Source organism: Podarcis erhardii, assembly GCF_964252035.2.
Source record: "Podarcis erhardii genome assembly, chromosome: 4".
In the NCBI taxonomy this organism is placed as follows: domain Eukaryota; kingdom Metazoa; phylum Chordata; class Lepidosauria; order Squamata; family Lacertidae; genus Podarcis; species Podarcis erhardii.
In genome coordinates this window covers 58,457,922-58,580,137 of record NC_138508.1, presented here as the reverse complement: position 1 = coordinate 58,580,137, position 122,216 = coordinate 58,457,922, and the positions used below count along the sequence as shown (strand labels likewise).

The 122,216-nt window shown below is 41.0% G+C and overlaps 5 protein-coding genes across 6 annotated transcripts in view; 1 reads left to right on the top strand and 4 right to left on the bottom strand.

Annotated features, from left to right (window-relative positions):
• Positions 1-1,359: 1,359 nt before the first annotated feature.
• On the top strand, positions 1,360-13,789 carry ICOSLG (inducible T cell costimulator ligand). Its single transcript, XM_081858629.1, has 6 exons — positions 1,360-1,843; positions 5,511-5,548; positions 6,238-6,597; positions 7,299-7,565; positions 8,319-8,480; positions 11,492-13,789. Exons 1-6 carry the CDS (start codon positions 1,830-1,832, stop codon positions 11,533-11,535), a joined length of 885 nt encoding a protein of 294 aa, XP_081714755.1. The 5' UTR covers positions 1,360-1,829; the 3' UTR covers positions 11,536-13,789.
• A 6,801-nt stretch (positions 13,790-20,590) lies between these two features.
• On the bottom strand, positions 20,591-29,413 carry GATD3 (glutamine amidotransferase class 1 domain containing 3). 2 transcript variants are annotated; one of them, XM_081858631.1, is made up of 7 exons: positions 29,204-29,399; positions 28,049-28,101; positions 27,711-27,824; positions 27,196-27,315; positions 25,027-25,119; positions 23,728-23,878; positions 20,591-21,993 (listed from the first exon to the last, which is right to left on the bottom strand). In XM_081858631.1, the coding sequence occupies exons 1-7, from the start codon at positions 29,324-29,326 to the stop codon at positions 21,868-21,870; spliced, it is 780 nt and encodes a 259-aa protein (XP_081714757.1). In that variant the 5' UTR covers positions 29,327-29,399; the 3' UTR covers positions 20,591-21,867. The 2 variants fall into 2 exon arrangements, with proteins under 2 accessions (XP_081714757.1, XP_081714756.1); XM_081858630.1 differs by lacking the exons at positions 20,591-21,993; positions 23,728-23,878 and adding an exon at positions 23,903-24,363 and having other exon boundaries at positions 29,204-29,413.
• A 1,733-nt stretch (positions 29,414-31,146) lies between these two features.
• Positions 31,147-49,090, bottom strand: PWP2 (PWP2 small subunit processome component). Its single transcript, XM_081858584.1, has 21 exons — positions 48,932-49,090; positions 47,857-47,969; positions 47,334-47,428; positions 46,987-47,086; positions 46,465-46,608; positions 45,218-45,353; positions 44,086-44,315; positions 43,224-43,367; positions 42,908-42,978; positions 41,332-41,468; positions 40,670-40,818; positions 40,169-40,316; positions 39,252-39,402; positions 38,361-38,541; positions 37,039-37,186; positions 36,514-36,622; positions 35,471-35,536; positions 34,304-34,522; positions 33,563-33,713; positions 33,053-33,127; positions 31,147-32,063 (listed from the first exon to the last, which is right to left on the bottom strand). The coding sequence occupies exons 1-21, from the start codon at positions 48,947-48,949 to the stop codon at positions 31,916-31,918; spliced, it is 2,733 nt and encodes a 910-aa protein (XP_081714710.1). The 5' UTR covers positions 48,950-49,090; the 3' UTR covers positions 31,147-31,915.
• Positions 49,091-52,333: 3,243 nt separating this feature from the next.
• Positions 52,334-97,078, bottom strand: TRAPPC10 (trafficking protein particle complex subunit 10). The gene is made up of 23 exons (XM_081858570.1): positions 96,817-97,078; positions 81,256-81,337; positions 80,549-80,684; positions 79,997-80,193; positions 76,801-76,996; positions 76,261-76,372; positions 75,768-76,015; positions 74,910-75,056; positions 73,848-73,962; positions 72,933-73,009; positions 72,145-72,236; positions 69,988-70,128; positions 68,324-68,436; positions 66,406-66,920; positions 62,509-62,650; positions 60,647-60,805; positions 59,269-59,495; positions 58,659-58,759; positions 58,069-58,195; positions 56,856-57,026; positions 55,920-56,097; positions 55,379-55,573; positions 52,334-54,312 (listed from the first exon to the last, which is right to left on the bottom strand). Exons 1-23 carry the CDS (start codon positions 96,974-96,976, stop codon positions 54,074-54,076), a joined length of 3,870 nt encoding a protein of 1,289 aa, XP_081714696.1. The 5' UTR covers positions 96,977-97,078; the 3' UTR covers positions 52,334-54,073.
• A 13,797-nt stretch (positions 97,079-110,875) lies between these two features.
• The window catches only part of AGPAT3 (1-acylglycerol-3-phosphate O-acyltransferase 3), a gene marked incomplete at its 5' end in the record, with an annotated part of 20,627 nt that continues 9,286 nt past the window's right edge, over positions 110,876-122,216 (bottom strand). The window contains 5 exons of the mRNA XM_081858625.1: positions 110,876-114,154; positions 115,985-116,183; positions 117,803-117,878; positions 120,053-120,155; positions 122,059-122,212. Coding sequence (XP_081714751.1) covers positions 114,066-114,154; positions 115,985-116,183; positions 117,803-117,878; positions 120,053-120,155; positions 122,059-122,212 — 621 coding nt within the window. The 3' untranslated portion in view covers positions 110,876-114,065. The remainder of the gene's footprint in view (positions 114,155-115,984; positions 116,184-117,802; positions 117,879-120,052; positions 120,156-122,058; positions 122,213-122,216) is intronic.

Genomic DNA, 122,216 nt, shown 5'->3' with positions numbered 1-122,216 from the left:
TTGAAACTTGACAGTGTAAAAGAGGCACATTTGTAGATGGCCTATGCTGAATTTGGGGCAGAAAAAAATAAAAAATAACTTATATGAATAAAACATTCTGAGAGTGACAGGAAGTATCTGTTTTTCTTTCATAGACCATGTCTGGATGATTTTTCTGCAAAGATTTATCTGATTGTACTGTTTCTTTTGGGAAACTGGTTGTTGACATAGATTGAGGGAAATGTCTGGTGTGTGCTTGTGAAAAATGTTTGCAGTTTTGATTAAAAAGGCATTGTTGTGGCCAGTGTTAACCAATGGGAATTCATAAGGGTGTTGTGTACACATGCTCTATATGAACCTGCTGCAAGGGAAGGTTCAGTAGAGATGTAACTGAACCCAGTGGCTGAGTTGTAGTCTTTCAGTTGGATGGAATGCCAACATCAGCAACTCCCTGCTCAGTGAGCAAAGGTGGCCAAGAGTTGGGGGAAGGCCAGAGAATGAAAATTAGAATCGGTATCTTTGGCAACCACCATCTTCCCCACTGAAGGCATTTTTGCTAGTTTTTCAATATATCTATGATGTGTACTCAGCATGGTGTTGAGTGTTGGACTATGTCCGGAGAGGTCAGGGTTCAAATCTCCACAGGACCAGCCACTGCTTGCTAGTCTCAACCTTTACCTCACAGCGTTGCATACCCTTCAACATTTCTCCGATGAAAATAGGGACGTCCTAAGGAAAAGCAGGACATTCCAGGATCAAATCTGAAACCAGGGCAACTTCTATAAATCTGGGACTGTCCCTGGAAAATAGGGACACTTAGAGGCATTGTTGTGATGATGGGGAAAGGGTCATATACAGTGGAACCTTGGTTTGTGAACAGCTTAGTTGACGAACAAATTGGTTCCTGAACACCGAAAACCTGGAAGTGTTCTGTTTTTGGAACGTTTCTGGAAGCTCCTGCAGCCAATTGGAAGCCACGCCTTGGTTTTTGAACACTTTCAGGAGCTGAACGGATTAAGTTCGAGAACTGAGGTTCCACTGTACACCACCTTGAGCTCCTGGGAAGAAACGTGGGGTACAAATGTCATAATAAATAAAACAGTAATATGTTACTACTCTCCCTCTTTTGAACGCATTTTGTTTTCACCCAACGATGATTATTCGCATTTATTGAAAGGCTGGATACAAATCCCTCACAATGCAACCCTGCATGTAAAGTAAAAGGTCCGTCTACTGATAGCTGGGTCTGTAGAGAATGAGACTCTTTAATATCAGCTTGGCTGGGTTCAAGCCCCACGTTGGGCAAGAAGATTCCTCGTGCTTCCTTCCCACTCTTCAATTCTATGGTCTGGGTGTCCCACTGAATATACGGAGCTGGCTCCTATCATGCAGATGGGAGCGAAGGGACCGAGGCCTCAAGGCTGAGCCAATGGCGCGCCCACAGTAGTATAGGAAGGCGCGGCGTCACGGCACGTCACGCGCCGCCTGAGCGCCTATTTCAAGCGGGCGAGAGGGACGGAGGCGCCTCCGCCTGGGCGCCAGGCCTCGGGAATCCCCGCTTTCTTCCCTTCCTTTCCCTCCGCGGGAGGGAGAAGCCTCGGCGAGCTGCGGCGCGAGCTTTGCGGCCGGGAGTTTCCTCAAGGAAGCGGCTGCTCCGGAGAGCCACTGTGCCGCGCCCCTCGGGAGGCGTAGGCGGCCAGCCGCAGCGCGCCACCACCGGCTCTCCATTTGCGGCTGCAAGGCGTCTCCGCGGGGGAATTTCGGGGTCCGGAGATGGCGGCGCCCCGCCGGCGGGTTTAGTTGCCCTCGCGCACTTTGCAGCAGAGGCCGCCGCCGCCGCCGCCGCCACGATGGTGCCGAAAAGGTGAGTGGAGTCTCTAAGCAAAGTCTCGCACTTTGCACGCTCCTTCCTGGAGCTTCTCTCTCAGCTAGTTGTTGCTTTCAGTGGCGTAGCGTGGGGGGTGCAGGGGGGGCCGGCCGCACCGGGCGCAACATCTGGGGTTAGGGGGCGCAAATCCACGGGTTAGGGGGCGCAAATCCACGGGTTAGGGGGCGCAAATTACTTGCCTTGCCCCGGGTGCTCACAACCCACGCTACGCCACTGGTTGCTTTGCTTGCAGGCCAGGTGGAATAAATTTGCTTGCATACGATATTTAAACGCCGAGGCGATTTCCTACACTTGGATAATGCGCTATTCTGTATGCGGATCGCTGCTGCTGCTATTGTTATTATTAAAACGTTGCTTGCATTGATATGCTTTTAACAGCAATCAGGCACCTTTGCTGAAATTTAAGTATTACTAAATTGAATGGAAACAACCCTAGTGCAAGCTGGGGTGATCCAGGCTTTATTGATTAAATTGTTTTCATCTCGAAGGAGGCTAGGGTAGCAAACGCATCAAGAGTAATGCAACCAAAAGTAAAGGCATGTTAACATTACTTTCTGGATATTTGTATTGAATGGCTGCTAGTCAGGACAGGGAAATAAAGCTGATATGCTAGTAGACAGAACTGGTTTTTGACTACTTTGTAAGCCAGGCTTTTTTTTGAGAGACAGGTCCTGCTCAACTATCAGCTTAAACAACTGAAAAACATAACACAAATGGCTCATCTTTATTGATACTATGGCATTTTTGTAATATAGTTACAGTTAGCTTGTTGGAATTCTTCTTTGTAAGTTTTGAAAGGTGACAAATAGAAACCTCACAATTGAATTTGTGACTCAAAACACTCTGGCGGTGTTAGCCCAGTGTTGTGGAAGTGGTTAGTGAAACTAACCACAACACAAGCCAACCTGAATACCAAGAGAATGAGACAGGAATAAATAGAACATGAATTGAGTAAACAAACACTTTGAAACAAATTCTGAAGGCTTTTATTTCTCAGTGGTTGGAAACCAGCTGTTCCTCACCATTGTTTGTGAAAGAGCAGGTATACTTGCTGATTCAGAACCAGTGCTTCAAAGAAATATAATGCAATCGTGTTAGAAACAATTGAATAATCTTGATTATCTTGGCAAAATAAGTGCTTAGGGTGGTGCTTTCTTGGCTAAATCGGCTTAACATATGCTTCTGGACACATTAATTTTGCAACAGCATTGTCCCAGCATCACAATGCTGAAACAAATGTTTAGGATCACACACTAACAATAATCTATACAGTGGTACCTCGGGTTACATACGCTTCAGGTTACATATGCTTCAGGTTACAGACTCCGCTAACCCAGAAATAGTACCTCAGGTTAAGAACTTTGCTTCAGGATGAGAACAGAAATCGTGCAGCAGCAGTGGGAGGCCCCATTAGCTAAAGTGGTGCTTCAGGTTAAGAACAGTTTCAGGTTAAGTACAGACCTCCGGAACGAATTAAGTACTTAATCCGAGGTACCACTGTACTTCATTGTAGCTATGGCAGGGATGTTTCTGATACTGATTGACTTGAGTTGGTGTGAATTGGTTGACTGCAGCTCCCCACATGACTAATTGTCTGTCAGGGATTGAGGTGTGTAACCACCAGGGAAAGGCACCCTGGATAGTTAGTTATTTTATTTTAAAAAAATAAATCTGTACAACTATTTCATAAAATATATCAAAGTGGTAATTTTTTTTTTAAAAAAGATGAATATGAGACATCAATTAACCATTGTGGAAAGGTGTATTCTTAATTGCCTGCATAGAAAAGTTTCCATCAGGCATTTAAAAGTTGAAACAGAAGTCAATTACTGAATCTCTATTGGCAGAGTCTTCCACAATGCTGGGATATAAGGACTATTGCCTCATTTGTAATGAAAAAGATGGAGCTATTTCGATAGTAGGCTTATTTTGAATGAAGTTTAGCAGGCACATCTATTAATACTGAAGAATCTGTGCATGCACACAAAAGCTCATACCAGTAACAAACTTAGTTGGTCTCTAAGGTGCTACTGGAAGGAATTTTTTTTTATTTTGTTTCAACTACGGCAGACCAACACAGCTACCAACCTGTAGCTAGATCTATTAGTACTGCTATGTATATAGGTCTGTGTCAAATGTAAAAAAATGAGGTTCCAGCATTCATATATTAAAAGTGCCATGGGCATCAAGGAATAGAGGTGATGCTGCTCCATACCAGTGAGTAAAATCACACAAAAAGCATTGGTTCTAAAATGGATTAATTTCTCCCCCTGAACCTTCAAGTCGTAGGCGGAGCTAGCTGCTCCAGCACCCAGAGCGGCATATATGTTGTGCACCCCGGGCGTCCAAGACGGGGGCGGGGTGCCGCGGCGAGCATCCCAGGGTGTGAGCCGCCCATGGCGGGCTGCTTCCTGGGCGGGGGGGGGGGAGCTGCACCGCTTTGCCAACAGCCTTCCTCCCTTCCCTCTTCCTTTTGACAGCTCGGGGGAGGCTTCCCTCCCCCCAGGAAGCAGGCCGGGAGCGGGGGGCAAGGGCACACCATCTGCCCATGACTCCCAAGCCTCCCCCAAGCTGTCAAAAACAAAGAGGGGAAAGGGGAAGGCCGTCGGCAAGGCAGTGCAGCTCTGCCCCTTCCCCCGACGGCTTGGGGTAGGCTTGGGGGTTGCAGGCAGGCGGCATGCCGAATGTCACCCCCCTCCCCCCCCCAATAATTACACCCGGGGTGGACTACCCCCTTCCTCTTCCCCTGCTTCAAGGACAGCAAATTAATAAATATAAATACAGTCACAAAAGCACAAGCACACATGAGAGTTGGTGTAATGATTCAAAACATAGTCTGGACTGAGCTGAAACCATAGTCTGAACTGAAGAGAGCCACAATCTCCTGGCTTCAGGCCTTTCCTATAAGCAATACAGAGATAAAAATATTGACCTGCCTTCTTAGATTCATACAGTTGGAAGGGAAGTCAAAATGTTGTCTAGTTCATCCCCCAGGCACTAGCAAATGTGCCAAAAGAAAAAAAAATACAAAGGAGTCTTTCACCATCTAAGCAGCCTGTTCCACTGTCTCAACAGCTCATACCAACAGAGAATCCTTGTTGATGTTCAGTTAGCATTCCCTTTCTTGTAACTTGAACCTTTTGGTTCTGGTCCTATCCTTTAGAGTAACATAAAACAAATTTCCATCACAGTTATTGGGTTGTTGTGTACAAAAAGAAGAAATTCTGAAATAATATGGGAATACCTGTGAGGACTGCAGAGAAAAATTCTAAAGTTGCTATTATACAGTCTTTGTATCAATATTGGTTGTTTAGGTGTGTCTTACAAATTCTGAATATGTATTTAGTACAGTCATACCTCGGGTTGAATACGCTTCAAGTTGAGCGCATTCGAGTTGCGTTCCGCGGCAACCCAGAAGTAACAGAGCGCGTTACTTCTGGGGTTCGCCACTTGCGCATGTGCAGACGCTCAAAATGACGTCATGCACAGAAGCGACGAAAAGCGACGCGCGCAGACGTGCCGTCACTAGTTACGTTTGCTTCCAAATGCGAACGGGGCTCCGGAACAGATCCCATTCGTATCTAGAGGTATGACTCTAGTTTATAAAATTATTGCCTCATAATCTGTTTTTATTTTGTTTCAGCTTTGGATTTATGATGTTCCTTTGGGTTCAGACAGCTGGTAAGTTATGAATGCATTGTTTGCTATGCTCAAATATAAAGCAAACCTTTAAATATGCTGATAATGCGGATGATCAGTCCTGTCTTTTCCCTAAAGTTCAGGGTGGACTGCAGAAATGCAAAGCCACTTTAAAATATACAGATAACTAAATTAACATTTCAGGTAATAATCATAGTCTTAATACAATTCTCATAATGCTTTATCTTACCCAGGAGAGCTGCCATGCTAGAATCTCCTGTTGATGTTTCCCCCTCAGAGAGGTTCTGTGTCTTTAGTATGTGCACTGCTGGAAGATAATCAACATACGCATTGCCATATTTGCATGTTAGGAAGAGCTGTATCTGTTCAGTGCCTTGTGGCATGGAAGATGTGGCCATGGACTCTTGGAGAAGAGTCTGAGAAGACCCTGAGATTCAGTTAAGTTTCACTCAGACTCAGTTGCTGTGACATAGGTAGAAGGTAATCAACAAGAAATCAGTAATAATAAAGAGAAGTAGATGCCATGAGGGCGTTCCCCATTAGGCCATGGTCACCTTTCCATTAGAGTGTATAACATCAAGTGAACTCAGACTAGTGAATTAAGTTATTCTCTCCAGTGGGAATGAAAAGAAATGTGGCCCCAGTAAAACTGGATTTTAAGGAGACATCCGTAAAAAGCATGTGTTTAATTTCCCATTTTGTCTTTATAGCTAACATATCGGTCACTGGCATAATAGGAAGTACTGTTGAACTGAGATGCGATGAGTTAAATGGCACGTTCATCTTAAATAACTTTCGAGTAACATGGCGAAAAGAAGGGGAAATAAACTGCTTTGTAGAAACCTATGATTCTGATGAAGATCTGACTTCATACCGCGAGAAAAAACAGTGTGCAGACTTCAGAGACAGGACTCGGTTTAAGGAGGAACTGAAGGAGGGCAATTTTACTTTGCAACTGTTAAGGATCAGTCCTAAAGATGAGTTCACATATACCTGTGTGGTACTGAAGAAGAATGAAGAAGGAAAATTTGAAGTACATAGAAAAGTAAAAACAAACCTCAGAGTGGCAGGTAAAGCAAATGTTTATAAATTCCTGGTTTTTTTGCCAAACTTTGTGTATGTCAGAGAGTGGCATAGAAGAAAGGCGTGTTCAAGTGTGTTTCTGAGTTAACACGGGGAACGGAGGAGCAATGGTGTTTTAAACAAGAAAATGTACTTGGCACACCAGGGGCAATCCAGTCCATTGCCATGTCCTTTTTCTCCCACTCTGCATGGCTCCCTGAGCAAGGGTCATAGGAAACTGCCTTGGTCCATCTAGCTTAGTGCTGCCTACACTGGCTGGCAGCAGCTCTCCAGGGTTTCAAATAGGAATCTCTCACAACCCTATCTTGGAGATGCCTAGGACCTTCTGCATGCTGCAAAGCAGATGCTCTACCATGGAAGTAGGGCCTTTCCCCTGGCACTGCTGTGTCAGCACCTCTCCTGTTCATGGAGAGCTTTTCGCAGAGGAGAGCTGAAGGTGTGTAGACTGAAACCTCATTCACCCCAACAACCCATGAGGTCACAGTCTATACTACAACACTACTTCCAATATTTCTGGTTCAACAGGCATCAACCTGGCAGTACAAGTTACTTGTGTGTGCAAACAGGACCCTACTCCCACTGCATGTGTTAGTGTAATCCGAGGACTGAAAATTCTTCTCTCAGCCTTTTAGAGTGACAACAGCTCCAGACTGTGTTAAAATATGTCACCCTTACTTTCCCCCCCCAGCAAATTACAGCGCACCAGTTCTAACTCACATGCTATCTGGAGAAGAAACGACATTTAATTGCACTTCTAGCCACGGGTACCCACAACCAAAAGTTTATTGGGTAAATCATACTGACATCAGCCTCTTGAACTCAACTCAACAGTATACTAGAGCGCCTGACGGGACGATCAGTGTTTTCAGTACGTTAACAGTTAAAGGAGCTACTGCTATCAAGTTAGAGTGTACAATTGAGAATGAGCAGCTGCACCAAAATCTAACTGCCAGCAGTAAGTTGATGTTCTTCATTTTATCTCCTCTCAAATATTTTTCATGCATGGTGAAATATTTATAGCGAAGAACAAATTTGTCAAGTAAGCTAAAAAAACAACAACTACAGTGTAATTCATGTCCAGAACCCAAAAAAACTTGACTTTCTGATCAATTGTCAGCTAGAACAAAAGCCTTTGACCTCTTAAATAGAGAGGAAAGCTTCAAATTTAAATTCAGATGCAATAAGAAATCATATAGGTTCCAGGGCAGGCTACTTAAAGCCTTCGAATAAATTATTGGCAGGTTAGCTCATATCAGAAGGTGACATTTGGCCCACCTACTCCTGCTGCATCTTTGCTATTAAACAGACCTACCTTAAATCATAACAACTTTTGTTTCAGTTCTGCTAGCTGGAATGCCGTTTTTAAAACTCAGCAGTTGTGAAGTCTGTTATCTGGCTGACCTTGAGGGAAATGGGAGCTGGGAGTGTATGTAACTTATTGACTTAGATATGCTTAAGGAAAGTCTCTGGGTTATGACCAAAGTTTTCCATCCTTTTACATGCAGTGTGCAAATTATTAGGATAAAAGTTCCTTTTGCTAAAAGGTGATTCTTAAGTTTCATTGTATTTTAATAAAATTCAGTTTTTGTGCATGTGTTGTAAAGCATAAAAACACTTAAGATGTGCAGTTTATGTTGTTTGCAGACCTGTTCTGTCTGAGCCTTTTTAAAAAACCTCTCCTTCTCCCCTTGGCCTTGTTTCTATTTAGTTGACACGAGCAGTCCTGAAAATAGCCCCTCGGTTGATAACAGCCCAAGTAAGACAAAAGGTGTGGTTCTGGCTTCTGTTGCAGCTGTCTCAATAGTCATTCTACTTATTTTGTACATCGGGTGGAAGAAAAGGAGGACTTCTGTTCTAATGACTTACACTGGTAAGTGAACAGTACACCCAGTTTAACAAGCCCTAAGGAGTAGGAGTAGAGAAGCAATGGTTCATCCCCCCGCCCCAAGACTTCTAGAATGGTTAAACGAGCATTTCTGAGGCAGCAATACAGTTGATACTTTGTGTAGACAACCAGAGTAGGTTGTCATGTAGAGTATACATCTTCACCCAAGGGTGCTGCCTGGGGAATCTCTTCCCATGATTACCAGTAAGGTTTGCCACAGTCCACATTTCAAGCACACACCAGGTTTAGCAAGGCTGAAGTGGACCTGCTGTTGAGATCACTGGAAGGGTATGTAGCATTATCTCCTTGAGTGGAGGAAGACAGCTAGTTGATGGTGTTAGACTTTCTAATGAAGCAGGATCTATTTTAAGATCTGTTAGCATGCACCCTAGGCCTCAAACCACTTTCCACTTTCACTCCCACCTACTCTCCATTTGCATGCCTGCTTGTGAAAACTGAAATGATAGTGGCCCATCCTACAGCCACAAACTTAGGAAAACAGGCATGTGGAAGGGGAAACTGGAGAGATTAAAAGAAAGACATGTTGTGCTTCACTTATTGTAGTCCATTCTCAAAATATTGGGATACTTCAGAGTTGGCCTTCTCAAAGGAAGCCTGCCACATCTTATTTGTTGTCTCCGTTCATCCTGGCTTGCTCTGGTTGCTGGAACATGTAGGTTTCCCTTTTACAAATAGCCCTTGTTACAATAGGAGCTGAAGAACAAAGTGCTAACTTTGGACAACCTGTGGACAACGTATGGCAAATCTCCCAAAAGGAGGGCCAGTTCTGTAATATGCACTTACCATGAAAAGCTACTGGCTAGAAATGCCTTTTTCCCCAGTAGTGATGTATGGAAGTGAGAGCTGGACCATAAAGAAGGCTGATCGCCGAAGAATTGATGCTTTTGAATTATGGTGCTGGAGGAGACTCTGGAGAGTCCCATGGACTGCAAGAAGATCAAATGTATCCATTCTTAAGGAAATCAGCCCTGAGTCCTCACTGGAAGGACAGATTGTGAAGCTGAGGCTCCAGTACTTTGGCCACCTCATGAGAAGAGAAGACTCCCTGGAGAAAACCCTGATGTTGGGAAAGATGGAGGGCCAAGGAGAAGGGGGCGACAGAGGACAAGATGGTTGGATAGTGTTTTCGAGGTTACCAGCATGAGTTTGACCAAACTGCGGGAGGCAGTGGAGGACAGAGGTGCCTGGCGTTCTCTGGTCCACGGGGTCATGAAGAGTCGGACACGACTAAACGACTAAACAACAACAAAGAAATGCCTTTAGGCTTCCTTTTGTAAACTTCGTTGCTGGTGTAGAGCAGAGGTTGGGGAAGCTAATGTCTTCCAGATGATGATGGACTCCCGTCAGCTTGAGCCAACGTGGCCAGTGGTTAAGGATGTTGTAGTCCAACAGCCACTGGAGGGGCTCATGGCCCTCATCCCTGGTGTAGTCACTCTGCTTCTAACTCAGGATTCTACTAATGCATAATTCAGGATTCCCATTGGGTCAAAGACAATATGCTCCCCTCCCAAAAAGACTCTAGCCACACTTGTACTAAAGAGAACTAATAATGTCAATAAAGAGAGCCAATAATGTCACCATGGCCAAGTATTCTTGGCTCCCATGCCATTCTTATTGATGTTTATGGCTCAGCTGTATTTATTTGTTTCACTGGAAGAATGGCTTCTGCCTCCAAAACATCATCTGGGTCTACCATATGCTAATTGTTACTTAAAACAATGTTGTCATATCAAAGCAATCAGAACAACATTGGCCGTAGCAACTTACTCAAATAAGAAAACCACACAATAAACGAAGCATAGAATCAGTCCCACATCTGCAGAGCATCTGATTAATCATAGATGCCTTCCAGGTCATATCCATCTGTAAATTCCTAAACTTGCTTGCCAACAAATGTTGGCAAGGGTAATGAGACGCTCAGTGTTTGTAGACAGTAAACCTTCCATTCATCACGTTGGGGTTTTTCATCTTGTGCACTTTCATGTAATCCTGGCTCAACAGACTGTTCCTTCTCTTGGTGTCAACTCAGATTAGACTAACTGTCTCTCTGTAATTCCTATTTAAAATATGCCATTGAACTTCCTTCCCTTTGTGATGTCTTGAGTCCTTGTGTGCCATCTTGAAAGCAGTTTCAGTGGTCCTCATTCTATTTAGAATACACAACCACGTTTAATACACCTCAGTCCAAAAGTTCTACAAATCTTTTTCCCCTATCAATTGGTGTTCATAAAAATGAAGAATCAAACAACACAGTAGTCAGTAGAAAATGGTTCACTTGGCCCAGTAGTGTTTTCCTGAAAAATGCATACATATTTCGGACCCCTAAACTGAAATTTTGTACTGATAAGAACATACATTTTAGCTTGATGCAGAGCTCTGAGCATCTTGTAGCTCCCTTTACAATATTTTTGACATAAGAACTTGCATACTTTTCTGGGTTTGCTCATTTATTTCTCTTGCAAATAAATGTTGGTCAGTGCTGCAACTGGGCTGCATCTTTCTAATGATTCCTCTTATAAGGATATTGTGGTCCCTTGGCTTCCCACATTTTGGGAGCGCCATTGTGCTGAACATTCAGAGTGCTTGGATGCTGTCATGTCCCAAAGGAAAGAAATTTAGGGTGGGTCCTAACCAGGGCTATTTTCAGCCAGAACTCCGTTCCGGCACCTCTCAGGTGGACGCCCTTGCCATTATAAGAGAACAAGGGTGTTCATGGTGCATTCTGGCACCTTCTTTTCTTTTTTAAAAAAATTAGCACTGGTCCTAACAAACCAGACACCATTACCTTGATTTGTTAGCCCTTGTTGCTGTGACAGCTGTAGATGGGCAAGACAAGAGGCCTTGGGGGGGGGGCGGAAATGGAAATTCTCTGGCAGCACCAGGGTTTGATGTTTTAATCCTGTCCTACTACATAACATTTCTGTAATCTGACCCATATAACATTTGTATATTCTGTTGTGTTTGTTTTTTTAAAGCTCCTGCTGAAATAGGAAACAGAAATTTTGGACTGCCAGAGTAATGTTGCCTGGAAACATTCCCACAGAGACTGATAGTTGTGAGTTCTCTGTCTGCAGCAGAGCATGGACTGGAGCAGAACACTTATGTACCACCAGCAGCTTGCCGTGTTTACCCTTCTACTGGTGAAAGGCAGAATGCTACCTGGCCCACGTCTGACAGATAAAAGCTATGCTATAAAGTTAGTCCACCAAAAGAAACCCAGAAGGGGCACACTTCTTGGGCACAGCTCAGAACTGATTCTGTGGGGGGAGTCAACATACACCTTTGAGCTTTCCAAGGACTGCTTCACTTGTTAATGACATTTTGGTACTGAAGAAATTCACGGAGGAACATTTTGTCAATGGCTTAATGGAGCTTCTTTGTTCCACAGCAGCATATGCCAGTGACTAGAACTTTCATGCCTTGTTTTTCGGCCTCCTCAAAGCCAATGATTGGCCTCTTTTGGAAGTAGGCTGCCGGACTAGATGGACCTGATCCAGCAAGGGTGGTCACCTTCTGAAGTGTGGCGGCACTTCTGAGCCCAGTCTTCCAATGGTGGTATAGAATGGAAGATTGACATGGAATCAGTCCCCCAACATTAGACCCAGAGGTCTGGTTGTATAGGACAGACACACGAGGACAGCTGTCTTTTTGGGGGGGTATATGCCATGGACACCACCTCCAGGTAGGTGGGCAGGTCTGTTAATCAGTTGTGAATATGATCCTCTACACCAGACATCACTTTCGGACCAAGTTAGGCCAGAGTTCTTATCTCAGTTTAATGGCTTCGTCACAATCTGAACTTGAACATATGCGTCTTACCTACGTGGGAACCATATTAACTGCAAGCTCTGCCACTGTTGAAGGCGAAGCAATCTTGGGCAAAACAATGAAAAGGCCTTGGGCTAATTATGATTGCTTTTCCCTGTTAGATACTTCAACCAGTTAACAGTCAGCCCAGTTGTGTAACGATAGCAAATGGAATGTTCCAAATGCTGGCATGTGAATGCATTACCATTTGCCAGAGGTTCTTCAAGAGCAGCTTTAGTGGAGAGACATTTCAGTACAGCTGCAAAATCTAAACAAACAAGATTGCAAAGAAAGGAACTTGTAAATCCTAGTTGTAATATTTCATCCCAAGTATTCTATGCATTTGCAGGGGAAGTGTCATGTGCATTTACAGGTTGAACATTGAAGGAGTACAGACAGCTCTGTTCATGCTTCCTCGTGAACAGTGTATGCAGCAGAAGGAATGCAGGGCTCTGGATTTGTGCAAGTGTTCGTATGATTTACTGAATTGTTGGCTTCATGTTGCCAGTGTGCTAAGTCCGAATTGGAAGATATGATGGCAAGGTAGGCATGTGGAGATAGCAGCACACAGCGAATGGTGATACATGCATTAATCTGGGGTTTTATTAGTAGATTGGATTATTTCTCTTAACCCTTTATGCCATACTTAGCCATCTGAGTGTTAGAAAGGGGCAGTTTCAACTTGCCCTGTTGACTAAATTACCTTAAAGGGTACATGGAGCTTTCTGGATCTCACTTAAGACTTTTCAAGTAAAATCTCAGGGTTACCATGGAAGTCCTCAGGATGTATTTATATTAATTGATCCATACAGTTAAAATTTTGGCATGCTAAATCAAAATCTGTTTAGGTCCGTGACATCTGTGTTGATTGGCATGATAAAGTAGACAAATCTTGGGACACATACTTTAAACAACGTACTTTATCAATTCAGTCATCATAGACACCAGAAAAGCGGTGTAAATTACAGCCTTGATCAAACCCGAAGACTTGAATTGTTTATTAGAGAGCCAGTGGAATTCTATTGATGGTCTTGTTACAACTCAGTCCTAAATACTTAGGAAAGTATTCAATTATTTCCTAAGTAAGCATTGTTGAAAAACCTGCCTTAAAAGCACCATTCTGCATTTATACTCTGCAATTATTGTACATATCGTACAATAGATGAGCTGAAATTTTTTATGAAGCTAATACTTTACTTAGTTAATCTCACAGGGATATCATCTATTTGACTTTACGAAAATATATTTTTTTATTTCTTTGTTTATAAATTCTGCAATGTGAATGTGAAACTTTGGTCTGTTTCTTCCCAAACAAATCATGTCCTGGTTGTTGTTTTGTTCGAGTGCACTGTGATAAAATGGGTTTTCACACTGTTCAACACATCAGTGGAAACTTCAGGTTTTACTTATCTCAATGCAGATAACTCATTTTCCCTCATCCCACCCTTCACCTCCTATTCCCTCACCAACAAAAGTCGGATACTTCCACTGCTACCAGCAAAGGAAAAACAAATTGGAATTTTCCAGTTATAAACACTTGTGCCCTGCGTGAAGCATTATCTTTCATTTCTTTAGAAGTTTCCTGAAGACTGATCTTTTAGTGCAGGATCTACCTGATGTATAAGATTGGACCTTGTACACAGTATTTTTGCATGGCATTTTAATTCTGTTTTTATCACATGGTTTCAGTGTTTGTATGTTTTATACTGTTGTACACTGCTTGGAGATCAAGCATGCACCTTCAATGTACTCTTTTTGGCGCCTACTAAAAACATTCTTGTTGTCTACCCTACTCAGATCCTTAGAAAGTTGAGGTAACTTTAATCTGTTTTAGTATTTAAACTTTTGTATGAAGTATGGCTGTGAATTTTTCTTGAACTTAATTGCTTTATCTTTTTGCAAGCTGCTTTGAGGCTTTTTACAATCATGGTGTGTAAATTTTATTAAATAAATGAATACATATTTTTTGAAAATGTTTTTAAACCAATGTAAGCTCAGTTTTACTTTTAACAAAGAGCCAGTTCCTAGATGATGATTCAATTTTATTATCCATCCTCCTACAGATGGTCTCAGGGTGGATTGCAACATTATACAGTGGTACCTCAGGTTAAGTACTTAATTCATTCTGGAGGTCCGTTCTTAACCTGAAACTGTTCTTAACCTGAAGCACCACTTTAGCTAATGGGGCCTCCTGCTGCTGCCACGCCACCAGAGCACTATTTCTGTTCTCATCCTGAAGCAAAGTTCTTAATCCGAGGTACTATTTCTGGGTTAGCGGAGTCTGTAACCTGAAGCGTATGTAACCTGAAGCATATGTAACCTGAGGTACCACTGTATACCAACATATAATATGCAGCATTAAAAGCAGACTTAAAACACTACAATCACAACTAGCACAAGTTATGCAGGGTTTTGGATTTGCAGTTCCTCTGTGTTCAATGCCCCTACCTCCAGTTCATTAAAACCCATCAAATGTTTAAATGAATTACGCCTGGCAACCACCTCCATCCAGTTGCAGCCTGTGCCACAACAGTGAAAAAACAATCTTTAAAAAGCAGTTTAGAACAACTTAAAATTGCAGAAATAGGGTGGGTCCTAAAAACAATAACTATACCAACACGGGCAAAATGTCAAACTATAGAAGTCCTACTTTTGCCCCCCAGGCAAACCAAGTGGCTATATCAGGAGTGGGGAATTACTTTCCGCCTGAGGGCTTGTGGGAGTTGCATGCCTGTGATGGGCTGTGCTAGAGGCCAGAGTAGATGGAGCAAATGGGTGTGACTTGATGCTCCATACAGCCAGCAAGCAGGAGGTTTCTACACACATAAACCCTGACTCTATCCATATTTTTTCATTCAGCAAATGAAGGGGCCTGACCACAGTTCAAAGACCCATTCCAAGAGAGCACAAGCAAGCCAGATAGAGGTTGCGGCCGTGGAAGAGAGTCCCCAGAGTTTGTCAGAGAGGACTAGAAGGTTCACGGACAGAAAGTTGGATATTCCTGAGTTACTTGCATACCATGGTAAGTTGCATTTTAACCAACGATCATCTCTATTCCCTTGATTTTATATTCTAATTCAGTCAACCACTTCTTTTACTGTGTTCCACCCTCGGTGGTCAGAGATTCAGGTATAGGAGGAGATTTTATAGCCACTTGCTCAGTTTATTTCCTAGTTACCGGTAAATGACAAAGAACTATTCACATTTTGGATCTTTAAGTCAATGATGTCAGAATATCCTCCCCCACCCCCAATATCCCCTCAAATTCTAGGTTTATGGGCTTCCCATAGACATTTGGATATCCCCTTTGGGAACAGAATGAACCTTGGGCCTGCTGTTGTGATCTTACCAGTACAGTTAAGGAAAGGAAAGGTTTCTCAAAAGTGTTTATTTTAATATTCTGTATCTCAAACGCTTTAAACACATTTCAGCTCCATTACTCTTAGGTGTCTGATGAATGCTAAACCTGGTACCAAGCCATTAGGTTTATAAACATTGGGGAACAAAGCAATATTAAGAAAGAGGAGGCTCTGTCCATATTTCCTTAACACATATATGGTACATTTGCATATGCTGTTGACTGGGCTGAAAAATTGTACTTAAAACATTTTAGGCAGATCAGAAAGAGGCTGGTTTTATTTTCAAACAGTAGTCTCTTTTACAATCACCACTTGTCCTGTTTTCTTCATAGTTCATGTAAAGTTTAATGTTGAATTCAACTAAATTTGAAGGCAAGTTCACGCAATCCACTGAAGTTGCCATACTTGAGGTTTTCTAAATGTCAATTCTTTCATCATGTGCTAATGGGTCTGCTCTCATTATTGCACATTTGTTTCACTCATGTCCAAGCCCACTTCTTCTTTTGTAGGTGACATGCTGACACAAGAAAAATAAGTACATTACATGATGGTTTCACACACAAATGCCAAGCTGTTGGTCCATTGCTTATCAGGTTTGCCCATTGATTCACGCTATCACTTGCCTGAAACTCAATCTAGTATACACAGCAGATTCTTGAATCTAAAGTACACATCAATAACATGAGCAATGTGGATGTTGATTATAACAGAGTGCAATTATGAGAGTCATTGTAGTCTTTGATAAACACCCTTGGAATGTTTTGTGAATAGTTGCCTCCCATTTTTCTTTCTTGATACTTCATCAAGCCTTAGCCAGTGTGACTTTGCATATTATGCTTCACTTTGGAAATGTTTATAGAGAAGAGACGCTATAGTGAGGAATGAATGCTAGAAGTACTAGGTGGATTTTGCACTGGCAGTGCAATTGCCTGTCCTCATGCAGTGGATAAGGGGCATAGGTAAGCTTGCTGCAGGAAGGACAGGCTGTTAATGTTCTACCCCCTCTCTTTTAAAAACCGATCAGGATTGCACCTATGTACAAGAGGCAGGGATCACATAGCTCTGTTCCACTAGTCCTAGTTCTCATTTTCATAATATATTTTTAAAGGTAGTGTGTTCTTGAATACATGCCTGTAACCACTGGATGAGAATGAATCAACCTGACTCAGTCCAGATAAGACAGAGTTTAGAGGGGTCTGCTGAAAATTGGCAAACTCTTACAATGTGTTGCGGTGTCAGACAGGCACTCATAGTTTGGCCTTGCTTGGCTTGCACTGCATGTGAGTTCATAATTTCTTCAGATAGCAGTCGAAGAGGAGATGGTTTGCCTCAATCTGGAAACTGTGTGAAACAAAGGTTCATACTTAAGAGTTAAAAATTTATCACATGGAGTGCAGTACTGAAAGATGTTCATCAAGTTTCCATTTACCCTCCTAGGAAAGTCCCACCATGTTTCCCTACTCCCACTCTTTTGGCCCTGGTCTAAGAAGATGTGAAACTATATTGTGCTATGACTGATCCTCTTTTTTAAAACTGACAGTATGTTGAGAAAATTTGAAGCAGTTGTAAACTTTGGTTTCTGGAGGGTTAGCTATGTTAGTTTGTTATACTGAAAGCAACAGAGCCTCTTGGCACCTTAAAGACTAACAAATCTATTGTGGTCCAACCTTGCATGTGAAACCTAATCAAATACAGTGGTACCTCAGGTTACAGACGCTTCAGGTTACAGACTCTGCTAACCCAGAAATAGTACCTCAGGTTAAGAACTTTGCTTCAGGATGAGAACAGAAATCAGGCAGCAGCGGCACCAGCAGGAGGCCCCATTAGCTAAAGTGATACCTCAGGTTAAGAACAGTTTCAAGTTAAGAACGGACCTCCGGAACGAATTAAGTTCTTAACCCGAGGTACCACTATACACAAAAAAAGTTAATTTAAATTCTGTCTTCTGCGAAATAATTTGCTATCAAATTTCTTAATTGCTAAAGTTAATAAATCAATGGGGCATTTCTTCCCTATTCTTTTAAAGAAAGATACCATACCATTTGAGGTAGATGGACTTATTTTTATGCAAAAGGGGAATCTTTGCAATAATGAGAAGGAAACTCCAAGGGGGAAGCAAAGGGAATTTGTAGTGGGGGGCCAAGAGAGGAACTGGTTTTACTCCCACCAGCGTAAATGACACTAAGGAAACAGAATTTGATTTCCCTTTGTAAAAGGGAACTATCATATTCCTCAGCAGAGAGGAAATCTGAGTTAAAAAAAATAGGTCATGAGATTCCAGGAGTAACCTATTATTAGCACGTATGTTTAACACAAGTGTTCTGAAAATTCCACTTGCAAGTTGCAACTTGGGGAGTCCTGGTGGCGCACCAGATGATATCCTTCATAGTTTAGAGTACCAGAAGTGTTTTCAATAAAAAGGCATTTTACAGCCCCCTCACCATCTTTAATGCACAGACCCCAAATGGTTGATGGGTTGTAAAGCGTGCAGCTTCAGTTAAAGATTTGCAGGTACTAGTGGGCATCATTTTACCTGTCATATTTCTTGGGCGCCATAACTTTCCCACAGGTCCTAAAGAGGAAACATCTTTAGTATTGGTACAACTTGCCCCTACAGCTATGCTCCCATACACTGACTTTACAATGTTTTAGCTGTTATAGGGAGATATTTGTGTTTAGTAGTGTAGTGTTCTGTGCACTTAACCTGAGAAAAAACATAACAGATTGAACATAGTGGGACTAATTTCCAAATAAGCATGCAGTGGAGTACACTGCTGTTACCATAATGCAAGGATGAGGGAGAACCTACTCTCTTTCAGATATTGTTAGACTCCCATCAGCCCCAGCCCCAATGATGGTAGTCCAACTTCATCTGGAAGGTCTTGACTCAGCCAACCCTGCGGTAACAGGGTTACATATTTAGCTAAGATCTTTAGTTAGATCTAAAGTTGCCCATTTTATTCAATGGTGACTAGCTAGTCTTTTATGTATTGTATGTGTATGGATTATTAATGTATTTGGATGACTTTGTATGATTTTATGGTTTAAGCTTATGCCAATAAAGGCTAATAACAACATAAAATTCTTGATTTGTTAAGAAGCTCTATTGTATATTTGGCCCTTTGCCAATTCTAATCTACAATGTTAAGTAGGAGTAGACTATTGTCATATGGTTTGAGCTAATCAGTATGTGCTATCAAAAATGAAGCAATTGTTGTTGAAAATGAATTACAGTAAGAAAAGCGCTTTGGCCTAGCTCAGCACCACCATGTAGAACCTCAGTGACATAAGCTACTTACTTGACTATGTCCAGATAATATGGAATAAGATACATTTGACTACTTACTTGTGGTGACAGGTTGTCAAGACTCCTAAACAACATCTTCAAAGAGAGGCTACTTGACAGTGCATCCCAACAGGGCAGAGTAACCTAATTTCTGAGTAAGTAAGCACCAACCTTTGGTTTTGACTTTGTAGCTAAAGATTCTGTGAGTTTGGGACAGTGGTGATTGCAGAAGAATTCTGAGTACATTTAGGTGTGGATGGTTTGGTTCATGAGAGGTTCAGTCACTGGTTTGCACACAGCCTTTAGCCTTCAGACTCTCCAGGTACCTTCCAGATACCAAACTTTAATAATTTCAGGGCGCTTACCGCACACCCAATCGTGTTATGTTACACTGAATGAGACCATGCCTAGGCTATATCTGATTTCTCAAGAGTTATACAGTGGAACCTTGGTTCCCGAACTTAATCCATTCTGAGAGTCTGTTCGATTCCAAAGAACGTTCAAAAACCGGAACAACTGCTTCTGGTTTTTGTTCATCCAGGAGCCAGAACATTCGGCTCCCAAGGCGTTTGGTTGCTGAGGTAACTGAAACTGGTTTGAGGAAAGAGAAATTGACCCCAGCAAGTTACATTTTTTAAAAATAAGAAAAGCTGTGTAAGCTGCTCAGCATCAGTGAGAATCATATATAACCAGAGTTGATTGCATTCATGTTCTTAAGATTCATAGAACAAAAGGAAGCTGTTTATCCATCTAGCCCAGTATTGCCTGTTCCGACTGGCAACAGCTGCTCTAGGGTCTCAGGTTTTCCCCATCACCTGCTACCTGAGCCTTTTAAGTGGAGATGCCATGGGTGGAACTTTTCTGCCTAAGTAGCATATATGTAATGGTGACTGAAAAGCCCGCTCTAACTAGGTCATGATGTAGCTGCTGCAGCCACCAACTATTTTCTAAGATGCATCACACACGTGTATGTAAAAGGAGTTTAAACATGATATTCTACTTTGGAGATACTGGTCTCTTTGATTTGGACTCTGTCTATGTGTATATAAAGTGGCACAATGTGCAAGGTCTACCTGTTTACCAGCCAGTATCTGACTTTAAAGCATGGAAATCCCCAGAAAATTCCCTTAAGCCAGTTTGCCAAAAGTTCCTCCATGCAGTGCACATGGGCAAGTCCCATTCTGTAAAAAATTCCTTTCCAGACAAATTATAACATCCTATATGGGAACAGTGCCAAGTTGTGGCATAAGCAGCTGAAGTAGTGAAGAGTTTATCCACATAAAACCAATAAATTGCTGTGTCTTGAGCGCTTTCACTTGATTGTGGATATTTCAGAAGTATAGGATCAGGTGCCTCAGTGCAGTAAATTCCTCTATGCCACAGTGGGACTCTAGAAATCCATCCCTAGTCTAGTAAGTATCATTTTCTTAGAATGGAGCCATTTGCACCATCTTGTGGATGTAATTATTGAGGGCAACTTCGCATTTTATGCGAAACTGTTTGCATACCAGTATTATCCACAACAAACCTGTCAAGTGTGGACCTTGTTCATGTCTACCATATGCACATCACACACAACCTCGGTGGGCAACACTCCCTAGATACATGAAGGAACAGAGATGTTGCCCACACATATGTTTAATACGGAAGTGGGGGAATACAGTATACAAACGTAGAGCACATTTATGCAATAATGCGTGGAACTGCTTTGACGAATGCTTGAACTGGATATTAACAAAGGAAAGTGAGCTCACTATTTCCTGTGACATGTTTAACTATTACCTAACGGACACAGCAACAAATGTTGCTTACTTCTTCTGTAGATGAAAGATGCCAATTTGTTGTAAACACATAAAACTTAGGAGTCCTTTCCCAGCAGAGCTACTGCTGTCTTGAAATGACAGCTGGAACCTCACCCAAATAGGAGGCTAGGGCTTAACTTACTCATGAGTAAGGATAATGACCTGCCACAGAAAATAACGGTGGAATGCTTATTTAATTGTGGTCAGGGCATCATGTTTGGAGTGGGAATATTAATTGTTAATGGAACTTTATGATCAGCAAACTGATGGCTCCCAGTGGTTGCTGAACTTGTTGGTGGAAAAATAAAAAAGCTAAACAAATCAAAGAAATTTAAAACCATGTGACTGAAATCAGCTGGAAAAAATGTTTCCTTCAAGGAGAAAAAAAAATTAAGGCAGTAGTACCACACCAGATACGATTGAGCGATATGTTGGTTATGGCAGGGTAAAAAAAAATGTACAATAGGAGACATCTTCTGTTTCCACAGTAATCAGTCCAATTAATCATTAGACAAGATATTTGGCTGTCAAATTATGATTTACAGCTAACGTACTTGTTAACTTCATCTAGCTGTGATAAAATAAACCATGGATTCATTCCAACAAAACTGAGGACATTTATTTCCTTTATTTATTTTATATTATATAACTTAAACAAATCCTTTTTATTTTGTAGTTTCTTTAGTAGTTTTCTCCCCCAGTTTCAGAACTCAATGTTCAGGTATACATTTTCAGAAGGTAGGAATTTATTTGGAAACATATTTTATGCTATTAGAATAGTCTCTGAAAAGGCTTGATAAGCGATTGGAGAGGTTATGATGTAATTGTTTTTATTATTCCATTATCAATTCAGATTTGTTAAGCAGTGACCATCTCCAGAGTAAGTTGTCAGATACACTGTAAGACAATGTGAAGACTGTTGCTGAAATACGGAGGGGATTCATGATTCAACCGGCTTGAGCTTCTTCAGTGCTGAAAATTACACACGCCATTCCAATACAATCGTAAGCATTCTTAGAGGCATCTCTTGTGCTAGGTCGGTGTTATAAGGACCATACTTCCTAAAGTTATTGTCACTGATATTATGGGTATCCACTTCATTTGCCTGTAAGCTTCAACACATTTTTTACCATGGCTCCAATGCCATCATAAATGTGATGCAATTCTGTTTCACACATAAAGGCTGGGGTAGTTACAACCTTGTGGTTTGCGTCCACATGGGCCTCATAGAAGACAGTTAAGGAAAACACAGGGACTAAGCCAAGTGACAGAATAAACAGGAATATGTATTTCTGCCTCACAAACCTGTATATAATTATACGTAATGACAGCAACCTAAATGTTAGGTGCCTGTCAAGAAACTAACCACACCGTTAGCAAACACCTAAAGAGACAAGGAAGCAATCTCTCAACCTTGTGTGTCACTCTGACCCCACTTAATAACCTGGCAGCTAAGATGGGAGTCCTGCACACCATTTGGGAATCCCTGAGTTTACAATCAATTTCTGCATGAAATTCAACTACAAAGTGGCGCTTTCTTATCACTTTTATGTGACTACTCATTTTGTTATTCATGTCTTGAAAAACATAGATGCAGCCATGCAAAATGTGATGACTGAAAAATAATGTTGCATTTATCATAGTTAAAATTCAAATTTACTTTGTTAGTATTGCGTGGCTTTGCATAACTTTAGGATGAATGACAGAATGATTAAAGGGACAGCAGACTCAGTGCTTTACTATAAACTTGGTGGCTTCATTCAGGAACAAACCTGGGTGAGCCATGTGGCACAGTCACAAGGAGATCAGAAGCTGCTTAGTTTTTAACTAATCACATTATGTCTGACTAGCGTTAATATTAACTAGCCCCGTCCCCAAAGTCACATGGCTCTTCCTGCCTCCTTCACATTAGGTCATAATTTTCCAAGTGGGATGCCTGCTCCATGCATGGATAGCATAGTTATTTAGAACCCCGAGAGCTTCCAAAATGTTCCTTGTAGCTGTGCCAGGGAACAGTGTGTGAGCCTGAGGCTCACTTATTTAACACTAAGCCATAATTTAGTATTACATTGGAATGAGGCCAGTTACATTGCTAGAAAGCTTTTCCTGGGTTTACAAATTTGTTTCAAGAAATTTAAAAAAAAAAATCAAAAGGCTAACACTGTAACTGAGAATGTGATCTAACATATGTTCAGGAACTATATAGAACAGTGCTGTGCAACTTGTGGATCTCAAGATACTGTTGGGACTCCAAACAGCACTAGCTGGCACAGCCAATAGTCTGGGATGGTGGGAAGTGTAGACCAGGACATCTGGTATTCACATTTAAAACAGTCTCTTATGTTAGAATTTAGATTAAAAGTTTAATGATTTTCCTAAAGCAAATGTTATCCTACTTCCAAATTGAACATACTAAGGCTGAAATCCTAACCCTACTTTCCTGGGATTAAGACCCACTAAATTCATTAAGGCTTACTTCAGACATGGTAAGTATTGTGCTATATCATAACTAATTATCAGGGTTTTAGAAACCCAAGGAAGATGGTCATGCAGTTTATCAGCTAATCCAAATATATCACAGAATGCTTTCCCAAAAGCTCTTCAATTCTGTACAAAAATGTACATCTCTGATGTCTTATCACACTTAACCTCCTAAACCCATATACAGTGGTACCTCGCAAGACGAATGCCTCGTAAGACGAAAAATGCGCAAGATGAAAGGGTTTTTCGTTTTTTGAGTTGCTTCGCAAGACAATTTTCCCTATGGGCTTGCTTCGCAAGATGAAACAACTCACAAAACGAATTAATTTCGTCTTGCGAGGCACCACTGTACACTTAAGGAGAAAGAAAACCTTGTTACTGGTTTCAGTGCAACTTGCTTCCAAACATGTGGCTCTTTGGGAGTAGCAAAAGACACTTAAATTCAGCCTTCATCCAGCAAAAAAGGATATTGTTACTTCTTTAATATGGTGTTTTCCACCCAGTGCTTTAATGGCTCCAGCAGTTCCAGCGTAAGGCCACTTACCACCTTCTTCTTCTTCATGTCCCACAGTGACTTCGGTACCAGGAAGAACCTTTGCAGCCAAAACGGGTGAAATGCAGCACAGACTGAAAAAAAGGTGGACAAAAAACCTTCACTTAGGTTCCTCCATTGAGGATTTATTGTATTTACACCTCCCTGTTCCTTTGCTTATAAATATTTGGCACACCTTCAAAAATAAAAAAGATACTAAACTGAGTAAAATCCTTATTAATCATTACACAGCAATGGTAATTTCAGTCCAACAGAACCATGAAAAGAAGGCGAGGGTGGAAAATAACCTCAACAAAATCCTAAAAGGAATAAGGTAACTTTAGACTTCTAAAATGCAGCTTTTTTAAAAAAAGAACAGCCCTTGGGAGGCAAAATAGTCCAGGGACAGGATTGCTGAACCTTTTCACCTCTCAAAATTATGCCTTCTCCAGCTGTTTCCTCACACACAGCTGATAACAGGGGGAGGACACTCTTGAGTGGAAAAACACCCAGAGGAGAAAGTGTTAGGCAGTTCCATCCCATGACGCTTTTCTGTTCCTTGTGGCAGCTGCCCAGAATGCTTCTCCATAAGAAAAGGAAAGGAAAAAAACACACAGAGAGAAATCATTAGAAATTCTATGCTGGCTGTTCCTGTTCTGTAAGAGAGGTGGAAGATAAAATCTGGTTGCTGGGAAAGCTCATAGGGGGCCTTAAACTGGAAAGGTTGTGGGCTCTTAACAGTTCAGAAAAACAGAAGCAGAAGTGACAAGGAGTGTGAAAGATAAGAAACACGAGTTTGAAGAAGGCCTGGAGGCAGAAGGAAGGAGGACAGGAGGTGAGAACAGGGACCTCAAACAAAAGTGTGTTGCTACAATGTCTGAAGGAAAGAAAGGATTGACACTGGACTGGGGAGCATTGGTGTGCTGTACAGGTACAGAAACCAGCACACCTTTTGAGCCATGTCCTGCTTGTGGGATTTCCAAATGCTGCCACTGTGGGAAATGGGATGCCTGGCCCATCAGGGCTCCTCATTCGGCTGATCAGCTGAATAGGCCCTGCCCAACTTGTGATCCATTAGGCCGAAAGCAGCTAACCATCACCTACTGTGTGGACTGCCAATGCTTGACAACCTTGTTGTGCCAGGCAGTCAGCCAGCCAAAACATTTGTGGCTGGTGAGCTGAAGGCAGGTCAGTAGTGTTTCATACAATATGAACAAATACTCCCATCTTATAACTTACACACCCAATGGGTTTCCCAGCTTTGTTGAAATCCTTTAGCACACGTTCAACTTCTCCATTCACTTTACAGTCTTTTCCATCCACTGCAAACGTAGACCTTAACACAAGAATGAAAGACTCATAAATTGTAATTTTACATTCCCAGAAGTACACCACGCTTAAAATAAGTAAAAGGCCCTTCCCTGTCTCTTGAAATGCAATTTGAACTACTCAAAGAAAGAGAGCGATCCCCATTTCCTTTCAACTTCTGCCCTACCCTCACTGGTAGAACATCATATTCGCATGCAGAAAGCTGCAGGTGCAATCCCCAGCATCTCTAGATAAGGCTAGGAACCTCTCCATTCTTAAATTCTGGAGGTCTGCTATGAGTCAGTGTGGACAATGCTCTGACTATATAAGGCAGCCTCCAAGATTTCTCCCTTCAACCCTACTGAAAAAATAGGGCTGGAGACAGGAATTATTTATTCATAAAAGCAATTTATATCCTCTGCCTTATTGCCATACAGAAGCCAATACACTCCTCTGCTTCAGTACTGAGGAAAGAGGCCAATAAATATGGCCACTCCCTCCTCAGGAACACTAAATACAAGCTATATTTTTTGGATCTGTTTTAGTGTTGGTGTGAACCAGAGGTGGCTAACCTATGGCCCCTGGAGTGCTATTCAACTCCAGCTCCTATCAGCCTCAGCCAGCATGGTCAATAGTGAGGTATGATGGGAGCTGTAGTCCAGCAATATCGGGGGGGGGGGAGGAGACAAAGGTTTGCTACCTTGGTATACATGCACAGCCATCATATGAAGGTTGTTTAAATCACCTGTCCTGCCGATGCATTTGCGTGCAGTGTCTCACAGAGCTGACTGGACTGGGCAATTAAGTAAACACAAACTTCTTTCTATGAGTATACATAATGGCCCACCACAGAGCAGTTTGAATTTTGGTTCTCAGATTTGTGCTGCTCAATTTCTTTGGCAGATGAACAGCTGGATAACAGCCAAGAGAAGGAAGCACTCCTTCCTTCAGACTTTATGTAGTTCCCTCCCTGGTTGCTCCTCTGAGTCTTTTATAATCATTTTGCTCCAAGGTTCCAATCAATTAGTCACAGAGCAAGTGGCAAAGTTTTTGAATACAGCTATCCTTATTGGACCTCTTTAAGATTGCCTGATAGTTTAGTATTTTAAGTCTGTGTTTTTCATCTGTGTCAACATGTATTTTTATTAATTTTATCAAGTGTAATTTTTAATTGTTAAAAAATATTTTAATAGTCTATTGACTGCTAGTAAAGAAAGTCAAGTTTAAACTCAGTGGGTGAGTTTATATACGTGGGGGGGGGGTTGGATTGCTTAAATGCAAAACAGATGCAAAGATGAAGCACTAAAAAAAAATTCCCAAGGCAAAAGTTAAACAAGGCATCAGTACTGTTTCTGTAATACATGAGAACCATTCTAGCACTGATGCTGCCAAGCCAGCTTGAAAACATATTCCTCTCAAGCAGCAATAATGCAATAAAACTTCCTTGTTTATTTTCTTATTCCATTAGTGATCCACAGACTCAGCCTTAAAAGACCTCTTTAAAATATTTTGACTCCTCCCAAGGGAAAACAGGCATGCAAATAAGTAACAGATTGTTTCAGTCTTCAACGACTGCCTACAGCTGCAATCCATCATGCAGTTCCACTGATTTCAGTGGCCCTTAAACATAAATTGCAGCATGCCAAGAAAACACCACCACGAAGAATAAATATTACTTCTTAATAATTATTGTACTTATACCATACTGTATATATTGTACGTTTAACATAGTTATCTGAGTGGCTCACAAATATAAAATGGCACATTAAAATAGTTTATAATTTTATCTTTAATAGTTTCAGCATCAAGATTTCCATACAATGTAGCATAAAACTTAAGGCATTTTTAAAAAGAAAACTCTTGATTCTGTTTTTAAACATTGGACTGGGGCTTGATTTGGCTGTAAAAATGGTATGTGTATTTTTCTGGGGCATCAACAAACACACAACAATGAAAATATTTTTCCTTATGAAACAAGAAGCCTGAACAAACGCATCTGAAAATTGTATTTCTTAATGAACTATAACTTTCCTACAGCATCTCTTAAGAGTGGCTAATTATCTGGAATTTAACAATTGCAATAGCGTATAAATTCAGAACTCACAGATTTTTGGCTGCACCGAAGCCTCCAGGAAATATCACAGCATCATGATCCTTTGCAGTAAGTTTAGCCAAATCTGCAATTTTACCACGAGCGATCCTTGCCGATTCTGCTAAGACATTTCTTAAAGAAAAGTGGTATAAAGTGAAGAGCAGAAGTTGACTATGTACATAGACATATAAGGAGCACTGCTATTAAAGGACCCCAGGAAAGAACAGCCTGAGATTGATAATTTAAAGTTACTGGACTTATTGGTAAAGTATTTAATAAAGTATAGTCATACTCAAATGGTTTGAGGGCAATATACAGAACTGCGATCTGAATACTGGGAACACTATTTACATATAACTCTGGGTGGGAGAGACAATCTAGAAAACTGAGGTTTAGATGAGACCAATTCAAATAGTGAGGGTAGCCAGCTTCCCACAGAGTATCAATAGATGTATGTGTATATGTGTGCACTGGATAAATATAAATCTAGATATATTCATGTAGCTTGTCTTAAAATTTGTTCTTACCTTGATTCACCCTCAGCTGGCTGTCCTTTGCTATGATCAATAACGTGCATCTGAGAAATATCTGGGGCATACATCTGAACACTGGCTCCTTCACGGCTCAAATGGACCAATATCCTACAAAATACATAGATATAGGAGATGAAGTAGCAAAATAAGCACAACATTAAACTGAAATTTACTTCATATCTTGGTAGAAACTGGGGGATAGGGTATGACTCTCCAAAATACTCAAGGAGAAGCTATCTAACAAAGAAATACTGCCTGCATAATTGGACTGTTTGTCAATCGATTCAACTGTTGATCATTTGGAGACCCAAGGATTACACAAATACACTTACGCTGAGGCTTCATGGATTTCAGTACCATCATAAACACCACATCCTGATAAGACCTGCAAAAAGAAAATCAGCCTAGTGATTTCAACATCACATTTCTCTTCCCAGTTCACATACACAGGTAGGGAACAGTAGTTTCTTGTCCAACTCAGTTCATTATTTCCAGAGTGACTCTGTTCATATGCTTTCCTTACTGCAGCATAAACTTTCATGGATGAAGTGTTACTCTTGAAGGTCCCACATAAGAACTCTTTGTTTCTATAGACTATCTAAACTCCCAGGGAACAATAGTAAATTGTATTAAGATTTCCTTCTCCAAACCTCTTTCCCCCCCTCAAAGTCAGTCACTGACTAGGGCACAGAAGTTTTATTAATGCTCAACTGTCTGCAACGTTCTCCAAATTCACCCATCTGTGCCAAACGCTTCACTCGGGACCTTTACATGAAACCATAACAGAAGTCTGAACTGTTACTCTCCACTCCACTTTTCACTGCAGCTCTAGTAAGTCTCTATGAGCCTGGATATGGTTTTTATGAGCCTGGATATTGTTATATATTTCAGCATGAACACGGAATGGAAGGGGGCGTGCGCTATAAAATATAACTATAAACAAAGAAAGCCATTACTGTACTTATCTGAGGCCGCAATTCTCGACACTGCTGAACACAGCGAAACTTGCTTATGAGCTGTAATAATTTTACGTGTAGGGAATTGAGCAGAATTACGATAAGGGCCAAAGAAAGGAAGCGAAACCAAACGAGGTATCTGTTTGGGGCAATGGCAGCATTCCTGAAGTGTGCGAGTGAAGGGCTGCAGTTCCCCGACCAACTGCCTCCCTTCCAAGGACGCCAACTTTCCACTCCGCCATCTCTTTTTCCTTGGCGGCGCCCCCGTGCCTTCATTAACAGCAAGGCAGGAGGAGGCAGTGCAGCACGTGCAGCTTTGCCCAGGGCTGCAGCTGCCGCTCAACCTGTTGCATTTCTGCCTGTGTGCCGCACAGCCGCCGAGGGGCGGCAGGGAAAGGTGGCAGTAATTTTCCACGAAGCTCTCTCGCCTGTGGAGGAGCAGGAGCAGGAGAAGCAGCCGCCGCCGCCCCTTAGGGCGCAACGGGAAAGAAGGAGCTCATCCGCTCACGCTCGGCTGGCAGCCGGACTCACCACAGCGACTCTGGCCCCGCGGAGACGCTGCGCCGAGCAATGAAACCCCGCGGCCGGGAGCCCCCTCAGCACCCGGAGCGACGAGAGGGGCGGCCTACAACCCGCTAACCTGGCGGCCAACATCCCCGCACCACTTCGCTTCGAAGGGAACGAGCCGCGGAACGAATGGGGAGGGAGTTATATACACGGCAACACCGGAGCGCTTAGCCCGTTGCACCGGCGTCCGTGCGAGCGCGGCATGGGTCCAGGAGGAGCGCAGCAGCGCCACCCTCCGGCAAGGAGGCCTGTTGTGCCGCTGACGTCAGAGGGCTGAGCTCGCAAGGAGTAGGTCACTGGGCGAACTGGCTCGGGCTGGCAGGCGCGGCCGGCGCTCTCAGTCGGCCAACCAGGCGCAGCCAACGGAGGGGGCGGCAGTTTTATACAGATTAGTTTCCGTTATCTCTTATAAATTCCTCATCGTATTTTGCTTTTATATTTTGAACGCATTTCCCCAAAGCTCAAACTTATAAAAAGAACTTGCACACACTCAAACAACGTTGCAAAAGAGTGGGTGGCTTGACAACTCTATCAACTGGACATGCCCAAGCACCAACACTTGGCCTGAAGGAATTTGGGCGACAAAATTTGCAAAGGAACCCTGTTTGCGTATTGTTTAGCAAAACTATTTTACAACAGTGTAAGTAAAATCAACCACTAAAATGCTGGGTTTTGATTCAGGCACTGAAAAACATTTCCCTTTAAACCAAATTGCCCCCTTCAGTTAAGGGAGAGGAGGAATGGAGAAAGATCTGCCCCCCCCCCCCCGAAAAAAGGGGGAAAGGTGGGTATCACATAGGAATCTAAGAAAAATACATTTCAGCAGTGTCTTTCTTGGGAGCAAACAGCCTCAATGGGTACAGGAAACTCAACACATAATAACTCGTTTGTTCTTTCATTCAACTGAAGTCCAATTCATATGACCCTTTTAAATGTTGAGATGTGAACAACCGCTCACTAAATCTACACGCACTCAGTTGGCATTGTTCCTGCATCCTATAGTCAAGGTTAAATATGTGATACAAGACATGTCATAGTGGAATATCTGCACCATCACTTCTCCCAGTTCACCAATCTCACCTGTTTCCAAGCACAATTCCAAGTGCTGGTGCTGACATTTAACGTGCTATGTGGCTTACGATCCAAGTACAGTGGTGCCCCGCAAGACGAACGCCTCGCAAGACGGAAAACCCGCTAGACGAAAGGGTTTTCCATTTTGGAGGCGCTTCGCAAAACGAATTTCCCTATGGGCTTGCTTCGCAAGATGAAATGTCTTGCGAGTTCCTGCGGGTTTTTTCCCCTTTCCCCCCCCCTTTCCTAAGCCGCTTATCAGCTGATCCGCTAAAAGCTGCTAAACCGCTAATAGCGCTAATCCGCTAAGCTGTCAATGGGCTTGCTTCGCAAGACGAAAAAACCGCTATACGAAGAGCCTCACGGAACGGATTAATTTCGTCTTGCGAGGCACCACTGTAGCTAAAGAAAGAACTCTGCCTACAATAACCTGCCCAGGAGAAAGGTTTGAAAAACCTACTGAAGTTAAAATATGCAGCTATTTCTAACTGCTGTTTGGTATGACTGTTCTTACTGTATTTTTTCTTTGAAAAACAATGGAATTGTTTCATGAATGATGGTATAGAGATCAATAAAAATAAATATTCCACACTCCCTACACCTAGCTAAAATCCTAGCAATCAAATAATAACACCAAAATACCATTTGGAAATAACATTGTTCACTTTATCCTGTGATACATGATTCACATTCAGGCTACAACAGCTGAGCATTTGCTGTTGTTTAACGTAGGAGACCACATTATTACATACAACACTTTTCCACATTCGAGTCAGGGTAATTTTCTAGTATTTCATAAAAATAACTGCATGCCTTAATGCACTCCAGACAACCTGTGAAGCTATGAACATGCCTTTATTACTCATCCATATTCTCATGTTGATATCTGTGAATACATCATGGATTATGAATAGCTGGAATCACTTGTGAATGGCTGGTTTCTAGAAATTGTCAACCAGAGTTATTTGGGACATACAATGAGCTGCTTCGTAAGAAATATTTGCCTAGATATTCATTCAGTTGATCTCAGATCCCACCTGTCCTAGTATTTGTCTTTCCCCCATAACTAATAGTTGAATTTTATATCAATGAAATTATGCTAAAGGTCAATGGACCATTTGCAGTATGACTGCAGCACTTTTACACGTTTACCCTAAAGCCAGGAAAAAAGCCATGGCTAGGATCCATCCCCACTCACATCCCAATACTTCCATGCATGCGAGAAGTCTATGTTTTCTTCCGGTGGCATCCCATGTATTCTTGCAGGATGCCACTCTGTATGACTTCCCAATCCAGAAAGGGCTGTCAATGGAAGGAGGGAGCTTAAAAGTTCCTGTGCAGAAACAGAAGTCAGCTGGTGGCAGATGGACCCTGCCCCTCCTCCCAGGCATTTAAAATATTTGATGACATTGTCTTGCTTAAAATTTAGCAGTATCAAGAATTTACATGCTAGTTTAGAAACAGAGGACAAAAAGGAATAGCCTGCTTACTCCCAATCATGTTGCTGCATCACCTGTACAAAATTATGCCTCTATGAGGGCTGCTCAGTTCTCAGTGAATACCACTGTTTAAATTACTTATGTATGAAAAAGCATTCTCATAAGTTCATGGAAGTGCAGGCAATTCTTCCATGACACAGTCATTATTGGAGTCTTCCAAATCTTCATTTTCAGACACTTCTGCTGTACGTTTCACACCCCTCTGCTGTGAAATGGCCATAATATATTTCATGTTATAACAGTTCCAGTCACAACTGTAGAGACAAAGACCATGGGGGGGATTAGGTAGATTCAAAGCAGTGCATGTAAGAGCTTTCCTATGTTTATAAAAAGTAGCCAATAATCAGACCACTATCAGCAACATACTACTTGCATTGGTTCACACATGCCACACTCTTAGCTTAATTTCTCAAGACAAACCTGAAAATGGCTCCAATGAAAAGTATTATGTTTGAGGCAATATGAAAGCTATGTCTGTGGATTTTAATTGATGTTGCTTCATTGGCACACACAACTAATTAACCACGATCTTTCTTACTAGCTGCTTCTGCAAGTGAACTCCATGTTGCAAGTTGCTCTAATGCTGAAATAACAAACCATCAGATCTAACATACATGGTGACTCTCTGGCCTGCCAGACTTTCCCCAAGCCCTTTTGCCATCCTAGCTTCACTTTCTCCATGCTCTTCTGCTGATCAGTGCAGACCAGTGAGGAAGGTGCATTTTTCATCCCCCACAAAGGCACACCAGAAGGGTGGAATTAAGACAATGGGAAAGAAGACCTCTTTCTGAACTAATTGGAGCAGGTTAGCTATTGGGGGCTGTTTGTTAAGGGTATGAGATTATGAGTCTGGTATGTACTGTGTGTTTGTGCGTGTGTGAATGGGGAATGCATGTGTGTGTTCAAGGATGGAATACATACAGGACTGTCCCTACTAACCAGTAGTATGCAGCCCCCAACTACCTACCCCACCCCTGAAGGAATTCAGTGCTGGGAATGGGAGGGGTCCTTAACGCAACAGGAAGAGGTCAGTGAGTGAATGGCAACGAACTTGACAGAACAAAATCACACAAAGCTATAAGATCCCAGGTAAAATTATCCCCAATACAATGTGGGATGTTAGGTGGAAGGAAGGGGAAAGGGAATTTTCATTAAGAAATGCTCAATATTCTAGTCAGAGTCATCTCTTTCTACTAGGAAGAGAAATTATTTGAAAGAGAATGCAACTGAACAAAATACGTACAGTTTGGAAACGTCTTCAAAGTGACGCTGAATGCTCTTCTGAAGGAACTGAATGGTGGGCAGCAGTTTCTCTGACCTGCAAAAGCACACAAAAAACGTAACTCTTGGTTTGTAAAAATCATTCTGTACATTTTAAGAATAAAAAGGGCTAAATTCAAAACTTCAAAGTGTCAAAGAACTGAGACAGCTGTGAATGGTGACTTGCAATGAAACTACTACTACTTGCAGAAGTGGTAAATTATGTCTCTCTCACACACATACACAATATTGCTACAATTTAAGGTTCTGTACACCATGGCAGCTACCTGGCAATTAGGAATGTAATTTTCAGTCCAAACACCTTAAAGGGATAAAATTGGTACAAATACCAATTTTGCTAATTCAAATTCACAGTCTAAAGAATGATATTTCATTTTCTAAAGCTAAGCAGATCTGGGCCCAACCAGTTCTGATGGGAAACCAAATGTCTTATTCTCTCTCTTCCCACACCCTTATCCCCAAGATCACTAACCTTGTTTTTAACTTGCATCCATGTAACATAAGCAACTTCTGAGTCCAGATTAGATAGAATTCCAAATGACGAGATGTCTCAAAGGAAGAGGCTAAAAATTCTAGCATTTTTTCTATATACACTTCTGGAAGCATTGAGGAGATTACTTCAACTGTGGTTTAAAAAATAATACATTATTAGTTTAAATCACATGTGCAAAATCTTAAGCTAAAAAAACCAGTATATTCCATATGATTCGTCACTAAGCTTTCCAGTTCCAAGTTGTTGTTTTTAATTAAAAAAAGATATCTCCAGGCAAAGGAAATCCAAATCAATAAGCTGCCATACTGCACGATGCTATTCTTTCCCTATTTCCCCCTCTTTCTAGATTCAGGTAGGTAGCCGTGTTGGTCTGACGCAATCAAAATATATATAAAAATAATAAAATTGTCCAGTAGCACCTTAAGAGACTAAGAACAAACTTAGTTGGTCTCTAAGGTGCTACTGCACTATCTGTCTATCTATCTATCTATCTATCTATCTATCTATCTATCTATCTATCTTCCGCCTCTTTCTGTTCCTCTAATGGTCACTACTTGCATTCTTGCACACATGTCAAGCACCTGAGATCATTTGGGACTTCGTATACTTTCCCTTCTCCCTAGTATATAGGCAAACCAAGTATTGGAGACGTCTTAGAACTTCAGGAAATCTAGCTTTCTGCAACCACCACATTAGACTGGCAACAGAATTCCAGCTTACTTTCATTGTATGGAACAGTTTCTAGGACCTCCTGAATCAGCTTCTTCTCATTCAGTCGAAAAGACATGACAATCGCCTTGGTGTACTCCTTCTGAACCAGTACTTTACGAATACTGCTAGGGGTGATGTCAATTTCTAGGTCATATGGATCAAAGACCAGACTAGAGTCCAAAGAATAGATAAGAAGACCTTCTGTGGTTGTTGCTGCCCAGCTTCGTCCTACAAGAGAAATATTGCTTGTGCTAGTTAAAATTGTTCATGTCTGGAAGGAGGAATATTGGAAGATTATATTAAAGACAGCTTTTATAAACCATGATCTTGAAGAATATATCTACATGTACAAACAACTTTATTCTTAAACTGTACTGGCTGGCATAAAACATGTACTTTCCACCAGAGACATAAAATTCAACTAGTCAAATCAAAGTGCAAATAAGTGACAAATACCTAGTAATTATGATTAGTTATGCTGTTCTGGGGTGAACTAAGACAGCCATCTCATTCCAAAGCAAGTCATGGTGGGAACTGTAGTTTAATTCAATTCCCAGTTCCTTTAACAAACTACAGCTTCCATGGCACTTTGGGGGAAGCCCTGTGCTTTAAATGTGTGGTGGGACTCTACCCTGCCCCTGTCACTGCAGATCCTTGTTTCTTGAAGTTTCCTTCACTACTCCTTCCTGCTGCAAATGAAAGGCAGAGGTCTGATTGGTTGCCTCTCAATGCTGATGGAAAGAGATGGAGGCGCAAAACAGCATGTGAGGAGTGTTAGGGAAACTCAAGGCAGAGGCATAGCATGGGGAGGGCCAGGGGCGCATGATTTTGAGGGAGCACGAGCATACAGGGATCCCCACATGTTTCATATGGTCATCAATTTTGTGTGGATACCTATTTGGACATTTGGAAGGCTTATTAACGTATGTTTAATTTAAGATTTACTTACTAATGGTGGTCTATCTTTAGTATTATTTGTATATGCCAGTTATCATTATCCCTCTTTCTCTTCTTTTATTTCCTCTTTTTCCTTGTTCTTCTCATTAAATTTGCAAACAAAAAAAATATTAATAGCAATTTTTTAAAAAGACAGCCACTTCATTTATTTTAAACCACCACAACCTGATCCTAAAAGCAGCAGCACACTATTGCCAGCTCCATTCTAAAAGCACCCACCGGTAGGAGAGAAGCGGAGGCAGGTCACTCTTATTTCTGGTTTAAAGGATCGAGAACTCATGTCACCTGAAACAAAGTAAAAGACAAATTCAATGAACTTCTTGAGTTAAATATTAACTTTGCATGTATCAACCATGAGAATCCATGTTAATTCCATTTAGTTAGCCATCAGTACAATATTTCTAAAAAGGTTTAAAACTGTTTGCCAGAGTAAAATGTTTAAACAGCATAGTAAAAACTACATTTTCGGCTCTATCCAACACTGAAAGCTTCACACAACATATCTCCCTGCATGCAATGGAACTTCCTCTCACGTACCCCACCAGTCCCGCCAACACACTCAAAATAAGTTTTTGGAGGGCTGGGGAACCCCTGGAGCAGCTTTTGCTGATGTACCAGAAAAAGAGAGGCAATGAAAGTCCTGTTGCACAAGTGGAACTCTGCTTGCGCAGTGTTGGATACAACCCATTTCCTTCCCTATCATCACTGTCACTGAACAGTACAGATTGTTCTGTACTAGGAATATCTAGGAATATCTAGGAATCTGCCTATCCTTCTGATTGCAACGTCGGATGGGGCTGATGGGAACGAAAACGGATTAAGACAGGTAAACTGCAAGAGAACACAGGAAAGAGGCAACAGGGACAACTTCACAAAACAGGGATGGATGTGAAAATGCTGGTGGTGACCACAGTGCTGGAGGCACTGAATCACTGCCCTAGAACCATCATGGAATGTGAAACTGATGGCTGCATCGACCTCAGCATTTTGAAATCTTAAATTCCAAGCGTCCATTCTCACACAATGGGTTTCACTCTTCAGGAGATGTCAAAAGTGCTATTAGCTGGACTCCCAGCTTAAAAAAAAGGTTTGATCACCGCTTTAGGAAGTAAAAGTGAGAAAGCATAAACAAAAGGCTTGCTTTGCATGCTCTCACCCTTTCCATTCCTCCCTGACTCAGCAAATGAGCTTCCTAGCTCACAGAGTACCTGGCACACATGAAACAGCAGATAAGCTGAAAATTGTGAAATGGAAACAGATACCTCTTTTAACTCCCGGAAGAGGGATTGCAACATTATCATCGTCCCCAGTTCCTTCATCTATTAATGCCATGCTACCAAATTCAGTCATTTTCCTGCGATCCAAGTACTCCTGTAAAGTTGAAAAACAACAACAACATTGCAAAGCTTATATTCTTCAGGTAGAAGGCACATGAATTCAGGTAAACTATTTGGAATTTCTATAATGTTTCAGAATATTTAAAGGGCTACAGCATTTGCTCAATCTCTATCCCTCCAAATTTAAGATGTGCACATGCTTTCTGGATAAAAGTCAAGCATAGAAAGACAACATTGGTTCATACCAGAAATAGATTGGAATGTCATAACAAAATACTTTGGAGCACAGATTTGCATCACTTGATCCAAAGACTGAATTCACTGACGGATTACAACTCAGGTTGCCACAGGGAAGCAGAAGCACAAACATACTTCTGTTTAATAGTGTCATATAGATCATACCCAAACATACACAACAAATAAGGGGGGGGGGGGGAATCAATCACTAACCTCCATTGCGTCCAAAGACAAGTTGCAAGATATTTCAAATTTCTTAATGAGCATCTGTTCCTTGACATGATAAATGCAAACAAACTTTGACTGCCCTCCAGCTAGAATACACTGCCCATCAGCTGAGTAACACAGAGTAGTAAAAGATCTGGGGAGGAAAACAAAGACATGTTAGATTTATGTTATAAGTCAGTCCCTTCCACCAAGAGAGATATTCTGGTTATGCTGCAGATAGATGTCTGTTGTGCTAAGAAATTAGGTCCTCATTTCTCTACCCAACCATTCGAACCATAGCCATCTTAAAATCATTTTTTTATGAACTAAAGAGACTCAACACATAATAGAAAAGGGTCAGAATTGAAATAAACAATGTTGTGACAACCTGAATACCATGGGGTTATTAATTATAATAGAGCCTTTTATTTTATTAGTGGGAGATTAAAAAAAAGAGAAAATACTTATATCACCTGACATGTTCATCACTGTTTAAAAACCTGCAATAAGTTCTTTCTTTGCAAAAATTATCTGAATAAGTTATCTGAATACTGTCCTTCAAAATATATGCCTGCCATTCTCTTACTGCCTTTGACTGCTAACATGGTAAGAGGGGTGCTGAATGAGCTCTAACAAATTGCAGGATCACCTTTCGCACAGCAGCAAGTCAAACCTAAGACTCTGACTACAAGTCTGACTACAAGCTCGTAGTTGATGGGAGCATTAAGTCAGATGACCACATCTTAAGAAGTTATCAAAACCAGATACTAATACAATCACATATGCACACTTTTATTGGCCGTGAGGAGACACATTTAATTTACAAAAAGTCAATAGGATGCACAAGAGAGCTTTCAAAGGCAGCAAGCAATGTGCAAGCTTCCTACTTCTCTATTAAAACTAGTCTAATAAAACTCAAGTTCACCAGATACACAGGCAGTTAATTCCAACAACCATATTAAGTATCCCTAATTCAAAGGAAAAGAGCTGATCCTTCTTAGAATATGGTCACAAATGGGTTAGATGACACTGGAGATCCCTCCCAACCCTGTGATCAAATAGCCAACCTACTTATGTAACAAGCAAATAAAAAGAGAACCTATCCAGTTGACGCTGACACAAAACTCCACACATACATGATAAAAAAGAATATAAGTTTCACCACCACCCCTCCTCTCCATCCCTGACCTTATACTGGACTCAACACTAATGTCTCATAACAAATGTAACTGATCTGTAGAAAACACTTTACAACCTGAAAAAAGAGACAAGGCATGTACTTCTGTAAACCAAGGGAATTTTCTTTTTTCTTTTTAAAGTCTACCTACTTCCCCTTAGCAGATTGTTTGGCGGTTATTTTGTCCAGCTCTTTTCTGCCCATCTGAAGGTCATGTCGCCCCACAATTGATCCAGTCTGCACAGCATTTTCATGGTCCCAGAAAGTGATCTGTCCATCCAAGCAAGCAACTGCAAGTTCATTGCCATCCGGACGAAAAGCAACAGCGAGCACTGGACAAGGTAAGGGAGCAAAACCAAAGTCATGCCTTCCTGTACATACATTTTGGTTACATTGCCCTCAGTAGTTAAAAAACACACACAGATAAACTCAATGAAACCAGATTCAGAATTTCCAGAAATCACACATGAACACACACGCTCAACACATAACATATCCATCGTCACAAAGACTATCTATAATGCTGTGCTGTATAAAGTCGCACTGAAACATAACCATTTATCCTGGCATTTTTTTTCATTTCTGAACCTTTTGCAGTTTACATTTTAAAGTAGGTACTGCTGACACCTGCTGTACTGGGTGGGTTGGTTTTTAATGCAAATGTATTTGTATTGCCAAGCTTTTATGCAATGGAGATTCAATGACTTCAATGACTCATTTTAATATGAATCTTATAATGCTTGCTCATTGACTGTTTCTCATCTGATCCTTCAGCTTTTTATTATAGTATTTACTGCAGTTTATGGTGCACTACATTGTTTGCAACCTGCCCTGGGACTGGGCAACAAAGAAGGGAGAGACAGAAATGCTTCAAGTAAATACAAGTAAACACAGATGTACTACCTGACAAATTAAGTTCCAGTTGTGAGGGGAAGGCTTTCTTCCCAGAACCCAGGACCAACTAAAGCTTTAACCAACCACCCAACATCACACGGAGAACATAGCTGCCTGCATTCGCACAAGAGATTTCCAAGGGACTCACCATCTGAGTTCAGTGCCAGTGTTTCCTTGGTCCTCCAGCTATCCAGCATATCCCACAACCTGACTGTCTTATCCCAAGAGGCACTTGCTAGGACACACTTGACGGGATTAAAACACAGGCTACTGATGGGGCCTTCATGACCAGCTAAGACCTAATGGAGAAAAGCCAATTTGATTTCTTTTATACATGTTGGTTTACACAGGATCTTATACAGGGAAAACAATAATCCACAGATGGAACTATATGCATACAAAATGCAAAAGTTGCACATTAGAGATTTCATTACCGGGTTGCAATTCCCAACATTTAAAGTTACTATAGTATATGACTTTTGGGGCACATTTAAAATTGGCAAAGCACATGACCAGATCCTTCTAATGCACCACCAAATCAGAGCAAGGATCCAGGATCACAAGCACTAGGACTTTCAATACAGCAACACTAGAACAATCACTGTATCACCATCACAGCTGTGGATTAGCATTGCGAGACATGACTATTAGGCAGTAGATATCATTGCCAGATTCAGCACGGCAGCACACACAGAACAGCTAACATACATGGGATACATCCTTATAATGAATGATCATAATGGGAGTAAAAATGATAGGCAGACCTCTCCACTTGCTCTACAAAGGATTCTATTGAAGCTATGAAGACACAGGTCACCAAGTGGGCAAAGCTGTGCCGATCAATAGGGTTAGATGTTAGAAGTTGAATTTATATGCAAAAACTGAACATTAGCTAGTAAGATAAATTAAAGATGTGCCTATTTTTAATCATGCTCAACTCACTCAAGTTCAATTATTCTTTTAAATCCTGCAAATATATACGGTCTCTGCTCTAAGGATGGAGTCAGCTTCAATTAAAAGCAGTTTCAAAAGGGGTTGAGACAACCAAAACAAAATGCCTCTTACATCTAAGAGTCGCCCACTCTGCACTGACCACACAAATACTTCAAAGGAGTCCTGAGAACCAGCTGAAACAATCTCACCACTGGAGTCCACAGCCAAGCAAGAGAATTGTGTTGGTCGTGGGGAAGTGAAGGTGCGGAAATTGCGGTATCTGTTTAAAACATGCAGAAACGTGATTTAAGGAAAAACTTTGGTGCCTGTATACTATTCTAGTTCAAAGTCCCTCAGTGATATCACAAAAAGTGATGAAATATCCCAAGTGAACAACTGATTAGCTTAAAAAAATTATATTTATACAACCAAAGCCTAGGCTTCTCAATTCAAATTATGAATTTCAAATTATGAAATGCTCACATGACACAATGGCACAAGAGGAGTATACCGCGTCTAACCAAACAACATTCTAGATATTAATTAGAAATATTCCCTCTAAATTCTCTGGTTTTCCACTCCAAGCTCAGGGAAGAGATAATTTTGCTGGGGGGGGGGGGAAGAATAATTTACCTGTGCAGATCAAAAGCCCGAACTGTCCCATCTAGGGAAGCACTCAGAATGACATATCCTGAAGTGGTAAATGTTACAGCAGATATACTGCTTGTATGTTCTGTAAAAGTTACAAAACAGAAACCACTGCTGGTGTTCCACACCTTCACCTGAAAATAAAACAGAAAATGCTCCAGTAAGCTTCAGAAATATTCCTTTTCTAGGACTGACACAGTATTGAGATTCAAGTCACTGAAAGCACATTCCAGTACACCACACTTAGCAGAGCTAAACCTCCAGGGAAGTTAAGCAAGCCATTCAAAATCACACTTGAAGAAGCCCAAGGACATGGTTTTATCATTTTGCCATCAGTTGGAAACCTCACTGACAACATGATCTGGCCAGAGATTACGAGTCGCTACAGCCAATCAAGAACGTGGTCAACTTCCATGTTACACAGCTTTGCTTCTGCTCCAAATATACACTAATGTCTTTTTTCTAAAAAAATAATGCAAGCATCACCCATAGCAAACAGGAATGACAACATATCCAAAATAAATTAAGGTTCCTAGCTCCTAGGAACTTTAAGAGCTCCTTTCTTAGTATCTTTATAGTATATGTCCAGAAATTGCAGATTTTAGAGAACTACGAACTCCATGTTCAATAACATGCGACAGACTTACTTTCCCATCATCTCCACCAGTGACTAAGTACTGCCCATCTGGAGAATATGCAAGAGAAACCATGCTGTTGAAATGGCCTTGCTGCTTTAGCACATAGGACTCACTCTGCCATTCCCAAACCAGAAGCTGCCCCAGACCTGTAAGTATAATGACAAGTGGTTCAGACTCAAATACAACTATAGTGGTACCTCGCAAGACGAAATTAATTTGTTCTGCGAGTTTTTTCGTCTTGCGATTTTTTCGTCTTGCGAAGCACGGATTTTGGAAAAGCTTCAAAAATCACCAAAGTCTTCAAAAACCTCAAAAAAGGCTACCACACCGCGTGCTATGAGTTGCTCCTCGAAGTCAAGTCGCAACTGCACCCCCTGAATGCACGGTTTTAAGAAAAGGAAACAAACTTGCAAGACGTTTTCGTCTTGCGAAGCAAGCCCATAGGGAAATTCGTCTTGCGAAGCACCTCAAAAAACAAAACACTCTTTCGTCTTGCGAGTTTTTCGTCTTACGAGGCATTTGTCTTGCGAGGTACCACTGTATTCAATCTATACATTTTCTTGCAGCACCAATACATAGAATATACCAACACACACAAAGCTATGTCTGTAAATTGCAGTTAATGAGTTCAGAAATACGGTGGGTGTAAGAACTGCACCAATCAAGACTGACCAAACTGGATTCGCATTTCACCACTCTCAGGGTTCTATTCTTACTTTTTACACAAGCTTGTGCTTGCCCATATTCACAAGGACAATGTGATGCATGAACTGGCAATGCAACACACATTGCCATGACCAAGCCTTATGAGGAATGGTTGAGGGAGCTGGGTATGTTTAGCCTGGAAAAGAGGAGATATGATAGCCACCTTCAAATATCTAAAAGGCTGCCACATGGAAGATGGAGGAAGCTTGTTTTCTCCTGCTCCAGAGGCTAGGGCCCAAACCAATGTATTCAAGTAACAAGAAAGGAGATTCTGACTAAGCCTGCTCTTGTTTGTGATTTCATAACCCAGCTTGATAAAGAAATGGGTCCAACCTCCCTAATTTTGGAAAGTGATAACTTTCCAAAGTCTCTAAAGGAGCAATCATATGCACAAGAAGCTGACGCAAAGCAAGCTGGTAAAGGTTAAGACAGCTTGAAGTGAAACCTGATCCAAACACTGTCGAACAGTGGGGCTGCTGCTCTGCCTGAGCACAGCAAGCCTTTCAAGGTGTATTCTATGGCAGGGCATGCAACCAAACTGAATGGGCTCAGGATCCAGCCTTAGTCGGAGAGAGGGCTCCGGTCCTGCCCCTGCCATGACCTTTTTTTGGGAACTTACACCAGCTTGGCTTACCAGCTTCACCTCACCTGGCTGAACCTCGAATGAGCAAGGATAAGCAAGTTATGCTACGGTGTCTTCAACAGAGTCAGCATTGGAAACTTAACACCAGCAGAACTGAAGATTTAAGCTTCTCATCCCGGCAGCCCCCAATTTATATCTAAAGGAATTTCCACAGATGAAGTGTGTCAAAGGGTTCTCTCAACATAACTGATTGTATAAACAGGCCCTCATTCAACTGCGTGTCTTACAGTTACGCACCTGCACACCCAAAAGCAATCCAGTCACCAGTACTGTTGATAGAAATAGATGCAATCCTTTGGTCCGAAATGCTAAGTAGCAAAAAGAAAGAAAGAAACTGCTTAAAGCGAAGCATTTGGGTGCCCATGCTAAAATTTCAGACACATATAAAATAATGCATTATTAAGTCATAAGAACCTGTAGATGAAGAAAGGACACTAATACCAGTATCACTCTGTCCAAGCTTATAAAGCAGAAATTGCTTTTAAAGAAAAAAAAAAGATTTGTTCTTCCTCTAGAACTACATTTTTCTATAATAAGCAATATCCATACTTACCTTAAAGAATGGATGAGATTGAATTCTGGAAGTTCATGGAGGTGAAAAATTCCAGATGCGAAGCCAGTGACAAGTAGGTGAATTTTTTTGTGGTAAGCTGCAGCTGTCAAGGTGTTAAAATCACCTTCTTTGTTGAAAAAGTATCTGAGAAAACAATTGAAATATGCTACTGACATGCGTTTAATGCAGGGCATATTTACCACTCAATTAATTTCATAATACACCAGCAAAAGACCAATGGTACTCTGACATTTTGGACATGAAGTAAAAACAAGTAAAGAAAGGTAGCCATCTGTTAAAAATCCAAGCAACATCCAACCCGCCACTTTTTAAAAAACAAAACAAAAAAATGCTATAAAAAGTCAAAGGAAGAAACAATGTTGTGGTTAACACTGGATACCACCAGCAGTAGCTTCCACCTGCCCACAAACTGTCAGGCACAGTGGGGACTCGGCAGCAGAGCAATGCTTGCCCCCCACTGGTTAACCAGTGAATCAGGGGATAGAATTGCTCGGTATGGCATTTTTCTGTTCCACCTCTAACATGTTCACTTCAGATCCTGCCACATTGACAGGGGAAGTCTGAGCCTGTTTCTTATTAACTGGATGCTTGTTAAAGCAGTGTTGTCCACCGCAAGGGAAAGTCTAAGTGCTTTCAGTTGAACATGCTTGGAGATTGTGGTGTGGGAGATCTTCACACTTTAGAAGGTTAGAATGCCATAATCCTAATCAAGAGTCATGCCTGCAGCACATTCATAGTGTGACAATGAGACAGTCTAATGGAACTGTTTTGCTTTCATATACACTGGCTTTGACTCCTGGTTGCAACATATTCCTCCTTTTCTCTCTGGAAGATCACTTACTTGGCAGCACATGAGTATTTTACTCTCTTTCCCTTCTCTTTCTTCTTATGTGTGCTGGCTTTCCCATGGACCTCTTTGCCCTTCTGTTCTTCCATCAACTCTTCATCTAGGCCTTCTGCCAATTCTGCCTTATCTTCAGTTTGATCTTTTGGGGGTCGAGCTTTCAAACCATCTAGCTCTGTATCACACTGCCAGACACACAAAGCCCCATCTCTGCTGACAGTGTACAACTGGAACACCAAAACATAATGGTTACCATCATTGCACAACTGAAATGAGCCTTAAGCAGATGAGCTAAACAAACATTTGATGTCACTATGCTCAACTGAGAGTCGAAAAGGATACTTATCTCAAAAGACTGCAATTCTCTAAGAATAAAATGTTCTCTCATGAAACTGTAAAACAGAATCTTGTAATCTACTTGACTTACAAGGGAAAAAATGAGCACAGTTCAGCAAAAAAGCATCTCCCTTGCAACATAGTCATGCAGATCCCCAATTCAATCCCTCATGTCTCCAGATAGAGCTGTGAAAAGCTCCTGCCTAAAAGCCTGGAAACTCACTACCAGTCAGTATAGATAAGACTGAGCCCGATAGATAGATTGTTAGATTCAGTATGAGCCAGCTTCCTGTGTACCTAATTACAAAGACATTATCTTTCAATTTGAACTTATTTGAGAGAAAGCAATCTTGGATGTGAGATGTCTAATAAACTGAATTTTTAGACCAAATATAAAGCCTTGTTGGGATCCTACTTTATTGTTATCTTATGTTTATTGTACACTTTTGAGCTCCGCTGTATACATACATTCTAAATATATACATTCATTAACTGCCAATGTCCAAAATCCATAACAGGCCCTTCTGGACTTAGAAATATGGGAACATAATATATCTGAGGTGCTGATTGCTGGCTTATTTCTGGGCACCCAGGACATCAGTTCTGGGCACATTTTTAAAGAACTGCCACTGCCCCCCAGATAAGCAATCTGCAGAAGACCCCTACAGTATATAAACACCTTGAGGAAAGTAGACTATACACAGCCTTTCATTGACTTGTGCCATATAATTATCCAAAAGCAAAGTACACTAATCATAAAAACCAATGCAATATATATATAAGAGGTACGTACATCTAGACTGTTTCCTTCAAAAAAACAGGCAACAATTGCATCCTTATGACCTCCCAACGCATAATAAATCAGATTGGCCCATCGCTCTGCTCCAAACACCCATGTTGACATATCTTTGCTTCCTACTGCAAAACATCTAGAATAAAAGAATCGTAGTTAGAACATCTCAAAAACTACATCATAGTGGATATGTGAACAAGCAGTTTATACTGCTCAATTCTATTGAGAGTGAGAGGCCTTTGGAAAGATAGCAAGGAACGAAGAGGCAGATTTGGATCCAAAGTTTCACTGCCACTGGAAGGAAATCATGGAATTCCAAACCACAGTTCCCACCATCTAAGTGGATAGTCTCTCCAGTTTAAACTGGGAAAAGGCATTCGGTCAATCCCTTACTGCTATTGGCCAACGTGTGTACATGTGGATATACAAAACAGAGGCAATTGAAATAGATCAGTGGACACTTAATATTAGAAACTGATTTAAGTAAACTTTTATAGACAGTGAATACAGAGAAATACATTATATTTATTTGAAAGATGAGAAAATTAAAGAGTCATTTTTTAAACATTTCAACAACCCTTTTTAAAAGAATGGAATAATTGTACGGAACGATGGAAATGATTGCATTACAAATCTCAAGTTGGATTCAGAGATCCATGAGAGGATTTCTGTTCAATAAATGGGATGTTTCCAGGTCTAATTCACAGAAGAGTGGGGAAGGCGATTTTCATTGGTCCTTCTCTTCTACAATACTCTGCACATATACACCCCATCTACTCTGGAGGGTTGGGGAACCTCTGGAACAGTGTCAGAAGTGGCAGCAGAGAGTTGTAGGAGGAACAGATTAAAAAAAGTGTGTCCCTCTTTCTATTCAGGGAAACTTGGGCTTGACTGCAGTACCTTCTTTGTAGAGAAAGAATCTTTCCATTTGCAGACAGGTTCTGCTGGACCCAACCCTCTATGTTTGCTTTAATAAAAATTGTTTATTAACTCAGGAGGTAACAAAATCTCTATTAACAAATGAAAAATGTGAACAATAGAGAATCCTGAAACAATAACCTGAACTTTTAGCATTACTGTTAAGGGAATTTATGAGGTGAGGCACTGCCTAAATACACTCTCCTAAAAAGAGCAATGCAAGATTTTCAAATGTATCAGCAGATACAATCAACCCAAGTCGCATTGGCTTTCAATGTATTTGCTCATTTTCTATGTTGCCTTGGTAAACTGCATATATTAAAACTTACTTAGAATCATCTGTCCAATCAATGCATGTTGTTTCGTCATATGCACCATAGTAAGTTGTGTCAAGGACAAACGCATTAAATTCTCGCTTTTTTCCTGGGGCATGGTACATCAGAGCAACGTTCTCCTTTGTGACCACAAATTTCCTGTTTAGTATAATATGAAAAATGAACTTAACATACATAATTATTCAGCAGAGAAATAAAAATGAAAAAGATGACACCAAGCGCATGTATTCAGATAATGCAGTAGAACTGTGCAGGTTTCCAAGGTTTATACATCTACACACATACATAAACATAAGCGAAAGTCTGCATTTACAGCTAGATACTTATTTGTAATTATTTTGTCACTAGAGACTTTTGTACAAGAAGCATATTGATTTTGGGTGTATAAAGATGATCCAGTAAAAAAGGTCACTTCCCAACTCCTATGATAAGCAAAATTCAATTCAACAACTGGTACTACTATCACTTATACATACAAAAAAAGAAATAAACACAAAACCAGGAAGTTTCTCTTACTTTCCATTTGGGGAAAAACAGACACTGTGCACAGGTTTCTGAAAATGGAACTGATGAATCACAGATTTACTGATCAAGCTGACAAGTAAGGCAGCTCCCTCTGTTGGAAAAAGAACAAATAGACTGAGCATCATTTATATTCAGCCCAATTTCAAACTCAAATTTCTAAATGAAATAAGAGAGTCATGTTATTCAAGGGACTATAATAAAAGCAAACAACATTTTTTGCCTTGATTGTAGAACATTATAAAAGATTATTAAAATGAATGTAACCGTAACTTATATTTCTGTTAAAAATTTGTGATACTGACTGAATTCTTTTTCATTATATTAAAAATCTAAAATACCTTCATCAACTAATATAGCAAGATTTCCATCTGGAGAGAGTCCCACACATGCGACATTGTACTGGGTTGCCAGTGGTAATGTTTCAGACTTGTTACTGGAAGAGAAGAGGGTGAAAGAATCAATAAAACGCCCAAACAGTGACAGAACTGTATGCAAAATGCTAATCTGTTATACACCTCTGCCCAATCCAGGAAGTGTGAACTGCACATAGAAATACATTTCTGCACACAATACCATGTTTCTCAGGCCAGATTTCCTATATGTCATCCCACATGTATGAACGGGAGTGGGAAATAGCTACATCCTTCCCAGTGTGAATGCAGTGTACTATTCGTTAGCCCATTTTATAACTTTGATAATGAAGCACATTCTTTCACTATAGTGGAACAAGAGAAGAGACCCAGAAACAGACCCAAGTAGCCCTTTTAACAGTCTGTGTTGGATGCAGAGGCTCAGGACCTCTAGTGATCATCTACTATTTGAGAAAGCTCATTTATAAAGACAATGAAAGAAGATGCATACTTTTTCAAGTCAAAGACAGTAATTCTGTTTCCCACAGGACTAATCAGAGAGTTCCCATCTGGAGTGAAATTCAGGTTTCCATGTCGGTAGACTGTACCCAGCAAGTTGGAGAACTGAAAAGAGAGAGAAGGGAAGTGAATGCAGACTTCACCAGCAGTTGGTCTCTAAGGTGCTACTGGACAATTTTTTTATATAGATACCTATGAAGTTTCAAATAGTACAAACCAGTGAGGGGATAAATTAAGAGGATATAGTTCAGAAGCAGCCAATGTGGGGCCCTCCAGATGTTGTTGGACTCCCATCAGCCCTCGACAACATGGTCAATGGTCAAGGATCACGAAAGTTGCAGTCCAACATCATCTGGAGATCACAACATTGTCTACCTGAATAACGGATGGGATAAAAGAAGAGTAATTGACTTGTAGCCAACTCATTCTCCCAACCACAGGGAGGATGTGCACAAATGCGTCTATCTGTCAAGTAGGAGGAAAAGACGGGAGTTTTGCAAGGAAAAAAGGCAGCTAGGGGATAGAAAAGATGGCGCAAATGGAAGTCAACATTAATGTTCAATTTCAACTATTTGTGGCATGCCAAGTACCAGAGTCAGCTAATTAAGCAACACATAAAGATAGCAAATTTTGTGTGCATTTGCCAGATTATGAGCAAATGCGGATAGTCGGCAGTGGCGGAGGCCGGCAGGAGAGTTCCTGGTTTCCAAGAGGATTAAAGCTTGTGTGGAAGGGCTGGACTCAAGCAATTTGGCAAGATAACGATTAAAAGGAGCAACAGGAAGGGAAAAGGAGAACAGGGATCACATACCCTCCAACATTTCTCCAGTGAAAACAGGGACATCCTAAGGGAAAGTGGGCCATCCCGAGGTCAAATCAGAAACCTTATCTAAATCAGGGACGCCCCTGGGAAACAGGGAGGCTTGGAAGGTCTGGGATCAAGCGGCCGCCCAGAGGCTGGCCCTCAAGAAACGGGCAGCGACGGGCTCCTCTTGCCAGACCTAGGGCTGCCCAAGCTCCGAGACCCCCGGCCAGGAAGGACGAAGCCCCCCGCCCTGTAAGCGAACCTTGTAAGCGAACTTCATCCCCGCGCAGATTCCGGCACTCGGTCAGCGAACACATGGGCAGCACGAGTCGGCCGGAAGAGCCGCTTCGTTTTGCTTCCGGGTTCAGAACATTTCCAGGGCGACCTATCTGCTCTCTTTCTCTCGCTCTCTCTGCCGGCTCCTGTTGCGTCACTCAGACAGGGAACCGAAAGCTCCCGGAGACTCGCACTCCGCGTTCCGAGCAACATTCCTCCCCTCCGCTGCCGCCCCAACCCGCGTATAATTTGGGCCGGTGGGGAGCAGCGAGGTGCAGCTCATTTAAAGGCTGCTTTCTTGAGCACTCTTTCTCGAGAGCATGCCTCGAGTCATTATTTATTATGGTTATTTTTATAAAAACATACGTTCTTTTTTCCATACAAGTAGGAGGGTGCTTGTTTCCTTACGCTTTTCCTGCCGCTTTTATAGCGGCAGGGCAGTGGAAGCAAAACCTGCGTTATGGCTGCAAGCTGTAAAAAGTAAAGTGAGCTTAAAATGCAAAAGCGCCCACGTGGCCAGGTTTACTGTTTTCCATCAGGATTGGCACGCGGTCTTTTGCTTTTATTTCAACGTGTCAGGAATGTAGCAGCTGTGCGAAGGATGAGGTAGAGATTGGGAGGGGTGTCGTTTTGTGGCTCACAACTTAATGCACGTGGTCATCCGAAGGGCATAAGCTACTAAATCCGATGTCTAAAATTATCCAGCTGCCCCACTGGCGAGAGAGCCCAGAGTTTGACTGCGGTTGTTAGAGCCAGACTAAGACATCTTGCTGGCTGAAGCCGAGCAGCAAATGGCACTTTCTCACCCGCAAGCAGCACGACATCTACTACTGGCGAAGTTATTTTGGCATCTGAAACCTTGCCCTTCTCGAAACCCCACGGAGAACCTCAGCTTCCCTGTCAGTAAAAATACAAGTTTTTAAAAATAATAATAAAAAAACTAGCAAATTTCTATCTTTCCGTGACATCCAAAATAAGCTGCTTCACTCTTGCCTATTAGTAAAGCCCGGAGAGGATAGCATCGCACAGTCTTTGCATGGGCACCACAGCCTATTACACCCTCTCCCATAAGGAGATGATGTACACACTATTTTTTAAACACAAAGGGTAATTTTTAAAATTAATACCAATATAGAAGTGGGTCCTGTGCAGAGTGTCGTAATGACTGATACCTACATACATAATTTTATTTGTATGCCGCCTTTCCATAGCTAAAACCATGCTCAAGTTGGCTTAACATTTTAAAAATGTATACAGTATAACAAAAAATAACAAAGAATAAATAAGACACATCAAAAAGTACACAACTAAAGAGAACAGTTTACACATTAAATCATAAATCTAAAAATAAAGATACACAAAAATAGTAACACCACCAACGCCCCCCCTGCCCCAATAATACCCCAACCCAATAATAATGAGCTGTGTATCAGATAGAAAACTTTTGTGGATTTCTTGAGAATGGAATCTCAATCCTGGATCAAGTACTGTTTTTAAAAAGGGTGCTCTTGGCACAGGTCAGAGGTAGCTAGCAAGATTTAGTTTATGAATTCCAGATTCCTACCACAGTCTGCTTTTCAATATGAACTAGATCAACCACCTTTATACTGTCACTTTTATTTGTAGTGTACAACTAATTTTATCCAAAGTTAAAATGTAAAACTGGAAGAAAAATTATCTTTAAACTAAATTAGTCCCCAAATGCTTATTTGGGTTAAAAGTGAATCCCAGGTAAGAAAAGGTTGAAGACTTCTGTTTTAAAGAAACTTTCACACCAGTGTGAACTCTACTCCCCTCCCTGTACATTCCACACTGCAGTACTTTTTCCAACAGTAACCATTCACAGTAGGTGGTGCTTCTGGAGAAAATCTTTCCTAGATCTGGGAGCTGGAGATCCATGTCAGGTGTAGCTCCAGAGAAACCATTCTGATGTACAATACTTCAACAAGCAGGCATTTAGCAGGTGGCTTTCTCCAAAAAGCATTGCCTTTTGAACCAGGATGTGGTAGTGCTGCTTTAGTTTGTCACCCAGTTCATAAGAGAGACTCATCATACTGCAAGAGTCAACATCATTTAAAGTAATTGCCAGAATAAGCTGGTGCCAAGTTTCATCTGTAGTGACTCCTTAAACTAGGAACAACAATGATTGCTTCCCAAAGCTCAGATATATACATAAATGCTACCCCAAATATACCAAGAAACATCAAGAGAACATGAGAGGATAAAACTTCCTGGTAGGATTTAAAAAAAACAGTGAAGCTAAAGTAGCTGCATGTGTTAAGCCTTGTGCACCACCATATAATTATCTTAAAGTATATTAGTACTCTTACGGCTCAGCCTGGTCCTACAAAATAAATTAAGTGAGAGCCAACAGATGCTACTAATAGAAAAGCTGCCTGAAAATAACTGATCAGCTCAGCTTAGAGCCACTTAATACCTAGAAATCTCAAACCAAGGAACGTATAAAGGAAAGCTGAATGTCAGAACTGTAAGCAACTTTTGTTTAAAATATTCAAGATTTTTATTCATTTTCCTACTGGTTGGCTTTTCTGGGGGGTTTTAGTGACAGTTTATTCCCTACGTTTCAGGGCACCATTAAAATAAGAAATAAGACTGGGTAATTGTGTTTCTGAATATCCTTTCCCTACAGTTTGCTTTTCTATGTTTAAATCCTCTGTGGAGTGTAACAGTCTTACAGAACTACAAGTAGGAAGTGTCACAAATGTCATTGTTGAACTTTAATTTCCATAGTAGGAGTTAATTTTTCCAGTCACAAATAAACCTGTGAAATTCACAAAAATTATACTCCTTTAACCCATTTGATAGTATTTACAAGCTTGACAGATATCTATAAATAGCATAATCCTTAATTTTTCAGATACACATATTGCAAATTGATTATTTACATCTTTACCCAGAAACCAATCCCCTCTCCATATACACATGTAGTCTCCTGAAGTAGTGATTAGACTATGGTTCTGCTGCATTTTAGTGACATAAAAATGTTACGGTGCTCTAAAACCAAACCAGAGAAAACACATCAACACTAACTGCTAATAAAATAATTTCTTGTGAAAGACCCAAAATCAAGGTATCAAGTTGTTCACCACATTCGAAATGTACTTTTAACATTCAAGCTGTTGTTCACAAGTATTCAATGTAGAAGGGCCATAACAAGTTTAAATACATTTTATCATTTAGATGCAAAATTGAAGTGTGAACATATCAATATTGTGTAGTCTCATTAATTCTTATAACTGAAAGAAGGTACAGAGGAAATTTTGTTGAAAAACGTTTAAGGGGTTGCATACATTTTTCCCTAACTTAATTAAAGTAAATTAAACACAAAGAGACAGTCAGCCAACCTCCCATTGTAACTTCAAGAAAAGAAGTGCCCAAATACAAGTGTATGTTTCTATTTCCAAAAAGAAAACTCAACTTACTTTAACTTTCAAAGCCCAGTACTGGCAAATTCAAAGCCCAGTATTGGCAAATTCATGAGAAACACGGGGCTTGCTTTTTGCTCCCTCTACAAATAAAACCTCATTTGCTCTTAAGACATGAGAAAAGTAAATCAAGAATTAACAGATACACACAGTGTTGGAACACACATACCACACTTTTTCAGAATTCAAATTTGGTTTGCTACTGCCTCCTGCCTCAAAGATATTAAAAACCCATGGAAAGAACCAAGAATTATCAGTGTTCCTACAAAGCTTGTTCATACAATGAAGGCTGTTCCCCAAGAGGCTGCATATGTTGCAAGAAGAGAATTATTGTGTAAGCCAGTAACAGGAGTGAACAGCAGCTAGCATTGTAGCCACAAGTTTTAAGGAAATGTGGTATGTACAAAAATACACAGTTTGAGAGCTGGAAAAAGTTATATGCACTAGACTTATTTACAAGCTTTGATTTCCACACCAATAAAAACACATTTATTTCGTCCTTGATTCCGGGAGCAAATTATACACAGACATTATATCAGTTAAGTTTAGTTTAGATTTTTTTAAAATAATCATTTGTACAATAAATTTACAACTGAAAGTAATCAGTTGGAATGGTGTAACTGCAGTTTGCTGGACCAGAAGAGGTTCAATAGTAGGACCTTAAATTTCCTCATAACCAGACTGGAAAAGCAGTCAAGTAATCCTTGGCTTTATTTGCTTCTTCTCAGATTACTTTAGAATAAGGTGCAAATATATATATAGTTATATGGCTCTGTAGTCAATAATAAGTTAACAGTAGTTGGGACAGGAGAAACAAATAAACTTTGGTTTTAAAAATATCAAGTGAAATATTGAATAAAAGCTATATAGTGAGACTCAATATAGTAACCTTAAATAATTTAAATATCAAACTTGGGGGAAAGCTTGTTCAGTGAAACTTTACTTCCAACTTAACCACTTATGTGCCACTTCATTACTTGCTTCCTGGTGTCTGTATGTTTCCCCAGTGGGCTTAAGTAATGGCTCTCTATATGGTATGCATTCAAGAGTTTGAGTGGGCTAATAAGTTTCATATGTATCCCAAGGCACAAAAGAAGTTAAGTCCTCAAGAAAATATATACACATATTTAAAATCCTGTTGATAGCTGTAGGATTAAGAATTACTATACAGAAATTTGGATAGCTATCCTGGTCCAGGAAACCAAACAGTTGTGTGACTAGAAAGGCACACACGTCAGTCATTAACAGCTACACTGCAAGGCTTATTGTATGTCAACCTGAAATTTTCTTTGAACAGAAATTTAATTACTCCCCCTGGAAAAAAAATAGCAGTTCTGGAAGCTGCCGAAAATAAAGAGAAAACTGCAGTAAGTATCCTTTATTTCACCAGCAGGATGAGAGAGAGAGAGAGAGAGAGAGAGAGAGAGAGAGAGAGAGAAAGACCCCAAAATTCATTTTACACAAACACCCTAAAATAGCAATATAAACTAGCTGACACAAGCATCACTGTACATTTAAATTGATACAATTGTCTGATGCTTCCAGGGCCAGCAAGTGTTGAGTTGCCATAGGCCTCGTTAGCGTTAGAATGTTTCAAATGAAGAACAATCAGGTTATGATCCCTTAAAGTGCATTCATTTTCAAGTCTCATGTGCATGTCCATGCACATGTACAGAGAGCTGTCATGTGACATTGACCTCCAGAATGTGATCATCCTTGCTGGGAATGACAAGGATTTGCATGCCAGAGCTGGAGTTGAAGACCTGTCCAGGTGAAAACGATTGCAGCCGAGGCATTGGTAAACCTTTGTGTTCTGCACTGGCTGCTGAATGGATGCTGCCTCTGCTCTTTATGCTGCTGCTGTCAGCTTGATCATCCATATTCTTGTCCACAGAGAGATTATCGTTTTCGATCCAACTATCTGTTTAAAAAACAAAAATGCAAAACTTTATTCCATGTGCATCTACAGTATGAACTATAATCAATTTAGGGTTCATCACCTAGAAGGAATCAGACATCCCTGCATGACTTATTTACAGAAACACTTTTTAAAATCTGTGCTAAAAAGACTGAAGAGAGCCCAAGGCTGGGCAGCTCATGCCATCAGCTCCTGAAAAAACTGCCATTGGCCTGAGAGTGCTCACGCGGGGCAGTCCCTTTTCCACCTCTTCACAGGCAACAGACTTGGGTGCCCAGAAGGGGAAGCAAAAAAGGCCAGGCCAGGGAGTCCATCCCATCAACGCCTGGAAGGACAAAAGGTCTGAAACAATTCTGCTGTTTCACTGTTACATCTTCTGTACCTGTTTTTGTTTCAGTGATTTACTGAGTGCCGTGGCATAAGGACACCATATAAACACAGTAAATAAAGCATTGCAGCGAATGGGGAAGCCCCAGTGCATATAGATTTCTGTGCACTTACTGGAACTCCCACAAGAGCAAGAAACTGTTAAATCATACTTCAAGTATCTGCCAGTCCTGTGCATAAGAGCGCTGAAAGCATTCCAAGGCAATGATTGCACATAATGTGTGTCATGCCATGCCATCAAGCTACAGGAGAAATTGGACTGCAAATGTTCTCTATCAGCAGCTGTCCCATTAGACGATGGGGGCAGACAGAAAAAAGGGGCTGGAAGTCCACAGCCTTTCCACTGACTGCTGAAAAACCAGCAATATGTGACTCCTCTTTCCCGTTCCAGCTGGTCATGAGAACTATAATTTAGTGTTAGTGCCTGTCTTCCCCATCTCTCCCAATACCTTTTCTTTTTGAATTGTGTCTTTTCAAATATAAGCCTGATACTATCTCATTACTGATATTCTGCAAGCCACCCTGGGAGACCCTTCTTGCTGAAAATCACCTGTCTTTCCAACTTTCTCAGCTGAAAAAGTCTAGTGCATTTTAAACATTCATGTAAGCACCTAAACAAACTGTTCAAGATTATCCGTGTTTCAGGCCTTTAAACAAAGCGTTGGAAGGAATACTTTCTTACCTGCATCGAGCTGCATAGAGTGAGCAGAGTAGTGCGGGAGGTATTTAAATAGCCTAACATCAGGAAAAGGGAGGTATCCAGCAAAGAGTGGCATGACTTCCATGTGCACTTTGTGGGTTGCCCGAACTGCAATTGGCATAGATATTACCCCTGAGCTCTTCCCACAGACTGCCCAGTTACTACTATTGTCTACAACTGAAACAAAAGAGAAAACACTATTAAAAGGAAATAGTTACTGAAATCCATTTTTCATTTTGAATACTGTATAAGCCACACTTATGGGGGAGCTATATAAAATGTCTGATGTAGTCCTCATACAAGCTTCATGAGATAGTCAGTGATGCCATACAAACAAAATGATTTGATGAAGATACATACACATATTTAAAATCCTGTTGATAGCTGTAAGATTAAGAATTACTATAGATTTAATTCAAGATAATTGGAGGGGGGTAAATTCTTTGGATATTAGAGCTACATACACTTTTGGGTGACCTGAGTGACTAAACCACACAAAACGCAGTCCAATTAGTATGCCTACCTTCATACATTAGCTTTGTTGTGCAGTAACCATCAGATTCTGTCAATGCTTCGTCTTTGTCCACATCCAGGAGGTCTGAAAGGCGGGTGATCGACACCTCCAGTGAGCACAACGAGCCTGTTTTACAATATTCTGCCCCCAATGGGGGGGAAATCTCAGCTTTCACATTATATAATGTCTGGCAGGAGCACAATGATATTCATGGTCATTATATACACAAGGTTAAACATGTCCACAATTAAACTGATTAGGAAAGATAATCTATCAGTAAAAGGAGATTGGCAGGGGAGGAGAAAGTCTGTCTTCTACTTTTCCATAAAATATAGGACCAAGCCACAAAAGCTAGGGCGAAAGCCTGAAAATCAACTCTGTATCGTAAACACAAACAAGCCCAAAACGTATTGATGCTAAACAAGTACCAAACATTACATTCAACATGTGATGGCTTCCTAAAACATCATCATGTGGCAACTGTGCCACACGGAGGTTGTAATATCTAGAATGGCTTGTCCCTTGGGGCACTGCTGTCATGCAGAAATCTCTATGACACCACTAGCCACTATCAGAAATTCCAGCAATGGCCCAGGAATGCCCCAGGGTTGTGACAATCCACAAATAATCCACTCTAGACACTGCAGGAGCAGTAAGAGCCACTTGCCAAGCAGTGATCGAGTGGTCTCAATGTGGCAAGTGCCTGGCACAAACCAACCCTTCGAGTCTTCCAGAATTACAATATGGAATTTTAAATTTTTACTCCTGTAAACCATTTTGAGATTGTCTGATAATGGCAAGCAGTAAATGAATACTGTTAAATAAATAAACATTTGAAAGCCCCACCCGACAATCTTTTAATGTGGATTCCTTGAATCTGCCTGCTCTCACTCTGGAAAATATCCAACCTATCTGATCTAGCTGTCAGTGTGGCAAAAAACTTACAAAAAAGTTTTCCAGCTGGAATTCGTAAGTGTACGGCTTCAGAGACAGTGAGTGCTCTTCAGAAGGTGCTGAACGAAAGTTCACTGAAAACTGGCATTGCAAAGATGAGGGAAGTTCTTTTGTCCACTTCAGTTCCCATACAAAGAATACTGCTTGCTTAGTGTAGATATGCTGAAAGAGAGAGTTATGGGTTTGTCAATAGTCACTCTGGTGTTAGCTAACAAAGAACAGAATATACATACTTAAAAAAAAAAAATTCAATAGGGGTGGACAGTGTATTCGTCAACAGCACTGCATGCAGCAACCCCTTCCCTCAAGGCTGAATAGTTTGCTCAGAACCCTGGATCCCTCACATTGGTTTGACTTAAAACAAATGTGAGCTCTTGTGGTTAGCTATGACAGCTAACTACACACAAGCAAAACTGTGTCTGTTTCAGCCCTCTTGGCTGATGCTGGGAGAAAGCAAACCACGAGGCTTGGCTTAGTGTTACAGACAAACCCAAGACTGTGCTTTGTTTTGCTCCCAAATCATTATGTGTGGCCAACATTTGTTCTTGGATTATTGATTGCGGATTGCTGGAACCAAACAAACCATGATCCATGGTTCTGACATATTGCTAAGTCGCAGGCTGTGATTTGTTTTCTCTCAGCATGAGCTGGAAGGAGCAAGGAGGAGGGAAGCAGCATAATTTGGGTTGTGAACAGCAAAATTGGGGTTTATGCTATGAGAATTCTGTGCATGAGCCTCCATCAATATGGCTGCAACCAACTGCTATTCGGTTTTCCTCTCGCAGAACTATCTCCAGCAATTGCTATTCCACAACTTGAAACCTGACTCCATTTTCTTTTCTCCTTTTTCTTTTGTATGGTGTTGAATATGAAAAACCCCAGCTAACCAAAAATGGAAGAGAGTGTTTCTAACTCCTTCTCCTGGCCGTGCAGGAGCAAAATATGGGAGCAAAGTAGCATGTGAGCTAGGGAGGAAGCTCATTAATGTTTTCCTAACAGTTTAGTGTGGCATTCAAACACAGTCAATGAGTTCCAATTAGCTGAGGTTCATAATGCTTTTTCTATACACTTTTGGGGTCGGGGAGGGGGAACAGATGTGAGAAACAGATGTGATGTTTGTATATTCGTAACGTGTGTGTATTAATGTTGAATTATCTTAATAATAAAAATTGATTTATAAAAAAAAGCAAGAAAGAAAGCCTACCTGTTCAGCTTTGGAGTTTAGAGGATCAAGACTTAAATCTGTGCAGACGCCAGAACTTTTAAGACTACTGTCAGATAACTTAAAAGAGATATCTGACATGTTCTGCACGCAAACCTGTATGTATTTCCTAAAAATAAAAAGGAAAACATATTTTTTAATATTGCAAAGAGCCTACTTTGTTATGTATTGTATTGTTAGATCTATCTATCTATCTATCTATCTATCTATCTATCTATCTATCTATCTGCTAAAGGCTTAAATAATAGAGAAAAAGAGCTCTACATATTCATAGCACTGTTTTATCATGCTAAAATTACATTTAAATTAAACAAACCACTGTACTCAAAGTCAAGATTCTGTTTTTATGTTAGTCTCCCATTGGAAAAGGTGAAATTAAAAATACTCTACCATATCACTATGTATTTATACTCTCAAGTAAGCAGGTATGGCATTGATTTATGGAAGCACAAAAGGAGGGAGAAAACAGGCCAGGCGTTCAAAACTCCTTGCCCATTCATATTGTTGTAAACTGTAGCTGTAATATGACATATCTTTATGATGAATTAAGAGAGAGACCTTGAGAAAGTTACCTTTTGCCTGCTGATAACAAGGAATGTTTGGCTGTAAAGGGTATACTGAATGTAAGTGCAATAATGGTGGAGTAAATTGACCATGGACAATCAATGGTTACCTGCAGGCAAGATAGAATAAAGTAATTAAGGTTATTACTGAAATTTTAATTTTTCTAATTTCAAATAGTTGCAATATTTCTTAAGAAGTGTACCCTTTATTGGGAGGGGAAATAAGAACATAAAGCAAAATCAGAGTATTTTTTGTACATTATTATTTTCTTGTATTTCTACAGTCACTGCACACCAGGCACATTTAATTTGCTTTAGAGCAAGGTGGCAAAAACAGGAATGAAGTTACAAAGAATCAGCTTCTTTTCAGGAGGTGCTGTTTTGTGTATTTCAAGAACAAAAAGCTGTGGTTAAAATGTTGTGTTTTGTGGTGTAGCTTTTGTTCACAGAGGAAAATATCTTTACATTTTACAATATTTTACTGCACAGCTTTATTTTGTGGTCCCAAAGAACACAGCATTCCTCTAATATTCTGGGTGTAATAAATCAATTTGCCATCTCAAAGGAAGTAACTACTTTAACAGGGCTATAAAGTATTACATTATTCACGCCAACTTACTTTTTGATCAATTGTAGCCATACGATTGCAAGACATCTCCTCTTTGCTTTTTTTCTGAAGCTCTTTGCTAACCAGGTTCTCATTCTCCAGCACGCTTACTGAGGTTGATGGTAAATACAAGACTTCGAGTTCAAAGGCAATCACGTGATAAGCAGGAGCCACAGGTAAGCTGATGCTTGTGATTTTCTCAGACGACTGGATCATTAGAGATGCTTCCGATGCCTTTTCTACAATTGCATAAAATATCAATTAAACTATAATTAAGAATAATCACTTCACTCCAAACACATGGTATTCCTCAAAATAAAGTGTGGCATTGCCTCTAAACCAACAAACCACACTGGGTTTTACTGCGTGAGGTAACTTTTGGGGACTCTCAGTAGGGATGAAGGGAAAAAAAGGAAACCACACAAGCCATGGTTTACCTTATACAGTTAACACAAATCATGGCTTGCTATTTGTCTGAATTAACCCACTAGGTAACTTTTTGCAGGTGTTATAACATATTCATCTAATGCCCTTTCTTTGAGACCAAGCATGATCTCAAGACTTTGGCCACTGTACCAAAGTCATTATGCAATCCAGAGACTTACATGGACAGAATGCAACAGTTTGTGTAGTGGCTTTTCTTAAGCAGTTCTCTATAGCAGCATCTGCAACTTGGTGCTCTTCAGATGTTTTGGACTACAAGTCCTATAATATCTAGCCATTAGGCCATGCTGGCTGAGGATGATGGGAACTGCAGTTCAGGAACATTCAGAAGACCAAAGGTTTCCCAGTCCTGCACCACAAGAACTCCACTTGTGCAGAGTTGGATATATGCCAGAATATTGGAAGTACTTTACCTATATGGAAGCTCTCATAACAAATTCCCTTTCTTAAACACTGATGTTTACGCCATGGAAGAGAAAGCTGCTAATAAAGAAGTGCTTAGAATGGTTTTGATGCACACTTCTGAATCATGGCTATGATTGTGAACAAAAAATTAGTTAGCAGGGAGGGTGCTGAGATAGAGAAAGTTAATTTATATGGTAACCCTTGGGATAACAACCCTGCTCAGAATTGATAAAAGATTAAACTGCTTCCAAATATATTTTCCTTGCCATATGTTTTCAGACTGTTGTGCAGAGAATCAGACAACTAATACATCAGAAGCAGCTACTCTACATACTACATTGAACCAGGTTTCTTGAGGTTGTGATCAACAAAAGCTTAAACCTATTATAGTAAAACAGATTTAAGAAGTAAATATAAAATTGGAGGCTAAGTTCGTACACCTACAATTACCACGCAGCTCCTATGACATTTCTATATCCTGGCTGCAGGAAGCCCTCTTTCATCAAAATACTAATATTAGTATAATACCGAAACTACATACCCTTTGTGTTTGAGTAAATCACAGCTTTACTCTCTGGGTGGTACAAAATTGGCATGGCATCAGCATTACTTAGCTGGAGTGCATCTCCATTCTTTATGGTATAATGGCCAGTAGTCACTGTAAATTTTACCTTCTGAGGAATCCCAGCCAAAAGGCTGTCTGGAAAAAAAATGAAGTAGCGGTGAAGAGAAACAATTAATTCTGCTGTCTCAGAACAACCACAATGGCTACATATGGATGATTAAATCTTGGTTTATACACCCCAAGATTGCTCCTGCTTTGCCCTTCCCTTTGTGCAAACAAAGGAAACGTGTGCTAGCCATTATGTCCAAACTGAGAATCTGTGGTTGATAGCTAGCCAGAAAACCAAAATATGAAACCATGGTTGAAACTTGGCTTCCAGATCTTGGCTTGGATCCATGTGTCCTGTTTACATGCATAGACAGAGAAAATCTGAAGTTATAATAAAAGAAAAATAATAATGTCCTTGCAACAAGGCCTGGGAGCCACCTTCTCTCTCTAACATTCTACAGCTGCTTGGAGCAGCTAGTAACTAAACCACAGCATGTTCAGTTGTCTTGTTGGACCCATGCATATGTTGGTTAGTAAATTGTGGACCAACCCACAAATCGGTATGCTGAACCATGTATGGCTCTGAGGGGCAGGGGAAAGGGTAGCTTCACTCACAGAGGAAACAGGAATCCTCCAGCATCCCTCTTTTTTGCATATTAATGATCAAAATAATTACCGTATTTTTCGCCCTATAGGACGCACTTTTCCCCCTCCAAAAATGAAGGGGAAATGTGTGTGCGTCCTATGGGACGAATGCAGGCTTTCGCTGCAGCCTGGAGAGCGAGAGGGGTCGGTGCGGACCGACCCCTCTCGCTCTCCAGGATTCAGGAGAGCCCCACCGCCAGCCCCACAAGCTCGGGGGACAGCGGGGAGGCGCAGCGCACCATCCCGCTGTCTCCCGACGTGGTTTGGAGGCTGGCGGAGGGCTTCCCCCTCCCCAGCCCCGCGCCTGGGGAGAAAATAATTTTTCCCCCTTTATCCCCCCCCCCCCAAATCTAGGTGCGTCCTGTGGGCCGGTGCGTCCTATAGGGCGAAAAATACAGTATGTGAAATGCAAACTTCACTTCCTCTAAGTAGGGAAAACCATACACAGAATTTTCAAGTTGGTGGATTCAGCTGTGGAACAAGTTCCACAGCAAGAGCCTTCACAGCTAAGGCTATATTTCAGCATCTTCCTTGATTGAGAAGCTCTTCTAAGTAAATGAGAAGTTCAATAGTTTCCTGCATTGGAAACAGCCAAAGCAAACTGCCCAAAACTGAGGAAAGCCAGGCAAGACAAGGCATGTGTCCCACAATTTTTCACAACCTAGAATGTACTCAGATATTGCAACAGATATTGTAGGAAGTTACTTGGCAAGAACAGTGGCTCCAGCAGCAAAATCAGTTAAAAGTTTCCCTTGGCCTCATTGAGTTAAACTATGTAATGTACATTTATTTCCAAAGCACCAGGTTCACGAATGTCTAATTACTCAAGATTTATCTAGCTGTTCTGCAAGGTTACGAGAAAACCATTTCCAATGGCAGCTAGCTGACAAACTTTATCAAAAAGCTATCTAGGACTGCCCTTCAATAAAACTATCAAGACAATGCAAAAACACATTACACTGAAATTAGTGTATTTCAAAATGTTAAGCATTTGTATATTTGACTCTTGTTGCAAGCTAGTTACTGAGAATTTAGTCCTCCAAACTAGTTCATAAGTTGCAGAACATATTTCAAATTGGAAAGTAGCTAATTTAGACACGTAGCAAGAGAAATTAACATGCATAGTTTCAAACAAATTTACCTACCAGTACATGGCTCCACTTTTAGCTGTGGCTCCTGAGAGTAAACATCATACTGCACTATTGGGTAAATATGAGGAAGGGCAAACTGCATTTTGCCCACTGAAATGCATAACTGCCTGAGTGTGTATGTTCCAGGATCCTTGCCCTAGAAGAAAATAAAAAACAATATTCTTTAGGGATCCCAGTTTTACCAGGTGATCTGACAGAACATTTCATATTTCTGTAAATCACCTGGAGATATATGTAGAAGCCAGAATAACAACAACAACAACAACAACAACAACAATAATAATTTGTATACAGGAAAAAATATCATTAACATCTTTTCAACCCCAGGTAAAGACTTTACTTTTGCTATTATGCTCTGCTGGGCCAAAAACAGGTCTGCTTTGAGTTAGTTATGACACATGGATTTTCCTGGGCATATGTGTGTTGCTTTTCAAACTGTATTGAAATTCTCATTGGTTACTATTATCTCTGTACTTAATTCTTTTATTTATTTATTTATTTAAATGTGGGCTTTTAATACTGTGAGTACCTTGAGTCCCCTGGAGACTATTTTCACTAGGAAATACTGAATAAATGGTAATTACTATATTCTTACTATAAACATATACTCATGCAAAACAGGCTACATTTCAATAATAAAAGTTTAGGGCTGCATAGTTGCATGAGCATGTGGCTGTTCGTATATCCAGATTTTGTATGTATAGAACAGCAAGTGTCCGAATAGCTTGAGGTGTGTTGAGGTGTCTCCCTACAGGGGAGACATTAATTTAATAACAACACACCACATGACTGCACCACACATGGACTCTTGCGTAATAAACACACAGTCTTAAAATAGGCTGAAAATTAAATTGGGGTATGTGAGAAAGAAACCATGTAACTTCAAGGTTATTCAACTGTAGTTTTATTTTTCAACTGGCACCCATTTATACAAAACGGGAGAGGGTTGATTATTTAATAACTTCAAAAATATTGAAGCATGGTTTATTTAAGGATACAGGTAAGCAGTCTGCTTTGTGGCACAAATTCATATATGTATTTTTTTTTTTTTACATCAAAGGTGACATAACTTCTAAAGCAACAATTCTTCTCAGCTATGCTGTTAAGCGATGTTTGCTTGTGGTATTTTCAGAACATCAGCCAATATTTGTGTTTACGGTTGCTGTAGAGCACTCTGCAGAAATACCACTTAAAATGTGTTCATGAACTTTGTGGTAATATATTAATACAGAACTCATTTATTTGCAATTCCTGTCTGCAGCCAGAAGGTGGCTAGCCTGTAATTGAATGGTACTGTTGTTCAAATTACTGAAAGGTGTACCACTTGACCTACTACTGCCAAAGGCTATATACATTTTGTCCCTTGGCCAAAAACTTTGGCTTGCTAGCACTGGCCTCTGATATGCGCAGTACTTTTAGTCAATCTCGCTTGCAGAGAAGTTCTGAAACAGAAGAAGGGAACAACAAAGACCTGCACTTTGCGCTCCACAACGCTTGAAGAAAGGTTTCTGATACATCATGGCCATTGCTTGAGGATAGCGGAGCAGAGATTTCAGCTAATTGCACTCTTTCAAAATAAAGTTGCATGAACTCACAATAAAGCTAAAGAAGCACAATGCTTAAGCATTTCAAACCAGTCTAGTCTATTATGGGAGGCATCTACCCACTTTTAATCCAACTCCAGTTGCTTTGCCATTGTTGCCTACTCTGCTTTGAGCATGAATGGCAGTGGCTTCAGGGCAACCAAGTATACTCTACTACACTGGCTGGGGAAAGCACATGTAGGCCATACATAGCCTAGTCCTATTTTAGACAAATTGGCTAATATATAGCAAGTGACTGACAAAAAGTGAGCAATCCACTACTCTTTCCTACTAAAAAAAGCATGTACCTATGAAATTCAAGACACTGCAGTAATGAAACATTTGAACAGGCCCCTGATATTATTAATTTATTAAAATATTTGCATGCCACTATGTCAGTTAAAAATATGTATCAAAGCGGTTTACAGCACTGAAACAAAACTGTGTAATAAAAACCACACAAAACAGTTAAAAACAGACATCAATTAACCATTGTGGAAGGATGTATTCATAACCGCCTGCATAGTCCTGGTGGGACACAACAATTTTCAGCAGGTCTTTCAAGATGGCACAGAAGGTGCCTGCTGAAACCTGAGGCTTTTCTCCTGGGCATGGTTGGCCAATTGGTGCCAAAGAAAGATAGGACCTTTTTTATGTACGCTACCACAGCAGCAAGAATTCTTCTGGCAAAGTATTGGAAGATGCAAGAACTACCTACTCTGGAAGAATGGCAAACAAAGGTCATGGACTTTATGGGACTGGCAGAGATGACCGGCAGAATCCGCGACCAGGGGAAAGAGACAGTGGAAGAGGATTGGAAGAAATTCAAAATATATCTTAAAAATTGTTGTAAAATTGAGGAATGTTAAGATGTCAAGGGGTAAGAAGTAGAGAATTACAGCTGTAACTAACAAGCTTATGGAAACGTAATGAAAGGGAACTAATAGACAAACTGACTAAAGGGTTGCTAAATAATTTCAAAATAAGGATGCAGCGAAAGGGAGGTATGGGGAAGTCGGAGGAAAGAAGGTGTATGAAAATAAGATTATGAAATTATACATGTTTAAATGTTTTGTATGTTTTTGTCTTGTGTTTTGTTTGTTTTTATTATGTGTTTGAAAAATGAATAAAAATTATTTTTAAAAAAAAAAACAGAAGGTGCCTGCTGAATCTCTATCGGCAGAATATTCCACAGGACTGAGCTCATGACACTAAAGACTTGAATTCTTGTTGCAGTCTAATAAGCCTCACCAACTTGAGGAATGGCCAACATTCCTACAGATGATCTCAGTGATGGAGCTGGGATATAAAGGTTCAGGTCATCCCTGGACCTAACTTGTTCAGGGCTTTGTAAATTATGATGCCAACTTTGAACCAGGCTCAGTAGCAGATGGGCAACCAGTGCAATGGTTTTAACAACCATGTAACATGTTCTCGACCAGAAGCTCCCATCAGAAGTTGGGCTACTGCATTCTGCACCAACTGGAATTTCTGAACCAGACCCAAGGCCAGTCACCACATGGTGTGCATTACAGTTATCCAGCCTTGAGGTCAGCAATGCATGGACTACAGTGGTCAGGCTATCTCTGTACAGTACAGTGGTACCTCGGGTTACATACGCTTCAGATTACATACGCTTCAGGTTACAGACTCCACTAACCCAGAAATATTACCTCAGGTTAAGAACTTTGCTTCAGGATGAGAACAGAAATCGCGTGGTGGCGGGGCAGCAGCAGGAGGCCCCATTAGCTAAAGTGGTGCTTCAGGTTAAGAACAGTTTCAGGTTAAGAACAGATCTCCAGAACGAATTAAGTTCTTAACCCGAGGTACCACTGTATTGACCGTAGCTGGCAAACCGGACAAAGCTGAAGTGCAGGTTTTTTTGTGCTATTAAAAGTTTTAAAGGTACAAACTATTGTATGATCAAGAGACCACTTATCACTTTAAACATCTTGCAAATTAATTCTCAGCAAGCGTGACTAAAACAATTTTCTGCACACTGTTTTGACAATGAGCACGGTAGATTGAATGTTAATTCCAGCTAAGCAGCTCAAAGTTTTTAAACTTTAGAGAAGGGACAAGAACTAAAAATAATGTGTTAAAAGATATTTGGCTAAGAGTAATCCTGATTTTCTACAGATATATGTCACAGAACCAGCCAGACATCCTGGCACAGCTAAAAGCCTTTCTTCTAAGTAAGTCAAGGCCAGCCAGGCTTGAGAGGGGCTAAAAGCAAGAAGTAGCAGAGTTGCAAATTTCAGGCAAGGGAGCAATACCAGGTTACCGCTTGCCTTCCGTAAGAACATACCTGGGTTCTGAAAGTTATGTTATTGACCCCTGGTTCCAGTATTAAGTTGCTACATTTTAAAACGTGGGCACCATCCTCCAGAGTTAGCCCCGTGGGTATTTCCAGAGAAGAGCTGCTCTCCTGCCTTCGCAACAGCATGTGCACATTTTTGCAGATGATGCCTGTTGTGTTCAAGGAATTATCCGAGGGGCTCCTTTCATACATCTCATACAACTCCAACATCGGCAAGCTACTTCTTGATAGAGAGAGACCTACAACCTCATTTGGAAAGCTGATAATACCATTGGAAGTCTTGTGTTTTGTGAGCCACTCAGCTGTCTTCCGGTAGCTATTTTTCTCAATGCTGAAATGGATATTAATAGCAATCTGATCCACTTTCACCGCGATGGGCATCTGATTTGCCAATGTCAGTTCAATAGACAGTGTTCCACCCACATGGACCACCGCATTAGGAGGGTCAAAATGCAGATTCTTCAGCTGTGCAAAGGAATGCATGGACAGTATAACTTTCTGATCTGCAAACAAACATAAAATAAGATACATGTGAAACTCTATTGACCATATGAGTGTAATCAAAGCAAAGTTACCATCCAGCTAATACCTAGTAATTCTAAGGAAGAGCATAAACTCTTGGTTTGTGAATCTCAGCACAACTTTAGGGGCACAGATTCATAAGCCTCAATGTGTCTCCAGACTCAGAGTGGAAACATTTCTGGAGGTTCTGCAATCATGGAATAATACCATTGCAGACTTGGAAGGGAATCCCAAGAGTCACCTAGTCTAACACCCTGCAATGCAGGGATAATACAAGTCTTTGGGCTCTTTGAATTCCAGCTGTAGTATATATAGTGTGTTGTAACACACTAAGTTATACTCGGAATAAATACACTGAAGTTAATAGACCTAAGTTGGCCATGTCCATGAATTTCAATGGGTTTCTGACCATCACTAATGCTGGATACAGCCCATCACTTTTGCTTAATCGTGTCAAAAAGACCAAATTCCTCAACTTAACACATTTGGACAATATATTCTGCATAATTATGCTATCTATATGCTTTGCATAATTTATTCTAATTGGCCTAATCCTGGGGAGAGACAAATAACCATGTATAGTACTATGTAAACCCCATCTCCGAACTACTAGAAATCTAATTCAGCCACTCTCTCAGCTTCATTTTTAACACACTTTCAAATACATCTTCCCTACCATATGGGCTAGAAACTTGAGCAATAAAAATGAAAGCTGAGATTTTCAGGAAACTAAACTCTGCAACCTAATTCTGCAAATGTTATGAGCTCTGTATAATCACACAATACCTAAAGTCACAGCATCCTTTTAGTAAATTTCTGAAGCTGTTAATTGAACAAAATAGTAGGCAGAAGAGGGCGGCATGTAATAAAATGAAGGAACTAAAAAATGGAACCACCTATAGAAAGTTATTCCTTCAAAAAGGAGCAAGTTGAAATCTTACAAGATGATGAAACTAATCTTGCTTTAAAAGCCATTCAAAACCAAAAGCCACTGGCTCAGGAGTGGTGAATCTTTCTCAGACTGAGGGCCACATTCCCTTCAGGGCAATACTCTGGGTAGTGCCCATGGTGGGTAAAGACAGAGGCAAAAGAGCACAGAGCAACGAATATGATTTGTACAATAGGCTAGTTTTATACTTTCACTCACCATGCTAGCCTCCGGCAAGGCAAAGCAAGGGGCACTATCAGAGTTCGAATACATATTCCAGCCAGGGAAAAACAAAACCTCAAGGAGGATCTGGTTAGGTTAGGTCTGGTGATCTGGTGATCTGGGCAGAGTCCTGACAGCCAGATAAAGAGGCCTAAGGTTCCCCACTCTGCCCTAACTTCTTAAGAAAAATAGCCTAGTTGAAGTTTCACAATAAGTCTCTCTTGAAAGTCTTACCTTCACCTTCTGAGGGCTGTTTGGCAAAATTTAGTATTTCTTGGCAATAGTGTTTGCGCTCTTCTTCCGTTAAGTGATTATCAGCAGCTAAAAGACTGCTTGTTTGAAGATAGCTGGCACGAAGTTAAGGAAGTGTGGAGAAAGGAGTATACATACACACACACAAATAATATGCCACCTTGGTGCAACGACAAATACTTCATTCGTGTTAAAGTTATTTTTTAAAAAAATCAGATAATCTCCGCACCTAATTCTACATTCAAAAACAAAGCTGCTTAGTAATTATTTAATAGTAGTAATTATATCAATGATGACATCACATCCCCTCTGCCAACTGGAACTCAGGAGTGTTTATTTAAAACTGGGACGCTCATAAGGATTCCTCAAACTGTGAGGAAACTGAAGAGTCAGACATTTCATAGGGGAATTGTTTCAGCCCTGACCAGTTTGGCTGCCCTTTCCTGAACTCTACAATATCCTTCTTGACTTGAGGCGAAGCAACCAGAATTATTCCTAACATGGAATTTGTCTTTTTAGCCGCTGGTACACACTGGGTCAACACTTTCACCAAGCTACCAACCACGATCCCAAGTTCTCTTCCCTGGAGAGTCATTGCCAGTTCAGATCCTATTAGCATATATGTGACATTGTTGTTGTTGTTGTTGTTTAGTCGTTTAGTCGTGTCCGACTCTTCGTGACCCCATGGACCAGAGCACGCCAGGCACTTCTGTTTTCCACTGCCTCCCGCAGTTTGGTCAGACTCATGTTTGTAGCTTCAAGAACAGTGTCCAACCATCTTGTCCTCTGTCGTCCCCTTCTCCTTGTGCCCTCCATCTTTCCCAACATCAGGGTCTTTTCCAGGGAGTCTTCTCTTCTCATGAGGTAGCCAAAGTATTGGAGCCTCAGCTTCACGATCTGTCCTTCCAGTGAGCACTCAGGGCTGATTTCCTTAAGAATGGATACGTTTGATCTTCTTGCAGTCCATGGGACTCTCAAGAGTCTCCTCCAGCACCATAATTCAAAAGCATCAATTCTTCGGCAATCAGCCTTCTTGATGGTCCAGCTCTCACTTCCATACATCACTACTGGGAAAACCATGGCTTTTACTATATGGACCTTTGTTGGCAAGGTGATGTCTCTGCTTTTTAAGATGTTGTCTAGGTTTGCCATCGCCTTTCTCCCACGGAGCAGGCGTCTTTTAATTTCGTGACTGCTGATATGTGACATTAGCGGTGTAATTTGACATAGCGCTAAGTGGGTTGTGTGCAAGCAGAACAAAATCTGCTCACGCAGTAGGACTTCCTCCCCTCTAAACCTTATGGAAGTTCACCTAACTCTCCAGAGCAGATTTAGGGAGTGGAGGGAGAGAAGACCAGCTGAGTCAGTGGACCACTTCCAAGGTAGTCTGCTACCAAGTAGTATATAAGTATTAAGAAATACATAATAAATAAAAGCGATGCCAGGGCCTTTATGGCGGTTATGTGCAAAGCCCGGCAGCTCCAACAGCTAACCTCTGAAGAAAAATGCAAGATTGATCTTGAAGAGTTTCCAGGGTTATTGGTGCAATCCTTGGGTGACAATACTGTGCACCCTCTGCTATACAACCCACCCTCCCCAACGAAGCACATATGTACCTAAGACATACCCTTTGTTTTGAAGGATACTTTTCCACTTGTCCGAGGTGTTTCTGGCATTCTGCTAGCTGCTTCCGTGTATGCGTAATAAGCAGTGCCCATCCCTCTGCAAGGTAGGTTTTCAATGCTCCTTGAAGGTAGACTTCAGCCTTTTGAGGACTCTTCTTTTTCCTTGGGAAAAGAGTCACAGACAGGGAGTGGGAAAGCAGTTTACAATTTTTTAAAAATGGAAACCTTTCCACCACTACAAACATGATTAGGTAACTATAGAGCAGGTGCCTTCACTGTACTCTTTTCAGCACCTGCTGAAAACATTCTTGCTTAGACAAGCCTACTCAGATGCTTAGAAAGCCAAGGTGATTTTAATCAATTTTAGTATTTAAACTTTTATATGTTTTAAAGTATGGCTGTGATTTTTTTCTCGATTTTATTGTTTTATCTTTTTGCAAACAGCATTGATTTTTATTACAATCTAGCAGCATGTAAATTTTATGCTGTAATAATGACAAATATATAGTAATAAAATAACTAATACCCTATTCAATATGCTTAACATTCATTGTACATGGAATGGATTGTTAGAATACCTTGAAAGCTTTTCAGGTCCTAGAGTTCTTGATAATATTAAGCTGTGTGCATATCTTGATAAAACTACAGAGCATTTACCCCTTCCTTGTCTTAGATTCCATATCACTGTACACACACATAAAGGAATGGTGATTAGGGATCTAATTATTAGGATAGCTAATACAATTTTGAGCACATATTTTTGCTGTTGCAGCATAGAGAAGCTAACTGGTTAACCTAGCCATTTATTTATTTTTTGTTTCCAATTATTTTTCAGAACATGTGCCTAAAACATCTCTTAATTTCTAAGTGCATTATTTATTATTTATTTTATTAAATATGTTTTCAGCCTGCTCTTTATCCGAAGATCTCAGAGTGATTTATATCTCCATTAAAACCACAGTCAATAAAGCAAGCAGATAAAAGTCCATAAAATCAACATCAAACCCCAGAGATGGTTCTCATTGTAGAGAATGACTAAAATCACTGAAAGGCTCAGGCAAACAGGAAATGTTTTCACTTGGCACAAAAATGTTAACAAGGTCAGTGCCAATCACACTTTGAGGGAGAAGGCATTCCACCATCTGGGAACCACCAATGATGAGGCCGAATCACTTATCACCACATAATGCATCTCTCCTAATAGTGAGACTCTGAGATGGGCCTCCCCTTCAGATCAAAGAGCCTGGGCAAGCTGGTAACAGCATAAGCAATCCTTCACAAACTTGGATCCCAAGTCATTTATGACTTTAAATTCAGCCTGGAAAAATATAGCCAGACACTGAAGATCTTCTTGGGTTGGTTTTAATGCGATTCCCCATGGCTCCCCCAGACAATACTCTGGCAGCTGCCTTCTGGCACTAATTGGAGTTTCTGGATCATTTGCATAGGCAGCCCCATGTAAACTGTATTACAGTAGTTCAGATAGTAGGTTAGCTGAGCATGAGTCACTGCAGTTGAGTTACCTCTATGTGGAAACAGATGTAGCTGACAAAATAGATGGAGTGGGAAAGAGTACTTCAAAACGCAGAATCCATCTCTGTTTCTGTGACAGTGTTGAATCAAAGAACACTTCCAACTATATACCTGCTACTTCAAAGGGAATGCAACCCTATCCAAATCAGGGAACCTATCTAGTTCCCAGGCCAAATATCTGCCTGCCCACACAGCTTCTGTCTTCTAGATGCAGTCTTATTATAGTGGCCCTCATCCAGCCTGCTGCTGCTGCTGTTTATTGCCCACCCTTCCCCCTACAGCCTCCAGACACCTTCCAGTCTCACCTTATTCCAGCAAGAAGTACTGCTGGATTTGTCAACAGCCTACACTGCTGACACCTTGCTTCCCTGATGTCCTCACCCAGCAGCTTCATATAGATACTGAAGAGCATGAGGGCGAAATGGAACCCTACAGGACCCCACAGCAGGCATGCCAAGTGGGACCTGTACATAGGAGTGGAATAACTAACAACGTATCAGAGACAATCCAGGAGGACACCATGGTTAACGGTATGAAAAGCCGAGATATCAAGGAGAATCAACAAGGATGCACTGCCACAGTCCCTCTCCCTTTCAGATTAAAAGTTTTGTTCCTTAAAAGGCAGCCATTTAAAGTTTTCCTTACATATAAAATTCTGCCAGATCCTTTCCAACAAGCTTTGCTGAGCGAGATCTTCCAATGTTTTTGTACATTTCAATGGTGGCATGGGAAAGATCCTACATAAGATAAAAGAAAAGACAAGGGGCTTTAGGACAAGCTATCTTACAACAGTTCTTTCTTCCAAAACTTTATGTTTAATATATTCAGAAGCATATATCCAATGGATTGAGCACAAAGATCTTTTCCAAAGTTCCTTTGGGTTTTTTGTTTTTGTTTTTGCACTGTTGTAAGTTGTTGATTACTTATTGAAAGTTTAGAGGAAATATTTTAAAAAGCTAATTACACATACAAGAATTCCACCATTGTATTTAGATACTGACTTTATAATCACTCAGCATCAAAATATGCAGGGCAAGAGACTATGTAAAAAGCTATATAAACAAACATTTAACCAGCCTCCATATATTCAAATATGTTATGCTCGTTATCTTCATCAGCTATGTATTTTTGAAAGTCTATCCGTTTGTTCTCTATAGGTTTGGACACCTATTGAGATATCACTATTAAACTCGCCACACGGGTTCCCAAGGTGGGATAGTAGTTTTTGCCAACTTTTGGGTGCTGGCTGCCATTTTGAATCAAAACTTTGAAGATCCCTCCCGACACTGATGGTGAGCCTATACTATTTCTTAAACTAGTATAGTATTCTGCTGCAAATATTGACTGAAGACTACACTCAATATATTATACACTCTATAATATTTTGTTCTCTTATTTAAAGTCTACATGCAGAATATATATAGCATACTTACTAAGTAGTGATTTTCAAAAGCTTCTACAGATGATAAGGCCTCTTTCAGTTTCTTATAAGGAGATTGTGCTGTATTGGCTTCAAAAATAAAATAGGACAGATGTAAGACTTCCATTTTCAAAAGGCAACTAAAATTAATGCAGGAAGACACCACACTGCACTTTATCCTGTGCTATATTTAAAAGAACCAAGATATTAACATTAGGCAAGTCTGGGGTTTTCTATCTATGATTCAGACTCAAATGTGGGCTTTGATTTGCTCTTATTTTAGCACATCTAGCTGATATATCAAATATTCTGTAAGTGCAAAAAAATTAGTTCTGTTGGTTAGATCATGGTGCTGATAACACCAAGATTGCAGGTTTGATCCCTATATGGGATAGCTGTCTATTTCTGCATTGCAGGGGGTTGGACTAGATGATCCTCGGGGTCCCTTCCAACTCTACAATTGTATTATTATTTATGTTAACAGGAACACAGTTCTACTCTTTATTTTCAAAGAAAATGGTGATCTTTTAAATTTTCACTGTACAGCAAGACTAAAAGTGTCATTTAAAAAACAAGCAGCGGCTACACACAGTTATCTGAAGGGATAGTACATCAAACACATAACGAGAAACTCTAATTACCAGCATCATTATGCTATTTGACTACAGAGTTACAAACTTCCTGTCCACCACTCCAGTAAGTATAGCATAAAAGAATTTCTGTGGTATTCAAAAATGGTCCAGCTACATGCATTGTGGAGAATATTAATCCCTTTTCAGTATGAACATTTCAGTAGCCAACTGTCTCTGAAGATGGATAACTTTGGCAAATACTGAAGCAAACAATAGTTGTCCATCAAAAGCATGACTGACATCAAGAGAACTTATTGGGCCTTCACATAGTTTCATAAAACATTTTCTGTAAATACCTGTTTCAGGGCGTTCAGCTCCAAGTCCCGCTAGAAGATCAACTGTTCGATTAAGATCTTCTGAGTTGGGCCCATTTTCTGACACAAGACCACATAGGTAACCCAGGGACTTCAACTGCAGAAATATAAAGTTCTGACACTGTACTTCATGACAAGAGAAATGTGAAAACACTGGCTACATTTTTAACTCCCAAGTCACACAAAGAGTCTTGCAACACCTTACAAATTTATTTTGACAATCATAACGCCTCAAGAGCTGCTAAGTTTCTGTCTTTCCAGCGAATAACATCTATATTTCCAGAAAATAAATGTGAGCAACTGGTAAGAGTGGGATACCAGATGAAAGAAACCGTCTTAAACCTGACAGATTCATTTCAAACAATGTTATAAGTCACATGTATGCATCACCGCCCCAACACATCCAAAATCTTACAGGGCACCTGCAACAGAACTACCATACTGAGTTAGTCTGTTAGTTCTGCATTCTTTCCGAAACAGTAACCAACCAAATGCTTCACAGTATTTGCCTAATCTGCATAATCATGTAAAAACCCATTCCCCTGTTTCAACCAGTCATATCCCAACATGGAGTTTGTCACATGAAGGATCCAACTGCATCATGTATCTTATAGGTCCTACACACATTGGACTGCAGACATGTACACCCCTATGCAAATACAATTGTCCAGTGTACGATGTGGAGAACAGACTGCCATGCTGAGCAGGTGGGCTAATCCCCTCACCCAGTGTACCCATGAAAAACTACATTTGTATGCACATGCCAGGGTCTTTGGGGGGGGGGGAAGATTGTCAGCTAGACTGATGCAAGAAGTACAAAAGTTCATTATCTGGGAATGTAGTTAGTCAAATGTATCCTGGTACAGTGTTTGGTTAAGTAGTAAAATGAGTGCACTGACCTTGCAAACATTTGTCTGATCCGTTAGAAGCAGAACTTCAGTATCATATTGGCCTATCTCCCATTAAACAAAAGTTGTACTGTGATTGTAACTACGAAACTTTACCACTGACAGTTTGGCAACATGCATAACTCCCTTTGTTTACCTTTTCAGTGGCGTAACTCCATAAGCCGACTGTGTGGGAGACATTGGCATCAATCTGAGACCGATCACAGCAACCTTCTATTCTCTGCAAAACCTCCAAGCAGCTCAAGAAGACCCAACAGTCCAAAGCGCCAGGAGGAACAGAGACCTAAAGATAAGAACAACAAAGACATAGTTCAGACCCAACGTTTATTCTTATAAGGCAAAAAATGTATAGATTAGTACTAACGGCTTTTAACGGCGGGTTGCATGCAACACAAAGCCAGGTCTTGAGGACAATCTATCATCTCCTGCCAGACACCACAAACTTCCACACAAACTAACTAATCACTTTCCAAAGGAGGCTCAAGTTCTTGCCACCCTAAACGACCCTTAAGCTCAGGGTTGGGAAGACTTCAGGTTTGCGGGATTTACTTTGAGTTTGTCTTTTTATTAGAACCCCAAGACCCAACAAAAAGAAGTCAGATGCAAATAGTGTCAGGAGGCAATGTAAAACTATGAGCAGACACTCGGCTGGGATCAGAAATTTGTTTTTAGTAACAGAATTGAGCTCACAGTCCTTTCACACACAAAATTTTACTCCTGGTTCCCACCTCCACCAGCATTTCTCATCATAATAGACTTTAAATTTAAATAATAATAGCAATAATAAATATCTTTTGGTTGTAGCTATTGTTAAACGACCAGGAGTGTGAATCCTTGCTGACATACTTCAAATCACCCAGAAATCTACCCGCAGACCCCAATCTCTCTTTTGCCCACCCCTGTTTTTGGTCACTCTATAATCCAGAGCAAACAAGGAGCCAGGGAGGAAATTTAAGCATTAAATCTCTTGATGGATTAATTTACATAAACTTACTTCAAGGAGCTTTAGCTCTTGCACACAGTTGTGGAGAAGTTCTAGCGCTCGCTGAGATACCTCCCACGGTCTCTGGAGAAAGATCAACAATGTGCACTGGCGAGAAAAGAGGTAACTGCGCAGGTCTAACAGTGTGGCTTCCTGGTTCTGAATCAGTTCTCTTTTCTCCATATCTATTGGCTTACGAAGAACCAGCCCGTTCCAGCTTCGCACCGGTTGGCAGAAAAAAGTCAGCCAGTTTGCGCCATCTATGCAAAACACACACAGTGAGAGGTAACGACACCTGGCACATTGAAGTAATGTGAATTAAGCTACACACATCCGTATGAAAGTTTTCTGTTGAATACACTTCTTATTACGGGGAAATAAAAAGTTTACACAATCAAGTGGATTATTTGTCACCCTTGGATTGCTCGAATTTAATTTTGCAAAGCAAAAGTCATCAGATCTCTTCATGGAAATGCTCAATTACACTTCTGATTTAACTACTTACCACCAGCTCCAAAGTTGACAACATACTGGGAGAACAGGGCATCCAGCTCATCATATTGCACAAGGGCATCCTCAAATTGCTGCAGCATTTCAAAGACAAAGGCCAATTCTTCCTTTTAATATATAAAGAAAAAATATGTTAATAGTTAGGGTGCAACAAAATGGAAGCAACAAAACTGTAGCAACAAAAATTGTACAGTACTTAGTATCTCCCCCGCCCCGGCAAAAATAACCGAAGACTACTCTTAGGAAATCAAGGGCCAATTTTTAAGAAAAGTCTTCACTCTTGAAAATGTGTTAATCTTGGTGGTACAAAGTGGGTACTGGTTTGCATCTTTAGGTCCCTTTTCTATAAGCTCTGTGCAAGGTAACTAAATTGACTCATGCAAGAAAAATCAAACACTGAAACAAAAACTTTTTCTCATGATTTTAGCTCTATGCAATCTAAAGGAAACAGTTTAATGCAAACACACTGTTTGATGCAAGCAGTACAAGGCTAGTTTTAAAAAGGTTTATTTTTCCATAGATTGCTTTACTATACCTGGACCATAAAATATTCACAAAAACTCCATCCTGGCTCTGTCCTCTTCTCCCTCAAAGTTCTCATGTCATCCTCAAATTTGCCAAGGTTTTTGGTAAAAGACATGAGAAGCAGGGTCCTGAGTTTTGTCAAGAAGGCATTCCAGGACTCCTGAGAGCGGGAAGAGTCTTTCAAGGGGTCAGATAGCACTACACATCTGTAAGGAGGAAAGAATCATAAAATCGTATAATCATACGAGTTGGAAGGGACCCCGAGGATCATCTAGTCCAACCCCCTGCAATACAGGAATATGCAGCTGTCCCTTATGGGGGATCGAACCTGCGACCTTGGTGTTATCAGCACCATGCTCTAACCAACTGAGCTAGATTAATTAATATTTTGGTAAAGAATGGACAAATCAAATGGGATACCAGACTTGCTAGGAGGTTACTTTCTTTTTAGCAAGAATAATGGGGAAATGGTTTTATCACTTCACACCACCAGAGTCTCAAGGTGTTTTAAAATTATACCCTAAAAAAATCAATAAAACAAAACAAATGTAAAAGATTAAAAAGTGCTCCTCCTAAGACAAAGTGGAGGGGCCAACAAGCGACAACCCCTCTGCAGGGGAGAACCACCCAGTTTCAAGGTTTCTGTGTTGTAGGTTTTTCACGAGCAAAAACCCAAGACAGATCACTTGCACTGAAGTGTTATAAAGTAAAGAAGTAAAGAAAAAGGACACAGAGTGCTTAGAAGAGGTTTGGTCAAAAGGAACTCCTCAGAGGTACCTAAATAATATCCACATGCGGCATGATATGTGTGTGTGTGTGTGTGTGTGTGTGTGTGTGTGTACACAAGCTCTGTCCTCCTTCCAAAAATATCCCAATATTAGCAAAATAGGCCAGCCTGTTATCCAGGGTATCCAACTTTCCATTCTGATTAAGCCAATAAGAGAGCAGGCAGCAAAGGGATATCCAAAAACAGTGCTGCCTAAGGACACAACTTTAGCAATGGAGAGTGCAATTACGAGCTGCTTTGGTGCATCATTATTTCCTATCTAAGTGCCAAAGTGTGAGGAGAAAGACAAGGCTGAGAAAATGGCAAGACCCAAGCAAACCTGGCCTCTATTGGCAGCTCAAAAGGGGCCCTGTTAATATTAGCAATCCCACCCTGACCTGCATAGTAGCATTAGGACAAATATAAATTTGAACAGTGCTGTATTGACATGCCCCATGGTGCAAGGATGTTCACTTGAACAACAGGACTTACCCTCCCACCTTCCCATGCACCATCCCTAAATCTGCTCTGTAGGGTTGGGAGAGCGCCAGAACAGGAATCACTGCACTGGCCAAATGTTCTCCTTAGCACTATATTGGATTCCATCCCCTGCTTCCCACCGAAAGGCAGAAGCCTCTTGAGTGGACATTTCTTGCTGGCCCTGCTTTCTTCCAGAGGAGGAATCACAGAATTCAAGTCCAACCCCCCGCAATGCAGGAATCTTTTGCCCCCTGTGGGGCTCAAACCCATGACCCTGAGATTCTTTAAGAGTCTCATGCACTGCCAACTGAGCTAGACTTAAATCTTTGCCACTTTGCTCTGTTCCTGGTTGAACAAGAATGTGAATTTTCATTTGGAAAGTTTTATGAAAGTGGTCAAACTGGAAGAAAGCCAATAGACTTATTTTTTGTTTCAAAATATTCTGAAATATTTTCTTTCACCAGCCTATTTTGCAACACTCACCAGTTACAAAACCCTGTGGTTTCTTCCTATCAAATGATTTCTAAGCATGGACTCCATGGAACTTCAACTTTGTGACCAATGACTTACACCCTAAGAAACTATGTGATTTGTTAGAGAGTAACAACAAGAGCTATTTCCACTGCAGGTTAAGTGTATGTTTTAAAGGTAAGGTAAAGGGACCTCTGACCATTAGATCCAGTTGCGGACGACTCTGTGCTTGCAGCGCTCATCTCGCTCTATAGGCCAAGGGAGCCGGCGTTTGTCCGCAGACAGCTTCCGGGTCATGTGGCCAGCATGACTGTATGTTTTATCCAAGTGCTAATTGGTCTGAGTTTTAAAGACAGGCTAGAGTACAAATGTACATATATAAATATAAAAGTGAGCTGCCTCTGCCTTATTTCCACCAATTCCCCACTTCCTCTTGTCCTACATGTCAGGCCTTTCCTGAGTGCCCCCTCAGGGAGCACTGAGGCTGCAGTAGAATAGTAGAAGCCATTTTGGCATATAAACAACATAGGAATGAATGGATGAAGGAAGGAAGGAAGGAAGGAAGGAAGGAAGGAACAAACAAACGTACAGGGAACTGTTTTGAGCGTTCTTGTGCAACTGCAGCACTGAATAATGCCTAGTATGGAATCCTCTCAACTAATGTGGTATGTCCAGGTTTCTAATAAGCCCTTGTATACATATTCACACACTATATCGTTCTATAGCATGTGTTCCAAGTTACAAAATAAGTACAAACTAAAGGACTACTTCACATGTATTAGAATCATTCTTAAAATAAGCAAGCAATTTTAAATCAGAGGTGTGAAACCTGTGGAGAGCCCAACATTGCTTGATTACAATTTCAATCATCCCCAGTCACTTACTGAGGCCGACAGGAGTTGGAGCCCATGAATACCTGAATAAGTATCAGATCACTTGTAGAACAAAGTTATCTTTTACCCTCTCATAACTTACTAGGAAAAATTGGTTTGTTGATAAATACTAGATGATATCATTTAGAAGAGACTCAGAGAGTAATAACAAATATTCTTTCTAAGAGCTGCCACAAAGACACAAAATGTAAGCCATGTTTGACAGTATAACAATCTTAGTTATCTAGGATCCAAATTGTTTTTATAAGCATGTTGACAAGCACTAGACTTCTATGATGTTGGCAACATGCAAACATAATATCTGAAGCAGTCCCCCAGCATCTCTAATGGCAGGAACGGATCGAGCTCTGAAGCTTCTCTTTCCCAATACTTTTGGATATAACAAGGGTCCAACCTTACATTGCTAAGATACATTGTGGATTCCAACTCTCACCAGCCCAAAATAGTACACCCAATGGTCAGAATGATGGGAGCTGCAGTCCTGCAACATGAAGAGGGCCCAAGATGCCCCACCCTTTCCTCAGATGAAAGACTATCAAAAGTTGTCCAGCTACAAATACAATAAATAAAAATTCTTAAGCTCCAGAATTACTTACCTGTCACTCTGCTTGTTACAGAAGTCATTTCTTATTTTATCTACTATAGATGTTCGGGGAAGGATGTTTGTTTTGTTTTTTTTCTTGGCATCACACTCTACCACTACAATTAACCAATCCATAGAGCTGTGAACTTTCAGAACATTCTGCCACTTGGTGATGTCATCTTTTACTGTAGCTTTGTACACTTCTGTGTCCTAAGGATATAAAAGATTAAACACAACATCAGGTTTACTGAAACATACTTGAAATGCTTTTTCCTGGAACGCCAGAGGGTGGGGAGTTCTAAAACTATCAAACTGAATTGGGGGGGGGGGCCCTCTAGTATTTTCACTTGACAGATCTCTCTGTAAAAGAGTCTTCAACAGTTTACTTTAAATACACACTGTTAACACTAGTTTTGCTAACTAGATGAGGCATAATTCTAGTTGGCACAGAGCTCCCCTTGCCCATAAGTTTAATAAGTTCACCCACAAACTATAAGAGAATGAAAAGCTAACTACAAATTACCTAGCTGTTAGTTCATATTTTAAAACACACACCCGTACTTACACAGCATTCTGTCCAATATATATGGAGAAAGGGAAATGTCAGAAGAGCTTTGTTCCCTTCTTTAGGTAGTAGCTCTTCTTTAAATTGTACAAAATTAGATTCCAGATGAATCATCTTAGGAGCACGCCCATAAGATCTGAATAGTATATAGAACACGGATATTACTACACACAGAGCAAAGCTGAGAAAAAGAAAGCATGTAGGGCAAATATATTGGCTATGGTAAGATGGCAATACTCAGTTCAGAAATCCAGATGCAGTAGTACAATGTATTTAAAAATTGTGTAAACTTATCTTCTCTTACAAAAAGCAAATCTGAACTTACAGAAGTTTTTAATGGAAGACATTTCATTTTTTGTTTACCATGAACCTTATGAACAGTTAGAATAGGTAAATCCCTCATTTTCAAGTGATTTCTATTTACATTCTTCTATTATCTTAACACATATTCTATTCTGAAACAGGAATTATGTTTGCAGCATCCACCCAAAACTTTTAGCCAGAATAGTTATACTTTTAAGACAATGAAACAGGACAAAGTAAAAGGTGTAACAATTAATTGCGAGCTACTTCACACCTCTGAAAACTTGCAATGTCTATTCCTTCTAAGTTTCTAAACTCATCTCAAGTCTTGTCAAGAGACTGCTAGAGGGCATCATTGCACTGATTCCTTGCCCAATGCATATAATGAAGAAAAGTGGAACTACCTTCTCCATTCCATGGGCTCTCTTGGGAGTTGCTGAGAAAGTGTTGGATACAGAGAACTGAAGAGATTCTGATCACCAGCACCTGAGAAACAAAAATATAAAATTCTGATTATTGTGACTATTATCCATTTAAGTTTCAATTATTAGACATTTTTTACAATATGCCTTAGCTATTGCCAGGTGTTGAACAAGAATCTAAAGGCAACATATATACATTAGGGGTTGTATTCAACATAGTCCTAAGGTGAACGTCCCATCAATGTAAGGATTTCTCGTTGCGTAATAGAACATTATCCCCTTCTCCTCCCACTGCGCCCCCTAAAATCTGTTCTGGGTGCCTCCCAACACCTCAGAGCAGATTTGGGGATGGCACTGAGGGCACGGGGAATCCCACTGTGTCAATGCTGATTCCTGCAACACCGCAACTAAGTTCACATAGAAGAAACATCTCAATATTGAATAGGTCACTTCCTAGCTCAGAGAATGGTTCTTACTAATTAGTTACCTATATCTACGATCTATAATGTCTTTGTCCACATGTTCCAAGCACTCCATTCTATCTCTCTCTTCCACCAGGTTGTCAGGGTTTGCCTCCTCTCAGCATTCCACAAAACTGAGTTTTTGTGGAGATGTTCAGGGGCTCTTTTACCCCTTAGGGCTTTTTCCCTGCATAATTTTTGAACTTGGGTGTAACTCTGAATTATTCCAAGCCTGTACTTCTCTCTTGCATGTAGATGGTGTGATTTTGTCTACAAAAGCCTGAACACAGGAAGAGTCAGTATTAATATATGAAGCAAAATCATAATCAGTTGATAACTGATATTTAATTGGCTGCACTAAAAGTTTTCTAAACCCTACCATGCCTATCATTTCAGAACATGCTAGATTTTGGCACAGGAAAAAATTACTGCAGCTTTGAGCTCTAATGGCGCAATGTGAATGTTTATATTATTTAAAAAATCTGGGAAAAGTAATGGTAGAAAATGATCAGCTCTGTAATTTTTCAGTAGAAACTGTCCTTCCAACTACATTTTGCAGAGTACTTAAAACTGTAATAGCTTTTAAAACTTTGATTTGGAGGAAATGGATGCTGAATAGGAAAACTGTTTCTCATACCACATCATTTTTGCTCTCCTTTTCCATCAGACTATGAGTCCAATGAAAATAAAATGCATGTGCAATAATCATCTCACTATTTCTTCAAATAAGTTTCTGTCAGGAGCAGCAATGTTCAGCTTACTATTATTTTTGCAATTATCAAGTAAGAGCCATTGCCAACATGTTAGAAATTCTCCAAATCAGTGTACTTCAGACTCTCTGCCAATAAAAGATTCACGTTATGCCAGAATAATATTCTGCTCTGGCAATCCCTTGGATTTTTAAGAGCCCAGTCCCTTGGACTTTAAAGAGACTAGTCATTGTCCTTCTGCAAACAGTTGAGAATGCTGGGGCTGTCCTGCCACCAGGCCTTTTAAATCAGCTACTGCACAGGGTGTTTTAAATCTCTTTTAGCTCTTAATTGTTTTACTCTCTGCTACCTGGGTTTTCAGCTACATCATATTATAGTTTTCGTTATTAATTTTTAATTTGGCTTATTCCCCAAAGTAAACTGCCCCAAGAATTCTGTTATAAGTATGCCCATAAATAGCGAACAATAATGAAGTCAGCTATTACAATAGTGCTCCAATACTGTAGTCTTTTTCACAGGTAGGGGAGGGAAGGAGTAAAATACAGGGTTATGATGAGAAAACAAGGAAGAAAGCACAGAGTGGCTGTGTATCAGTTAAAGGGCAGATAGGATTACAAAGTTATTTTGCAAGGCTGGCAGATTAGGCTTTGGGAACAGAGGTTCATTAATGCTAAGTAAGGATTAACATAAAAGTTGTGGTCTTCCTGTAATAGTGGGAATGTGCACAAAGAGATATCTGAGTGATCAGTGGGATGTTCTAAACAAGGCAACCACAAAGCTGGAAAAGCAGGCAGTGGCACTTAGCATTTTGTCGGAAAAGAAGTGTAGCAATGCTAAGGCTGGGTTTGCAAACATCCTCTGTGTGAAACAAACCTCCAAAATTATGCATATAGAATAAGCTACATAATTTATTCTATTGGCAGAGGCCAAGAAGGAGCTATGGGCTGGAAGGTTACAACTACACATCTTGGAGAACTAACTGCACAAACAGTTTTACACTAAATCCAAATGCCATAGCAAAGAACACCAAGATGGATGGAAAACTTAAGAAAGACTGAACATCAGGTGCTGCATGTTTGACAACTGCTCCTACATTTTCTACTAAAAGTCCCGTAACAAAAACACAAGTCAAAGACTGACACTTTGACACCACCTTTTGTTTACTTTTGGTTTTTTCAGCTAAAATAATCCCTAAATCATCTTGTAATAAATTAATGCATCTCAAATTTTCAAATAATGCACAATTTCCATTTTGGACTTTCTCACCAGCTATTTGCAGATAATGGACGAAACTGTCAACTAAGGTTTTAAAATTATGTCCCGACAATTTCTATGGGAGTTTTTAAAACCATCTCGTTTAAAAAACATTACTAAAAAGCATTAGACATATTCCCCAAGTGCATAGGGGACTTTTCCACAGAGTAATAAACTGCTGCATGTTCCCAATATGGGTTTGGAGGTCACCATGTGACACTTAAGGACACTTAAGGTCTTATGCAATCAAAGCTAGTTCCCTTTTGCTGTGAAGCAGCAAAGTGCTGGTATACAACCTATCAGTGTAACACACGTATGTGAGCGGTTCCTTACTGGAACCCATTACCTCAGGCTTCTCAACATTTCCCTTAGACCCAGTTGCTATAGCCATCACCACTTACTGACAGGAGAGGATGTGAGATGCCCGATTAGTTTCTTATTCTTGCTTTGAGATGGTATCACTCCACCAACCCCGCCCCTCCTAAACCCAGGGCAAACTTTGACAAATGCCAGTTCTCTAGCTGGGCCCACCATCATTATTCCTACCACCATCAATATAGCTCAGTTCAGTAGTAGAGGGTACCGGAAGGGGTGCATGGTATAAATAAATTCACTAGCATTCCCATCTGAATTACACTCATTGAAAGCAGTGTTCGAAATCAGTCCAAAACCACTTTAAACCAAGTGAAGATGCCTGGGCATCAGGAGGTACATACCTGGAGACTGTTTTCACACATTAATAACCCATCCTGTAGAATTCTATCAGATATATTTTATCTGCACAATCAGAATGAATTTCTAAAACTCTTTTTCTGAGCAGCCTGAGCAGCAGTAGTCAGCATTAAGAAAAAAGGCAGGAATAGGCCAATATATATGTGGACTGTTCCTGGATCAAGTGACTTTTCTCCTTTAAGTTCTCAAAATTCTTAACCTAGCTCAAGGTTGCCATCTGAACTAACCCGATGTTAAACTGATAATTACAGTCAGTAAATCATTTGAAGAATACGACTTTATAGAGCTGTCTTGCCGAGAAATGGCAACTAGGCATTCCGTTTTGGCAACTGTAACCGTGGTTTAACCATTTTGGCGCCTAGCTTATATATCCGAGTTTCTAACACTGGTATGCACAACAGGAGCAAAGAACCCTGTGGTGTAGCTGCCTGGCTATTGCAGGGCTGATATGGAGAGAGCAATACAAATCTAGGAATCAACACTCAGCTGCTGCTGCTGCTTCCCCACCTTAATTCCTTCTCCCTCCTTATTTTCAGACATCATGATATATTGCTATATTGCTATAGCTATATTGCTATATAGCTGGTGATATATCATGATGTTGAAATCCTGATATTGCCAAGCCCTGGTGAGAATCAAAATGCTGGCAAGATGGTCTGATCCAGCAGGACTCTTAAAGCTGTTATGATACATCAAGTGTCCTTTGCTCACGGTGCATACACTGGGAATCGGCTATAAATGTCAAGAAAACAGACATTTGCCCTACATTTTGATATGAGGACAAGACAATAACGAAACACACAAATTACTGTTCTGCAAACAGAAAAGTTTATTGCAAAAGGGAATGCAATCCAACGGATGCTCCCCATGGAGGAAAGGGAGGCAATTTTCTCCAATTCCCCCTATCAATCCCCCACATTATCTGACATAGAGGGGATCTCCAAATCTCCAGAGCAGATATTCAGGGGGCAAGGAGAAGGAAGAATCAGCAAAAAAAAATCAGCTCCCCACCAGCTTCCTCTAGCAGTAGGTTCCTGTAAGCAAATTACATTCACAGGAACTCTGGATGCAGGCCACTATGTGTTAGTCACCAGAGGAGGAGGGGAGGAGAAATCAGCAGTCAAATATATTTACATTTGCTATAGAATAGAAACAAGTAATAATATATAGCATAGTAGACAACTCCAGATGTTGCTGAACTCCATCTATCAGCCAATGGTCAGCGATAATGGAAGCTGGAGTCCAACAGCACCTGGAGGGCACCACACTGTGCTAGCCGTCTTGTTATAGTTCAACCAGCAAGCCCAGGAAGCTCTCACCCTAGCAGGGAGCGCTGCAATTGCTGCCGCCACCAGCAAGCCACACATGCACTTCTTTGTTGTGTCTCAGGTCTCAGGTGTGCCTGGGTTTACAAGGCCTTCAACACAGCAGGTTTGAAACAGGTATGTAGAGTAGAAGTTCTGTGGTGAAGTGGTAGCTAGGTCATATGTTATTTGAAATTTGGTCATAATCAGGCTTGAGGATCAAGTCCCTAGCCTGTACAACCATGGCACAGGGGCATTCATTAGTTTTGCTGCCCCAGAACTCTCCAAAACATAGGCATCATAATCCTTCTGAACTTTAGTGACCAGATTAAATTAGTACAGTATTTGATAGCTCTACACTGATATTTTAAATGTGTACTATTTTTGTATTTGGTTCTAATGGGATTTTATTTTATTCTGCTGCTTTTTGTGTTATATGACTGATTTACCACTGCTTTTAATGAAAACTGTGTTGCTGTTTCATCTTTATGCTCTGTTAAGAAAAATGTTAGTCTGCAGACTAGCTTTAAGTTTCTTGTACTATTTTTATGATAAGTTTGTGCTACTAGTGTTTTCAATGATAAGATTAGAATTTCTTAAAGTGACTGTATTATGTTTCAGGGCTGCAAGTTGCTTTAGGTGCTCTTTGGCAGAGATGTGATTCATGAACGAATACATAAAACAGTACTGTCTGACCAAAATACCTGAAACAGAACTGGCTAGAAATCTAAAAAAGATTTAACATTACTTTTAGGTATTTTCTCTTTATTTGAAAGCATTAAAGGAGGACATACATCATCAATTTCATTCTTGCACATTTGTAAAACTGATCACTGAGCAAGTGATTGTGAAGGCAATGTTGCAACACTACATGCAAAATACCTACATACTTAGAATAAGAAAAAGGGCACAAACACTAGTTTACAGAAGAACAGACAGGAGCACTCCAAATGCAAAAATAAAAAATAAAAGCACTCAGTATCTATTACATTCCAAGAAATAGCTATTTTCTGTTGATTTCAACTATTGACATTATTGGTAGCAACAGATAAAAATAGAATTTTTAGCATTCCCCTGAAGAATTTCACAGCTCAACCTAAGAAGTTTACAACAACTTGGTATTTCACCTTTTCTGAACAGTCTGCAGAAGTGCAGCACACAGAGGAGAAGCATTCCTCCACAGTCTCTTCTTATCACCCCTGTATACTTGAGTGTTCTATATTTGGCGCTTTATATGTGCAATGTGAAAATCTCAAATGGGAATTTTGGTTTATAGAGGCCGTTCCAATTTCAATGTTAAGTCTATGGTTCCTGGACCGACCTTCTCTCATATAGTAGCTTAACAGCTAATTGTTGTCCCACATCAGATTTAATTGCTGAAATACAGGTTTGTAGGGTACACAGTCAACAAGATTAATAAGAGAATTAATAAGAGAATAAGAGATTAATAATAAGAGATTAATAAGAGAAATGTATATTATCAGTTTCTAGGGACAAGATGTCTAACTGGAGGCAATGTCTAACTGGAGGCAACGAACATGTGGGATACTCACGGGTATTCTTGCACCAAATACATTTCTCATAAGAAGAGCTCCTGAAAAGGTGGCACACAGTAAGCCTGCAACTTATGCAGATAAAACTTGTGTGCATTCAGCTCTACGTGCTTGGAAGAATTAAAAGAATTAAAAGGGGGTTGGATGGGAGTGGGTATCTGGGGGGAAAGACAATTATACCTGCCACTACATCCAATGTGTTTCAATTATACACAATTTTGGCTTTAGGCATGAATCCCAGAATATACCCCCTGTGTAAGCTGAGGCTTACTGCATTGACACTGTAAAATAAATAGACTACCAGTAGTGTCATCTGTTACACAGGGGCAAGCCGGGATATGTGCCTAGCAGCCACTCTCCTGCCTCCTCCTGCTTATTGTAACTGGTCCTTTCAGAACAAATGATCTTATAGTAAGTGTGATGAGTGATGAAGAAGCAGCACCCCTACAAAATAGGAGTGCTGGATGTTCTTCCTCCAGTATTCTGCACTGCTGGCATGTTCTGCAAGCAGTGCTCTGCTTCTGTTCATGGTATACTATCATTGCACGTGGCTTCTGTCTTTAAATATAAAATTTACCTATGTAGTATCAACTTTACTCCACTGGTGTAGTGAAGGCTGAGGATTGAAATTTTCAATTTAAAAATCCAGAGCACTCTAGGAGAAGCTAGGAACTCCCTATGGGATAACTTGTTCACAACACAGCAAGAGGCTATTCTAGCATGAGCCCAACCATTGTTTAAAGGTTTTTATGAATGAACCAAACATAGTTTCATTCTATTCACGTCCCCAAGCAAAGCAAATTCCAAAGAAACAGTCTGTTCCTTTTGGATGATTACTGGAAACTTACATCTGTACAATTCAATTTATGTACATGGGAACAACTGAGCAGGTATTACAAGGCTGGAGAAGCAAGAAAAACAGCAGGAAATACTTGCCTCTGAGCTGCCACACCCTAAATCCCCCGAACTGATTTGCCAACCAGTGATCTCTTTTCAGCCTTTCAACTGGATCCAAAACTCAAAATGTCTGAGTTTTCAGATTTACTGCTCCACACAAGCTCACATTCAGTTGGCAAGTCAGTTTCATAGTCTCTTTACACTGTGAAAGTGGGCATGTGAACTTACCAAGCCAATGTTACGTGCTGACAATTAACTTTCATGGAAAGTCGTCAAATCATGCCAAATGTAAAGGAACAATTTGAACAACAGAACAGCATGGATCATCATCCCATTAACATTTAACCAAGCATTGCATTCCAGAGGGAATGTGCAAAATTATTGGATTCTTGTTCAGGTCTGCCAAAGATTCCATGAGTTGCCATGCCCATCTCTTGGAGCAGCTGAGGTGGTTGACTATTGCTGCTAAGCTTTGTAAGTGATTTCAGTTCTGTATTGTTTTATTAAATGTATTGCTATATACCTTTATGTCGTTAGTCACCCTGTGCTCCTGTTTGGAGGAGGATCATGATACAAAAACAGCGTAATAAATTATAAATTAAGAAAGATGCATTTTTTAAAAGCATTCTGTTTTACTAGCAGGCGCTAAACTGACACACAGAAAATAACTCAGATAAATTTTCTCATAGGACACAACAAAGTTAATAAGACAAATCCAGCAGACACAGCATGGCTGTAACAGAATCAACATCCTGGGGTGCTCAAAAAGAATCCACTCTATGAGTTTATGTAATCAGAAATCAATGTTTTCGTGTCTGTAATTTTCCAACATCTAATATCTAAACAGGCCCACTAGGACAAATCTCTGCCTTTGCCAGCTTGCACAACTTGCTGAAAATCTGAGTTTTAAACTTTTGAGCAGTACGCTAAGAGTAGATTCTAAGATTTTCTTCCAAGGGAGTGTTTTTAGAAAGACTCTCATGTGCAAACCCACAGGGAAGTAAAAGGCCACATAGATTTTTCCAGCAAAGACTCACATGCAAGAAACAGCATTCCAGAAGCACTCCCAGTGAGAAAACATTACACTAGGTTCACACCAAACCGAAGAATTCAAATAGGCTAAAAATAATGTTGAGCTCGTACAATTTAGTAGTAGCATCTAGGAATTTGAAATATTTCTTCTGAATGTGTACTCAAAAATTACTGCTATAGTGGGTGGTAAATGAGCCTACCTACATTTAAAGCCAGCATTGTGCCTCTTTGTTTGGTCCTAACTTTCATTCATTTCAAAGCTGCCACATTTTAAGTTTCAGCCGCAGCTCTTCCAGTTTAGATACAGGACAGTGTTTGGTAGAACTGTTCATGACCCCATTGCTATCGTATAACCCCTTGACTGGAATTTCAAAAGGGTTTCATTTATTTCTACTTTACCTTCAGTGCTAATCTGAGCTCGTACAATAAATTAACTTTCTGGACACCAATGGTTCAACTATTTAGTGAATGGCAAATAGCTTTGAACATGATTAAGAGATGAACCAATGGCCCAAAACCCCAAACAGAGCTAAAGTTTCTTCTCCTTAGTACAGGCAACTCCCACTTTGTGTGTGTTCAAGGCACGTGCAACTGCTGATGTGCACACCATTTTCAGTCCTGGGAGTGGGTGGAGGCGGAACGTACGTGCACTATAACCCAGAATGCAACACCCATGAAAATGAGGATGCAATAATCTGATTGCTTGTGTCTTCCCTCCCCATTTTTTTTTCTTTTTACGTTACAATATATAAGGTTGTGCATCTTCAAGCACAGGCTATACAGTGGTACCTAGGGTTAAGTACTTAATTCGTTCCAGAGGTCCATTCTTAACCTGAAACTGTTCCTAACCTGAAACACCACTTTAGCTAATGGGGCCTCCCGCTGCCGCCGTGCCACCAGAGCACAATTTCTGTTCTCATCCTGAAGCAAAGTTCTTAACCCGAGGTACTATTTCTGGGTTAGTGGAGTCTGTAACCTGAAGTGTATGTAACCCGAGGTACCACTGTATTGTTGTTTAACCTTAAGTTTAAATAACGGAAATACATTCCTTCAGTTACCAGCTGGAATACAGCACACAAGTCACTCTCTAGTGGCTTTCAAGCATTTTTGCTTCAGGTAACATTTTCCATGCCAAAAAGCCTGCCAGACTGCCACACAACCCCCTACACCAGGACAGCAGTCTCCTAGTGCAAGGGAAGAATTCCTGGCAAGGGAACTCGACAATTCTCTCCAAACTTCAGAGAGCATGAGTTTCCAAGGAACACAATATCTTATGGGACCAAACATGCCCCAGTCCTCACTGAAATTTAATACACACACCTGAATGACTTATAACTCATAAACCTACAACAGAAGCAAACTGAAAAAAACGCTAGACTTGGACCCAGGGAAAACATACATCAGCCAACCTGTGGAGTTGACTGAACACTTTTGTACTTTCAAATTACCTACAACAACCCTAGAAAATATTTGCATTCCTATTTAGTTCTATTTCCACCTTCTCAAATTGGTTTTTCCTCCCATTTGTGCATAAACATGAGTTACAGTTGTATTCCACTTCTCAATAAGTTTCATTCTCAGAAACTAACTGCATTCAGACACAATGCTGGCCACTGTTAACATGCTCAAGCATTTCTCATTTCCTTGAACAGAGAAACAAATCACAGAATGGCTGGCTTAGTGTTTTGTCCAAACCAACACTTGTGGTTTATTTCTCTTGATCTGAAGCCAAGGTTTGTTCTTAGCTTCCCAATTGTGGTTTATTTGAGAGAAACAAACCACAGGTGCTGGTTGAGACTGGGCTGGTCACTGTGTGGTTTGTTCCCCCTCTTAACTAAGTGTGGAGCAAGATAGCACCAACATGCTGCCACCACTCACACACCATCTAATCTGCCTAACTTCGACTAGTGTCAGCCTGCCAAATTTATTTGCTAAAAACTATACAAAAAACACAAACTATACTCATGCATGTTTTAGCACAGGTGGCTTTGCCTTACATGCAAATGAAACCACTGACTCTTGACTACAAATGTTCACAAACAGTCACCAATGCTTATTTTCTTTTTTATTGCAAAATTAACATAGTTGCTCTTCTGGAATTTGTACAGCTGTACACACTGTATTTGGAATTCACAATAACTAAACTGTTATCACTCAGAATTCACCAGAACATGCCACACTGTAGCAAACATATTTACAGAGCTCAGCATGCAACAGAAAAACATTAACTCCACTTACACAGACAAGCTAATGTTCTGATGGTTCTAAACGGTTTTTGGTTACCAATTTTAGAACTTTTCAAATAATAAAATGCTACAAATACAGAACTTCTTTCTCTAAAAAATTATATCCAAGGTGTTTGGTTTTATCAAACTAGCCAAAAGAGAACTGCAGTATTTCTAACTTACATTTCTCAGTTTAAACAATGGGATAGCATGGACACAATCTAGGGCATGATATTAAAACAAGACAAATTTAGTTTAGCTCTTGCCGTAGGTACTCAGGATTGCACTTCCAACATGTATTTGTAATTCAAACAGATTACTTAGTGAGAAACTTCACAAACCAAATAATTTTGATATTCTCAACAAATTAACAATGCAACCTAGTCCTTGAGTTATACTGCCTATGTGACAATGGAATTAATATGTAATCTCTTGTGCTGGCATTACTCCAAGTTACACCAGCACTGTGAAGTTGTGATAGCATAATGACATTCTGTGTTAGAAACTCAGTTATATAAGCTAGGTGCCAAATGGCACCTTGAACCTAGGTTACGGTCGCCACAACAGAATGTCTATTTGCCAGGGGGTTGGATGACCCTCGCGGTCTCTTCCAACACTACAATTCTATGATCTAAACTACACTGCTTGACTGTAGCTTGCTCTTACAAACAGTTCACTTGTTCAAGTATGCAATAAGGAGAAACACACACAGTGGAAATGGAAATGATATTACCTACAGACTAAGGCAGAGGTTTTTAAACTATGGTTTGTGAGTTCCATTTGGGTGGTCTGTGGAAAGTCTGCAGCACATTCAAATGTATCTGTAGTCAGCCCTGCACTTACTTTCCTTGATGTGATTACGGAGGACTGTGTATGAGTCAGCTGGCTTGATAGAGATGTCAGTTGCCAACCTGGCATCTAGATGTCTCCATGTAGTCGCAATTGGACCCACTCCAGTAGCAAAACATGCCTGGCAAACTTCGAACACTGGTGACATTACAATACTGTTAAGTCAGCACAGTATAACAGGTAAAGATGAAGACATACTGGAGGAGGATCAGAGTAGTGGCCAGCTTAATCTTGAAGCTCAGGCACTGTTCCTGCATCCTCGTCTAGCATAGTTAGACCTACAAAGCTAGTATAAATAAAAACATTCTCACTGGAGTGAATGGAGAGCCACATTATACTATCCTCTCTCACAATGTGAGTACTGTATAGGATACTCTTGGAATGGTCTATAGCCACAAGTAATAAATATTTAAATGCTAGAGTAAACAAAGGTATACATCCCAACCAATTAAGATGAGTGGCATGGGCTATGTCTATGGATTTCAGAACTGTTAGCATACAAGAGGCTAAGGGAAACTTGGTGATGGGAACAGTGGTGTAATGACACTATACAAAGAAAGTACTTTAGACAAAATAAGAAACAGCCAAGGCTGACACCCAAGCATCCAGGAAAGAGCAAATGGATAACACTTATGATCTCAGACCTCTTACAGTTACTCCACTTCAGAACAAAACCAAACACTCACCAAAAACTCCAAGTTGCAACTAGAACTCCAAAGCAAAGCATGCTCACAGGTAAGAAACAGACTGCCAAAACCTTAGCCATAGTCCTTCAGTTCCCATAGTCACCCCAAGGAATGCAGAGAATTCCTATAGCCACAGATCACCTACTAATCCCCTTGCAATATGGAAAAATTGGGGTATACTAGCTAAAGAATCCCTGTCCTGTCTTAATCAACACAGCTCTGGCTCTCATTTGCATCTGCTGGTCCCAGGGAAGCAGTATAAGGCGTCTGGAAGTGTGATGGATGAGAGCAAGCTGCGATTAGACAGAGGAAGTGTGGGAATATAAATCTTCTGATCTAGGTGAAGTACAGGCATCTCCCCATTTGAACAGGAGATGCGTTCCAAGTCACTGCACAAGTCAGCCGTTGTGTTTAAGTCTGTTCTGCCCCCGTCCCATTCCAGGGTTGAAAGCAGCACACACATCAGCAGTCTCATGCAAAATGGTTGTTCCCTAAACATAACTAATAATGGATGGTATTGCACTCCTCCTGAAGGCCAAACATACAGCTTGGGAGTTCCTCTCAAATTCTATATTATCTATGGCAGTGCAGGTTGCATTGTTCCTAGGACAGCCTTTACCAGTTTCGTCTGATTTGGCAGTTGCACCTCTTCTACTAAAGTGGTTATTCCCTTTAAAGCCTAAATGGTTTGAGACCAGATTGTTTGAAGGACTACATATACAACCTCTAAAACTGGCCACAGAGCCCTTTATTGCAGACCCACAGTCAAGATTAAACTTCTCTGCTGTGAAACGCCACCTCATGGAATGAACCAACCCCTATTTGCCAGCTTCTTCAGCCTCTTTTAAATGGGCCATAAATACCTTTTTTATTTCAGTCTGCCTTCCACTGTTGATGTTGGTCTGAAGTTTTAAAATTGTTACTGCTCTGTGTTTTACTTTTGCTGACAGGTTCAAAGTTCACATACCCTTCCCCCTTCAGTCTTATCTGACTATAATAACTATGGCAATTTGGAAAGATGAAAACTCTGGATGGAGTTATATTTGAGTGCCCCTCTCTTGCCAACAATTGACTTTCTTATAAAATGAATCATAAACTCTGGTGCCAAGAGTTAAAACATGGTGAGATTTGAGAAGTATCCTGCTGGTCCAGGAAGTTACCCAAGTTCTGAAGCTGCGTTCTTCTACGCTTATGTAAAAAGTAGTTATAGCACAATCCTGTGCTCACTTAATTGGGAGTAAGCCCTATTAGACTCAATGTTCAATTAAAATCTCAAATTAAATGAGACGTATGAAAAACATTATCAGAACCAAAGAACAAAGTGGTTAATACTTACTTCACAGAAAGCACTGAAGTCCGATTTTCAATGTAATCGTATGCATGTTTACTCAGAAGTAAGTCCCAGTGACTTCAACAGAGCTTACATCTACAGAAGTGTGCATAAGATTGCAGCCTCCGACTATCAGTTTTACTATCATTAGTATACACCAGAAATGTGAAAAAAGCAACCTTTTTAAAAGTGCTAAAATATATATTTATTAAAAGGTGATCTGCAATACAGTGGAGTGTAGATTAGCAAGTATCTGACAGAAACATAGATGTTGAACCTTATATCCATACTCAAGAAAACAATGCTTGCATGACATCATAAGAAATTACAACTGACAGTTGAATCCACAATCCATATAAACTTAAGAATGATCTGAGAGCTGGTGAAGTGAGCAGGGACATCCCTAAGATTACATGTTTCTAAGCCATACATTTCCCAGTTGGCATAAGGCACATGCATATAAAGACACACAATCTTCAATATGGGCACAATAATATCCTTACTTACCTTTCAGGGTCATTGCACAAAATGTTGAAATAGCACATATGTAGTGTTTTGAACACCCTAGAATGTTTTATAAATGCTGATTTTATATATGCAAATTTATTTTGTACATTTACACACATATATACAGTGGTACCTCGGGTTACATACACTTCAGGTTACATATGCTTCAGGTTACAGACTCGGCTAATCCAGAAATAGTACCTCGGGTTAAGAACTTTGCTTCAGGATGAGAACAGAAATCACGCTCCGCCGGCGGCGCGGCAGCAGGAGGCCCCATTAGCTAAAGTGGTGCTTCAGGTTAAGAACAGTTTCAGGTTAAGAACGGACCTCCAGAACGAATTAAGTACTTAACCCGAGGTACCACTGTAATGCTAATATATCTATAATAAATAACTAGATTGCTCTCTGCTAATAATTATATATTTATGTCAACTTCAACTGAACTAAAAAGGTAACGGGACCCCTGACCATTACGTCCAGTCGTGACCGACTCTGGGGTTGATCACCTTTAATCTACTTTTCCCATAACAATCTGGTTCGACTCTTGAGTTAGATAATCTGGGGTTTGTATTCAACTAAGTTATGTTCAGAGTAGAACCACTGAAATTATTTAACATGACTGTTAGGCCATTCATTTCAGTGGGGTTACTCTGAATAAACTTAGCTGAAGCCCCCATGTAGATGTTAACTGTTCAGTTGTTTTATGGAATTATTGGGGTTTTTTTAAAGGGGAAAAAACACCACTATGTTTTTAGTACTGCAAAACATCTGGGTTAAGAGAGACATCACAGTACTAAAAAAAACTTCTGCATGATCTTAAACACATCTACCAGAAAGTCAGTCACTTACTGGCCCATACCCAAATAGATCAGTACTCCTCCCAATACACCCTGCATACATTATCACCACTCTTCTTATTTAACATAAGCAATATACAACTTAACTGCATATACCCTCAAACACATCATGTGAAGGAGAATACTGCTATCTTTTCTTTATATTTGCAAAACTGAGGCTGAAGAACTGTGGCTTGATCAAAGGCTGCATCGCATGTCCACACAGCCATGCTTTCATTGTTGTTTACTCTGATGCATGTCCCCAAAGACACAAGCCTATTAACATCTCCTTACAACAATTTAACTTTGGGGTTGTTGTTTTTTAAATCAGGCTGAAAGGAAACAGCAGAAATTTTCTTTAACATACAATTTACATTGTTTATAGTATTTATTGCTACTTCTTTAACTATGCCACAGAGCAACCTAGTTAGACAGCTTCAAGCATTTCGCAGGGCCCCACCTAATTCATTAGGAGAGCAAGGACAATTAAGCCACTGGCTAATATGTAACAGAAGACTATATACAAAATGTTTGTGGCTCCAAGCTCTCCACACCAAACAACTAAGACACACTACTTGCACCTGAAGTTTGAAAACCCAGCTTAATCACAGACACAGCAACTTGGGTTTACTCCCCTTTTTCTCTCCTTACATTTGGGAGAATGGGGAAGGGAGAACCACCACCCAGTGCAAGGTGTGAAAGAAGCATAAAAATGCACGAGGGGTACCTGCACATCCATCCTGTCAACCGTCTGCACATCCATTAAAACATGTGCAAACACCGCACATCCCAGATCATATCGGGGATTGGGGGGAGGGCGGCCTGTCTCTTGGCTATCCAGTCCACATACGCTAAAGCTTCCCGTGGCCAGCAGGACCCTCGGGTGCTCGAAGGTCTTCCAGACACACGTGCAATCTCAGAACACATGGGGGGAGGTGGGGTGTTGGGTTTTTTTTGGGGGGGGGTAAAGGATTTCCCTCTCCCAACTGCCGGCGTTTGCAGGAGGTCTTCCAGAAGCGGAGTTAAGAGAAAGGGCCCGCCAGAGGCGAAACCCACCGAGCCCAGCAGGGAAGCATCATTCCTCCCTCCCGGGGGTTTCGCTGGGGGGGGCGGCCCCCCGCCCGCCCCCCTGCCTGCCTTCCCCTCCTCGACTCCCGGGTCACTCACAGGTGACGATGGGCTTGTTCTCCATGGTGTAGATGACCGGCGGCGCCTCCACCTCCTCGTCGTCCTCCGCCAACACGCCTTCGCCGGCTGCTGCTGCCGCTGGTGCTGCTTCTGCTGCTGCTGCTGCTGCTGCCGCCGCCGCCGCCGGGGCGGGTTCCATGGGCGGGCAGGGCGCTCAGCCCCGGCTCCGGCTCCCCCGCCCGCGCCGCGCCATGGACCCGCCGCCGCTACCGCCACACCTTCCTGGCGCGCCCTCTCCCGCCGCCGCCGCCGCCGCTGCTGCTCTTCCTCCTCGCCGCCGCCTCAAAAAGGGGGAGCGCCCTCCTTCTGCCCCTCCCCCCTCCCAAACCCCCAAGTGGGCCCCCCCTCGCGCGCAGCCCCCACGGATGGAAGGCAAGTGCCAGGCTCATCCGCTTCCTGTATCGCCAGCATGACCGCTTCCGGCGGAGGAAGGAGCGGGGCGTTAAAGGGGAGGCTCCAGGTGGCGCGGCTGGCCTCCGAGAGGAATCGGAAGCTTTAAAGGGGAGGACAGAACAAGGCGGAAGGAAGGAAGTGGCGGGTCGTGGGAGAAGCAGGCAGCGCTCTGAAGACCGGGGCGGGGGGGGGGGACACAGCAAACAGGGCTGTCCCCAGAAGAAAAAGTTGCCACTGTGCGGGTTTATTTGTGCAGTCGTTCTCCCCAGTTAATATAAATGTGAACATAGGGCGTAGTGGCACAACAATAAAAGAAAATATTAAAACATTATTATTATTAGTAGTAGTAGTAGTAGTAGTAGTAGTAGTAGTATATTTCATCGCCATGGCCATTTACTTAGATTTAACTGTTCTTGTAATATCACACAAAACAAAGTTAGTTGCATGTACATCATTCTTTACTGCTTTGTTGCTGCCGCCTTGCATATCTCTTCTTGACCTTCCAGATCCAGAAGACGGGGCCAGGCTCCTCCCTCCATCGACTGTCAGCTGGCATCAGCCTGCAGCAAAGGGAGAAAGAGAAGGGATGCAGAGCCGCTCAATTTGTGCTCCTAAAAGGCCATGAACTTCAGGTGCCTCCTTTCCTGGAGCTATTAGCCAGCGTCCATGTATTTTCTCTTTCCACCCTGGTCCATTTTGCTTTTGTGCCATGCCCTTCTAGATGAAGCTCAAGGGCAGGGACTGCCTCTTCTTTAGTGATTTGTAAGCTGTTCTGGGAGCCTCGTTTGAAGAACAGGATTAAAAATAAAATTCAGAACCTGCAATTTATAGTACATATTAGTTCGTTCATATGGTCAAGAGGAACGTGTCTTCTGGCTCAGATGCATACTCTTAAGTGTTTGGGACAAAAAATGTTCCCCTGTATTCATTCATCGGCTGCAGTTCATAGAATTGTAGAATTCTATGCAATGCAGGAATCTCACTTAAAGGATCCATGACAGATGGCCATCCAGCCACTGCTTTAAAACCTTAAAGGAAGGAGAGAGAGTCCACCATCTTCTGAGGGAGTTAAAGGGTTGCATGTGAGTTATCCAAAGATCCATTTGGCTGCTTTGCTGAGTTCAACATATATAAGGTTACCAGATTTTTTTTTCAATGAATCCGGGGACACTTTTCAACTTCAATGGATCTTGTATGGGGACTGATTTGTAAATCCAGGGACTGTCCCCGAGAAACAGGGACATCTGGTAACCTTAGATTACAGCTGAGATCTAAAGATAGAGTGCTTGGATTTAAGTAAGTACCAGCATCCATGCTGCAATCCTATGCACCTGGAATTACCTGGAAAAAAGGTCTATTGAATTTTCTCAGAAGTAAATACTGTATATATGTGTAGGATGAGACTGCATGGGCGATTATATTCAAGCACTCTGATCCAGTTGTTTTGCAGAGCAAACTAAAGGCTACTGTTCTTTAAAAAATTATCCTCCTGTAGCTGCTGAACTAAATGAGATACTTTCAGAGTTTGTGTAAATATGCTGTTGATTGCTGCCCAATTTAGCAAGTAGCATGACAGTGCTTATGACTTGTAAGATCATAGCTCTGCTTAGTGTATGTTACCACTTCAAATAATCCTATTGGAGCTGTGCCTGATTAATTCAGAGCTGCTTCTATAAGAGGCATTTGAGAGTGTCTCTAGCAAACACAAGTAAATCAAAACAGAATAAACACACTACAGTTTCATTTTACTTCAAAGCACTAAGCATAATTACAAATATAATTTTATCACTTTACACGCTGAAAGCAATTTTTCAATTACAGGACAGTCTGTGAATGGACAATTGGGAAGGTAGTCTACTATTATATGTTACATTGATAGTGTTATATAAATAATGACTCACTATGCAATTCCATTTACTGCTTTGTGTATGTAAACAATAATTTGCTTACATTGTGCATCATTCTTATTATGCTAGAACATATATAGCTTAATAAATATATTTGCTTGAAGTTTATTGACCATAAGGTAAAACATTCCATTATGCAAAATGAGAATTCAAATAGAATACTTAGAATCATTCAGATGTAGGGACAGAAAGATCAAAGGGTATCTACCACCAGCAAGATTAAAGCATAGCACATGGTCATCAGTCCAAGAAATAGCAACTAAATGCACCAATCTATAGCATCTTTTATAAGTTACAACAGCAAATAAAGACTAGACCAAGGCCTTTTCAGCACTGGACCCGACCTGGTGGAACGCTCTGTCGTTGGAGACCAGGACCCTGTGGGATTTGACATCTTTCCGCAGGGCCTGCAAGAGGAGCTGTTCCACCAGGCCTTTGGTCAGGGCTCAGTCTGACCTCCCCTCTTCTTTTTTTGATGGAACCCCTTATATGGGATCCTGCATATAAATTTTCCCTCGGCCCTTTTGCTGGCCCATGTAGGACCAGCATGGATAGCTGGCCCTGGTGAATATTTGATGTTTCCTTCCCTTAAGGTCTTGGTTTATGGACCGCCAGTAAAACAAGACTGCATCTTAAGCTGTATTTTAAGCTGTGTTTTAGTTAATTGGGTTTTGGGGGTTTTTTAGCTGTATTTTAAATTTGGTGTTAGCCGCCCTGAGCCCAGTCTTGGCTGGGGAGGGCGGGGTATAAATAAAAATAACATAAAAATATTATTATTATTATTATTATTATTATTATTATTATTATTATTATTATTCTATGGGTTACATATTGTGCTTTGATTGCATAACAAGTATCAAACCTTAACAAAGCCTAGGAATTCATTAAGGGCTCTAAGAGAATGAACTCATCTGAGCCATTACATAATGGGTAGTTTAATAAATAATGTACAATATTCTCTATCTAGCTTTTGTATATTTTAAAGTAGGGTTGCAATTTTTCTTGATTTTACTGTTTTATCTTTTGTAAATTGCTTTGAGGGTGGGTGGGTGGGTGTTTTTACTATCAAAAGGTGTATAAATTTCATGAAATAATTAAAATAAACATCCTATTATGCTCAGAGAAGAGTGTGATGAGAGAGGGCGGAAAGACTGCATAGTCTGGAAGAGTTTATAAATAATTTTATTGGCATGGTGAACTGTAAGGCAACAAGGCCACCTAGAAAACAATTAGAACTCATTTTGATGTTACGCTGCAAGAACTTCTCCAGAAGTTGTCAATCTCTTCTAGATAATCATGTCAAATATGCTGAGACGTTTATAGGACAAGCATAATATACGAAATAGCCTTTTCATTTGTTGCCTCTGTTGAAAACATTGGCCTGTTTAGGCAACCTGGTGTCAGGCATATGACTTGGGTGGCATAAGTAGCATATTGTGGAAAGAGACTTTAATAAAAGGGAACCATGAAGCAGTGCAGCAGTGTCACAAGGAAAGCACAAGAGTGTTCTTAAGAACTACCGTATTTTTCACTCTATAAGACGCACCAGACCACAAGACGCACCTAGTTTTTGTAAGAAGAAAACAAGAAAAAAAATATTCTGAATCTCAGAAGCCAGAACAGCAAGAGGGATCGCTGCACAGTGAAAGCAGCAATCCCTCTTGCTGTTCTGGCTTCTGGGATAGCTGCACAGCCTGCATTCGCTCCATAAGACGCACACACATTTCCCCTTACTTTTTAGGAGGGAAAAAGTGAGTCTTATAGAGCAAAAAATACGGTAATTCTGGGTAACTTCCAAAGAGGTCAAATCAGCTTCACTTCATGTTTCAGCATCATATCAAATATGAGCAACTACCTCCCCCACACAAAGGTCTTAAATTGTTTCTCAAAGAAGAAATGTAATTTGGGGGGAGTGCTAGTTCCCGGGAACTTGGTGGAAGCTGATAAAACCATCAATAAGGGTTTTAAGCAAGAGCATGCAAGACCTGGTATAAAAGGAAGTGTATACACAAGTAAGTATGCAGGTAAAAATTGTTTTTAAAAAGCTGAAAAGTAAACAGAATATTGTTATAGGATGGGGGGGCAGTCTGGATGTGCTCTGGGTGTGTCTGCAGTGCTCTCTGTGGCACTTGCTTCCTCCATCTCTTGCTTGTTCTTCTCCCATTATTGAGGCTTCTACTCCTTCTGTCTGCTACCCATTTGCAGACTCCTAAATAGTCAAAGTCTCTTCCTTCTCCACAACTGACTTCCAATCTTTATGCCTTCCAGCTACCTTTGATCTCCTTAGCCACCCCATCTGAGTACTCTGCAACTGAGCTTCTGGGTCATTCTCAACCTTTTGTAGAGGCTGAAGAGGCAAAGCTCTCTTATGTGTGAACTTAAGAGTCTTCATAAACTCACATCCGAGGTCGCCATTTCCCTCTTCAAGGCTCCCCGTAATCTGATGGCATGACCTATTCAGTCTCTGGTTCTGCAGCTCCATTTGCTGCTCAGTAATGCTTCTGCTGTTCAAGACCACTTTTAAGCTACTCCATCATCTGCGTTTGGTGCTCTGCTTGCTGCTGTATCTTCAATTCAATGCTTTTAAGCTGTTGGAACATCAAGTTGATCTGTTCCAGGATTGTTGCTGTTTCTCTCTCACCTTAGCTCAGGCACAGCTTGCTCACAGTTCCTGTTCCAAGAAACACAATCCTACTTCTAACATCAGTATTACACGTACCTCAGTCTCTGAGCAGTGGGAGACTTCAGAGGTTGTCGGCCGGGGCCATCCCACCCATGAGGCCGGGGCTGTTCCACCCATGAGGTGAATTGAGGTAGCCACCTTGGCTAGTGGAAGCCCAAAAGGTCCCCCTCATGGGTGCCTTGCCTGCCCTGCCGCCGCCGCCGCCACCACCACCACTGGTGGAGAAGTGGTGCCAGAAACAGAAAGAGCTCACTGAAATCTTATGAAATCTCATCAAGATTGCATGAGATTTCAGAGAACTCCTGAGAGAACTTGCTGGGTATAGCCACACAACCAAATAAGGGAGGCCGCGGAGACACTGAAGTGTGGCATGTTTCTGTTTCACCTCAGGCGGTGAAATGGAACAGGACATGCCGCCCTGGTGCCAGCACACCACAGGTTGGGTTTCCTTAGAAAGAAGGTGACTTGATGGGAGACAAAAGACGAACTGGTTAAATCAGCTATGATACATTGGGTGAGAGATACAGGGCATAAAATAGAATTGAGTAAATGAGAGAAATTGTGGGGTGGGCAGCAAGATCTGCCCCTTCTTCTGGAAGCACCAATAGCTAGTAGTTTCTATGGCAACACACCTGTACTTGGCAAACCCTTTAGCCATGCAGAGATGCTTAAAAGACTTTGCTAAGGCATTAACCCAGGAAAGAGCCTTGTTCGACCACTTCAGCAGTTCCTTCTACAGCCAGGGGTAGTGTCAAAGCATTAGCTTGTAGACCAGGCTCCAAATCCCCACTTGGTCATGAAGTTGGGGGCGGGGAAGTGGGGCGGTGGGAACAGGCTCCCCAGGTGTCACCACTGAGGAGGGGTGACAAAATGGTGGGTGGCACTCACCATGGGGCCTGCAGCATGCCCGAGCCACACGTCTCTTCTGGGAGTGATGCAGTGGCTTGGGCGCCCCCAGGCTCTGCACTCCCCAAATGGTCCACCCGCTGCTTCCCCCTCAGCTGTAGGGCAGCTGAGTGGGAGGAGGCAGACAGACTCCTCTGAGGCCCCACAGGTGGCTAACCCCGCCCCCACAGGGGGCTGGCCCCGCCCCCAGTCGTGCCGCCTCAGGCACCCGATTGGCTTGCTCCGCTGCTGCATGAAGCTCCCTAGGTGACCTTGGTCACCAATTCTGAATTTAGCCTACCTCACATGGTTGTTGGGGTGAGGGTTGGAAAACCACTTAGGAAGGAAAATTGAACAGAGCAGGTCGAGGGTGTGTCTAACAGATTGGGACAGTAAACAGGAGGCCCTGCACGCACTGTAACATTTTATTACATATCCCTCCTTATGTAAGCATATATTATCAGTTTGTGAGGAATGGAAGCAAACTTTAGGAGAAAGGTTTGGATGGGAAGACATCATTCTGCTGTGTTTTTAGATATTAAAATGCTGCCAAGGAGCATTTTAGTTTGAGCTTGTTTATTGATCTTGCGTTGAGAACGACCCAGGCCTTCATAATAAATTATGAATAAAATCATTATGCAAAACAAATACAATCTCATCTTTTAAATAATAATTCTACCCTCAGAAAGCTGAGCAGATATGTTGCTGCAGCTTTCAGATAAAAAGGGGGAAGAAGAGGAGCATGTGGAAAATACCTAAAAAGCACAATCTGTTAAGCACAAATTTGTTTCCTCTCACGTGTTGCCTCAGCTAAGTTAAGATCAAAGAAGGTTGCTATGACTAAAAATCATACATCCCTATGAACATTTGTTCTGTTTCTTATTCTGCTCAGGGTTCCTGTGGTCTATTTGCTGGGCTGCTGTAACTGTCTTCTGGTTGCCAAGCTCTTTGTGGTCTGTGAGAAGTTGACTGTGAAGAAGAAAAATTAAAGCCACACATGCAAACCTTGTGGTCTTAAACACTCTGGGCTGAACAGTGTCCTCTTCTGTTAGTCATTTCAACTTCCACATCTTAAAAGGTTTCTATAGCCAAATTGGGAGATCAGTCTGTAGCAGTCGGCAGCTTCAGCAACTGGAAATGGAGATGCGATTGAGGTGGCTGTTGATATTGTACCCTGAAAGACTCCATAATTAAAAGGTTTCCTTCTACCTCTCATTACTGTAGCAATAACTGATGCATTGCTTTCACAGGTAACATAGGAATATGGGAAGCTACCTTAAAACAAGTCAGATCACTGGTCTATCTAACTCAGTATTGTCTACATTGGCCTGGTTCATACATAACACTAAACCATGGTTTATTAAACTGTGCCTTAGCATCATGTGTGAAACCAGCTCAGCAGCTTAGCTACAGTTATTAACATTCAAGGTTGAACAACCAATGGTCTTAGCAATCTGTCTCACATGAAGAGGCCTCAGTTTGCCCCAATCGACCCTCACTCTGTGGCTTTGGAGCAACATTAACACCTTTCACCACCACTCTTCAACTCATCCAGGCTCTCAACCTGAGCAGCATGAATTGTTGCCCACAAGCATCCACAGAAATGGATCTCCCACACCTTTTCCACAGCAGCAAAAGAGCAAAAGAAAGAGAAAGGAGGTAGCAGCAATAAGCTGCACCTGGTGTTTCTCTCCACTTCTTGGTCCCCCTGACAAAACTCATGGGTCTCAACATCAGCAGGGTAGTGAGGGAGTGATTGGCAGGCAGATTTGTTGTCTTCTCCCATCTCTCTCTTCCTTAGCTGCCAGTGCAAACAGTGCCCAGCACCCTCTTGTACCAATGCATAGCTGTATATGTGATACAGGAGCACGAAGGATAAGAGCTTCCATTTGTATCAAGCACCTCATGCCTACATGCCCTTACAAAGAAATGTTCTCTGTGTGTAGAGAGTCGGGGGTTGGATGTGTAAAGAGGAAGTGGCTTTCTGTGTTCCTACCTAAACTTTCTACCTGGGCACCAACAGCTGCTTAGAACTCCCTATGTAACAACTAGCAGTAGATCAGCAGGTGATATTACACAGTTTGTTATCGCCATCTATTGGTCTAGGCATGCAGTGGCCTCTGGAGTTTAGATCATGGCAATAGAAGGGGAGTAGAAAGGGAGGGGGAGGAGAACACTTTTTTAAAAAACAAAATTGTAAAATATTTCCTGCATACCCTAAAAGGTTCAAGTGCAGTCCAGAATAGCATGTACATGGCAGTTACCGCAAACCAGGCAGAGGCAGCACCTCGGATGAGTGGAGCTCCACTGAACGTTCAAGGTACCTCTGCTTGATTTGGAAATATTTTCTTCCACTTTTCTGCCATTCCCCATGTCACCAGCCCCTGCTATTCAGGACTCCCCAAGAGGCTTGGGAGTTGGGTGAGACAGGAAAGATTTGTGGTGTGAGAAGGTCTTCCGTTCCTGTACCTTTGCTTCTTTCCTTGTGCGTAGATCTGCTCTATGGGAGACAGTCGGGTTACCCATTCCAGATGGAGTTGCACTCTCTTTGAATGAGCAAGTGCATGGCTTGGGGGTAGCTACATATTTGACATCAGAGGTCCAGGTGCCCCCTGTGGCTAGGAGGGCCTTTTATCAGCTTCACCTGGTTGGCAAGCTGGAGAGATAGTCCTTCCATTGCAGTTCTTGTTTTGGTAATATCAAGGCTGGATTTCTGCAATGTAGAATGCCCTTGGTTTTGGCTTTGAAGTGTCAGCTGGTGCAGAGTATGGTGACCAGGTTGCTGGTGAAGGCAGCTGGCTAGCAATATGTGACACCATTGTTAAAATATCTGCATTTGCTGTCTGTCTACTACTGAGCCAGGTTCAAGGTCCTTCTATTAATCTACAAAGCCCTGAGCAACTTTGGTCCAAGCTTGATCACAGAGATCAACTGCTGAAGCCTTGTTGGCCATTCCGCAAGCTGGCAAGGCTTGTTTGACAAAAACAAGAAACTAAGCATTTAGTGTCATTGACCCAGTCCTGTGGAAGACACTGCCAGTAGCAGACTGTGCCAATTTTTAAATGCCTGCTGAAAACCTTTATATGCAGTCAGGCTTATGCAGGTGATTAAGAATACATCTCTCCATAAGAGTTAGCCGATTTCTGATCTTAACATTTTTATATTGTTCCCATTGCATTTTTGTCCGTAAAACAAAGAGAACTCTGTTGCATATGTCAGGTTTCATGCTGTTGCAATTTGAAATAATGTCTTCTCTGAGACCATTAAATCTGGAAGAGGCGGCTGACATTTGTGAAGAAGACAATGGACCTTATCATTGCAAAGGAAAGTGAGCATGAGTGCATCTAAGAAGACAACTAGATGACTAATGTAAATTGTTTTATGGGGGTGTGCATGGGTTTGAAGATGGGTCTTGTCTCCGTGCAGGTTTTTTAAAATGATGTTTCCAAGTTTCTGTGTGCTTTGAGATGCAATTCAGGTTCCCAAGTGCACTATATAAAATAAAGCTCTGTGTTCCCCAATCACTCTTATGGGTAACCCAAAAACAGTTTTAACTCCCCATCCCCCCCTTTTTGCAAAAGATTATCAAATTTGCAGGCATCAAGTGGATTAAGCCTACTAAATTGCAGGTTCAAGGGAATGATAAAAGGGTCTTGCAAATAAAAGGGACAGCAATATCCTTTTAGGCCACCTTCAACAATCTATTTGAGTTTCATACTTTCAGGAGTGGGGTTCTTTTTCCTATTTTAAAATGATATATGGGCAAGTGTTGTGTATTCTTGCTTGTACTTAAGAGAAAACACACTCACAGCTTTGCACTGGTCACTTTAGCTTTCCCAGTGCTTGTTTGTGTTGGGAGAGTATGACATCCACCTTGCAATGCAGAGGATTTTTGTTTTCAAGCAGGCAGGAGACAATTGATTAAAAAACAAATTATTTTTTTTATGTTGTTAAATGAAGCTTTAATTTTTTTAAAAAAAAAAACCCTCTACTGCTCTGCTCCAACCACAATAATCCAGAGCTCCTCTAGCGCTCTGTAGGCAGAATTGAGAAAGCCTCACTTCTTGCCCAGCCCACAGACCTGGAGTAGAGAGAAGTGAGAGACATGGAAAACATAGATATATACTGCATAGAACAGAATACAGAAAAACAGAGTGGCAGAGCAACAAGCAGCTTTGTGAAGTCATGGTGCTTTGTTGACATCACAGTTTGTCCCAGGGAATGGTAAAATCAGCCCTGATACGGAGCAGTTGCAAATCCCTAATACTTACCCTCATGTATTCTTGTTGTTTGCTTGGTGTAGAATAGTGGTAAAGAGGCTGAGCTATGAAACAGAAGTTATCTAATCTTGGCCTCTGCTATGAACTCACCAAATGGCCTTCATCTCATCAACATGTTTCAGCTCCAGCCCCTTGGATGTACGATATAGACATGATAAAATTGATCCAATTTTACAAGGAAGTCATAAGTCATTCCAAGGCGGCAATCCTATGCACACTTACCATGCAGTAAGTCCCACTGAACTCAATGGGTCTTACTTCTGAGTAGACACGCCTAGGATTGCACTGTAAAAATGCTAAGGAGTACAAGGTGCATATTTTTCCCCCCTGCTTGCCCCCCATTACTTATGAGGGCTTCCGTTAACAAGGGTGGGATTACAAAGGGAACAAAGGAAAGTAAAAATCCAGTGAATGCGATCAAACAAAAACGTAACAGGAACTGCTGCAGCTTTCTGTTCTCATTAGTTACTTCCAGTGAGAATTGCAGATCTTGAACAAATGTGATTTATTGAAATTACATTCTTTGGAATTTAAAGCACGGTTGTCATTTGACGAATACAAATTTAAAATAAAAACATTGATAATGTAGTTTTGGCAGCTGCTGAAAATTGCACAACAAACATTATTGAAAAGATCTTATACCAACATAAGGCTTATGCTTCAAAACACGATGTGGAAAATGTTTCCTCTTTGCGTCAACAAGTACTGCAGTAAGAGAGAGAGCACTTTGTCCTGGAAACATTGAGACCATGCCCAATTTCTCTAATATCTGCTGGGATTTTCAAAACCTAGGATGAGCTAGGTTTGATCCAGCAAGGCACTTCTTATATTCTGAAGCAAGAGTGCACACTCCGGATTGCAGATTACTTGTGGCTCGTCCGTTTCAAATAATGGCATGTCCTCTTGCTGTAACGCATTATTAGGGGGTCACGGGAATCCTAGTAAGCAGATCCCTCAAGACTTAAGTCAGCCCAAGCCCTGCTGTAAGGTGCTGGACAATGGGACACCCAGCTTTCTAGTTGTTAAGCAATGGGGTGAAGGGGAAACATTAGTTCTTACCGCATCAAATTGACATTGGTTCTGTGGCTCTGCAAGTGTAGCTAGACTACAGCTCCCCAACTATTGCCCATGCTGGCTGTGGCTGATGGGAGTTGTAGGTGTTCTCCAAGGCTTTGGACATTGCTTCTTCCTACACCATTCCCTTTCTTTATCTACAGGTGTCTTGAGATCACATTCTACCCTTTGCCTATCTTGCAGAACACAGTGCAATATAGGAGCTAGTCACAGCAGCACATTCTGGGTATGAGAGAAGACAGGTGTGATTCTTTCCCACAGAGCAACCTTTGTGTCTTCAGTACCATTGAGTTCAAAGGGGTTTACTCCCAAGGAAGTGGATCTAGGACTGCAGTCCTAATTGCGCAGTACAGCACTAATTGCTTATTTAAACGATTTGTTTAAAAACGTACCGGTTTGTTCTTAGTACCATCAAAAGAAATAAAAGGTCAATAAAAGAATGAGGAAGTTGTAACGTGTCAGTTGTCGCTTTGCTATCAGGTACACCCCTACTTGCAAGCTGGTTTCTAAAACTCTCCGACAAAAGGAAAGGCAAATGGGGGAAGGGAGAGTTGAAAGGCTACGGGAATATTTAGATATGTTTTAAATGATGAGAAAGAACCTCAGGATTCAATTCTAGAATTTGGCTGCAGCCAGTGAAAGAGCCCAGGGAGTCAAAGTGTAGTAAGGCTAGAGTCTTGGCCAAGCCTGGAGAAAACTGGATTCTAATCCCTATGCCTCCATGAAGCTCATTAGGGTCACACCCACACAATACAGTCAAAGCACTATTATACCATTTTAATAGTCTTAGCTTTCCCCAAAGCATTCTGGGAACTGAAGTTTGTTAAGGGTGCTGAGGGTTGTAGGGAGACCCTTATTCTCCTCCCAGAGTGGTTTAACAATCTGTCCAGGGAACTCTGAGAATTGTAGCTCTGCAAGGGGCATAGAGACCCACTGACAACTCAGCACCCTTAAACTACAGTTCCTGGGATTCTGTGCAGGAAGCCACGGCTGTTAAAAGTGGTATAAAAAAGGTAAAGGGACCTCTGACCATTAGGTCCAGTCATGACCGACTCTGGGGTTGCGGTGCTCATCTCGCTTTATTGGCCAAGGGAGTAGGTGTACAGCTTCCGGGTCATGTGGCCAGCATGACTAAGCCGCTTCTGGTGAACCAGAGCAGTGCACAGAAACGCCGTTTACCTTCCCGCCAGAGCGGTACCTATTTATCTACTTGCACTTTGATGTGCTTTCGAACTGCTAGGTTGGAACCGAGCAACAGGAGCTCACCCCGTCGGGGGATTCGAACCGCCGACCTTCTGATCAGCAAGTCCTAGGCCCTGTGGTTTAACCCACAGCGCCACCCAGTGGTAGTCGTGCTTTAAACATATGGTGTGGATGTGGCTTAGGTGACCTTGAGCCAGTTACTCTCAGCTTAAATCTCTGCACTGGGGAGAAACAGTGTTTGTTGCCCTGAGCTCCTTCAGTGAAGAGTGGGATAAAAACGAAATAATTAAAACAAACAGAAAGGAGAAAAGGAAGCGATTCTAGGTTTAGGAAGCCTGGCAGCAATGAATGAATGAATAAGGGGATGGTGAGAAGCAAAGAAGAGAGGGTGGAAGAAGAGTATGGGAAGCTTTATGTTTAAGAAGCAAAAGCTTTAAAGCTTGAGAGAAAAGAAAGAGAGCAAAATGGAAGGGGAAAGAAGAGGAAACCAGAGGCTGAAGAGACTACAGGAGCAGCAACATGAGGAATGGAAACAGGACACAAATCAGAGGAAGACCAACAAAAGGGCACAATAAAGTACAAACAGTGATGGAACAAACCATGCCTTTTGGTCACCACCGTGTGAGCGACCGGAAAACTATTTAGCAAGACCAAATCCAAAATGTTGTATTCTTGCTGCTCAGTACATTCTTTGGTGGGGCAATTTTACCTCTTAGCTTGGGAGCTAATAGCAGGTAGGAAGCAGATTGGACTGAATGCCAACACCAGACCAGGAAGCATTCCTGATCTGCCACAAAATCCCACTGGCTGCAGGCTGGCATCTATGTAAATTGGCAGTATCATGAAAATGGAGCAAATGCCGATGTTCTGTCATTGAAAACAAAACAGGAGTTGGCAAGAAACGTAATGCGCCCTACACGTTCTGGGCTACTGCTCTTCTTCCAGAGCAATTTCAGGTAAAATACAATTAAATGAGACAAGCTAATTACTCCAGTCCCATGGATCTCAAGAGGAACTAACTTAGCCTGGAGCCAATGCAACTTATAGGTAAGGCCCATTAAAACCAACACAATTTTGGAGCACCTAATGGCAGAATGGCTTGCAGCAAACGGCACAGATCCAAACAACTCTGTGGGTAGTTTGGTATGGTCCCTGGTGGAAGAATAAGGTTAAATGTGTTTCTTGATGAGCAGGAACCCCTTTCCCTCAATGCTGTGTTGCAAGACTCCCTCTGGCTACTTCTCCTTCTTCTTCTTCATAATAATAATAATAATAGTATTTATTACCTGCCCTTTGCCAGCAGGTCCCAGGGTGGGTCCTGAAAGCACACATCTCAGGTGTCAAAGGTAAAGGAAGAGGCGCAATATGGCATTGTGTCAGCTGTGGAAAATGAAAAACAAACCAACCTCACGGGGCATGCTCAAGCTCTTGAATGTATCTCAAGCAGGTCTTTGGATGCCAGCCTATGCATTTAAAAGTTATATTTTAATCCAATACATCAAAACACAAATGGAGTGCTGACAATGGAAGGAAAGGGGAAACGGCTGCCACATTCTAATAATGATTAAAATTGAATAATGAAGAAAGACCAAAAGAAAAAGAAAAAGAAAAAGTTCATGATATATTTTGTTTATTATTGCTCTCAAAGGGCTTGGTAGTCAAATATACAAGCTATGTTCTATTAAACCAGAAGAAAATAGTGTAAGGTATAAAATCTATGCTCACTGTTCCAACCCAAACCGCTTGATATTCTTCATGAGACACACTTACTGCTGTTTCCAGTAATACTCTCTCACATGTACTCTGCATATTTATATAAAAAACTATTTGAAGAGACAAACCAAAATTTCAAGCCAAAAAGATGAGCTGCCATGTACTAGATTGTGCCATGTTGTACACTTCAGTTTTCAAAACGGATATGTCTTTCTAAAACTGCAAACAAATTAATGTATACTTTGCTATGTCTTCAAAAACAAAATATGATCAATATGTCATGATATGAAAACAAAACAGAAGGAAAACATCTGCTTTCTCTCTCCATAATGTACATGCAGTACTCCCAACACCTTTTAGCAGGAGCCATTTGCGCTAAGTGGAGGCTGGACACCTATTTTAACAGATCTGTACACTCTTTGCTTCCTTACAATGTTTCTTTCTTCCTGCACGACCCCCGCCTGCCCCCCACTTAATTCTGTTACAGTGTCTGGCCTTATCTATCAATACAGAACTCCTTGCTCACAAGTAATGCACAGCCAGGGGACTTTCCCACTTAGTTTTTGTTATTAAGTGCATTTAAAATATATTCAACATCTTCTTCAGAAAGCAATTATACAGCATCTGTTAAACGGAGGAAAGAAAAAAACCTTTCCAACAAGGAAGTGTTATTTACCAAGTACTTTTAAAAAACACAATCCTGCCTCTTCAGTCCTCTGGTTAGATAACAGAGAGGAAAGCTCTCTGCTCAGCTGTCTGTTTAAAAACAAAACAAAAAGCAGAATATATTTACTAAGTAAAAAATAGTCATGGCTGGATTCTCCCCAAGAAGCACAGGTTCAACTTCCAATGAAGTTAATAAGTTGTCTGCCCTTACAGTCAGGGTAGATTTTATCCCCTTTCAGGAAGCGTAGCTTACCGATTCCGGGACTGACAGTACAATGTTATGCTGGGGGAAAGCAAAATTCATGGATACTGTGGGCTGTGACTTAAGAAGCCAATGAAGATCTTTTTCTGCAATAGTAGTTCCCTCACTGAAGAGGCAAGCAACTGCTTTATTTGAAAAATGGCTTGTCTCTGCAGAAATAGGAACAGGTAGCGCAGTGTTCTAGCTGCATGAACCATTCTCTTGCATGCCATTTTCTACATGTTTGGATATTGGTTGTTTTGATCATGGCTCCATAGGACAATTCCAAAAACCTTTCACGTAGAAATCCCTAAGCAAACATTCATCAGCATGAGAAAGCTAACATAAGCCGTTTCCGCAAAGAATCTTTCCAAACTTCAGAGTGGCAAGTTGCACATAAAAGTATTCTCAAAACGAGCTCCTGCAAGTGAGGAATAAGAATAATTTAAAATGCTAACATTTGGAAAGTAAGATGTCACACATTTACCCCTGGCTATGAGAGGATGTGTGTATTACTATCACATCGTAAAGAGCAGTGGGGGCCCAATTCTGCTTTGAATCCCATTTATAGAGCTTAATTCCTATTGTATTGTGTGTGTGTTTTTGGTGCGGATCTGATTGCAAAATTTGGTCCCAGCACTGGAAGATGATATATGCCACTGCCATATGCTTTCAAATATTTCCGAGATGCAGCAATCAATTTGCAAAGCCCTATTAAAAGCAGCTGCGCACAAAACAGTATCTGAAGGGAGACTTTGTGACTAGTCATTCACCTACAACATTCATTATATGGAGTAAACCTAGAGGTGCTGTGCCAGTCAAAACATGGTTGGCTTGAAGGCTATGTCAAGCAAACAAATGGCTTTCCACAGGGAAGCAACCTCAATGCATTGTGACTGAGGGCAGCCACCACATCAAGAACCTTTCTACTTAGCTCTTATGTGTGTTTTCGGAGCCAGAGATTGTTGAAACCAAACCGGTAGCTCTTAATGTGCAGCAGAAAATCCTCAATAAGTCTGAACCTTATATAAAGGCTTCATTGATTGCTGGATGAGCTGGCAATATCCCGTGATAATGTAGGCAAACTGACATTCCAGCCCTAAACACATTTGCCTGGAAGAAATTTTGACCTGAAATCAGTAGTGTTTCCTTCCAAGTAAGTGTGCTGAAGGCTGCAGAGGTACAGTACCAACCTTATGTTATCTACTACAATTAGTAGCTTTTTGAATACAATTTCTTTCCAGGTTTCTCTGTTGTTTTATGCTGTTTTTGCACCACAAGCCATACAGGAGATTCTGAGAACAGATTTTTTTTTTTTTTTTGCAGTGGGGGTAGTACTGCCAAGATGAAATGACTGAGCAGCAATAGTCATACTGGTAATAATTTCAGGGTCGTCATAAAAGCTTTTTGTTTTGTTTTTTTAAAGAAAGAAATAGCAAGTCCAAGATCTATGTAGGAAACTGAGCTAAGCACATCCCTGTTTCAGCTGGGAGTGCATGAGGGGTAAGGAATGTGTTTGTCAAGTAGGGAAGCCTGGAACCGCATTAATTCTAGTGCCTTGTTCAAAGTATGTGCTTATCAGTCAGGTACTGCTGCCATTGGAACGCCACGGGTGTACAGAAATGAATAAATATTAACCTAAAAATAAAACATCTGCAAAGATGAAGTAGCTTTTCCAAACTGCTTCCTCCTCGAGGAGCAGCTGTTAGTCAACTGGAAATTGTGTTTTGCTGCAATTCATGCTGCCTTACTTGTTTTTTTTTTTAAAAAAAAAGATGCCATGAATAAGAAAATATTAAATTAGTTTTAGCAAGAAGAAACATTCAGTAGCTCCTCTTGCGAGCAAGTGTTGTACTCTTGAAAGACAAACCAGTTTATCTGAAGATGCATGTAGCTACACCCATTAGTTCCCCCTCCCACCCACAAGAAAGCCAAAAATAAAACAAAACATTAGCCCAGATATTTTTTTCTCCCCAAACTTATGAACACAGGGATCCTTGGGCAGGTAAGTAGTCAATTGTTTCCTCTTCCTCTTGAATCTTCCAATTTCTTCAGTCTTGGCTCAAGTATTAGTAGTTATCAGTTAATAAGAAAAAAAAGATAAGTTTTCTAAGTGTCTTTCTTTCAATGAAGTTAATTTGATACCATAGTCTTGTTATATGTTTGGAACTGTATCTGTGAAGTTATTCCTTTTTCTTGAATTCTTGGTTGCCGTAGCTGGAGCCTTTTTCTATTTCTGTTACGCCGATCAGTCTGCGAACTCCAAATGAAGCTTTAAAACAGAAAGGAAAGAGAGATGACTGAGTTACGCCGCTCCTTGTCCATTAATTTTCTGTTATATACTGAAAAGTAAACTATAGAGAAGGTAGCAAAATGTGCGCATATGCATAATGCATGTGTACACCCATGCACATTGGGCTGTGTGTGTGTATGTGTATATATATGTGTGTGTTGTGTTGATTCATTCTATACCACCACTCCCAAATTCCTAGCTGTTAGAAAGAGGAAGAACCAACTCAGCATCCTAAAGCCCCAGCTACTAGAAATCCCATTCTGCACTACCACACCCAATCCCATAAACTCCACTTCTGAGTTTTCACTTGTTTTAAAGTTATCTACAAACAGCCAATTGGAACCAAAAAGGGACAGGGAAACTATGGCCAGAGATAGGGAAGAAATTTTATTCAGTTTGTATTAAAAGGTGAATCAAATTAATTTGCAATAACCAAAATAATATACAAACTGAATGTCAGACATCTTTCTAAATTTGCAGTGCCATTTTCTAGCCAAGTAATGTAAACAAAAATGCACACACTAAGGTAAACTGTGCATATGAATACATATCTTTGTGAAAAACAACATACGTAAATATACCATATTATGGGAAATTTAAATATTAAGGAAAATAAAATGCATGTGTTGGCAAAATTGCATAGTATGATATCTATATTAGGAGAAAACTGCATTCCATTTGTAGATTTTATTTTTTAAAATTGCAAACAGATGTGAAAATGTGGAGAACTTAACTATAAGGTTGGAAAGATGAGAGAAACCAAAATTGGTACCCATTTCTACTGGTGGCTTACCAGAAGTTGTTGGACTACAATTTCCATCATTCCCATTGGCCATGATGGCTAGGGACTGATGGGCAAGGGAGTGCAACAACATCTGCAGTGCTGCAGGCCCCACAGGCCCTGGGCTGGAATGAAAGCCGAGCCCCTTAGGACCCTGAATTTTGCATCATTAAATGCTACATCTGCACAGAACACCAGTGCAGAGATCAAGCATCTGATAAGGACTCAAAGGAGTAAAAGGCAAGAGCAGGTACATTAAACTAATTTTAAAAATATATTTAATAATCCATTCAAACTGTGTGTGTAGCATTGCTTTTGTTTATTACTATGTTATGCACTTCTTTGTTTTTATACTGTAAACTGCCCAGTGATCCTCAGATGAAGGGTGATACAGAAATACAACAACAACAACAAAAGAATTGCAGCCTAAAACAGCACAGGCTTTAGTACAAGGATAAAACTATAAATAGGTGTCTATGTGATGCAAGGGCTAATGTATTAGGTTTGTCTGGATGGTCTTAGGGAAGTGACTGTTGCTCAGCCTAAACTTATCATAGGGCTACTGTAAAAAGAAAATGAAGTGTATATTGCAACCTATCCTGAGCTCGATTGGGAAAGATAATCAAAATACAGTCGTACCTTGGAACTCAAACGCATTGGCTCCCGAACAAATCGGCTCTCAAATGATCGAAACCTGGAAGTGAGTGTTCCGGTTTTCTAACAATTTTCAGAAGCCAAACATCTGGAGCCGCTTCCATGGCTTCTGATTGGCTGCAGGATGCTCCTTGGTTCGAGAACCAAGGTACGACTAGACAAGATTCTAAGTACACTTCTCAAAGTGCTAATTATTAGGTCTAACAACCACTGTGTTCCAGTACAGATAGATAGATGAATGCAGTTTTTATTTGTCTTAACACAATCTTCCTTCCCCACCTCACTGCAAGTCAGGTAACAAGCTGAGCAAATGACCGTGGGGCCTGGCTGTATCACAGGATACAGATGTGCACATTCAGCTTGGCGTTTATTACCTGCTCCAACAAAGCCCATGAATGAAAGAATCAGGAGAGGAGATCCGCTTGCAAAAATGCCAAAACCAAATTTGAAAAGAGGAGACAGGACAATGGTGGCCCAGAACAGAAAGTTGAGGAGAGTCCATGGTCTTCTGCGAGGTTTGATTTGCTCTCCAGGAAATGTACCCTCTTGATTATACTTCTCTTGTAAAGCATCCTTGAAGAGAGAAAGAAAAACCTTTCTAATTTGGGGACACACAGGGGTGCATTCATATCATTCAATGCCTGTACATTTTAATATGGTCACAGAGGCAGGTCTCTGTGACCCAGTAGTCGCTGCTGCAGGAGCAATCTGTATTTTCTGTTCCATCATGATTACTTAAAAAGCAAAAACACATTTTTAGTGAAACTAGGCTCTGCTACTCTATTCCCAACCAAATCCTTTCTCTATTCATTGTGCCTTCTTCTACATGCCATCACTGTCTGGATAGGAGATGGTGTTCCCTGATGATAAAATGGCAGGTTATGGTAAGAAAACAAAATATAAATAAAATACAGTCTCCCAGGAAGCTGAAAGGTGTGTCAATGTCACACTTTACATTATTCATGTAACCTAGTCATGAAGTGTTAACCTGAAACTACTGTTAGTCCCCATCAAGTGTTATGGCTACTGCTTAAACAAAACACAACTTGTCCTTAGAAGTATGTGGAAATGGATGAACCCAAGTTATTCTCAGGAAGCCCCGAGAATTCAGGGCCCCATTCACACAATCAATTGTTAGAAAGTTAGAAGGTAGTAAACTTAGGCTGCATTTGCATGTAACCCAAAACCTTGGTTTTAGAACTGCATGAGCCCATACAAGCCCCAGGCTCATGTGATTACATCCTTGAGGCTTCTCCTTTGGTGTCTATCATGCACCAAGCCCTTACATAAAAGTTGCTGTTACTGTGTAAACCATCTTCAGCTTCAAGCTTATTATTCCCCTAAGGGGAGCTGCATCGAGTGAGCTGTAACTGTATCAGGTTGCCTTTTATTTTCCCCACTGATTTAACTGCTATATACAATACATGGTAATTAGCCTCCAACTATTTCCATTTCCACTGACAAGGGCAGCGTAAAGAAGCAAATAAGAATGCCCAGTGCCACTGGTGAACCATAGCTTGCAGGTCAGATTAGCACAGAACCCTCAAACCCTTTATCTGGCAGGGTGAGGATCCGACTTGGGCAGATTCTAAACCACTTAAGAAATCAGCCCCATTGATTTCAGTGGGATTTTTATTTCTATGCTGCCTTAGGGATGAATGTGAAAAATGAAGGAAAACAGGCTACTCAACCCAATGGAACCTTTATTAGCAGAAGTTACAGTTGTCTCTTGAATTAGTATTCTCTCTCTTACAATGAAGTATCATCTTTAGAGCAAATCAGATTCCTGATGTTTTTTTCAGTGTTAGTATATCCATCCCCCCCCCTTTTTTTTGCTACTGTGAAACCCCATTCCTCAGTAAAACTCACATGATATAGAAAAGACAGGATTGGGGCCCCATTTGTGGAGGAAGCAACGTATCGCATCACCATGGTCTAACGGAGAGTATATACATTCAGCTTTGCACACATTCGTATCTCAAGATAGATACGAATGTGGACAAATGTCAAAGCACTTTCCCCATGGTAGAAAACATGTTTATGTTAAAAGAACCATGGGAGATCTTCCACGAAGGATCTTCCATATTACACCTAGTTGCACCCTTACAGATATAGCAATGCTGTCTTCTTTGAGGATTCATTCAATTAGCATATTATTCCATAAGATCTTAGAGGCAGGACAAGGGATTTACCTTTTCTTGGTAAAGTTTATGGAGCCACTTTGCTGCTTCCTTTTCGTCCAAAGGGATATCTTCTAGTGGAAACCTCCTGGTTTGTTTGTTTTTTTTAAAAAAAGGTTCAATAAAGAGCATTTAATAAAGAATGAGCATCACAATTATAACTTCTATGCTACTTATACTGAGTGCTCTGCTCTAGATGAACACAGATTCAAGTGAAAATCCTGTTTTGTCACATCCGTACCATGAATTTGCCACTAGGGGGTGCCCACAGCCAGAATACATAGGTTGCGCAGCGGAACACTTACTTCTTGCTTTGAACAAAAATGGATGGGTGAGTTTATTGAGAAGTGCTATATTTTTTTTTAAAAAAAATAGTGGCATGATTCTCTTTCTTTCACTCAAATGAAGGCTACAGGCCAATGGTGACCAAAGCTTGAGTCAGATAACCACAGGAACTTGAAGAAGTTAGTGAAGAAATTCCTGTGGTCCATCTACTCTTAAGTAGTGACAAAGGTTAAAATGACAATAGAGATTCTGTTGAGGAACCACACAGACTGTGACTCTTTGGAACTTGGCTTCCCCTGTTATAGCTGTATAACAAATAATGCCGTTTTAGTTTGTTGGCTTGAGGAAGCTGGGAACATAAGACACAACTTGTCTGTTGAGCTGAGCGTTGTCAGCTCTGACTGGCAGCAGCCAAGGGTCTTTCTGAGCACCTACTCTGGAGCAGGATCTAACCAGGGAACCTTTGGATGCATGTGGAACAGACTCCCACAAGAGGTGGTGGACTCTCCTTCCTTGGAGGTTTTTAAGTAGAAACTGGATGGTCATCTGTCTAGTTGAGATTCTTGCACCACAGGGGATTGATTGGCCTAGATGACCCCCCCCCCCCTGGGTCCCTTCCAACTCTAATAAAAGGTAAAGGTAAAGGACCCCTGACAGTTAAGTCCAGTCTGCGGTTGAGGCGCTCATCTTGCTTTACTGGCCGAGGGACCCGACGTTTGTCCACAGACAGTTTTTCCGGGTCATGTGACCAGCATGACTAAGCCGCTTGTGGCCAAACCAGAGCAGTGCACGGAAATGCCATTTACCTTCCCAATGGAGCAGTACCTATTAATCTACTTGAACTTTTTTTGGTGTGCTTTCAAACTGCGAGGTTGGCAGGAGCTGGGACTGAGCAACAGGAGCTCACCCAGATGCGGGGATTCAAACCGCCAACCTTCTGATCGGCAAACCCAAGAGGTTCAGTGGTTTAGACCACAGCGCCACCCACTTCCCCTCTTCCAATGCTACAATACTAAAAAATCATGTGCTCTCCCATTGAACTATAACCCCTCGCCCAAAAGCACATGTCTTTCAGAACACAGCACCGGTGTGAGTTAAAATGCTTGCTTAAAAAAAAAATTATGGTGGGAGAGGCAAGTAATGGCAGCCACTGCCATGTCATTCCATGAGCTGTACAAGGGGCAATGTCTGGAGATGGTTCAGTATTTTTTGTGAAAGGTGAGCTGTGGACCACTTTGGGGATCCCCAAAAGCCCCATAATCCTTCAGGGCTTTCTGTTTGACAGCCCTGAACTAGATCATTCTTCTTTTCCTAGGGCCATAAAAAGCAAAGACTGTGGCAAGCCTGATGATATGTATTTCTGTGGGGCACCAAAGAGATGACAAAGCCTCCTTCGTCACCATTCACAAGGGTAGAAATGACTTGCTTCAGATACGCCTGAAGCGGATCCAGTCAGAAAGCATTCCTGGCAAGTCTTTTACTGAACAAAACAAAAACAGAGGAGATGGGCCATCCATTCATATGGCTGAACAGCAGGCCTAGCCGAGAAAGCGCAGGCAACTGGATCTCAGAACTTCGAGCCAGACTGGACTCAGCTATCTAAAAGACACGAATGACTGTACTATGCAGTTCACCATCTTTAAGAGAGGGCAGTAGGAATTTATGGAGCTTTACATAATGTACTTTCCCACAACCACATGGGTCTGTCAAACCAAATATGGAAGATGCTGAAATGGCAGGCAGAGCCAAGTATTACTTTTGCAGAATTCGCAGTCGTGCTGGATGCATGCAACAGCCTCCGTCTTCTAATATTAATGGCGGGAAAGAGGCTATTCCATACTAAGCCTGAACAGCTGAAGTATCCCAAATCCATGCGGTGAAAGAACATGGAAAAAAGGAGGCAGGCTTACCACCGTATTTGGACACTGTGACAATTCTGAAATACGTGCCATGCTCTCAAATACATGCCATGCTTACCTGACACACATATCAGCTTTGTATTTCTTCCCATAAAGGATTCCTAATAAGGAGGGGTTCTTGTTTCCTCTGAAGTTTAACGTTACATCGTACACGGCTGAAACTATGGCAAACGAGAAGAGGTCACCATTATTTTAGCCGCTAGGATCCAACATTTAATTGTTATAACAAGGCATACAAACAGAGTTCCAAAGGAGGTGAGGCTCCTGAGACTGGAAGCACATCATTCTCCCAAGTACAATGCTCCACTGGCCAGACAACGTCAACACAAAACTGTGCTGCAATTCCAACAGCACTTAAATGGGTTAGGACCAGCCACATTCACTGCACTGAGTGGGACGTGAATAAGCATCTTTATGCTTTCTCAAAATTCCAAAAGTGTCCCACTGTTATACTGCTACTGAACATGTCTCTGGTTCATGCACTCCCCATGCCCCTCTCCTCCTTTGGCACATGAGGGAAGAGAAGTTCAGAAGCAGTGTTTGTTTCATCTGAATTGGGACAAACGGTAGTTAGCTCAAATCATGGTTTGTCAAACAAGCTAAGATCAAACCGCAGTTTCTGATATTCGCTTTCTGTGGTGTGGGTGTGTGTGGGGAAAACATGATAAAGCTAAACGCAATGGTTAGTGAACGCTTTTGATCTCTTCCTTGTAGTTAAGCCAGAGGAGGGGACAGGGAGCAGGTTCATGCATTTAATGCTAAACAGTGGTTTAACATGACATCTGAAGCGAGTTACCCTCTTTGTATACAACACAACAGCAAACTATGGTTTGCTGCAAAAACCGAAATAACGGAGAGAACCAGATTGCTTGAGCATACAGGGAAGAAAAAGAGAAGAGGGAGCTCATGAGTCAGAGCCTCCTTTATGTAACACTAAGTCGTGGTTTGGTGATTAAATCTGAACTTAGCGTTAGTGTTAAGTTTTAATGGGTATGAATCTTAGTCATGTTGCAGCCAACAGAAGTGAAGAACCCTGAGATTATACATACATGAAGACGGGTATCTATCTATATGTGACTCACAGAAACACAAGGGAAATTACTTCACATATAGAAAGAAAAAATTAACATTAATATTAGGTATCTTCACCTCTCAAAATCTCACAAGCATGCTGAAATGTGTGTTAACATATTTCCCATCTAGCAGAAAAGGGAAATTAATCCAAGGCAGTGTTTTGCTCAAGGCAGTTCTTCATGCAGATTCAACTCTGTTGTCTTTCCTAGATTCGAGTGGCTCTTATGGATTAAACACAATCCAGAGGAAAGTATATGTAAATAAGTGCTCCTGAATCAATAGTATTTAAGCACTTAAGTGGAAGCTAGACACTCTTTTATTTCCTCAAGATTTAAATCACATTTATACTTCTCTGGGTTGTGCTGAGTGGAGGTGGGGGAATAATTTCAATTTGCAAAGGGAAGCTCCAAAATCTTTTATCAACAGTCTTTAAAAAACACTGTCACACTTTTAGAACACCTGCATAGATTGGGAAGGGAGAGGAATGTGGATAAGGAATGGCATAAAATAATGTGATAAACCTTCCACCAGTAAGTAGGGAAGGGGACATTGTGATTTTTATGTCTTCCTAACCTCCCCAGATTCCGCCGAACAGTTTTGATGCTGTTGTCTGGAAAGACATAGCAAAACTTGTAACCCACAATTGTATTTGGCCAGCCATCTGTCCCATTTAACAGCCTTGTCTGTGTGGCATAACACGAACTTACACCTCACATGCACGCTGGGAGCGTTAATTAGTCAATGTTTGCACACCACTTTAGAAATGTGAAGTGCTAAGTAGCAGTATTAATTTCTCTGAATTCAAAGGGGAACTAATTAACGTATTAAGAACTAATTACAAAATAAAATCCAGCGGTCTAAAACGTCAATATTAAAGTCAATACTGATTTTCCACTGAAGAAAATAATAATAATCTGGGGACCAACAGCAATGAATGCGCTCAAGAATCACATCCACAAACGCTGCAAGGAAGGCCAAGGAAATAGATACCTGTTCCCCTGAGACACTGGACGGCAGTCGTGAAACCTTTGGTTCTGGGCAACAGGTGATATTTGAGCTTAGGCAATCCTTTGGATTCTGCCACTTCCATACTGATACGATGCTTGGTCTCTGTAAAACGAGTTCCTTCACAGTACAAAAGAAACTAA

Excerpts from the sequence above, each read along its gene's own strand:
- ICOSLG (XM_081858629.1), top strand. Across the intron at positions 5,549-6,237 it reads CCTTTGGGTTCAGACAGCTG|CTAACATATCGGTCACTGGC; the intron begins GTAAGTTATGAA and ends TTGTCTTTATAG. Across the intron at positions 8,481-11,491 it reads TGTTCTAATGACTTACACTG|CTCCTGCTGAAATAGGAAAC; the intron begins GTAAGTGAACAG and ends GTTTTTTTAAAG.
- GATD3 (XM_081858631.1), bottom strand. The coding sequence starts at position 29,326 with ATGTTGGCCGCCAGGTTAGCGGGTTGTAGGCCGCCCCTCTCGTCGCTC. Across the intron at positions 28,102-29,203 it reads GCGGGGCCAGAGTCGCTGTG|GTCTTATCAGGATGTGGTGT; the intron begins GTGAGTCCGGCT and ends TTCTTTTTGCAG. Across the intron at positions 27,316-27,710 it reads CCAGCTGAGGGTGAATCAAG|AAATGTCTTAGCAGAATCGG; the intron begins GTAAGAACAAAT and ends CTTTTCTTTAAG.
- PWP2 (XM_081858584.1), bottom strand. Across the intron at positions 46,609-46,986 it reads TGTTTTTCCCCAAATGGAAA|GAAATTTGTGGTCACAAAGG; the intron begins GTAAGAGAAACT and ends TATACTAAACAG. Across the intron at positions 33,128-33,562 it reads GGATGCAAGTTAAAAACAAG|GTCAGAGAAACTGCTGCCCA; the intron begins GTTAGTGATCTT and ends GTGCTTTTGCAG.
- TRAPPC10 (XM_081858570.1), bottom strand. The coding sequence starts at position 96,976 with ATGGAACCCGCCCCGGCGGCGGCGGCGGCAGCAGCAGCAGCAGCAGCA. Across the intron at positions 73,963-74,909 it reads GGAGTTACGCCACTGAAAAG|TTGAAGTCCCTGGGTTACCT; the intron begins GTAAACAAAGGG and ends ATATTTCTGCAG. Across the intron at positions 70,129-72,144 it reads GATCTGGCAGAATTTTATAT|GAAAAAGAAGAGTCCTCAAA; the intron begins GTAAGGAAAACT and ends TCTTTTCCCAAG.